Source organism: Callionymus lyra, chromosome 8 (assembly GCF_982586985.1).
Source record: "Callionymus lyra chromosome 8, fCalLyr1.hap1.1, whole genome shotgun sequence".
NCBI lineage: Eukaryota > Metazoa > Chordata > Actinopteri > Syngnathiformes > Callionymidae > Callionymus > Callionymus lyra.
The window spans coordinates 1,775,139-1,903,165 of NC_141825.1; the positions used below are offsets into that span (position 1 = coordinate 1,775,139).

General features: G+C 39.5%; 10 protein-coding genes and 1 long non-coding RNA gene across 15 annotated transcripts in view; 4 read left to right on the top strand and 7 right to left on the bottom strand.

Moving 5' to 3' along the window:
• mbtps1 (membrane-bound transcription factor peptidase, site 1) overlaps positions 1–2,433 on the top strand; it is a 22,205-nt gene extending 19,772 nt beyond the window's left edge. Inside the window, exons 19-23 of the mRNA XM_087796912.1 lie at positions 2–142; positions 207–338; positions 1,479–1,605; positions 1,697–1,827; positions 1,886–2,433. Of these exons, the coding sequence (XP_087653038.1) occupies positions 2–142; positions 207–338; positions 1,479–1,605; positions 1,697–1,827; positions 1,886–2,091 (737 nt within the window). The 3' untranslated portion in view covers positions 2,092–2,433. The remainder of the gene's footprint in view (position 1; positions 143–206; positions 339–1,478; positions 1,606–1,696; positions 1,828–1,885) is intronic.
• A 3,805-nt stretch (positions 2,434–6,238) lies between these two features.
• Positions 6,239–40,077, top strand: LOC148072653 (septin-7-like). Of its 2 annotated transcripts, none has more exons than XM_087798214.1 (13): positions 6,239–6,498; positions 11,382–11,481; positions 21,426–21,532; positions 31,698–31,798; positions 31,864–31,998; positions 33,523–33,640; positions 33,753–33,845; positions 34,690–34,786; positions 37,673–37,724; positions 37,792–37,917; positions 37,996–38,131; positions 38,422–38,567; positions 38,650–40,077. In XM_087798214.1, the coding sequence occupies exons 1-13, from the start codon at positions 6,460–6,462 to the stop codon at positions 38,687–38,689; spliced, it is 1,290 nt and encodes a 429-aa protein (XP_087654340.1). In that variant the 5' UTR covers positions 6,239–6,459; the 3' UTR covers positions 38,690–40,077. The 2 variants fall into 2 exon arrangements, with proteins under 2 accessions (XP_087654340.1, XP_087654341.1); XM_087798215.1 differs by having other exon boundaries at positions 11,385–11,481.
• Positions 40,078–40,360: 283 nt separating this feature from the next.
• znf276 (zinc finger protein 276) lies at positions 40,361–44,929 on the top strand. Its single transcript, XM_087798213.1, has 12 exons — positions 40,361–40,484; positions 41,462–41,614; positions 41,904–42,216; positions 42,279–42,322; positions 42,381–42,770; positions 43,590–43,656; positions 43,740–43,817; positions 43,873–43,971; positions 44,033–44,108; positions 44,195–44,312; positions 44,368–44,467; positions 44,537–44,929. The coding sequence occupies exons 2-12, from the start codon at positions 41,488–41,490 to the stop codon at positions 44,787–44,789; spliced, it is 1,665 nt and encodes a 554-aa protein (XP_087654339.1). The 5' UTR covers positions 40,361–40,484; positions 41,462–41,487; the 3' UTR covers positions 44,790–44,929.
• Positions 44,930–44,951: 22 nt separating this feature from the next.
• On the bottom strand, positions 44,952–60,031 carry fanca (FA complementation group A). 3 transcript variants are annotated; one of them, XM_087798212.1, is made up of 42 exons: positions 59,858–60,031; positions 59,368–59,480; positions 58,726–58,819; positions 58,474–58,613; positions 58,233–58,328; positions 58,091–58,164; positions 57,930–58,033; positions 56,855–56,962; positions 56,688–56,751; positions 56,503–56,615; positions 56,341–56,417; positions 55,887–56,028; positions 55,683–55,816; positions 55,506–55,616; positions 55,276–55,371; positions 55,160–55,219; positions 54,515–54,591; positions 54,374–54,434; positions 54,253–54,302; positions 52,960–53,030; positions 52,358–52,453; positions 52,065–52,198; positions 51,926–51,996; positions 51,712–51,811; positions 51,382–51,569; positions 49,731–49,821; positions 49,406–49,600; positions 49,274–49,347; positions 48,817–48,945; positions 48,681–48,735; positions 47,836–47,984; positions 47,645–47,750; positions 47,538–47,591; positions 47,377–47,475; positions 47,201–47,310; positions 45,920–46,067; positions 45,789–45,851; positions 45,617–45,707; positions 45,479–45,554; positions 45,290–45,422; positions 45,139–45,225; positions 44,952–45,060 (listed from the first exon to the last, which is right to left on the bottom strand). In XM_087798212.1, the coding sequence occupies exons 1-42, from the start codon at positions 59,916–59,918 to the stop codon at positions 44,959–44,961; spliced, it is 4,197 nt and encodes a 1,398-aa protein (XP_087654338.1). In that variant the 5' UTR covers positions 59,919–60,031; the 3' UTR covers positions 44,952–44,958. The 3 variants fall into 3 exon arrangements, with proteins under 3 accessions (XP_087654338.1, XP_087654337.1, XP_087654336.1); XM_087798211.1 differs by having other exon boundaries at positions 48,681–48,738; XM_087798210.1 differs by having other exon boundaries at positions 48,681–48,945.
• Positions 60,032–60,942: 911 nt separating this feature from the next.
• On the bottom strand, positions 60,943–66,053 carry zmat2 (zinc finger, matrin-type 2). The gene is made up of 6 exons (XM_087796913.1): positions 66,013–66,053; positions 65,016–65,121; positions 64,786–64,912; positions 64,639–64,712; positions 64,318–64,463; positions 60,943–61,297 (listed from the first exon to the last, which is right to left on the bottom strand). Exons 1-6 carry the CDS (start codon positions 66,028–66,030, stop codon positions 61,151–61,153), a joined length of 618 nt encoding a protein of 205 aa, XP_087653039.1. The 5' UTR covers positions 66,031–66,053; the 3' UTR covers positions 60,943–61,150.
• Positions 66,054–67,892: 1,839 nt separating this feature from the next.
• Positions 67,893–69,256, bottom strand: LOC148072657 (uncharacterized). The gene is made up of 2 exons (XR_015712119.1): positions 69,196–69,256; positions 67,893–68,514 (listed from the first exon to the last, which is right to left on the bottom strand). It is a non-coding gene; the product is annotated as an uncharacterized LOC148072657 (long non-coding RNA).
• A 7,114-nt stretch (positions 69,257–76,370) lies between these two features.
• On the bottom strand, positions 76,371–79,075 carry slc10a3 (solute carrier family 10 member 3). Its single transcript, XM_087797941.1, has one exon. It carries the CDS (start codon positions 78,749–78,751, stop codon positions 77,357–77,359), a length of 1,395 nt encoding a protein of 464 aa, XP_087654067.1. The 5' UTR covers positions 78,752–79,075; the 3' UTR covers positions 76,371–77,356.
• Positions 79,076–81,550: 2,475 nt separating this feature from the next.
• On the bottom strand, positions 81,551–89,458 carry chmp1a (charged multivesicular body protein 1A). The gene is made up of 7 exons (XM_087797162.1): positions 89,325–89,458; positions 88,931–88,950; positions 88,779–88,856; positions 85,172–85,318; positions 84,966–85,094; positions 84,706–84,902; positions 81,551–82,614 (listed from the first exon to the last, which is right to left on the bottom strand). Exons 1-7 carry the CDS (start codon positions 89,329–89,331, stop codon positions 82,593–82,595), a joined length of 600 nt encoding a protein of 199 aa, XP_087653288.1. The 5' UTR covers positions 89,332–89,458; the 3' UTR covers positions 81,551–82,592.
• A 1,858-nt stretch (positions 89,459–91,316) lies between these two features.
• Positions 91,317–96,278, top strand: cdk10 (cyclin dependent kinase 10). 2 transcript variants are annotated; one of them, XM_087796813.1, is made up of 13 exons: positions 91,317–91,491; positions 91,867–91,939; positions 92,002–92,073; positions 92,137–92,239; positions 92,310–92,391; positions 92,463–92,530; positions 93,048–93,100; positions 93,819–93,888; positions 94,217–94,276; positions 94,337–94,460; positions 95,030–95,169; positions 95,359–95,451; positions 95,527–96,278. In XM_087796813.1, the coding sequence occupies exons 1-12, from the start codon at positions 91,405–91,407 to the stop codon at positions 95,435–95,437; spliced, it is 1,011 nt and encodes a 336-aa protein (XP_087652939.1). In that variant the 5' UTR covers positions 91,317–91,404; the 3' UTR covers positions 95,438–95,451; positions 95,527–96,278. The 2 variants fall into 2 exon arrangements, with proteins under 2 accessions (XP_087652939.1, XP_087652938.1); XM_087796812.1 differs by having other exon boundaries at positions 95,399–95,451.
• Positions 96,279–96,441: 163 nt separating this feature from the next.
• vps4a (vacuolar protein sorting 4 homolog A) lies at positions 96,442–104,840 on the bottom strand. Its single transcript, XM_087796811.1, has 11 exons — positions 104,658–104,840; positions 103,805–103,916; positions 103,599–103,743; positions 103,423–103,484; positions 102,022–102,141; positions 101,317–101,473; positions 101,099–101,247; positions 100,948–101,029; positions 100,011–100,230; positions 99,800–99,940; positions 96,442–97,730 (listed from the first exon to the last, which is right to left on the bottom strand). Exons 1-11 carry the CDS (start codon positions 104,676–104,678, stop codon positions 97,629–97,631), a joined length of 1,311 nt encoding a protein of 436 aa, XP_087652937.1. The 5' UTR covers positions 104,679–104,840; the 3' UTR covers positions 96,442–97,628.
• Positions 104,841–105,902: 1,062 nt separating this feature from the next.
• On the bottom strand, positions 105,903–120,605 carry sntb2 (syntrophin, beta 2). The gene is made up of 7 exons (XM_087797036.1): positions 119,647–120,605; positions 113,319–113,529; positions 112,787–112,991; positions 112,067–112,209; positions 111,676–111,872; positions 109,007–109,197; positions 105,903–108,387 (listed from the first exon to the last, which is right to left on the bottom strand). The coding sequence occupies exons 1-7, from the start codon at positions 120,359–120,361 to the stop codon at positions 108,295–108,297; spliced, it is 1,755 nt and encodes a 584-aa protein (XP_087653162.1). The 5' UTR covers positions 120,362–120,605; the 3' UTR covers positions 105,903–108,294.
• Between the last annotated feature and the right edge of the window lie 7,422 nt (positions 120,606–128,027).

The following is a 128,027-nucleotide window of genomic DNA, read 5'->3' on the forward strand; positions in this document are numbered from 1 at the left end:
GGCCTGGAGGTGCTGAAACAGGACACAGCCGTTGTAGAGGGGGTCCCCATCCTGGGCATGTACCAGACCCCCTCAGAGGGTGGGGGGCGCATAGCCTTGTACGGAGACTCCAACTGCATCGACGACAGTCACAGACAGAAAGGTTGCGCTGGCGTTCACTCTCCATTGCAACAGCTGGTTGTCTAACGCTTATATGTGTCTATCAGACTGTTTCTGGCTGCTGGACGCTCTGCTGCAGTACACATCCTTCAGTATGACCCCACCCAGCCTCAGCCACTCTCACAGCAGGGTGGCGCCACCTACAGGCACCGAGAGGCCCTTGCCACAGAGGTTGGAAGGTACGGATAGTTTTAGTTAGCTTTGTTTACACAGGTGAAACCAAAGGTACTTCTTAAATATAAGTCACATTTTACAAGAAGGAAAAAGTTGAACTGTGTTTGTCATCAAGTATATATTTAAGAATTCACTGTAGCTTCAATTCCACGACAATGTGGCTGAAGTGAACAAGGAAGAATTCAGACAAAAACTGTAAAACTTGGACTCAATAACAGATATTGGTCTTTTTCCTGTGAAGAATTACCTATTTATCAGACTGAATAAACCCAATAGAACAATGTTCTATTTTAAACAAAGTACACATGATTTTGTCATATACAAATGTATACAATAGTAAAATGATCCAATAAACAACAGAAATGTATTGTACAACACTGTGATGTCTAAAGCAAAATTCTGTATCGTTATTAAAAATATATATATATTTTTGGGGAGGAGGATAAATAATAAGAAGTTCTACAAGAGAATCTACAAGATTCAACGGCAGTGACTTTATTAAACATCTAAAGACGCATCACAACAAAAGATATGAGCAGATCCTAGAAACAATAAGAATTAAACAAAACAAAGCAGTTAACTTTGCTGTTCTGTAGAGACGAGAGAAACTTTCAGTCGATGCATAAAAATAAAATATAACAAATGTCCTTGTTAGTGTAAATGTTGACTTCATTGGACTCGATTCAATAAATAGAGTTAAAGAGTTTAATAGTGGTTTAATATTTAGTTGATTGTATCATCTTGCTCTTTCTCTTTATTTCTCTTTGTTCTTGTTCTTATTTTATTTTGATTTATTTTTTATGAAAAATTGCTGTATTTGCTCCGGCTATTGGAAAAAAACAAAACAATTTCCCGAAGGAGACCTCCTGAGGGATCAATAAAGTTCTGCATTACCTTACCTTAATAAAGGTGACAGCGCTGAGTTCCGTGTGTGTGATGTCAGCAGACCCTCACCAATTTAGCAAACTTCAGGATGCTCAATTATGACGCAGAAATACATTTAAAGTTTAGTTTAGTCATAACACTTACGTCAAATGCTCTACTTACTTACTCCAATACACAGCCCAACTATTTAAAGAGTTTTTAGCCTTGTTACCTTTAACCAACAAATTAATTACTTGATCATTTGACCTTGTGTTTCCCAGGAAACCATCTGTACCGCTACTCCAAGGTCCTGGAGAGTCACCTTGGTGACCCAAAGCCCCGCCCCCTGCCTGCCTGCCCACACCTCTCCTGGGCAAAACCACAGCCCGTTAACGAGACGGCCCCCAGGTTAGTGGATGGAAGGGTCATTGAGACAAATCTGAGTTGTTGGAAGAGGTTCATCTCAGTTTTCAGGACTGTGACTCTTTTTGTTCTTCAGCAATCTCTGGAAGCACCAGAAGCTTCTCTCAGTGGACCTTGACAAGGTGGCTCTGCCCAATGTGAGGGCCAACCGTCCGCAGGTGCGACCGCTGTCTCCAGGTGAGAGCGGCGCCTGGGACATCCCTGGAGGTAACCCACGACGACGACCCGTTTATTACAGCATGATAATTACCACCTCTGTCCGCAGGAATTATGCCTGGTCGCTACAATCAAGAAGTGGGCCAGACCATCCCGGTCTTTGCCTTCCTGGGTGCGATGGTGGTCTTGTCCTTCTTCGTGGTCCAACTTACCAAGTCCAAGAGCAAACCCAAGCGCAGAAAGCCTAGAATCAAACGACCAAACTACCAGCAGTCGACCACGGCAGCCACGGGCGGGAAGAACCCCGGAGTATGACTTTGACCGTCCTGCTGTGGTTCAGGCAGCTGAGGACTTTTGGACTTCTGGACTAATTGCTCCCCCTGGTGCTGGTGCAAAACACTGTTGTGCCTCATCATGGTCGGTGTGGACTAACGTATTACTCTGATCATGATGACATCGCCATCAACTAAAGAGCTTTCTGGTTTTATATTTATTAATTCTTGTCCCCTTCACACACACACACAGACGGGCACACACTTGGAAGAAGCACAAACACAGAGATTTCCCATTTTCCCCAACCGTCTGAGTTTTTATATTTTCTACAAAGATGGCTGACAAGTCGTTGTATCTGCTCCATTAAAAATGCATTTTCAACTCTGTTGTCTCAAACTGCCACACCTTGACTTATTTTTTTACATTTTAATCTCAGAATGGCTGTCAAAGCGCTTTGTGACCCTGGTCTAGAAAGGCACTATATAAATGGAGATTATTATTTTATTTTTTATTTTTTTATTTTTTACAGTTTCCATTGTATAATACACTTTTGTAATCTCAGATCTCTGATTTCTAAATCCAGGTATGCAGGCCTTTACAATCTGAGCAAAATGTTTTTAGATATTCTAAATATTCTTTAATTTCCCTAAAGTTTAAATCTCACTCTTCTTTTAAACCCAGACATTCAAATCTTGCACAGAAATTACATTTTCAATTTCAAATCTCACCTTATTTATTTCACATTAAATTAAACAAATTGATCATAGTTGAATCCCAGAATTCTAAACCAATAAAAAAAATTAACTTTAGTCAGAATTTAGATCAACTTGAATATTTTATACATTGAATGTGGTTTTCAGTTATTCAAAGGGTTCTCTCATTCAAGACACTACAATTTAAATCTCTATAAAGGGCACTTAAGTCAGCTTGGTTATCTCACAGGGTCTGCAGAGGGACCTAGAGAGCTCTTCTTCGCCTCAAAATGACCGCCATGAACTGCTCTGTGTCTGGACAAGGCCTCATTTTTTTGATTTTGGCCTTATTCGCCTGAAAGGCAAAAACTGTTGTGCGCCAACTTCTCCCTTATAAATCACTAATAAAATAGTGTGAATATGTCCACAACATTTAAAATGCATTATATATACCAATATATTTTTATAAAACATTTCCCTCACCTACTCCCCCCCTCTTCTAGGTGGGGTGGGAAGATGTTTATTTTCTTCAGTCCTGGTCCTCTACCTCTAAGTTTCACCCGATACTTTGGAGCCACTTCTCCAGTGTGTGGGTGCCACTGAGCTGCTATTGGTTGAATGTATTGACCATTTTTATTTATTGTTATTTCGAGGACAAACTAACACATTGGATCTAAAAATGACATATATAAATGACCTATATATAGATAGATAGACGATTATATGCCAGGTAGCAGCAGCGCTCTTAAATTACAAACTGGAACACCAGGAGTGCCACTATTAGGTTATAATAAATCGTTCGGAAATGATGAAATCTAGGGGAAAAGACCGTCCTTGAAATGGCTATTGTCTGGAAGCTATTGATAAAAAAACTCTAATATTTACATATAAATATATATTTAAAGTATTTTGAGATAGCATAGTTAAGACAATGATAACATATTATAAATCTTATTTAGTTCTATGATCTCACACTGAATTTGAATGATTTCATCCCAACATCTGGAAGCTATTGAGAAAAAACACTAATATTTACATATACATATATATTTAAAATATGTTTAGAGGTGCATAGTAAAAATAATGATAACATATTTTAAATCTGATTTAAGTCTATGATCTCAGACTGAATTTGGGTGGTTTCATACCAACATCTGGAAGATATTGAGAAAAAACACTAATATTTACATATAAATATATATTTTCAATATTTTGAGAGGTGGATAGTAAAAACAATGATAGTATATTATAAATTTGATTTAGTTCTATGATCTCACTAAATTTGAGTGATTTCATCCCAACAGCTGGAAGATATTGAGAAAAAACACAAATATTTACATATAAATATATATATTTAAAATGTTTTGAGAGGTGCATAGTAAAAACAATGATAAATATTATAAATTTGATTTAGTTCTATGATCTCACACTAAATTTGAGTGATTTCATCCCAACAGCTGGAAGCTATTGAGAAAAAACACTAATATTTACATATAAATATATATTTAAAATATTTTTAGATAGCATAGTTAAGATAATGATAACATATTATAAATCTGATTTAGTTCTATGATCTCACACTAAATTTGAGTGATTTCATCCCAACATCTGGAAGCTATTGAGAACAAACACTAATATTTACATATAAATATATATTTAAAATATTTTTGAGATAGCATAGTTAAGACAAGGATAACATATTATAAATCTGATTTAGGTCTATGATCTCACACTAAACTGAAGTGATTTCATCCCAACATCTGGAAGATATTGATAAAAAAACACTAATATTTACATATAAATATATATTTAAAATATTTTGAGATAGCATAGTTAAGACAATGATAACATATTATAAATCTTATTTAGTTCAATGATCTCACACTGAATTTGAATGATTTCATCCCAACATCTGGAAGCTATTGAGAAAAAACACTAATATTTACATATACATATATATTTAAAATATGTTTAGAGGTGCATAGTAAAAATAATGATAACATATTATAAATTTGATTTATTTCTATGATTTCACACTGACTTTGAGTGATTTCATCCCAACATCTGGAAGATATTGAGAAAAAACACTAATATTTACATATAAATATATATATTTAAAATGTTTTGAGAGGTGCATAGTAAAAACAATGATAGCATATTATAAATTTGATTTAGTTCTATGATCTCACACTAAATTTGAGTGATTTCATCCCAACAGCTGGAAGATATTGAGAAAAAACACTAATATTTACATATAAATATATATTTAAAATATTTTTGAGATAGCATAGTTAAGACAATGATAACATATTATAAATCTGATTTAGTTCTATGATCTCACACTAAATTTGAGTGATTTCATTCCAACATCTGGAAGATATTGAGAAAATCACTAATATTTACATATAAATCTACATTTTAAATATTTTGAGAGGTGGATAGTAAAAACAATGATAGCATATTATAAATCTGATTTATTTCTATGATTTCACACTGAATTTGAGTTAATCCATACCAACATCTAGATTAACTATTGAGAAAAAACACTAATATTTACATATAAATATATATTTAAAATATTTTGAGAGGTGCATAGTAAAAACTATGATAGTATATTATAAATTTGAGTTATTTCTATGATTTCACACTGAATTTGAGTTAATCCATACCAACATCTAGATTAACTATTGAGAAAAAACACTAATATTTACATATAAATATATATTTAAAATATTTTGGGAGGTGCATAGTAAAAACAATGATAGTATATTATAAATTTGAGTTATTTCTATGATTTCACACTGAATTTGAGTTAATCCATACCAACATCTAGATTAACTATTGAGAAAAAACACTAATATTTACATATAAATATATATTTAAAATATTTTGAGATAGCATAGTTAAGACAAGGATAACATATTATAAATCTGATTTAGTTCTATGATCTCACACTAAATTTGAGTGATTTCATCCCAACAGCTGGTAAATATTGTGAAAAAACACTAATATTTACATATAAATATATATTTAAAATATTTTGAGAGGTGCAAAGTAAAAACAATGATAGCATATTATAAATCTGATTTATTTCTATGATCTCACACTGAATTTGAGTGATTTCATCCCAACATCTAGACGATATTGAGAAAAAACACTAATATTTACATATAAATATATATTTAAAATATCTTTAGAGGTGCATAGTTAAGACAATGATAACATATTATAAATCTGATTAAGTTCTATGATCTTACGATAAATTATTCATACCAACATCTAGAAAAAAACACTCATATTTAAATATAAATATATATTTTTTAATATTTGAGAGGTGTATAGTAAAAACAATAAAGGAACGGAAATAAATGTTGTATACTTATTTATATTTTGGGGGAATGGAAAATGACGGTTGATTTAACAAGTAACGTCGAGTTCCGGTCTTATTTTGAAGGTCTCCTCCGGATGTCGTTAAGGTTACTCGGCGCTTTCTGGAGTAGAGAAAATCCAGTCGAAACATTCGCCTACTCCGATCCACATCTGGCAGCGTTGAGGGGTCCGTTAGCAGCCATATGTACCTCTGAGCCGATCCTTCCATCTTCTGTGGTAACCGTCGGAACCGGACTTGCTTTGTGTTCGGCGTGAACCTCCGCGCGTCCTCTTTAACGCCGTCGTCGCGACTCTTCGGACCGGAGCTGGGTGGTGACAGCGCTGAAACATGATCGAGCGACCAGAGACTGTGGTTCCGAGCATCGCTGTGAGTCCATGTTTCCTCCACCAGAACCGGGATCTATGAGCGTGTTTAAGATCCTCTCTCACTTAAAGCCGTCACTGTTTTAGCATTAGCACCTTGAGTTAGCAGTAGCGCTAGCACTGTGAAGCGATCCGCGCCAAACGTCATGGAAGAAACAACACTTTATACTTTTTCTTAGTCGCCACATTCTTTAAGCCGAAATCCGTCTCATGTTATGAACTATTATTGGATATAGTCTAATTCGGGTTAATGCACACGTGTAAATATAACGTGGTTAAGCAATTATATCGCTTTCGTTTTTCGTCTGTATGTCATATGTTGACAAGAGAACACGATAAAACTATCCATCCAGACTACATAGATGCTGGTGGATCTGAATCCAGGGCGGGTTTTCGGGTGGAACGAGAGCCGCTCGTAGCAGTGGAACGTTATCTGCTTTCAATTACACCTCAACTACAATGTGTGGGATTCTCCCATTGTTGCCTTGCTGTAGGCTGTGAGGACGCCTACTCTTTCATGTCTTCTCCTAGTACTCTGGTTTCCTCCCAAGTGATCTTTCATTGGTTAATTGATCTTTGTCATGGTTGAGTTATGGTCCCACAAAGAATAGTCCCACATCTTTTCCAGTAACCCTGGGTAACTGGTCCACGTGTCCTGTAGTGCCTCGTATGACATAGCGTTGAAGATCAAGTAATTAAAAATAAACTTAGAGAGACATGGACAAACTGATGAGCATTTTGTAGCTGCCCCTAATAGATAGATGGATGGATGAATAGAACTTTATTGATCCCTCTGGAGGTCTCCTCCAGGAAATGTTTTTTTCCAGCCAGCACACAGCAAAACAGATGATAGATCCATAAAAAACAAGAACAGTGCAATAAAAGGAAAGTGCAAGATTACACAATCTAAGTCTACATATAAAGAACAAGGATCATAGAAAAATAACAAGGATTAACATGAAATAGAATACATCATACTTTCAATTCACTCTTGCCCCCAAACTCAGAATTATACAACCCCGTGGAATGAATGAGTCCCTGAGTCTATTAGTGTTGCATCTGGGAAGAAGCATTCGTGCTCCATCTGCTTCTCTGCTCACTGATGACAGTGTTTAGAGGATGACTGTCATCATCCATGATGGACAGTAGTTTGTCCAGTGATCTCCTCTCAGCAACTGTCACCAGTGAGTCCAGCTTCATGCCAACCACAGAACCAGCCTTTCTGATCAACCTGTCCAACCTGTTGACACTCGTCTTGGACACATTCCCACCCCAACACACCACAGCCTAGAACAGGACACTGGCCACCACAGACTGGTAGAACATGCAGAGGAGAGCCCTAATGGCAACATGGGAAGGCATCCTTGATCATGATGGACCAAGTTTAAGACAAAGTTGGGATAGATTTTCTTTCTTTTATGGTTGGTGTCAGAAGTAGGTCAGAACAAAGAATTGGAATTTCCTTATCAAGCACAACAATCTCATGAGTGGACAGTGCTTTACAATAGAGCTTAGCTCCTCTACTTGTATATACAAATTAACTGTAATGGAAGCTTCAGATGTTTGATGATGCACACATTTTGGGCTGTCTATTATTTCTATTCAATTTAATTTAAGTCAAATGGTCAAATCATTACAGAGTTATCTCAAGAAATGTATGTAAAAAGAAGAGAAACATAGGTGACAGGGAATCACAGTGAGCTACAGGGGCAAGGGCCAACGTCCTTTTAACAGGCAGAAACCTGCCAAACCCGACTCGGTGTTAGCGGTGAAGACAACATGAACATTTAAGGTGCCGTCACCAGTGAGTGTGTACTCAAAACAATATACTTTAATGAAAATAGGGTTGTGGAGAGTACTTGCAAGCAAAAATAGATGTAATCCATTATTGTACTCATCTTATTTATATATATTTTAAGTATATATTTTATTGAGTATTGTTTTGATTGTTTAAGCGCCTTTTGACCCTGGTCTGGAAAAGCGCTCTATAAATATAAATTACTTACTTCCTTGCATATCTGTCTGAAATAGAAATTTCTTAAACACTTTCTATCTTGTCATCAGCAGAGAGTGTTTCTAGCTGTGATACAAATCACTTGTGATATCCGATTGTCACAATGAGTCATTGTGTACAGTTCTAATAAGAAAATGACACAGAAGTTACATTTATTGATTCAGTTCATTAAATGCATGTGGCTTGAGCTATATAGGAACCTTTATTCAAATGTTTATTACTGTTGTAATTCAGGGAAGGCTTTGGTCCGTTTTAGATCCAATGTTTTAGTGTGTCCTCGAAATCATAAAATAAATAAAAGTGATCAATACATTTAACCAATAGCAGCTCAGTGCCCATCACTCCTGTTTCCCTCTCAAAAATGTAATATATATGAAAAAGAAAATGTATGAAAAGAAGTCCTTATCCATTTCTAGACTTTAAAGGGGCAGAGCAAGAGTGAACATAGCATGAAATACTACTCATAGCTGATTCTAAGATAAAGCAGAATTGTGTTGCGTTTTATGTAACATCTCACACTCGGAGTCCCACTCACTCACGTGTAGGTGGATTCAACATGGAGCGAGTGGAAATGGCTTCAGGGGAGATGAGAGTTCGACCACAGCCGACTATTGACGGACTGATGGATCATTTCCTCTTTCCTCTGCTGTTCCAGTTTTCCAATATAAATTTACAGTCACATTCTAGTCAATCTATGACAGTTTGGGTATCTTGGTGAGTCTGTGCTCTCTTTTGTGTTTAGATACCTAATTTACCAAAGGAGACCTCCTGAGTCCAGAGGGATTATGAAGTCTGTCTGTATGAATACATTTTAGTTCTTTGGATCATAATCTACTGATGGTTCCTCGCACACGTTTCCAGACCAGCTTAAGCCTGAGCTTTGGAAAGATCTTCCTCTTTCTCTGCGCTTTATGGAGTCTACTGACTCCTTCAAGAAACATCTTAAGACATTTTTATTTGTGCAGGCTTTTACTTGATTTTCTGGGACTTCTGTCTTTGTCATATGTGTCTTGGCCTTTTATAGTATATAGTTTTAACTTTGTATTGTATTTGATTGTTAAAGCGCTTGTGACCCTGGTCTAGAAAGGCACTTTAGAAATAACCATCACTTACTTACATTTTTTGAATTGATGGTGAGCAATGAAATGCATCTGTTGTTTTTACTTTAATCTCGTCAGGTTTGAGTAGTGACCAATAGAACAACAGAAGGTGGTTCCCGAAATGGGGAAAGCTGAATGTATCATCCCATTTCGACCTCTTTGAGTGTTTAGCTGCTAGCAGTGCAGAAATGAAAACTGCTGAGTAAAAACAACAAGATGAAACTCCAGTTTGTCTGGAGGCTTCATTCAAAAAAACCAAAAGGACCAAAATTAAATGCACTTATTGACCAATAATTGTTCTCGAAACATTAAGTCAACTCAATCACTGAATTAATTCAAGTTTACTTACTTACTTTTGTCTACCCATGCTCAGCCTTGACCCCAGAAAGTGTGATCCATCAGTTTTAACGGGTCAGCATGGACAAAAAAAATCAGTAAAATTAATTAACTAAGCTCATTGTCTCCTTGTATATGTGTATTAATGATAAACGCGCATCACTTTAGAAGCTTATTTGGACCCTGAAGTACACTCAAAGCTAGCGGTGGAATGTAGGTCACCTCGTAGCTGCAAGTGCCGATGGAAGAGCTGGTTGTTATCTGTGTTCAATCAGAGATGGACTCGGTCTGCATGCAATTTGTTCAAACCCTCATTGGTCCACCACTCTGGTGAAGTTGAACATAGGCCGCTGAGATGGGTAGCCCAGAAACCCATTGTGTTTGCCTCATGTAGCGTACAGCACGGGACAGAGCAGCAGCTGAGAGGGCTAATGTTCTTCTGTGAATCTGAGGTCATGACTCGACAGCTTGTTGTTGAGAAGCCCTAATGGTACAAAAAAAGTAGTCAACCACAGAAGAAGGTATGAGGACAAGCTAAAAAAGTTTGGGTTTTTTATACTAGCCATGATATCCAGCACTAGTTGTGACCCAAAGAAATAAAATAGCAGGTACCCGACTTGAGTTTTTTCTGCAGGTATTTGGACTCTCTTAGAGATGGTTTAGTAATCAAAGACAAACTATGAACAGTTGTGCATGAATGATGCCTACAATCGGCTTTCTCGGGAGAGGGTCCCAAATTTTCAGGTTAAGCGTGGAGAAAAACTTGGAGAAAGTTCTGCCAAATGCATTTGGTCGTTCTCTACATTTTTTTTTATCAAGTAACCGGATATATCTATTCTTCAAAAATTCATTTGTTTAATTTGTTATTGTATATGCAATGTTTTACTCGAGGAGGTGCTTTTTTATCCTTGCACTCTCCTATGCATACAATAACCTTGTTTAAAGTGTTGCCACGCTTTAAACCACTGACACGCGTCATCCGTGCTCTTCTTCTTCTGGATGTTCCATTATAGAGGTGGTTCAGACCCATTCAAATGTTCCCACGTTTCCTTGGTAGAGGGTACTCTGGATCTTTATCTAAAGTTGTTAAGTTATTTTGAATGAATGAATGAATGGGGTTCACAGTAAACTAAACTTGAATCCGCTCCTGGTACTTTCAGTTTGAGTCTTTCTGCCCTCACACATCACAACCACATGTTTATCTCAGCCAAACTTTACTTCAAAGTGTCTGTCGCTAACACAGAAATGCTAATTACAAGCTCCCTAAAACAAGTTTGCACTTAAACATGTGTAAAATCTTACAACAAATGGCACAAAAGCACTTCGGTCGCTACAGATGAGGAGGCTTTGTAGCTTTCAAGGAAGGGGAAGAAATGTTGATCATGAGGAAAAATTCTTGATTCACCTGTAAAAGCTAACCACTGTATTCTCTCTCAGCAGCGTAACCTGGAGGGCTATGTTGGATTCGCTAATCTTCCAAACCAGGTGTATCGGAAGTCGGTGAAAAGAGGATTTGAGTTCACCCTGATGGTTGTTGGTAAGTGAAAAATGATTCCAGTTCGTGGTCTACTGTCTGTTCTTCATCCTTTCTTTCTGTCTTCTCACTTAAACTCTGTTTATTCAACTTCATTCTCTCTGTCTCCCCCAACTCACCCAGCTCTCCATTTTATTACTGTCCTGCTTCCAGGACTATGTTTTTCTTTTTCTATCGGCCAGGGGACATATTATGCAACATTTTTCCTGTTTTATGTCCACTATCAGAGGAGGGACACAACATATACAGTTTGTTTCTCATGTTCCTTCCCTTATTAGCAGACACTGATGATCACATTGATAATCATAATCAAATGTAACTTTTTACAAAATTAATCTGTGAAGACTGATGCAGCATTACGTGGGATAAAATTATTTCACCTACTTTTGTCTTTAGCAAACTCTTGGGAAACCTGCCATCTTCAGCCTTGCACTTCACACCAGAGATAGATGAAAATTAAAATGTCTTCATTCAATGTTTTTCCACACTATTTAAGACTTCTCAGTTTATGTGATGCATGACATTTTAAAGGAGTGGCCCACTACAAATTGAAGCTATTTTAAAGAAGAATATGTAACAATGGAGGTTCTTAATTCAAAAACACATAGTTTTCATCATGGATTTATGGTTAGAAAGAATAAGCCAATGGCAGTGAATTTAGGTGGAGAGTCTAATGATCTAGGATAAGGCCTGGGTATTGATTGAAGAATTTCATTCTTACTACCGATACTTTCACTTTGGTGCTGGTTCCTGAACTTTTTCAACACCAATTTTGTTAGTAAAATTGTAACAAAAAAGTAAATTACATTACGCATTGTACTTGCACACAATGGTGGGCCTAGCAGTGGGGAAAAGTAGTTCTGAGCTGAGTGGATGATGCTTGAACACAGTGATGACTGATGATGGTTGGCATCCCACTGGAGTCAGACTGGCTGACAATGTCCCATCCCAGCATGGTTATTGGGTACTGTGAAGAGAGGATAATTGTAACACAGAAAATTCTGTGTGTTTCTTTTCAATATTCAAACGATTTAATTAAATTATTAAATAAAAACAAATTCAACCTTTCACTATTACAATAATTGAATTCAATTATTTATTTATTTTAAAACATTTAAATATAGAAATTATTGGTTTAATAAAACAAATGTAATGCTTATGATTTTAGATTCAACCATTCCTTATTCTGATGGCTCTTATCTACTTCTATAAGGACCAGAAAGTTTCCTGGGGGCAAATATGAACAAATTGCAAAGAGACAAATTGGATGGAAGGCAAGAAAAATGTGATTGGTTGATTAAAATGGTTGCGCAATGTGTGTGTACATGAGAATAAATAAAAAAAAATTATATATATATATATATATATTATATTATTTGTTTGCATTTAATTAATTAGCTGATCGAATAAACAATTAAAAAACTTCTCTAGGAAAATGCCTTAAGTACTTATTTACCCTGAAATGTACTGCTTAGTTCGCTTTTCTGACCCTAATAGTTTTGGCTTCCTGGTGCACAGCAGGGCTAATACTTTAAGCTAACACATTTGTCACAGGCAAACGACATTCACACTTTCCTGTCTGAGAAGCAGGAAAGATTCCGACTGGTTCATAGTGGGACTGCGTGACGTCAACATGAGAATTCTTTAGAACTCACATGTAAGAGGAGCAGCAGCTGTTTGAGATGATTGGACTTTTGAGGTTTTCCTGAGGTCTAGTACATTTTTGGCTTTTGTATTTGGAGGAAAATAAAGTCGCCACATTGTTTAAGGCTTATTTAAGAAACATTTGTGTTTTATTAAAGTCAGAAAAGGCTCCATCATAGTCTTCCTGAGGTATAAGTTGTTCATGAAGTTGGATCTGAACTAAGCCTCCTATTTCATAAAGGGCTTGTCAGCATGGATTGAAGGTTTTGCAGAATCCAGAGTTGATGTTGGCTAAAGATTCTGGTGATGTGAAATCCAAACTTTAGTGGAATCATACGAAACAGGAAATCACAAGCTGAATTTGTGATCATCTAAACAGACTGAGGAGAAGTTTGGACAAACGTTGACTATTTAGCCTGTTGCTGACATATGAGTGGGGGAGAACAGAAATGCCACTGTTGGGACGGGAAAGAAGAGCTGATTATGTTGGCTTTGAGAAGCAGCCAGTCAGGCCCACTAGCAGAACTGTGGAGGCTGCTGAACTTGGCATGGTGGTGTTAAAAAATGGGCACAGCTCAGAGGCTCAGCTTTGTTTCTTTTAGCAGTTCTAGAGGCCACAAATGGTGGAGACTAAGGTATCGAGGAACACTTTCCTCAGTACTGCATTTTTGAGTAACGTCTTATTAAGTAACACGTTTTTAACACTTTATTAAATAATGTGTTACAGTTACTTCAATAGTTTTTGCTGTGACAACTAATTGCTTCGTCAAAAACGAACTGAAAGAATGTATGATATTCTAAAACGAAACATGATATATTTCCTTGCTATTTGCTTTCTTCTCATTCGATCTGTCAAACACACATACTGAACCATCAGCTTTGTTGTTTTTCTGTCTTTGTGATGTTTGTGCTTTTTCGTTGCGATATGACGCCCCGCTCACTGTGAGGACTAGTGGAAACACTACCTGGAATAGTTAAAAAAACAACTCTTGAATCAGGGCGGTTTGAGGCGGTAAGCTGGAAATATATAGTGAAAATCACATTTAATGCAAACTCGGAAAGATCAGTGCCAAAAAAGTGGTAACACCTGGAAGATGTATAAGTCTCTTACTCTCTTCAACCAGAGTTTCTCTCTCTCAGCCATTCTCCTCTTTCACTCCAAATCCTTCTGTTTTCCCAGCCATTCTTCCTTTCGGAGGAGGAAAAGGCTTTTTCCTTCCGCTATGTCCAGCTGGCCTGTTCAATAGTACTCCTGGAGAGACTGGAGAGATCCACTGCCAGTGAGTCCATCAAATCAGCTACAGATACCAGAGACAACAGGGGAGAGGAAGCAATGTCGGCTTCTCTTCAGCCTGGTGCATCATCAGCTGTCTGTTCGACCTCGAAAACAAGTTACATCCTGGGACCTAAGTGCTTTTAAAAGCAGATGAACAGGATTATATCTCTTGATCTACAACGAGACAAACCAAAGGTGAACATAACCAAACAAAACCTTAATTCTTATTCAGACTGTGCAGTCCTTTCTTTACTAGAACTTATTGAGGAACTATATTTATTTATGTATCACAGATAATTTTAAAGTCCGGGCTCTGATTGGTTCACATGTCCAACCTTTCTCAGAAGATAATATTTTTAAACTTGCATTTAATACTAATAGATTTGCCCTTCAACTGAAGTTGCGATCGGGGAATTCCAAAATGCATCACATTCCCCAATCCTTTATTACAGCTCTCTTGTTTGTCAGTCACATGTAATAAAAGCACTGCGTTGACTAAATTAGTCGCTTTGAAACGCACGTATCAAGTTTGGTGTGATAACAGAGTTAAGTAAAATCCATTATTTGGGATAATCATTTCGAGAAGTTTTCTGACACAGTCTTGACAAACATACAATAACCAGAGTAAATTCTGCTTTAAGTGTTAAGCTTAAAGATGAAATACGTACAGCCAAAAAACATAAAATAATTATGTGGATATGTGCTATGTAGCTTTACTCTGATCTCCCACAGTGCCGCTAGTTGGACTGTAATTTGACGGTCTTACTGCACATAGACAGATCAGACATTTTGACTTAGGAAGGACTCACTTGCCTACTTACTTGTCTGCAAGTAGTGAGTTTAGAGGAAGGCTTTCTCTCCTTTATGCATATAGGTGAAGCATGATTCAGGAATGATGGGTAATGGTTGATCAATTAAAATTATGTTAAGATAATAAATAAACACAATAAATCATATATTTGAAAACACCCCGCCATGCCTTTTAGACGGTAGAGTGTAAAATATGGGACTTTTTCGTGAATTTTTGGAAATGATTGAATGATTTCCCTTGTTTTCCTTTGTATAAAATGTTGATATCTTAACTGGTTCGCCTGATGGGTGGTTGAATATCAAAAGTAGATAAACGTCATGTTCAGATGCCAACCTATAAAGATATCGGTATTTAAGGTAAGACAAGGAAGAGAGGTTATGGATGTCAACAATTTTTTGTGTGAATGTGTAAAACCAATGTCTGAGGGCAAATCTGGAAACGTGTTAAGATCCCAACCTGTCTCTATTGTCTTCTTGGCCTTTTATTAATGTATTAACGGATTCCTGCTGCATAACTGAAGGAGCAGAAAAACACTTTATTTCACAAAACCTATGAGAACCAATTTCTCAGACTTTCTAACAAACATTTAAATCATTTTCGGCAACACCTGTGCTTCACATACACCTGTGCTCTGCATGCTCCAACAAGTCCTGCGTGTGTTTCTCAAAAAAATAGAGGTTGAATCACCCAAGCACTTTGTAGCTGATCAAGAACATTGCCATTTTTAAATCTACTTGATGAAATTCTCACCATTGAACTGTGGAGTAAATTTAAAATCGACTTGGACAACCTTCTGAAAAAAGCAGACTTTTTATATTTCAATAGCCTTAAAAATCTGCATGGAAGCTTAGACATTTGGAAAATGTTTTTAAGGTTTTTCAAACGTCTGATGTTTTGCTGTGCTATTCCGATTATGGACGCCCAAGGGTAATTAAAAACACAGCTTATTTTACAAAAACTCATTCTCTGCAGCTTATGTTGGTTTCATGTCCGTATACTCTGATGCATGTTCAGGGTGGGTTTGTAGAGCGACGGCTGCTGCTTCTTACATAAGTGATACAACGTCCTCAATACTGTCCCCCGTTATTCTCCCATCTTGTAGCACAAACATGAGAGACCTCTGTGTTTCCAGAGCTTCTTTTAAATACTGGTGTGTATGGGCGTAACCAGTGCGTGAGCCTGCATGTTTTTGCATGCTCAGTCACACCACTGCAGGCGGCTCTCGTTTCTCTCTGCTCCCATCCTCTCTATTTTCAGATACACATGCCTGCAGTGACTGGGCACGTGCCGATTCTGTCAGAAGAAGTCTGAAGCTCAGTGGACCGTGCCCAGGACCTCATTTTTTTCAGGCGTAGAAAAGTGGGCTGTGTCCCCTCTGGGCGCTGGCTCTAGACCACCACATGAAAACAATGTGTTCTGCTGGACATTCAGATCGTTATCTCTCCCAAAAAAGTAGAGTATTGACCTTTCACCCCTTTTGCAAGTCCAGTTCCATTTGTCTCATACAACAGTGGATTATCTGTAGCGGCAGCCCTTTCAGAACGTGCGTAACTGTCTGTGACTTCCTTCTCCATTCAGATTAATGTCTGAAAATTCTCAAGCTTAAAAACCTTCTGACCTCACACAGGTCTGCTGTGTTTTGTGTATACATGTAAACGTAAGGGAGCACAACTGTTTGGCCTGTCAGGATGTAGATAGGCCAGCTGCTGCCTCGGGTCAAAAACTAGGACAGACTATACAGGAATGTTAGGAATCTCATGGGTAACCCACACTGACCATTTCAAAGTTTATTCTCTTCTTCTTCCTCCATGCAGCTGAGTTTAGCTCTGACGACATTCTCATTTTTAAATGTGCCATTTTTAATGCCATCCCCAGGGATGATTTATTCTACAACCTCAGTGTTCACATCAGCCTGTGTGCTACATGTTTAACAGAAACATGACATGTAAACTAACAACAACTGCAATGGTTCAGTGGAGACCTTTACATGTCGTTAAGTCTTGTTACTTTCACGTTTGGCACTTTTCTTTTTAAAAAATCTATCTAATATTAAAAATAAAAGCACAGAGACCCAGTATACCTCTGCCGAAGAGCTAATTTGATGTGAATTAAAAATAAAGCTTATACAGCAAATCTGTATAATAACTTTAATGATTCAAGAATTGTGTTGGCTCACAAGTCCACAACCGTAAATTTTATGTTTACTTCCTGTATTTTTGCAGTAAGAATTTCTAAAATTATTGACAAGGGGCTAGATGCACATGCCTAATTTTAGTTGTGTTACAAATCGGAATCAATTTAAGGTCACTTCCTAACTACAGTATATCCAGAACTATCAACAAACAAAGAATATTTAACTTTAAAAATCAGTTAAATCCCAGCAATAATAATAGATGGATAGATATACTCTGGACACTGGAATGTTTCATTGATTTTATTGTATCCTGAATTTGTTTTTAATAATTAATTATCAATTGCAAATGGTAATGGTACTGTATGTGCCATTTCTGTGTTTGGAAGTTTTTATTGTCTAATTTTAGTACCTGGCTAAGATTCAATGTATTCCCTCTATTTTGTTATTAGTTTCAAAGCATTTGAATCTTCATTCCCCCTGCCTTTTTTTTAAAAATAAAATTAAAAATACTGGAGGTTATTTGGAATAAAAAGCCTCCCAGATCGCATCAGCGGATGCCTAAATTGTGTGGTGGAATGGGTCTACCAAATATCTATCTGTTACAGGGCTGCAAATATCAGAAATATACATTTCTGGAAGAACTATCAAAACGTAGCGGTTCCACCTGATGGTCTAAAAATTGAAGCCAACTCTATTTGCACCATATTACTTGTGGTTAACTTGTATGCGCCTATGCTTTCCACAACTTTTTCCACAATAGCGGTGTAGAGGCAGATGGTTATAAGGTTTGGAAGCAATTTAGGCATTACTTGTGTTTTCAAACATTGGCCACAAGGGCACCATTGGCCTCTAATCATCCATTTTTACCTTCATTGGCAGATGGCACATTTACTTTGTGGGCTGGTTTGGGATTGCAAATAGTAAAGGGTTTGTTTATAACTGGCCAATTTGCATCATGCCAATAGAAAAACTTTTACATTCCTACATTTAGATACCCTTCATTGGAGAAATATTCAAGAGAGATATTTAAGTTAAGGTGTTGAACAGTCAAACTACAATCTGTTATTCACCAAGAAGAAAAGTATTGCCGCCTTTACTTTACTATCAAAAGACTTCTCCTTTACCGGATATTTCGTGCTGTACCACTTGAAATTGAAAAAACTGGGACCAACATTATCTGGTACTGCCCAGAAATTTGAGGTGATGTGGAACCCATTCATATTGCACGCCAAAGAAATGTCATTTGAAACGATGCTAGAGGGATGACCATTTTTTGTCACCTCTTAATGCCTAATAGATGGTAAGTAAGTAATTTTTATTTGTATAGCGTTTTTCCAGACCAGGGTCACAAAGTGCTTCAACAATAAAAACAATATTCAATAAAATATATACTTTGAAGGTCAAGATAAAACTGAGAACACAACAGGAGTTCCAGAAAATCAAAGAAAAGCCTGAACAAATAGGGAGGTGTGATTGTTTAATGCCTAAAAGTTAGGTTCAGAGTTATGATGAAAATCTCGCTTGTGGTACAGATGTATAACAAAGAGGTAAGGCGGAGGACCTAAATGTCTGGGCGGGGAATAATTAGTCTCCCTCTTAGAGCTTTCATTAAATATTGTTTCCACATATCAAGAGCAAACTCGGAGGCAGTTCCCTGTAAATAGATTAATGAGCTGTTTTGTTGACCCAGTCACTCCAGCTCATTCCTCCTCTTTCCCTCCATCATCTGATTGTCTTCTTTACATCCTTCTTAGTACATTAGATATTGAATACCCTCTCTTCCAGTCTCTAGTAGATTGCTTACTAAAAATAGGAGTCAGACCACAGCAACAAAAATCTTGTAGATTAAGAAGAATTTATCGTGCAACCAAGCGATAATCTACTTAGCGTTCGAAGGTCTGTCACATGCTTGTCAACTTGAGTTAATGCAGTGTCCTGCTCAGAAAGATATTTAATGCACTTCCAAAATAACACTTCTTGGCTCTGACTTTGACCTTTGTATTGAGAAAAGGTGTTGTTTTTTTCCCAAACTATTGTGATGTGAGCATTTCATTTTAGTTGCAGTTGCTGACCTTTGTCTTTGTTATTTTTCTTTGATCTATGTTTTTTTTATCTTTAGACTTGGATTGTTTGAATTGCACATTCTTTTTAGAGAAACTTTGTTCTTGTTCTTTTATGATCTATCGTCTGTATTGCTGTGTGCTGGCTGGAAAAACAATTTCCTGAAGGAGACCTCCAGAGGGATCGATAACGTTTTATCTATCTATCTATCTACTAGAATTGGCTCAGCTTCCCTCTGACTCGCTGGGTCATATTTGTTCAACATTTCCTGCTGTTTGTTCTGTTGAGTGGTCATCAGAAGTTGCAGAAAGCTTTAACATGCCAGAGCTGACGTCTTTTCAACTATAAGCAAATATTGATCTTCTCTAGATGGTAAAGAAAAGATGCATTCCGCTCACCAAAGCTTCCTTTATTATTGTGACTCTGTGTGTGTTTGCTTTACCCTTTACACTGAGCTGTCCATCAAACATGTCACCAGGCTTGTGTCTGTCTGTGAAGTCGCCATGAGGTGGCATCCATTAACTCCCCCAGAGACAGATGCGCTAAGCAAACGCTGTGAGAGGGCAGGCGAGGGTTAAAATAAGGCGGAGTGGAATCCACCCGGGTCAGCTATTCCATGTCAACTATCTCACATGCTGAATACTGGGAACTCATCTGGCATTCTTTACTCTTCACACACATTTAGTATGTCATATTTACATCTGAATCAATTCATAATTTTCCTGTTCCTCAAAGATTTGCCATTCTTCCTAAGACATGGATAAAAATACCTACTACCGTAAATGATTAGTTGATGTTAAAGATTAAAACATTTAAAGTGACTTCAAGTTAAACTAAGGAAATCATTTGTTAACTAATGGGTCAGTGTAATGCTCCATATTTTTGGATTTGTGACCTACTTTTTAAATGAAGATATTCTGTTCATACAATGTTTTTTTTCATGATGGTAGTTGTTGTGATTGTTTTTCATTGTTTAATAACAGTTCTTATTCCTATTAATTCAGGTCTAAACTGGCTCCTAACAAATTAGCTTGAACTCACATAAAGTGTAACCAATGTGTTGATTTAAGTGTCTCTTGAATTGATCTCGGACCTCTATTGTACTCATGATTGTACTTTTAATTGAAATGGTGACATTAGAAAATGTACTAAAGCCCCGCCAACTAAAAACATTTTATTTTTCTGGAGATTCATTCTTATTTACTTCCTCTCTCGTTGACCAAGATTGGATAGGAAGACTTCTACATCTGAAACATGAGAGTAAGTCAGGAAAGTTGTGGGTTTTATATAAGTTGTCCTTAAACTCAAGCCCAACATTTTGATCTCTAAATCAAAATATAGTTCCTGAAACAAGAATTTTTTCTTTCTTTTTTTATACTTGAGGTAAAACAATTGATGCGTTTTCCATCTTTCTTTGTATTATCTTCCGGCTAAATTTGTTGACTGAAAGTAATATAAATAAAGTTGAAAAGTTTTACTAAAAACACTTAAACTTTACTCAAATAATTTGAAAATGGCTTTAATGGAGTCAACTTTTTTTAAAATGTTAATCTGAGTTTGTGGTATAAAAACGAGAGAACTTTTCAATTTCACTCATGTGAGTATGTTGTCAAAATGATTCATTTTCTAGTGGTGTACCAAAACCACATGCACTTCAATGCAGACCTCAAGAGGTTCCCTCTCAAAAAGGTTTTGCTATAACAAGCCTTTAATCCTCCATTCTACTTATCACATTTACACAAGCCAAATGGCCAATCTTTTATCAGGGGGTATTTGTTGAAGTCAAGTCAAACTGCGTGTTTGTGCGACACAGATAATTAAATTTTGGGACATAACGACACAGGAGATAGTGGCAGGATGTTGCCAAGTAAAGTGACTGAAGCAATAAGTGAAAGGGAAATGTTTAATTCTGCCTGAGTGCATGACCTCCCCCACAGACGGTGAATCATCAGGGCCAGTGTGCAGTTTGGAATTTATGGCCGCTAGATTTGTGATTGCAATTGTGTGTTTGTCCTTCTCAGGTGAATCTGGTCTTGGTAAATCGACCCTTATAAACTCTCTGTTCCTGACCGACCTGTACTCCAAGGACTACCCGGGACCTTCGCAGCGCATTAAGAAAACAGTGCAGGTAGGAATTTGTATTAAACCCTAGAAACACCCTGAAAATGTTCTTGCATGGAATCTAGCATCTCAAGAGAATTTGCAATTTAAATAGCCTAGCAGGAAAACCACATTTTCAGCCAACAGAAACCTTGAGCATAACTAGACTCTGTGAACGGCGTGCTGCTGTGACCTGCTGGGGGGGAGAAGAGAGACAGGTGGATGGAGAGTGGAAGGATAGACGGAGAGAAAAGAGATGGTGTATAGCACTGCAGCAGATTCGAGAGATTGAAAATAATCTTTATAGGTTGGCCCTGTCATGGCAAGGTTTGGGATATTCTAGATATTTATCATGATCTGAAGGAGCTGTGGAAGCACTGGGTTTCCAAAGGAGATAGAGAGGAAGAGGGCGGGGTAGAAGCTTACAGGTGTTGAGATATGAAGCCTAAAAGAAAAACAAAGACAGATAGTTTGGTGTCTAAAATCTCCTCCACCAATCTAAACCTATATCTGCTTAACTAGAGCTGCACTATACTGGAAATAAGTGTGATAATCGATATTAATGCGATATTCTTTTCTTTCACCTAAAAATGTGGCATGCAAGTGCAGCCATGTGCAGGAGCGAGTACTGTAGGGGAGGTCCGGGGGTTTAGATAAGGAAAACAATGCGATATTTCCATTTCGTTTATTTCAGCGCTTCTGTGCCGACACAATCAGAGAAAAATATCACTTATAACACTCCGTTTCGCCGGAATTGCATCAGTTTCCCGCGAAACGCGAAAGCATGTGCGTGTATATACTGAACCGCGCTCGTCGCTGGCAAGACGTGTCACCATAGCAACCGAGCCTAGCAAGCTGCGCCGCACAGCTCACAGACAGACAGAGACGTAAACGACAACGAGAAATCGATATTTTTTTGATAAATTGTGCAGCCCTATGCGTAACTTAGACCTGGTCTTGCCAGACAGTTATTGAGTCAGCTTTAATGAACGTTGTTAAAATAATTTGACATTTACATGTCATATTACTGTAAATTCCTAAAGGTTTATGCAATCTAGAAAATTCATACGCCATAGGAATGCAGAGATCCCGGGCTTCGCACTCATGTTACAGTATTTTTTGTTTCGGCCATAGAACCAGACAAACGCAGGCCAGGTTCCCCTGCACAAATGACAATGTTACGCATGCTATGCAGTAAAATAACTCCTGAATTATTTGCAATTTAAAATATTTAAATGGAGCCTTTTTATTGTGTCATGGTGCATGCATTATGGCTATGAAAATCTGCAAAACAAATGTAGCCAGAAGTTCACTAAGAAGGACTAAGCTAAAGCATGAAATGAATGAGGAGTGCGTTTCAGCGCGTTTATCGAGTTGGATAATTCCGTTCATTATATTATATAAACAATCCTATAATTCCTGCACATTTTCTTCAGAATTGTGTGACGGCTTTTAAAAAGAAAATAATCATGTGGTCATAATCCACAACAATCATTGCTATGGGAATGCAAAACAAATTAAGGAGTTTGTGAATACTTTGATATTCACTTATGTAATGCAGTCATGTTTGTGTTTACATTTTTTAATAATCGTTTATATGTCTCTGATGTGCACTTCTCAATCTATTTATCCATCTACTGCTCCAACTCTTTAGATAGAGCAGATAGATAGATGGGTAGATGGTGCACTATGTGCACACGACAACTCTGATGATGGAGGAAAGCAAGTTTCCACACTCAATGAATTCTTGATGGATAAAAACTTTTTTGGGTGAATACAAACTTTTTACATGTGGCCACTTGTTGACTAGTGAATAATAAAAGCGCAGGGGAGTGACTTTTTAAAAAATCTAAATAAAAGGCAACCCGTATATAAACCTATAAGTAAAAACAGTTAAAGCTGATTTTCATTAATAATCAATCAGCTGATCAATGGACCCCTACGCCAAAAATGTATCTTTTTTTCATTCCTTCCCCAAAAGACTGCAGCTGTGTAACTTTATTTTAGTCACGTTCTTCTTCACTTATACTGTCATCTTCAAGTGTGAGACAGGTGATGACATGTCAAAATGTTTCACCTTTGTGTGGGAATTTTCTTCTGTTGCCAAGTCGCATATGCCGTAAAAAGGGCCTCAGGAATTAAACATCAGCCTGAAATAATTCAAAACATGAATCTCAGGTTTCAAGCTACATTTGCCCTCATCACTGAGCATGAAAGTGCAGAACAGAAAGAGCGAGGAAAAACGGATCATGGAAAAAGTGGGACAGAGCTGCTGTGCAACGGTTTCAGTGTCTGGACTTGTCCTTTTATGGTTATGACAAATGGAGGGAGAGGGGGGGACTCCATCCTAGCCTGGCGGGAGGAGCAACTGTTTTGGGCAAAGGGGGTTTCTTGAGAAGGATGAGGGATGGAGAGTGAGGAAGGGATGCAGTGGTGGGAGGATCGATGTGATGGCCTAGGACGAGGCCGCACAGGAAAACTGAAGAGCTCTGGGGAATCGAGGGAAAGTCCAACAACAAGACACCCTCTGAAGGCTCACACACACATCTTTGTGATCTCAAATGGAGATTTGAACTTATAGATGTTGTCATTTGTCCTCATTAACTTTACCGAGTCACATGTAAGCTACTGTGGCTTCAAAAGTGCACCCTGCATATTAAGAGTATTCCATATTTCATTAGTTTCATTTTTTCCTGAAGAGAAGTCTCTAGGGAGCAGCTAGGAACATTTTGAACAAATGCCTGAAACTTCATTCCATACTTTGAATTACACATGTGAGTTGGCTTGTTTTTTATTATTTTTTTAATTTACAATGTGCCGAAGAGATGGGTTTTTTTTTTAAAGTCATGACTTATGTTGGAAGTTGCCAAATCAGCAAATGCTCTAAACATTTGCTATGGCTGCCAACTGAAGGCAGACCAAACAATGGTTTAGAAATGCTGCTTTAAACGCATCTCGACCTTCCCTTCAAGATTGGTTGATAATAAGGACACAAATTCCCCTGCAGGTCTCTAAGATTTTGAACTAAATGCAATGTGTGTGAGTTCTGGATCACTTACTCGTACTTCCTTTTTTTCTTGTTTTTTGGCTGCTACATGATAAGGCCACACTCATCATCACTTTACTCGATCCCATGATCCTTGTAAAATCTATTTAATGAACCGTACTAAATTAATCCAGTTTGGAAGTGACCTGTGTGTGTGTGTAGGTAGGTCCTCAGTTGACCTGAACTAGGATTCCTTACTACTAGTCAAACCCTGATGTACAGATTTCAACCCTGGACATACTAACTTCTATTTATCCATGATGTCAAAGAAGTAACCTGAGACTTTTATATGCGTTGGTTATTAAGTGAAGTTTATGTTTCATAGTTAATAAGGTCTGCAAATTGTTTTTTTGGAGATGCACCTGCATTTTGTCCAGTGAGTCCTTACTTGAGTAATCTTCTCAGTTATTAATTGACCACGGCAGGAAGCATAGAAGTCCACTGTCCGATTTGCAAGTGATACTACGACTACCGCAGCAATTTACACAAGGCTTACAGATAAAAGTCTGTTTTAAGATTCTTGGTTCTTGATCCAGAAGTTTCTTAAAACACTGTTTTTGTTAACCTGACTACTTGGACATCAGTTTAGGAATCTGGCCTCTTATGGGAATTGAGTTTTACCATCCTTGTCTTCGTTTCAATGCTAATGCTAAGTATGACTTTCCCTGGAGCAACTTGACAAATCACTTGGAAAAAAAACATTCATCAGGGTTAGTCACAGTGCATATGCTACCATGCGCAAGTCACTTTTGACAGTTGTTGCCTCTGGCCGCACCTTATGTGACGACCGAGTTCTGCACATATAATGCAGACGTTTGTGTTCCCTCTCATCGCCCTCCCAGGCCTGCACAAGGAGCGTTGCTGCCACAGTGGAAAATGGAAAGTGGTCATGAAATGTGATGCAGAATGAATCAATCACGGCATCGCCAGGTGTGGTTTGCTTTTGTCTTCGTGTCCATCTCGCCCGTCTCTTACCAAATATTCAGTTTCTCTTCAGGGACAAAAAATAGTTTAGGTCACTGTTCCTTTTGGATTTTCATAGCATATGTGGCCAGGGACATAGAATAGTTCCGGATTAAATGTTTGTGTCTTTAATCTGGCGCTTGTCAAACTCCTAGGTAAAGCTTTGGTGGTGACAGGTGTCCGTGGTGAAACTGTTGCCGGTGCTCCAGCAAAAATAGAAGTCTATACATCATCAAACTGGTGGAAACTAAATTCAAAACCCTAAAAAAACTTGTTTCTGAACCTCTTGGATAAACATGACCTGGACGAATGAGAACCTTCAAGGACACTATCTATACTGGGCTAGGAAACCACAGCACACTACCAACTCCACCAGGCACACTACCAACACACTTCCAAAAATAATACATGGTATTTTCACCATTAACACTTTCATTACAGAAACCAGTGAAATGTATTTTAGTCGAATAAATACTGGGCATGGTTAATGTTTTTAAGACAACCCAATGAACTCACGAAATAAATGAAGTAATAAGAATCATTGTATTTCAAAGTTCAGTTCTTTATCACTGATGTGGTCAAACAAGAATATATTGTTCCTGGAAGTCTGTAGGCTCGGGATTAATTCTTATTGATTTAATTATAGATTTGGATTCAAAACCCAGGAAGGCTATTTAATTAGGAACATCTGATGAACATGTGACCACTGCTGCACATCCAGGTCAATTGATTTGCAGTACTCGTGACTTCACTCATAAGCAACAATGTGTGCTATACTGTGTGTGTGTAATTGTGAACATGTGTGTATGTGCATGTGTTTGTCTTTTGCATGTGTAAACTGTGTTTGTGTGTGTGGTTTGAGGCTCAGTGAAAAGAGAACTTCAAGTATTTATACATTTCATAAAAATATCTGGTGTTGTGTCACTAGCCTGATCAGATTACTTTTAAGTGATGGTGTTTGAGACGGATGGAATTTTTGTGGTTGGATGTGTGTTTTCGTGTGTGTGAGCTCTGGGGTTGATGTGTTTGAGGAAGCTGAAGAATGTTATTTTACAGCGAGAGGTCTGCAGTTTGAGTCACAGGGGTGATCCAAAATAACTTAATGGTCCTGTGAAAGAATGTAGCATCGTTTTGCAGCGCTGGAGGAAAAGGGGGAATTCATGGATGTGCAGACGTGTGTGTCTGGTTCTGCTGCTGGTGTGTGGTGTCACTGAAGCCTTCAGGTGCTAACCTGTTGTGGGTCAGTCTAAGATGTACAGGTATCATGTTTCTGTTGACCCGGTTCACCTCACTCTCGGTTAGTGACCCCTCTGTTCGGGGAGTACTAGTGAGACAGCCCTAAAACTAGTTGAATGACTCGTATACTGTGACTTGAGGCGTTATGTGTGATTTTATTTTCACTGTAAAAGTTCTTGGGGATGGTGTGAACATGCTACATATCACGCTGGTTGTGGTGGGGGCGAATTACGGTACAAAGTTATGTTTTTTACAAAGCCGTCAAAACGCATCGTATTTCATCATCCACAATCTGATTCATCACCTCATCGGTATCCATCCTTCATTCAGACAATGGAAGTCTGGAAACATAAAATTCGTCCAACTGCTGCAAGCCTGGACATGGCAACTTTTGCGACGTTATGCGAGTGATCATGGGAAATGTGGTCTGAAAGTCAGTCTGTTATTGCAGTAGTCGCAAAAAACTTTTAGAATTCTGTCTTTAATGACAAAGTCGGGCTAAACACTACCACTTTAGTCCACTGGTGTTGCTCGACTTCAAATCGCATAGAATTGCTTTAAATTTGACATAAAAAATTTGAAGCCTTGTTTATTCAACATAAATGCAGGTCTAACAGTGCCACCACACTGGTGTAAAACCAAACTAATGGGCAGACCCTGATCAATATCCAGGGATGGAAGGCAGGATAGTAAGGAAAATCGGAAATTAAACCACCTCTCCTCTGGGTGATTAGGGGTTTGCACGGGGCCAACAACTCTACCTAGGAGAAATACTATGTCACAAAAGCATCAACAACAAACCTAAATCTACATGATCTGAGTCATGAAGGGCCTTCTGGAAGATACTATGACGCACTGCAGTAAAAACCAAAGCCAAAAGGAAGTTGTTGGGCCGAATCCTGGAAGAAAGCCGTAACAGTACTTATGGAGAACTTCAACGCCAAGATTGCAGCTGGCAACACCAGATACATAGAGGTTCGCAGACCTGTGCTCCCACAACGAGCTTGTGATTGGAGGAAGCACCTTCCCTCCCAAGCGGATCCACAAGGCTATGTGGAGATCTCCTGACCAAGTCACAGAAAACCAGATCAACCACCACCTATTGATGACCTCAGTGAGACTGCGCTTCAAGAAGTACGACAACACAGCAAACGCACATACCAAGTACGTCATGGGCCTCCTACCATCAAGGAAAATGAGGGTAAATTTTACCCTGAGCCTGTCAGATTCCAGCCTCTACAAGACCAGCTTGAGGACGGTGAGACTGGCGTTGAGACCCAGTGGCAAAGAGCTGTGGAGAGACACCTGTAAAGAAGTCCTGGGAAGACGTCTTTGGCAGGAAGCACCTGGAGGGGTGGATCTCCTCTGACACTATCGAGAAGGAAGAGGAAAAGGTCGGAAAGGAAGGGAAATAAGTGAAATAAAGCGGTTAAGAAAAGCATAAAAAAAGACAAGCGAGACCACATTGACAACCTGGCCAAGCAAGCTGAGAAAGCTGCAGGACGGACAAACCTGAGGGTGCTGTACAGCGTCAAGAAGAATCTCGTAAAACGGATTTGAACGGACAGACAAGCCTGTGAAGGACAAAAACGGAAATCCACTCGCAACAACAGAGGAGCAACTGAAGAGGTGAGCGAACATTTCCAAGAGCTCCTTAACAGGCCAGCACCAGAAGAACCACTAGACATACCGTCAGCCGAGACAGACCTCCCGATTAAATGTGGCCAGCCAACAAAGATTAAGATCAGGAAAGCAATAGCTGCACTCAAGAATTGTAAAGCAGCTGGACGATATACCTGCAGAAGCCGTCAAAGCTGACACAGAGACGGCCGTTAACATCCTGCACACTCTCTTAAAGAAGAAGAGAGAGAGAGAGAGGAGATCCTGCAGGAGTAGAAGGGCATCCTTACCAAACTGCCTAAGAAGTGAGACCTCAGGGACTGTAATAACTACCGGGGAATCATACTCCTGTCTGTGCTCGGCAAGGTTCTCAACAGGATTCTGCTCGAAACGCATGAAGGTGCTTTGGATCCCAAGCTCCATGTCATGTCAAGGTGTTGGAAAGCGTTGACCGCGAAATCCTGTGGAAGCTGCTGAGGCACTACAAAATTCCCGAAAAGGCTGTCTCCCTGATTCGCTGCACCTACCAAGGCATGACATGCAGGGTGGCGAATGCTGGCCAGATGTACGAGAGTTGTGAGGTGAGGACAGGAGTGCGCCAGGGGTGTTTGCTGTCGCCGTTTTTGTTCCTACTGGTTATCGACTGGATCATGAAGACCACCACAACAGGCAGTAGAAACGGTATAAAGTGGACCCTGCTGAAGCAGCTCTAAGACCTCGACTTTGTGGACGACCTCGCCCTCCCACAGCCAGATGCAGGACAAGATAACTTGCCTTGCAGAAACATCAGCCGGTACAGGAGTCAAGATCAGCCTTAAGAAGAAAGAGTTGTTGAAGAGTAACACCACTGTCCAAACTCCAGTCACAGTTGGTGGAGAGTCCATCAGAGAAGTCGAGTCCTTTGTATACTTGGGATTGTGATGGACATGCAGGGGGGCACGGAGCAAGACGTCAAATCAAGGACTGTCAGAACACGGGCAGCCATCATCATCTGAAGAATATCTGGACTTCAAAGCATATCAGCATGGCAACTAAGCTGCGGATCTCCATTTCAAACGTAAAATCTGTGTTGCTGTACGGAGCCGAGACGTGGCGAATGACTAAAGCAACGGGAACCATACATTCCTCAACTCCTGCCTCTGGCGCATCTTCAACAGCAGATGGCCTGAGAAGACCAGAAATCAAGAGCTGTGGCAGAAAGCGGGTCAGGAGCCAGTCGACTAACAGATCCGACAGAGGAAGTGGGGCTGGGTCAGACACACCCTAAGGAAACCAGCATCCAGCATCCCACGCCAGGCACTAAAATGGAACCCGCAGGGGAAACGGAAGAGGGGACGACCCAAGAACAGCCTGAGGCAAGACACAGAGGCAGAGCTGAAGGAAAATGACACCACCTGGTAAGAAGCAGAGAGGGTGGCCCAGAACCGTGTACAATGGAAGAATGTCGTTGATGGCCTATGCTCCTCCAGGAGCCACAGGCCTAAGTAAGTAAGTAATGTTGCCACCAGATGAAACCAAACAAGTTAAAAGCTAGGTGATACTACTTTCAGTCATTCATGCATAAACAATCGGGCAACAACATCGAAGCACTGCAGCATCAGTTTAAATATTTGCCTGACAAAGTGTCAACTTTGTTTTAACATCTGGAGTTTAAACATCTTACACTACGTGTCACGATCGATCAGTAGATTCTGATTTCAAAGGATTTAAGCAGGAACAAAGTATTAGTCTGACGGTCAGATCCCTCTCTATAGGACCGTTTGTTGAAGCTCAGTCAGTTTATGTGTGATCACCTAAGTCTTTTGGAGTTGCGGGTTCGAAACCTGCTCTCGAACTTTTGTCAAGTGATGTCATGTTTTAGAATTAGCTCATATCTGGTGAGACAGACACGCTATATAATGCTTGTTCTATGAATATATGCGCTTTCTTCTAAATTTATCCCAAATTTTCCTTTTCGTGTTGACCAGTTTATAATCGTTATTTTTCAACATTTCTGACATGGATCACACTGTTGTAAATGATGGCAGACGGGCTCCAGAGTAATTGTTTTTACATATGGGCATGAACACAAAAAATAAAACTGCAAATCACCTTCAAACCTGTCGGGAAGTTCACATGTTTTCATAATCTTATTCTTGATACATATGGACCCTGACATGTATAACTACGCGTGCACGTTCTCAAAGTACATGAGGCTCCGGGGTTCGAACCCGCGACTTTTAAAGAAAGTGCCTTTTTTCCGCAGAACAAGCCTTATAAAGATTCTCACCACATATGAGCTAAAAGCAGAATCTACTGATTGATAGTGAGATGTAGAGTAAGATGTTTAAACTGCAGACGTAAAAACAAAGTTGACACTTTGTCAGGAAAATGTATAAACTGATGCAGCAGCGCGTCGATGTTGTCACCTGAAAGTTAATGCACAATTGGCTGAAGGTATGATCAAGTAGCTTGGTATTCGCTTTGTTTTGTCTGGTGGCAAGAAACGACATCAGAAGCAGGTTTAAAATGACAGACAAGTCTGCATTTATGTTTGACCTGCATTTATGTTGAATTAGCAAGGCTTCAATTTTTTTTATATGGAATTTAAGACTTTTAATGTTTAATATTGAATTTAAAAGGCTTTGAATTTTTTATATTGAATTTAAATGGCTTCGATTTTTCTATTAAATATTGAATTTGAAAGGCTATGAATCAAAAAATATTGAATAATTAAAGTTAAAATAAAACAAATTCAACCTTTCAATATTTGAAATATTAAGTAATCCATTCAATATTCTGATGGCACTGATATACTTCCATATAAAAACTCCATTAAAAAAAAGTGTCTAATTAAACAAATAATTATAATTTAAAACTATTTATTTTAAGTATTATATTTTCTAAGCTGGGTTGTACTTATTTTATGTTCATAAACTTACATTACACTACCTTATAAAACCTGTGGTTATTTCATGTACATTTTTTTGACCAAGTGAAAATGTAGAGCACAGACAGTGTGGGCAGGTACAAACTGGATCTGTCATGACTTCTGCTGCACGTTCTGTGATGAGTAGAACATGCACAGCTTCGCAAAGTCTGACTGAGGATGAGAAGTCTCTCCTGCCAGTGAGCAGGTGTCCATGAGTGGGTGAGGAATCCTTTACTATGCCTGACGGGTAGACAGTGGAACGATTAAGGCCGGCGTGTGAGAGGACGGACACAAGTCATGACCTTTCTGAACCACCTCTTTATAGAGTGAAAAAAGTTTGGTTCGGTTTTCAGTAGTTCCGACGAACACTTGTGTCGACCTGTAGGTGATGAGATGTGTCCTCTGTATGTGTTGCAGGTGGAGCAGTCCAAAGTTCTGATAAAAGAAGGAGGCGTCCAGCTGACTCTCACCATCGTGGACACCCCAGGGTTCGGGGATGCTGTGGACAACAGCAACTGGTCGGCAACCCCCCGTTGACTCGTCTGTCATTTTAAACCTGCTTCTGATGGTGTTTCTTGTTCAGCTGGCAGCCGGTCATCAACTATATCGACAGCAAATGCGAGGACTTCCTGAACGCCGAGTCCAGGGTCAACCGCCGGTCGATGCCTGACAATCGGGTCCACTGCTGCCTGTACTTCATCGCCCCCTCTGGACACGGGTGGGTGCTTAGAAAGTATCAAACTCATCTGAGTGAGGGTCAATAATATCTCATCACCTCAGACTCTTGATTAAAAGACAAAAAACAAAATCTCTTTTATCTTTGATTCAAACTCCAGTATATCAGAACACAAATGAACAAAACAAATGTTTTATTGATCAAGATTTAATACACAAACTATGCTTTTGTTATGTTGTTTATAATTTACTTATTATTGCTTTGGGTACATCAAAAACAAAATCTTTTGAAACAACTTTTTTTTCGTACCTAGATTAATTTAAAATGTATATTTTTGTATTCTTAGGCCATAAAAGCTGGTCTTCTTCGGTGCAAAACAAATTCTAACTAATATTAATTTTGTACTTCTATATTGCACATTGTTTTTAATTAACACATTTTCTCAAATTGTATTGTTCCACCAGATTCAGAAGCCAAAACTCCCATTTTATTACTTTTTCACTAAATTCATTTTAGGAATTTAGGAATTTAAATTGAATCCGTAGTGGAGGATTGTTTTAGGGTTTGAATAAATTTCAAATTGAAGACAGTGATGGTCCTTAAATGGCGTAAGATTTTCACTGGCGCTGAGGCTGAGTGTGAGAAGCAGCCCATCACACTCTTATATAAGCTCCTCTTTGAGTCTTACAACCACAGCAGCGACCTCTCTTCTCTTGTCCTACATACTTTTTTGGTCCATAAGCAAAAAATAGCTTCGCTCATTCACTCGTCGTCAGCAGTTTGAAGACGTGCGACTGTTGCTTGATTTTATAAATTCTTTCCGACCTCGTCACTTCAACGTGACCCCAGATCTCCTGTAGCCCCGCCACAGCCTTAAAATTCTCTGACACATAGCAAGTATTGAGAAATTATAGTAGTGTAATAGTCATCGTTGTAATGCATCTGTGGCGCAAGTGGAAATCTCACAAAAATATTATTTATTTCATAGTATCATCTGAGGCTTGTTCACTCATGTTGTCTTGGCCTTTTAAAATTTGTATGTGCTTTGTTTTTGTGACCCTGGTCTGTGAAAGTTCCTTAGCTTCACTTCAGTTTGGTTTGGCTCCCTCTAGAAGGTGACCTGCGGAACTGCACCTTCTTTTGTTTCAATCTGAAACCATCTCCACATGTAATCCCAGGCTTCACTGCGTTCTTGGACTAACACAGTCTTATTGGAATTGAAACCACTTTAACCACAGATGTTTATCCTTTTATTATTTCATTACATTCATCACATCATCCTCATCAATATGACTAAATTCTTAGTTTTCCAAAATGACATTTATTCATAATTTCCATATGTTTAGAAATAAAATGAGTATATAAAGCACTTTATTTTAAAAGGTATTTTTTGTGATCAAGAAATACTGGATTATGAGTAAATTAAGTTCAATTTAGAAAATAACTTGTGGAAATAAGTAAATAAAATGGCTTACTGTTCCACGTGACCCGTGTTATTGTTCAACTCTGACCCCATGAGGGCAGCAGACTAGTAACAACACTGTCGATCTCACGTTGAACCTTCAGGTTGAAGCCGCTGGACATTGAGTTCATGAAGAGGCTCCACGACAAAGTCAACGTCATCCCTCTGATCGCCAAAGCCGACACGCTGACCCCCGAGGAGTGCCAGCTGTTTAAGAAACAGGTGCCGCTCTCGTCCTCTCAACATCCCTCCGCTGTAGACATGTTGACCTCTGGCTCGGTCACATGATCACAAACCCTGACTGCTGCTTCTAAAAGCAACGTTTCTTCTTAAGATTATGAAAGAAATCCAGGAGCACAAGATCAAGATCTACGAGTTTCCGGACACGGAGGATGACGAGGACAACAAGCTCATCCGAAAAATCAAGGTAGGAAACTTTTCCCTGTTGCCTTTTGAGCCAGAGATCCATCCCAGCAGGAAGTCAAATGTAGATAATAAGAGATAGAGGTCACCTTTGCCTTGTGGCCAGTGTTTGACTCTCTTGCTGCGTCCGTCCCACTTCTGCTCTCTGCTGATTGGTCAGAAACTTTAAAGCCTCAATGACGAGCCGACTTGAGTGAAACACGAAAAAATAGTGCGACTCTGACATAAACTGATTAATAGTTGTTGTTTCTCTGTCATCATTTTCTTTCATTTTTGATTTGGATGAACAAAGGAACAGTGCTTGGATTTGTGTCGTGCACGGATTATACATCTGAATATATTTGTGCACCGTTTTCTGGATTTGAGTGTACGCCTGTTTTTTGGTAGGAAACCAATGCAATTCTTAGTACATGAGGACCTAAACTTGCAGTGGAGGATGAGATTTTCACTACAGACTATTTTTGAGCTCAAGGCTCATGGACACTCTTGGAAGTTACTCAGAGAAAAAGTATGAGGAAATTTGCTTAAAAAAGTAGAACTGGATGGTGCAGTCAAGAGAGTAGCATGTTGGCCTTTTTTTATGAAGATGATTGAATTCACTCATCCTTCCATCATGACTTATTATCAATCAGTACTTACTAATGTTGAGCGAATTTGACGAAGGTATTGTAAGCTGATTTACATTCGAAACCCACTCTGTGTTGTCAGTTAAGTTATATTTTAGTCTTAAATATAGGTTATTTTACTATTTTAAGTCGGTTATTTGTTTTTATATTTAATACTTTAGTTCTTATTTATTAATTTCTTATATCTTTATTTCAATATGTGTTTTTAATGAATATCCGCAGGAGAAGATGCCGCTAGCAGTGGTCGGCAGCAACGTGGTGATTGAGGTCAATGGCAAGAAGGTCAGAGGTCGTCAGTACCCTTGGGGCGTGGCAGAAGGTATGTTTTCTGGAATATTTGGACTGAATTGGGAACTGTGCTGCTTTGGAGTCAAATCGTGAGTGCATGTGGATTCAAACTTATGATCTAACTCGATGCTGCATGACGTCCTCGGACAGAAACCAGAAAACACACTAAAACTCAAATCAGTTTGAACAGGCCTCCAAAAATCTGAGCCGTCCAGTTGACCAGTAGTTTTCTCTCCTGCTATATATACTGGTAAAGCAGCAGGGAATTTTGGGAAATACAGTCCAGCAGTTGCAGATGACAAGCTGAAGTTTTGAAAGAATAATTCATCTGTGGTTGACCATTTATCAGTCGTTTACTTTGTCATTCTTTTTTTTTTTTCCTTTTTGTCTCTGTCTGCTTTTGTTCCATGACTGACAGAGGGCATTTTTGGTAAACAAACCATCTTTCTCGTGATTTCTTCTTCCTCCTCCTCCACCTCTTCCTCTCTACTCCACCAGCTTCTTCTCCCTCACAGCCGGCCAGAGTCACTCCATCATCCCTCTTTCTGTGCCGTCTCATCATCAGGTGGTCAAACCAGTGCTCCATCAGACTTGGGCTCCTCACAGTTTGCAAGATGACTTCAATGTTTGAATAGACCTCATGATGATGCCTTTTCCACTATGCTTGGGTTTTCTTGAAGGTGCTGTTGTGTTTTTCGACACACCAGCTCGTGTTTTTAAAACACCATAATCAGAATTACATAGTACCGTTCTCGATATTTCTGCTTCAAGATAAAATATAAGCGTTATTTTTATTTTTAATATATTTTATATTTCAAGATACAATTAGAATATATTCTAGTTTCTAAAATGTTTCATTTAATCAATTATCTTAAGTTTCCAACCATTCAATTGTTATTTAAAGTATTTGAATGTCTATACTTACTTTAAATATCTTTTTTTTTTAAGTTTATTATGGCAGAATATATTTTTAAACGAAATTAGCCCGAATTAGTCAGTTCTAAAATATATTCTCTCTTTTATAACTCTCTATATTCTTTACTTTTATATGTTTTTATGAAATTTAAATGCAGCTTCTTTCATACAAAAAAAGATTTTCAAGATGTTGATTCTTCCTTTTTCATACAAATAGTCACACATTTTAGATTTTATTGAATGGAGATGTAACTTCAAACATCAATTAATTCTTATTTCATTAAAAACCTTGTTTTCAACCATTCCAAACCATTTTGTCCAATTAAATTCCAAAGATTTTAACATTTGATGAGTAACAACTATACATAAATAGACTAAATAGATATTTTTTTTCTCTAATTTTGAACTCAATTTAAACATTTTAAAAAGTGGGTGTAGTTGTGTCTGCCCGGGTGAGTGGAGGGTGTGAGGCTCTCTGCTGGTTGTGGTCCAGGTCTGATGTCATCATGAGATAGAAAACATTTGCTTTAAAGCCAAGACTCTGTCTTTGCTCCAGTGTTGCTCACACCGTCCGCCCACCAACCACAAACCTTTGCGACCCCAGACTGCAGTGGCGGCTCAGGTGGCATCACTGGACTGAAGGCAGGGGTCCTCGGTGAAACCCGCTGCTTCTTAGAACGGGCCTGTGGAGAGATGCTAGCGTGGAGGCTCCTCATGTAACAAAGGCTGCCGTCATCACTTCATCAGACAAATGGTGCATGTTTGAGAAGAACGCAGACTAATGCTGCCCCAAAACTCCTGACCACCCCACTTCTGCCAGCGTCAAGAGAAATAGTTCTCCCTCCTCTCACCTCTGACCCCCGCTTAGCTCCTTGACATCCAGAATTGCGCCGCCAGCTGGTGACGCGTAGACCCTCGTATAACTCTTCCCTTCCAAACCGATCCCTCGACGAATCCTGTGCTCCGTAGCCAGAAGCTCTTGATATGGACCAAATCTGGGCTGAAAAAATGAACCTGCAGCACGATCAGACCCAGGTTTAGCCGTGATGAGACAGTAACTGAAACAGCGTACCCCTCGTCTCCGCCAGAGCTCCCTCCTCTAGGAGAGACAGGAGGTCAATGGCTGGCTTTGGAAGGGCAGGACCGGTTAAGTTTCATCAATGGTAGGTCCACCGCTCGTCTGCTGCCCCTCGTCCGGACCGCCACCGAGACGGGAATGTCTGCAGTCCCGTTGACTCTTGACGTTGGATTGTGATTGTTCGGATGTGTCCTTCAAGATTGTAATCAGAGTTCATACTGACCTGAAAACTCCTGGCAATTTTCTGAAAGTTATGGATTCTTTTTTTAATGTTTTTGATAAGACGTCTAAAGCACTGATGATATGATCCCACGAGAATAATGTATCTCAGTGGCGTTCGGAGAAGAACAAGAGTCGAATCGATTAAAATATTAATATTGTGTGAAGAAGAAATGATCAATGAACATGGTTAAAAATATATTAAAGATATACTTATACATGTATATATATTTAAAAATTTGATGGACCATTTATTATACTACTCTGTATATTATATCAATTTTGTTTTAACTATTAAAAAAGTTCAATTACAAATGAGTACAATGTGAATCAAGGGATCAAAAAAGTTCTTTCTATTTACTTCTAGCTGTTTAAATATGGTAGAAGTTGATTATTAGAAATACTTAAATATCGTTACTTAAGAAGCCGACTTTCTTTCGTTTCTATCCAGAGTCGACTTCACTCAAACCTCCTGGTTGTTCAGGCGTCTCTGCAGGTTCAAGAGAAGCTAGCTTAAGCTCCCTGAGGGCGTGGTTTGACGTCGTTCCATGGTTTCTAAATGGTCACAGTCTTGTGTCGTTGTTTTAAAAATTACTCGCATTAGAGAAATGTTGTTTGCCATCACGACTAGTAGTGTTGCATGAAGGTGAGCTCCATCAACGCTACGCTCTGCAGCAGCTCATGTGGCATGTCCTTGTGTTTCAGTGGAGAACGGAGAACACTGCGACTTCACGGTGCTGCGCAACATGTTGATCCGGTGAGGTCCCCGCTGACGCTCACTCACACTCTCCGGGTGTCGGCCTGACGCTTCCTCTGCTCCGCAGGACTCACATGCAGGACCTGAAGGACGTCACCAACAACGTCCACTACGAGAACTACCGCAGCAAGAAGCTGGCCGCCGTAACCTGCAACGGCGTGGACAACAGCAAGTCCAAGGGACAGCTGACCAAGTAGGACCAGAGAGACTCTTGCTCTTGCTTTCCCCCCGGATCACCTCGGTGACCTGGGCTGTGCTTGGGTTTTCGCAGGAGTCCGCTGGCTCAGATGGAGGAGGAGCGACGTGAGCATGTGATGAAGATGAAGAAGATGGAGGCCGAGATGGAACAGGTGTTTGAGATGAAGGTGAAGGAGAAGAAGCAGAAGCTGAAGGACTCGGAGGCCGAGGTGAGCTTCACGACTACTTAAAGAGGGCTTTAGTTTTCATGTAATTTCTCTAGAACTGTTCAAAATAGTTTTTGTCCCTTTTTTTCAAGCTAACCGTAATGACCTTCTGAGCACAATATCTCTGCCTTCAGAAGAGGTTTTAGTCTTTCAGATAGAATGAACCTTTGAGAAGATCCGACCATTGAAAGGCAATATTAAGGGTCTAATTAAGGGTCAATCAAACGTTGTGGGTCGAATGTAGCGTCGGATTCTGATTCTGAGCCGAGTGTGTGTGTGTGTGACGTTTGCAGCTGGAGCGACGCCACGAGCAGATGAAGAGGAACCTGGAGGCTCAGTACAAGGAGCTGGAGGAGAAGAGACGGGTGTTCGAGGATGAGAAGGCCAACTGGGACACCCAGCAGAGAATACTGGAGCAGCAGAAACTGGACGCTTCCAAGTCCGTCTCACTCACAACAATGTTTTACGATCGACTCTGAAAACTCTGTGGATTAATCTGGTTTTGATGTGTGTGTGTGCAGGACGATGGAGAAGAACAAGAAGAAAGGAAAAATCTTCTAAGGAGATGCAGAGGCTCGGAACACAATCACACACACACTCGCGCACACACACACACGCACACATTAATGCCAATTGTAATTCCACACACATCAGAGACTCTGCTGATGTCGCATTTTCCTGTCCAGTTCTATTTGTTAAACGACTCAGAGGAAACGGGGGCCTGGGGACCAGACCTAGTGGGTCCAGCTCTTTGCAGGATTGTGAGTGACGTGCTAAAGACGGCTATTGAGAAGGGATGGTGAACGTGAGAGTGAAGACCACACACTTACACAGATTTAGGTGCCATTTTAGTGTCATGTTGTGATTGGATCGTTGATCAGTGCGAGAATTTTGAGAAAAGAGAAGTCCAGTCCAGATTATATACAGATAATTTGACAATTAAATTTAGATGATGGCTTCTTTCAATTATTATAAATATTGTAATATTTGTCTGACATCATGATGGATCAGTAAGTGAACTCGCAATAACCTCAGGCCTCGGATCTGAACAACACCATCGTCGTCTAAGGGATAAAAAGTGCAGATTTTGGGATCCAAACGTGTTGACGTTAATTAAAGATGAAAGATGTGGATTAACCTGATTGTTAATGGAATTAAAACATTTTGGTATTTTTTGGAAGTGTTTTTATTAAGTTGCAGATTTTAAGCAAAGCAACGGATTTTTTAGAGATTGTGCAGAGAAAGTATAAGATAATCAGGTATGTCATTAACTATTATTATTATTATTTTCGGGAACTATTATAAAATGGTCGGTTAGCTCGAAGAAAGACCCAGAAAGACAATAACATTCAAGATAAAGTCAAATTGACTTTTTAATCCCAATTTTTATGGTTTTTATTTTTAAGTTTACTCACATTTTGCATTCTGTGTCTTCATATTATCAGATGAAATCTTGATGAGTTGTGTGCGTGTCGGTGTGTGTGTGTCAATGGCCAGTTTGTTCAATAAAAGTATTTTTTTTTTAATCGTCTGTCAACACAGTTCCCTCGGACTGCTGGGACTTACAAAAGTGATGCAATATTTTATCTCCAGACTGGCAAAGAAACTTCAGTATTGTGTGATGTGCTATTTTCATATATGGACAATGTTTAAGAGTTTCCCCAAAAAAATCATTATTTGTTCCAAATGATGCGTAAAAGGGACAAATTCTTTTAACTCGGATGAAGATTTTGTGTACATACTTTCTTCCTCCATTTATTCACTCATTTCCTCCCAATCATTCACATTCGTTCACTCCCTGTAACAAGATAGACATTTATGTTTGGATGACATTTTTTTTCTTGTAATGTTTACTTTTTTTTATATATTTGTCATTTTTTTTTGTTCATCTAGTGTTTTCTCTCTAACTGTACATGGCTTGTATTAAAGATGACAAGGTCTATGCTGCACTCCTTCGGTTCTGGACTTTTTATTTTTGGAGTTCATTTCTTCTCTTCATTTCCATTTCCACCACTTAAGTTAAATTAACTGGCATTATGAAAATAATTTTCATGAGAGAAAAACAAGGCTACTTTTATTTTGATGTGACATATCACTACATATGACTTCTAAATTATAATCTTATTTTAAGTTTATTATCGCCAAATGTAGTCATTACTAGTGAAATCCGCCAGGTGGCGCCATGACTTGCAGCGCTACTCGCGTCCCTTTCCACTTCCGGGTTATAATGTTTACATCAGCGACAGCGCCTCAGGTCTGGAGACTGAGTCCAAATCGTTTTATCTTTCTGATATTGTTTCCTCTCGGACCGAGTCAGCGCTGAAGATCTGGTTTCAGGACCGTATCCATCTCCACGGTAACGTCCTTTCAGGAGATGTTAGCGCCAGAGCTAGCATCCGCTCACGGATAGATTTACTCATGATCGCTACTAAACGTTTTCATCATTTGTATGAGTCGCTCTTTATTCGCATCGGGATTTTCAAAAGTTGTTAGAATAGTTGCGTCATACTCAAGCTGTCTCAAGACATTTTAAAGTTTAAATAACACAAATAACAACGTATTGGAGATTATGACAAACAGTCGCAGAACAAAACCAGACTAGTTGTGACCAGTTGGGAGGGGAGAGAGAGATCATGGTGATGGAGAGAAGAGAGAAGAGTGTAGAGCAGGTACAGCAGGGTTCAGACATAATCATGACTCCTAGGCCGTGTTATGCAGGTGAAGGGCACCCTGGATCCAGCAACCGGTTCTGGAGGTACTCCAGGGGAGGTAGAGAAGAAGAAGAGAGAGAGAAGGGCTTGGTAAATGAAGGCCCTTAGCACCAACATAAGACATTTTCATTTCAGGAGGTTCTCCAGCATCAAAAGATCAATAGCAAGTAAGTAGTTAAAAGACCTCCCCACCCCTGATCTGAGCAGCCGTCATTCTGAACAATCCGGCCCCACAAGCAACCACGAACCTGCGGCTCTCTTCAGATTGATTGAGAGAAGGAAGGATATTTCTTACTGCTTCCTCGCAGAGCTTCAGGTCCTGCTGTTCCCAGGAGATCTCTGGGGTTTTCAGCTTTCTTATTGATGTATGCGGGCGTTGTGCTAAAGGCAGACAGCTACCCAGAGTGTGGCACCTGATTTGTGACTTAAAGAGTTAGCTTGTATGTTTCCTGGTAATACCACGGTGCCCAACTTCATCCATTTACAATAAAGTTTATGTTCATGTTGGTCTGCCAAGGTGAGGAGGAAGATAATAAAGCATGTAGTGTTGTAAATAATTTGCTAAAAGGGACTTGGGCTGCGGCAGAAGAGTTTGAGGTGACGTCTTTAAATCCTCCTGCAGGATCTTGGTTTGCCACTGTGGCGAGGATGAGGAAGGGGACCAGACGAACCAGACTGTGCGAGTCTCTCAGTGTTGAGCACAAGACATCTAGAGGCAAAGCCACCGTGAGTCTCAATGATTCTGCAGATCTCCAGAACAAGTCAACGTCCTCGGGTGAGTCAAACCGACACGAGATCTGTTCATTCAAAAGGTTCAGGAATGTTCTTCCATATTTGCTGTGTATCAACATATTTGCACTCATAAAAGAGTCAACCTTTTTAATCCAGCTGATGTAAAAAAAAAACTGAGTCACTTTGGCTTCAGTTTTGTCAGTGGGAAGAAACAAGCTGGGGCTAGTGAGGAAATGTGGTGGCATAACAAGTCCAAGTAAAGGAACAGGTAGACAAAACAAAAGTTGAGACATTTGTCATTACATGTTCCATATTTGTGTTTCCTGCTAAAGGTCAAGGCTCCCCTGCTGTCTGCAGACTCTGTCACGGGAGGTTCTCCCCAAGAAGTCTGCGCCACGCCTTCAAAACCCTGCCGGAGAACCCAGCGGGGGTCTCTGAGGAGGAGTTGGACGCCGAGGTCCACTCCGACCTCCTGTTCCACACAGACTTCCAGCAGCTGGTGGGAGTGCAGCTGGACAAAGACCCACATCTGTCAGAGTACATCTGCAAGAAGTGTCACGCCAAGTTCTACAAGTGCCACAACATTCTCACACGTTTCCTACATAGGGTCAACATCCCCCTGGTGGAGACAGGAAACAACAGCAGGTGATTTTAACTATGAAACCTTGGTGGCATCATCACGGCTAACAAGAACGTTTGTGTTCCAGTAAGCAGTCGAGCATCGCTACGTCCCTGACCTCTGAACATGAAGGTTACTGACATACATGAGGCAGACCTGGACATTTGCTGACCTGCCTTGTCTCCTTCAGCCTCGCCCAGAATTTCCTCGGACTCCAAGTGTCTCCACAGTCTGGTCTCCTGGGCCCACCACCACGGCCTGGCTTGTCGATCCTGCCCTGATCTGAAGGAGGTGCTACACGGCCGGTGCTTCGGCTCCGTCAGGGCCATCTGGGGGTGCGTAGATGGGCACAGGTACACCATGGACGCCCAGTGCTCAGACGTGTCACTACTGAAGCTTCAGTGGAGGATGAGCGCTGGAGCAAAAGCAAAAGAGCGGGAGAGTGGCAGCGAGACAATGTGTGAAGTAGACAAGGAGGAAGATGAGTCGATGAAGAAGAAGTCTCTAGTGGAAAATAAAGTCCACTTCAGTCCAGCTGCAGTCCCAGAAAATAGTGAAGTCCCCTGGACCACCAGAGATGGTGAGAGACAAACCTTTCCACTCCTGTGTTTCATACATCATTGGGTTAGGGAAGAGAGGAAACAAGGTTGGACAACAAGGAGACAAAACAAGATTAGGGAAGAGAGGAAACAAGGTTGGACAACAAGGAGACAAAACAAGATTAGGGAAGAGCGGAAACAAGGTTGGACAACAAGGAGACAAAACAAGATTAGGGAAGAGAGGAAACAATGTTGGACAACAAGGAGACAAAACAAGATTGGGGAAGAGAGGAAACAAGGTTGGACAACAAGGAGACAAAACAAGATTGGGGAAGAGAGGAAACAAGGTTGGACAACAAGGAGACAAAACAAGATTGGGGAAGAGAGGAAACAAGGTTGGACAACAAGGAGACAAAACAAGATTGGGGAAGAGAGGAAACAAGGTTGGACAACAAGGAGACAAAACAAGGTTAAGGAAGAGAGGGAAAAAAGCTTGGGGACAAGAGGAAACGAGGCAAGATAAGAGCAGAAAATATGTTTAGAGATGAGAGGAAAAAAGGGAAGGGGATGAGAGGAAACATGTTAAGAGAAGTGGAAATCAAGGAAGGGAAAAGATGAAACCAGGTAAGAGCAGAAAACAAGTTAAGGGACAAAAGGGTACCCGTTTAAAGACGAGAGGAAATACGTTTTTAGAAGAGGAAACAAGGTTAGAGATGAGAGGAAACAAGTACAAAGTCTAGAGCTGCAGGTGTCAAATGACTTGTAGTTCAAGGTTTTTATTTGCCATTCATGCTTAAACAGATAGTCCAAGCACATTGGAAATCTTGTGTGTAGTCCGATTTAAGTTCTTTTTTTCTTAGTTTTCTCTTCTGGAGTCACTACTGGTCGACGGGACAAGCTCCAGGCAGACAGTGACCTCTCTGACCGGTTAGTCTTTTCTTTGCCGTCTTCATCAGCTGGTTTACACCTGCAGCTGCTAAACCTTTACGTATGTGTGTGTGTGTGGATAGAGCGGCGTCTGAAGACGAGAAGAGTAAACCTGCAAGCTGTTCTGAGGACGAGGTGTTAAAGACATTGTCAGCGAAAAGGTGAGTCCTTCTGTAACCACCTGAGTGGACCTTGAGTTTTGTTGAACCTCTGCAGGTCTCACCTGGTAAACTGTCCGAAGACACAGCAAGAACCCAAAGTCAGAAAGAAGCCCGGACCCAAACCCGGCTGGAAGAAGAAGTTCAAGACCAAAGGGTAAGAAGATGGTTCTGGTCCGGCCAGGCAAGGTTCTAACTGATGATGTCGCTGTGGTCAGAGAGGAGCTGCCCAACATCTACAAGTGTCCTCACCAGGGCTGCAGTGCCGTCTACAGAGCTCCAGATGGACTCAAGGTCAGAAATTCTACATGTTCTTGTGCTGACTCAGCATTTCTCTCTTAGAATATCCTTTGTTTGTAGTCTGACTTCCTCTTCTTCAGAAACACATCAAGGAGCATCACGAGGAGGTGCGAGAGCGTCCATGTCCACATCCAGGCTGCAACAAAGTTTTTATGATCGACAGATACCTGCAAAGACACATCAAGCTTATACACACAGGTACAAAAAAACACACAAATGTAGAGGTGGAGACAGTGACCCCTTGTGTTCACAGAGGAAAGGAACTACATCTGTGATCAGTGCGGTCAGACCTTCAAACAGAGGAAACATCTGTTGGTGCATCAGTTGAGACACTCTGGAGCCAAACCCCTGCAGTGAGTACCAGACATGGTCCAGAACTTTCCTTCTTCATCACAGTCCTCAAATCCTCTGTCCCTCTGCAGGTGTGAGATTTGTGGCTTCCAATGTCGGCAGCGAGCGTCCCTCAAATACCACATGACCAAACACAAGGCAGAGGCTGACCTGGAGTTCGCGTGTCTGATGTGTTCCAAACGTTTCGAGAAAGCCCACAACCTGAATGTGCACATGTCCATGGTCCACCCCCTGGTCCAGGTCGACACCGGCAAGCCCAGTGGGCAGCAGCGGACGTCTTACTCCAGCCTGCTGAGCACAGAGCTGACTCAGCAGGACAGATGACGGTGGTGGGGGGTACACTAATGAGACGTCTTGTCAACACTGGACCGACTGAAGCGGACAGAACCAGAGCAAGGATACATTTTGGTCAACTTGTTTTTAAGTATATTATGTGTACAGTGTACAGTTTGTAAATAAAAGTAACTTCTTAACAGACACTCAAAAACAACTTTCAGAGAAAGTCCATCTCTGGACTCAGATTTGAAGGCTTTTGCTGGGCAGCAGACAAAGCTGCCCCAACTTCAGGGTCCAGACCAGCACACAAGGACTCCAGCTGCAACAGAGGACATTATAATGATGATAGCAGGATAGTGGACGTCAAGAGTTGCTTGCCTCTGTGTGTTTTGTGTACCTGAGCAAGCTGTACAGAGGAAGGGGAGTCAGCAGCAGACATGTGGGTGACACACTTGAGGAGGAAATGTTTGGCTCCACTGAGGACCTGTGAGACATGGACACATTTATCATTTTCACATCACAAGAGTCCGTCACCATTGTGTCTTCACCTGAGTGTGACTGTGCAGTGGCTCGTCCAGGAACAGCTGCAGCAGACTGAGGTAACACGGCAAGGCAGTGAGAAGAAACCCTGGACAGCTAGATGCTCTGAGGAGCTGCACAGAGTTCTGCTGCAGCAACAAGCTACACAAACACGGGTTAGAAGAGACCTGGAGCCGTGAAGCGGCAGAGATCCTCACCTGAAAAAGGCCCAGGGCATCAGCCGATAAAGTGCGTCTGATGATAGCATGGTAACAGGTTTGTATGCCGCAGGTACTGCAGTAAAGAAAAACTTCATCACATCACACCATCTGTTGCTGTCATGTCTTAGTTGGTACCATTTTGTTTGAAGATCAGCAGCCAATCAGAGGAGTCTAGCAGTCGAGTCAGGACTTGTGAGCATAAACTCTGAGAGCAATGTGGACTCTCCTACACAACATGACAACAGATTGCTCAGTCAACGATTAAATCAGCTCCTCACATCACAACACATGGAAGATTTTGAGTCACCTGATGGTGGAGGGTAGCGGACAGGTAGGTGTTCACGGCTAGGAACAGCAGGTACACTAGCACCTGCAGATCGACTTCAGCTCAGCTGGACATGAGCTGATGATGATGATCAGTTGTGGTCATCTACTGACCTCTCGGTGTTTGTCCTCTTTTTCAAGTCGTAGCAGGCTCAGAGTGGAGCTGATGTCGTCCGGTCTCCTCCTCCACGCTGCATACAGAGCCGCTGCTAACATGAGAGATGATGCTGGCGGCATCTGGAGGATCTCACCCTTACTCACACTAGAAATACACAACACCAGCACCACATCAACAGACAAAATAAGACACATATCCACATGCTCATGCAGACACAAAAATGCACACATTCACACACACACACACAAAAGTAAAGACACACATGCATAATAAAAAATAAAAAAAAGCACACAAGACAACAAAGAAACACAGACACAAATTTAGATACAAACAAATGCACAAACAGACGCATTAGCAAATAACAGTGCGTACTCTAAAACCACACAAACAAGCATACACAAACTAGGGCTTGGTGTCATGGCCAGTTTCCCATTTATAAGGTTCTGATTCAATTAATTTAATTTTGATTCGGAATCTGCTCTTGAATAATAAAAATGGCTTAACTGTACAATGTACTTCATTTTTCCTCATCATTTAAAAGGAAGGGCACACATTTGTACAACAACGGTCTCAATGGTAACTGAGGTGTTTGTATGTGTGATAATCAATCTCCTGCTAAAATTATTAATATTATAATGAAGTAGAATCTAAAACATTTTTTACCAAGCCCAAATGCAGATTCACAGCCATACAAACATCAACAAACAAGTATAAAAAAACAGACATATAAACAGAGGTACAAACACACACACAAAAAACTGGCCAAAACTGAGAAATATCTCTAAATTTAGGAAAATGGTGTCACAACACAATCTGGAGTCTATAATCCTTGCTTTTGCATCTTCTCATTTGAACTATCAATCGGATGGATGGAACTATGGATCGATCTTCCTCTCCCTCTGTGTTTGATGGAGTCTACTGACTCCTTCAAGAAACATATTAAGACCTTTTTATTTGTGCAGGCTTTCTCTCAATCTTGTGGGACCCTTGTGTTTGTCTTATGTCTCGGCCTTAGAGTTTTTTTTAATTTGTATGTATTTTTAACTGTGTATTTCTTTTGATTGTTCAAGCACTTTGTGACCCTGGTCACAAGGCACTTAACAAATAACTATTACATACTTACACACTGACATACAAACACACAGATTTAAAACACATATACAAATATATACAAACAGACACGCAAACATACGAAAACAAAATTACAGACACGCACATACACATAGACATACAAACATAAAAAAGAAGCTGAGAGATTTAAACTACAGTTCTGGTACCTGCAGGCCCACTCATGAGTGGAGGACAGAAGCTGCAGCTGCTCTGGAAGATCATTTCCATTACACACAAGCTGACTCTTGACCACAGCAGAGAGCCGATCCCACCACAACTGCACACACACTTCATTAGTTAATCTTTAAGAATCAACGTAACCGTAATGTGAAGAGAAACAAACAATTGTGGAGACCAGGAGCAGGGGGCACTGCAGGCCGATCTGAGACCAGCACTTATTGAACTCCGAGTATCCACAGCGAGCGCTAGCACACAACAAGCCCTGCAGAGCAACAATAAGTTAGATACACAACAAGACTCATGAAGAGGAAGAGCCACTCTCACCTTCAGGAAGTGACGTGTCACATGGACGGACAGTCCACCCTCACACACCCTCCTCTGAAGAACAGCAGCAGTCAGATGGAGAGAGTCACTCGTCAGTGAGGTCTCACCTGGTGCAGGTTGATGTGCTTGATCAGGCTGTTACAGTCCAGAGACAACCTCCCACCGATGGTCACCGCTTTGATGAAACAAACTGACGGCAGAGCCAGAAGAACCCTGCACACACACACAGGCGTCACACCCTGAGGAAGCTGTGTGTGTGCATATATATAGATATATATATACACATCTATATATATACCTGTTCCAAGTATTAAAAACAAGAGCAAAGCTCATGTTATCTGTGACCGACAACCTCTGACACACCAGCTCAAACAAAAAGTCAGAGATATCAGAGGTTTCTGGACGTCTGCAGTAGAGGCCACCAATCTCCACATCAACGAGCAAATCCTGCAAACACCTTCAGTTACACCATGTGGAACACGTATAGAAGATTAACAAAATGTACTTAAATAACAGTCATTACAGTGGCTTCTAAAATATTACCAGTAGGAACCCATAAACACAGAAAAGATTCTTTCGCACTTGAGTCAAGTTTTTGAAATTCCAAAACAAGCGTTTTATAATGATGCAGTAACAATGAGTTCACCGGGTGGGAGGGAGGGAGACAGTGACCGTTGTTGCACAAGTGTGGAGCATTATAGAGTGGAAAGTGGTTTTATTTTAGTTTGAAGTTCAATACCCAAACCTAGGCACTGACCAAAATGCTATGGTAGTACTTATATATATATATATATACACACACACAAGTACACACATTTATAAGTTAAAAGGCAGTGATTGATTTGACACTTGTTTGCAAGTGTTCTTTTGTGCTGGAAATGATTTAAAGAAAACCGCTTGGAGTCAAAATGTACCAAAGCTGGAAAATGTAATTCAAGATTTGTCCAGTGTGTAATTTTCGTCAGAATTCATCTAACACAGCCCTAGTTAGAAGACTAGTTTTTTGCATGTCTGAGTCTCACTTAAATCCTTATAATACATATTAATTAACCTCCAGTTCAGGAATGTTTCAAGGCCAACTACAGTAGCTACAAACACCTGGACATTGACTTGTCAACTGGGATCTTAAAGTGTAAAACTCACCTGTAATCTGCAAAGAATGTCTGAAAGACACGTGTTGGATTTCTGAAGACTGTGTCTGCTATTAAGACAGATGGTGAGAGGCATGGGAGAGCTAAAGAGAAACTTCTTAAAAAACACAAGCAAAAGTCTTTTAAACCTCAGCTGATGCTCCATGACAGCATTCAGCAGGTAAGCAATGAGTCTCCTTGTGTCGCCTCCACAGCCCCCCTCCTCCTCTCTACTCAACAGGTAGTGGTCAAGACACGCCCACTGATGATACTCCAACCTGCGATGCACACAGAAGCAGCTTCTCAATGACCAGAATGCAAAAAGCTGATTTGAAAACAGCAGTGGGCAGTTCTACAGCTTGAGGTGGCTCAAGAACATTTAAATTGACCTTAAACTTGATATTTAACTAACCATTCATATTTTAAGATCTCATCATCCATCTAAGTTAAGCATCTACAAACTAGGTCAGCTCTAAACCAACTAATTATTTTTTTAAGCTTCCCAAAAAATAAATCATTGACAAAAGACACTAGACAGGTGGCAGAGTTGCACATCAACAGATCACACCACAATGTGAAGAGGAGTTTGGGTGCATCTTCTCTCACCGTTCTGGGTCAGTCAGTGCATCTTCACTCCTGGACACTTGGAGCTCACTGGACAGCCACTCTGTGACAGACAACTGGACAAGCGACAGTCAGGTATGATGAATCAGAATGCACCAGAATCTTCGTCTGTACCTGATACTGGGGATCACGTCGTAGCTGACGGAAAAGAGGATGTCTCCACAGACTCAGAGCTGTTCTCCTCCAGGTGTTGCTGCCGTCTGTGGCGCTACTCCACATGTCCAAGCTCCCATTTAGGTACTCCACCACTGACTCAGCAGGAGAAGACTGTCTGCACTCAGGCAGCAGCCTGGGGATGAGGTAGAGCAGCTGGAGAAAAAGTACAACAACTCTGGTTATCAATCTTCACTAAAGACATGCATGAATCAAAACACTCATTTAAGGTTAAATACATGTTTTAGCTACAAGTCATAATATTCTAACTAAACAAGGTATAAACCTTCTTGTAGCTGGGGATTGGAACATAGCTCTGATGCTGAGATGAAGACGCTCCCCGACACATTCCATAACACACAGCAGCCAAACAAAACCTGCAAGAACATCAATAAAGATATCAGGAAGTGAATAAACATACATAGTTCAAATCAAAACACAGAAGCATAAAATATTAGATAAGACAGTATTTCTGGGCAAACTCTTGCATATTAAAACAATCAATAAACAACAAATATTAAAATTATAAAATTACATTGTAAAAAAGAGAAAATTAAATAGAATAAAAAATAATGTACACATGCAATATTGATAGTATATAAAATATATAATACACTCTTTTCTTATATATTTGACCTGGTCTTATTGCCCCATGAAAGATTGATAGTCCATTTATTTCATTTGTAAAATGTCAGTGCTTGGTCCAGTCTCTTTCATGCTATAGCTATACATTCCTTTCATTGTATAAAGGATTAGTATTGGCCTGATCAGTTGGGAAGGAGACTTAATGCCTGGAGCCTGGTCCATCCAAGGTGTCTGCCTCCAAGAGCCAGTTTTTCCTTGCGACAGTGTTATTGTGAGCTCTTGGCAGGGTAGCTATCGGGTCCAATATTTTATGTACCACAACAACAATAACTAAGCTTAAACTTTACTTAAGCAATTACTGAAAAAACGTTGTTGGATAATGGATAAATCAGCACAGGATGAACACACCATGTGATTGTATTATTTCCTGTCCATTTGTCACTGGTGATGGTATGATAATAGAAAATAAAATAAAATAAAAAGAATAGAAGAACCCCTTTTTGACAAATTGTAAGAGGTGTTCAGTTAAAGGCTAAACATAAAAAAACACAATCGAACACAATTTTAACATACCTACATGCAATAACAATCTAAGAAAAAACTTTACGTAAAAATTACGTATCTTAAAAATTAAATTTGCAAGGTGAAGAAATATGTTACAAATCATGAATCTGTGCATGAATTATTGAAAGTGCATAAAGTCTGTCACTGGCATACTGATGCTTTAAGGACCCTTCTGTTGTTTGGAGGTATTGACTCATCATTCCTTCACAGACCTACAATACATTGTGGCTGTTATTTTCCAAAAATAAATATATAAAGATGTTTGTAGATGGTGCTAATTCGTTAGTAAGTCTGTGCTTGATCTTCGCTTTCAACCTCAGTCGGCTTGCTACTCAAAGCATCCAAGGTTCCTTCTCTGGACTCTTGACTGATATTTTTGTGGGTCTTTTTAAGGTTTTTGGTCAGTTTCCAGATGCAAAAGACCTAACCAGACACACTTGGATTGTTTCTTTGTGTTTTTAATTAGGTTAATGTGAAAGTTAGTTTTAGGTTGCAGGGGGAGAAAATCACTCGACTGTCAACTACATAGCCATATTGGAAGTGCATTTGTTTAACATATTATTTACATTAAACATTTTATTTATTTATCATGACTAGTGAACATATCTACTGCCTGTTTGTTTGTCGTCTCTTAGAATTACATAAATTAAAATTTCAAGTTCAAGCATTGAGATTAAGAATTGTATCCGATATTAATATAATGTATTATAATTTGATATTATTGTTTTTACATAGAAATGGAGACACAATATATAGATATAATATAATATAGACACATTGGCACTGACCTGATGCAGAAAATCATGTCGGCACGTGTGCAGCAGATCAAGGCAGCAGTGAGAGCCTCAATAATGGAGACTGGAACAGGCAGCTTGGATGGAGACAGCTGGACCAGAGGATTGTGGGACATGTTGACGTTAAGGTGGACCAGGAGTGCTGCCAGACCCAGAAGGTGGGACGTCTTCAGTGATGATCCCTTTTAATGAATCCAATTGTTTTCAAATTGACAAATTATAACAGAGTTATATCAAGACATTTTAAAAGTTTAAATAAAACTATACAATACAAGAGCCAATTACAATGGGCGAGCTTTTGCTGACGGAAAGCAAAAACTTTACCTGGTGATGAAGAAGATACCAGAGTCTGTGCAGGAAGCTGGAGAGTAGCCGATTGTTGCTCAGCAGGACACTCACAAATGTGGAGGCCCAAGTACTCTGCCTGCAGAAATATTCAGATGACTAAAGATGTTCCTCTCCGTCAAGTTCCAGACACAAAGGTTAAGTGTGTCCGCAATTATCATGCCAGAGGCTCATCTGAGGGTCAAGGACTCACTTATCAGGAGGTTGTGTCTGGGAAGAATCTAACAGACACTGGCAAAATACTCTCAGGATCATATCAACCACCTGAGGAGGTCAGAAAGAGAAGACGGCTCAACATTTATTCAGGGACAGAGAAAAAAAACAGTAATCACCTGGAACTGTAGCTCCGAGGACGAAGTCGAGTCAGTGGACAGCTTGATGACTCTCTGTCCCAACGAGTCGTCACGTAGATCTGGGAACTGGGCGCCAAGCGTGTGAGCTACCCTGGAGAGCTGAGCCGACATCTCTGCAGATTTGAGGAGTCACAGTCACAGGGTGTCAGAGGCAGCTAACATAGGAAGTATGAACAAAAAACATCACTTGATATTATAATATTTAGTCTCTAATTTGAGAGCATGCACCAGAGCAGGGAGAGATGAAAGAATTCTGGGACTGTGTGACAAACCTCCATCACTTTCCTGTATCAGTCCTCTGAGCTCCTGTAGCTGAAGATAAATAATCTGCAGAGGATCATCAGGAGAACTCCCATATGCTGAACCTCCTGTGGAAACAACAGTGGAACTTTATTTAATTAACCAGTAATTCTGTTTTTTTCAGACTTCATCCCCACAAAATTTCCCCTCCCACTAATGTCACACAATCAAGTTAAAGGGCAACTAATGTGTGGACTTGATCTTAAATTGATGTTGGACTTATATAGGGGTCATCAATCCCAGAGGTCAACACATCCAATGGACTCTTTGTATAAACAAAGCGGGTGTGATCACAGCTGCGTGGAGGATGAGACCCTCAAGTAACCTCTTGTTCACAGACACGGGAGAACTTGTAAAGTAACTTCAAAACATCATCATGATGAGGAATTACTGCATCTTGGAGAGGAAAGATTTAACATTTGAAACATGCGAGTCATGCGAGAAAAGAGGGGTTTTGTTATTAGTTGCCTCCATTTAAAAAATAAATAAAAATAAAAAATAAAAAAAATCGAAGAAACGAGAACCTGGACACACTCGTCACCATCTTAAACCGTTTATCCCAGATAACACTCACCATCATGACGTCTCAATTTTTCACACAATTCTATGTATGATGAATACTGAGCTGCTGGAATTTTGCCCGCTCTGAAGACCAAAGAAAACAAAAATCAGTGACTTCAGAAATGTTTAAAAAAAAATCATTTTACTACTTTGTTTTAGTCGTTTCCTTGAAAAAATGTTTATTCTAAATCCTGAAAACAGAAATGACCTTCTTACTCAAGCATCTACAAACACCAGGGGCCTCATGTACTAAGAAGATGCGGATCATTTTGTTCATCGTTTTATAAAAAATAGCCTATAATCCGTGCATTCTTTTCTGAATTGTGTGAAACAGCTAATAAAAACATGCAGTTTAAAACAAACATGTTTTCATAATCAACAAGGATCAGAATGAAAAACATGTTTGTAAATAATTTAATATCCTCTCATTTAACTGCAGACCCGTGTAGAGTGGTAGAGTGGTTGGATTGTGGCCTGAGAAGTTGCACGTTCAATCCCACCTCCGAGACGAGATTTTGATTGCTCCTGATGATTGAGCTGGCGCGCTGCATCGCAGCCTACTCCCATCAGTGTGTGATTGTGTGTGTGAATGGGTGAATGTGTAACTTAGAGTTAAGCACCTTGGATAGAAAAGCGCTAGATAAGTAAGAGCCATTAACCTATATTTAATCAATGTTGGGATCGTTAATGTGTCTCTGATGTGAACTTCTGTCCTGACATGGATCTGAGAAGTAAATATGTACATACACCACCTTCACGTTTTGAGGGTCTTTTCATTCTTGATACATATTAACTTTGCCGTGGAAATATGAGCGCATGCACTTTTGGTACATGATGCCCCTGGACACCGACTTGTGAACAATTAAATCCTTAAAGAATAAGAGTGAAAGTTTGTTATTGTAGTCAATATGTCAAATAGTTCAAATTCTTTGTGGTAGAAGAGATGATGCAATCATGGTTGAATTGCTGGGATCTGTTTTTCCTTAATCAACTATAGTCTTACTTCAACTGTATAGTGTCTTGAGATAACTTTGTTATGATAAGAAACTTTAAATAAAATTGAATTGAATTGAATCAAAACAACTGCAATGTTTATGTGTTGCCTTTATACATTTGAAAACATTGAAAACTGCCGCATTTGTATTATTTTTTAGTTATCATTTAATGTGTGGATTGTAGGTTTGTTTTTTATGTAAAGTTGCTCCTGTGACAAAAACATTTCCCCACAGTGGGACAAATATCTTTTAAACATTTATTAAAACACACATATTCTGAATTCATTTAATTGGATTCTTCTGATTCGTACTTCTCTAGAGACTTGATGAAACTCATCCGAACGTCTGGTTTTACAGGCAACTGAAAGTAAAGCAGGTCAGAGTTAACAATGTGTTGTTACCCCAAGTGAGGAAATCAAGTGGAATACTCACAAGTCGTGATTTTAACAGAGCTGGAAGAAATGTATTAAGGAAATAAGGCCTCCGGAAAATACTGTAGATGAGAGTTTGCGTTTGATGACTTCCTGATATTTTCACAAGAAATGACCTCATGTTTTAAAAACTGTGACACACCTGGCTTCCATGATGGTCGAAGAGATCCGTCCAGTAGTCTCAAATACAGCCATGGCCTTCTCTACGTCCTCCTCAGCCTGGAGAAAAAACATTTTTGGGACGGTCTTATTTTTGTGTCGGGGCAAAAGATTAATTCTAACCAAGCTGTGAGTTAATAAAAATAATACAGTTAATAATGTTTATTTTGTAAAAAAAATATTTTACAGGTATAGAAGCTGGAGCCTATCCCAGCTTCTTTGGTCGAGAGGCGGGAACACTCTCAACATGTTTCCAGTCTGCCACAGGGCACACAAAGACATACAACATAAACACTCACACCTACGGAACATTTCCCAATCAATCTCTGTATGTTTTTGGACTGTTGGAGGAAACCGGAGTGCCCCAAGTAAACCCACAAAACACGAGGGGGGGGACATACAAACTCCATAGAAGGCTGCAAGTTGGACCCCCAAATCTGGAAGTGAACCAGCTTTTGTTTTGTTTTATCAGTTCCAGTGTTGACCATATTTGATCAAATAATACACAGAAATTTGATTTTTAGGTTTCACAGAAATGGGCTAAAATGATTTGTGACAGTCTTTACATAAGAAGCAAGCTGTATAAAATGGCAACATTTAGTGTCAGCACTTGGTGTCCTGCTGTTACCTGCTCCTGCGTTTCGCCAGAATTGAAGACGCCCTCGTAGAGACTCATCTCCACAGACTCCTGCAGAGTGAATAAGACATGAGAAAGCATTCAGAGAACTGACGTTGTTCAGTCACCTTCAGATCAGCCAGTCGGGTCTTAGCCAGAGAGACGTAGTCCATGAGGAGGCTTCGGTGCTTCATGGTAACATAAGGAGGGTGCAGGATGTGAACCTGAGAGAGAAGAGAACGAAAATATTCGATATGCATTGCTGGAGAAATGGATGAAGTATGGAGTGATGAAAGGACAAATGGATGGATAGAAAAATGGATGAACAAACAAATTAATCCAACATCATTTCATTCACCTTCAAGTACTGAGGAGGTTCAAATGGAACTAAGTCGGACAGGAACTTCAGCAGAAAGACCAGGGACTTCTTGGAGCTCGCATGGAAGCTGTTGGCTCCACCAAAAGATACCTGTGAGGTTTCAGAGATCTTCATCCAGGATGTATGAGGAGAGTCATCAATAAAGAGGTAACCCACCTTGAACCACTCACTGTAGGACAGAAATATGGCTGGACCCTCCAGAGCGGCCTGGCGAGCCAGCAGAAAAGCAGTAATCATGTTCTCGAGGTCGTAGCTTTCAAATGCAGAGGTCAGAAGTCTGGACAGCATCTCTGAAAAAAGATAAGAAATAAGTTAGGGAACGAAAAACAACACACTTGCTTCACAAGCGAGTTTCTATACCTTTTAGGAAGCACTGGGCAGAGTGGTTGTAAACCAGCAGAGTGGAGAGGAAGCAAAGCACATTTTTCCAGTTCACCTCGTGAGTCTCCAAAACCTGCTGCAGGTGACGCAGCAACTGTTGCACGTCGAAGACCACAGCAAGCTGTCAAGTTAAACCACACGTGAGGGTAATGTACACATCTTAGTAATAGTACAGTTTTAACTAGAAAAAAAAAAGTGAAAATGAATTTCAGGTTTCAAGTTCCATTGGCTCTCAGCAAGAAACATAAACATTGGTTTGATCAGCAGAACTTGAATTTGCACCTGATTGATTCGAATGAAAAGTCATTACTGTGAGCTAGACCAGGCCTATTTCCCAGAGCCGCCGGTGATAGTAGCTCTACAGCATTCTGAAGTCCTAAAATCTCTTATAACTGAATTAAATGACAGATGACTGGTGACTGGGAAAACTCACCTTACAGAAAACAGATGTCAATAAGCGACTGGCTTTTGGGAAAGTCCACTGGTTCTGCTGCAAGACGGCGTCCGACACTGATGAAAGTGAGCTGGGTTGTAGTTACAAGACAGAAACCAGTTTGTGGATTTATACTACCTAGATTAGTTAGTTAACTTTTACCTGTGAGTCGAGGCTTGTAGGTGAGTGTCTGTGTGAGAGAGTGCATGAAGAAATTCTTCAGAGCATCTGGAGACACTGCAGCTTCACACAAAGAAGCATCGTAGATCTCAGACCTAAAGTTAAACACATTAAAAACATGTTTCAGTCCAGGCTTCACGGTTGTTAATAAAACCCAAAGCAGGCACCAGAGTTTAGCTCCGGATTTTGTAGGCTCCGGCATGGAATTTGTGTTTACGCCTTCCATCAGCCCTGCAGAGAACGAGGAGAAAGAAAATCGACTTAATTCCATTTTTAAATGGACATCAAAATAAAAACAGTTTTGAGGAAATGTATTTAAAGCGATTAGACTTACAGAAGAGCATGTTGTCCAGGATTGAGCGGCACATTGGAACCAGCTTCTTGTCGGCTGCTGTCGATTCATCTCTTGAGAAGCCAGTTTCCACCAAAACTCCAACCAGAGCTGAATAATTTTCAGAATTGATAAAAGATGAAAGACAATTTCCCCAATAAACCAAAGACAATATTACTTTGTGATGATGTTTTCTAGTACAGAGGTCGGCAAAGTTTGTATGTAGCAATATTGATACAATATTATTATTCAAATTTAGTTGATGCATTTATTTACAGTACCTTGACTGATTTACTCGTCTTTTATATTGGAAGTGTTTAATTAAATCATACTTTTATTTGTCATGTATTTTTGACTTCCTGACACGAAAAAAATATACGTTTACATGGTGGGTTTGATTGTTTCATTATTGTCTGTAACTAAATTTTATTTTATTTTATTTCACACTTTTATTGCAGTTTAGTGTTGTTTTTCTATAGGTTTGTGTGATAAATAATAAAATATAGTGACTTTTGTGTGTGATTAAAGGGCAACTGATACGAGAACCCAACTATCCTCACTCACATCTTTCAAATGTTGAAGCCTTCCTCTCCAATATGCACTAAGTTCCTCAACATGAGCGATGTTTTGAAGTTATTTATTTATAAAGTTCTTTCCCGTCAGCAATCTTGGCGAACAAGAGGTTACGAGAGCAGAGCCCATTATATCATAATTATGGGTTTTGCTCCTCTTCCTGTCGTAAAAACGGCCCAGTTTTATTTTTATAAGTCCTTTGAAGCTGAAGAGTTCCAGGATTATTGACGCTGACAAACCCAGATGCTTTACCAATCACAGTAGAGTGATTGTGTTTGGGGGAAACAAGATTTTTCAGTGAACGGAGCTTAAGCTAATTTTCTAATGCAAGTATTACAATTAAAGGGGAGTTTTGTAGACACAACAGACAAATACTGATGAGAGGTCCAAGATCGATTTTTTAAGTTGCTAGTGGGGGGGGGAATAATAATTAATTAATACATTTAATTGAGTATTTGCCAGTTTATTTTAGCTCTAACAGAACATTTTACAATAACATCCGTACTTGACATCAGCAGATGCTGCACCTTCTTGTCCTCCTCCTGCAGGGGAACCAAACAACAAAGATCCTTCAAACGAGAGACCAGCCACCCCTTCACACCTTCATCACTAGAGAGATAAGAAGGCAGATCAGTTTCAACCCACTGAATATTCAACTAGTCAAACCTCTCCAGAATCTCCTTCACAGTGAGAACATTGTGGCTGTGAAGACAGTGAACCACTTCCAGGTGTGGTTCCTCCTGCAAATAAATACCATACGTTTGTAGCTATGTGTAAATTATCTGTGTTTTTTGTCTGCATACAAGACCTGCCCCTGCCTGTACTCTTTCCACAGAAGTTTGGGGGAGAACGCTCCTTGTGAGAGAAAATCTCTGCTGAACTCCATTAGCTCACATAGCTTAACCTGCAAGTTAAGTGTTTTTATTAGAAGAGAAGATCTTGGTCACTGGTATTATCTTTATGTTAGGTAAAATATTTAATATTCATCACTTAAACTAGCCTAAATGAACTTGTTTTCTTGTCCAATGTAGTCACAATAAAATATTTACTCTTTGAGACGAGGTGAGGACAGGTCTACTTTTGTCTTCTCTCTCGTCGATGATCTCCTTCAGTCTTCCCAGAATAGTTTTCACAGACAGTGCTGCAACTGGGACACCGAGCTTTGCAGCCTGATGCCTCAAATCAGACACTGTCAAGGAAAAATCTACATTTAATTTGTTTGTTCATTGCTCCATTACACTTAAGTGGTTAAAAAATATTCTTGTAATTGTTTAGACCTGGAGAAAACATTCCACACTCACCCATCATAGAACATGAAATAACATTTGGGATTTTCTCAAATGCTCCATGCTTGGCATCACTAGTGAGACTGCCGTTAGTAGATTGACTCAGATCCTTGAAAATGTATTTAAAAAAGATATTAATAATCTGTAGAGTGTTACCTATACAAAATGAATGCACAATATGTTCTAAAGACATGCAACATGACTAGCGTATTAAATCAAACTCTCTACTACAGTTTCAACAAGATGCATATGTCCCTTTAATTTATACTTCTTTTTATTCCCCCACCCCCCAGAATATGCAGTCACACTCCTATTTGGGTACTACATAAACTACATTTTGGGTACTAACAGGTGGATAAAAAACATTTATATAAAAATACAAACAATGGTGTAGTAATAAATTCCACAGTAATCTTCAAAATATCAGGTAAGCTGCTACGGAGAAGTAAAATCCAACACTGAGGATCATAATACAGGCACTTAAGTAAGTGTTCTTTTGACACAATGACACAATTGTGTTGGTAGTCTCTGATCAAGTGAGTCAAGAAGCAACTGTGACTGCAAGATTACCTGGTTTACTGTCATTTGAAGGAAGACTACTCAATTACAATGTAAATGGTGAGTTATCACAACAGCATGGTTTCAAAGCGTACTCACCCCAGCCTCTTGGAGCAGACTATTGAGGTCCTGCTGCTGCTGCAACAGCTGGATCGCAACCTGTTGAAGCTGCTTCTCATCCACCTGCTTTGGTTTCTTCACAACATGATCAGCTGGGGAAAAAAATAAATAAAAGACACTTAAGTTTTATAGTGCTTTATTTGATTTTCAGCACCAATATCATTCACACAATAGTCAATAGTAGACCATTGCATTGGAAGGCGAGTTTGACGTGTTGCTGTTTAACATGTTTTATTAGAAAATTTCTCTTAACATACGTGTACTTAACATGTACTTTTATTTATTTTTAATTGTAATATATGAAACTTACATGAGAAATGCCGTTTCACTGTACACAGCAGTATATCGTTCATTCATATTTAATTTTAGATTCTGACTATACATGTCACAACTAAATCTAATATTTCCTCCTTCTCCACTCATGAACTAATATATATTTATCTAGTTGAGAATTAAAGTGTCAACTTACCGAGGATGCTCGACAAGGTCCTTTTCTGAGAAACAGACTCGTAATTCGCGCTCAGCGACATTCTACTGCACAAAAACGAGTTGTTGGTTTTAAGTCGATGCGTTGTTACTTCGAATTAAAATTGATATCTCAACTTGTTATACAGTAACATTCACGCATGACAGCAAAACACATCCTCCATTTTCTTGTGTTCGCGCTATTGTCTCTCTTCGTCTATTGGTCAGCGTGAGAGACAACCAGAGAGCAGTATATGCGAGCCAACCAGAGAACAGTATATGAGAGCCAACCAGAGAGCAGTATATGAGAGCCAACCAGAGAGCAGTATATGAGAGCCAACCAGAGAGCAGTATATGAGAGCCAACCAGAGAACAGTATATGAGAGCCAACCAGAGAGCAGTATATGAGAGCCAACCAGAGAGCAGTATATGAGAGCCAACCAGAGCTTTTCCAGGAGACTCCACCCTTCCGAACGTGTTTTTCAGAAGGAACTCCGTTAGTCGTCCTGACAAAATAATGAAGAAAATCTTGCCTTCGACACTTAGCAGTGAGATGGTTCGAAACTCACAGATATCTCTGGTATCCTCTTCCTTAGGGATCCACACACCCTCAGCACACCTCCACTGGTTGGCAATATTTCCCCTGCGCCAGATCACCCTCAGGATCTTCCACAGGTAACAAAGTAGTTGTGGGCAGTGCTTGTACACCGTGTATGGGACTCCACTAGGGCCTGGGGCTGAGGCAGTCCTGGCTTCTTTCACCACCTCCCGAACCTCTTTACAGGTAGGCTCCCTCAGAGCAAAATCCACTGATGGTAGTTGTGGGCTTATGAGGGCCATCTGTGGCTGAAGCTCCAGTTCTCTCTCTGGGTCACTGAAGGTTGACTGAGCAGACTAGGCTGCCACTGCGCTCATCTCCCAGGAGCCTCTTGGTGAAAATTGTATAATAGATCCTATAAATCATCGTAAGTATCGTAGAGAATATATATGATAAATTCCTCGTGTATTTTTCTTTCTTTTAAGAGTCTGATTACGTATGATTTGGATCCTTGACTTCTTGGTGTCACAACAATAAAATCAGGCATTCAATTAAACTCAAAAGCACTTTAATCACAATTAAAACAATTAAACAGGAAGAAAAAATGTTGTTCAATATGAAAATAAAGTCATAAGGATATAAACACAAGATGTCTTAAATAGCTGACTATTCTGTTTATTTAAAAAGTAGCATGGAACTACTTTAAGTGGACTCCATCCAGTCCTCTTCTGCAAAGGACCAAACACCAGCCGTCACACATCAGGTAGTCTTCTTTGCTGCTCCAAACCTGGAAAATCCCATCACAGCAGCCATCTCATCGTCGTCCAAGTCATCATCAATGTCGTCATCTGCTAGTCGTTTTCGCTTCCGCTGCTTCTCCTTCTTGTAGGCTTTGGCCTTTTCCTCCTGAAACACATGGGGTTTCCATGATTGGATAAGAAGCTCAAAGTGCTACAATGGAGGTCATAAGAACCACTCCAAAGACAAAGTAAAACAATGATGCGTTTTCCAGAGTCGTTCTTAACATAAGATATTTCCCAAAGAAGGAAATGCTCAGTGATAAAGTCGTGTCAGGGTAATTTACATCATGACCTTTTTTTCTTTATACAGTATATGAGAACATGTAGGAAGAAAGGAAGGAATTTACCATAACACATTTCCAGAAGCATAGGGTAGAAGAGGTGACTACTGTGAACCATGAAGGACTAGAAATTTGGCAAAACTCCAGATTTGGAGATATCTGAAGAAATTACTTTTATGAAGATTGTGATTTTGTTGAAGATATTTAAACGTTTGAAAATGGCTGTTTAGGATCAAATATTTTTAAAAATACCATTCCCCTACTTTGCCAGATAAGGAAACCAGTGTCCATCTCGGATGGGAGAAAGAGATGCTTATTCATTGAGGGAGAGAACATGCTTAGATCATTCAAATGAAAATGCTTCCGAAATTGAATCCAAATCTTTAAAGAACTTTTCACCACAGGGTTAGAAATCTGGTGCTGACCTAATGGCAGTGTAACACAGCAGAGAAATTGCATTATTATAATTATTAATTTATATATATATTTATATATTAGCCCAAAGTGGACCCTGCGTTTCCTGACAAGTACCAACCAAGAAAGTTTGCACCAGGGAAGTACAAAATAAATTAGGTAGACCAAGTCCTCTTTCCAACCTTGGAATTTCCTTAAAACATTTTTCTTGGCACAGATTGGTTCAATATAAATCCAGAATAAATACTGTCGAGTTATTTAAAGAAAGATTTTGGTAAATAATATGGAATCATTTAAAAGAAATGGGAAGGAACTGTCATCTTTATGGTGTTCACCCTTCCTACCAATGAGATTGGTATATGAATCCATCTGGAAAGGACATTTTTGGTCTGTTCAAGTTTTAAAATGACAATGGAAAAAATCTTGGTATAAATGTGTAATCTTTAAACCCAGGTAGGTAAATTTGTCCATTAAATAAAATGGGAAGACATTTACTGTAAGTAAATTGATATTGCCAATTCATAGATTAGAAAAACAGCACTGAAAAATGAATTTGTAATTTGTTAGATTTTCTCGTCTTTCCTTAGGGTCAAAGCCAGTGGCTTTATAGCCAGGTCAAATTACTTTTGGACATTACCGTTTTAAGACGATGGGACAGAACTTTATTGAGGATCTTATAGTCGCAGCAAAGAAGGCTTATGGGCTGGTACGTGCCACAGTCCTACTAGAAATAGTTTCTTGGTTCAATGCTGGTGGTAGTTTCAGAGTCACTAATGTTTTTTCAAATAATTTACTTAAAATAGGTGAAAGTTTATTAGGAAACAAAATTCAGTGGGGAATCCATCTCGACCAAGCGCTTTTCCATTTTGCATGGAGTTATTTACTCTATTCTTATCTTTGAGTCCATTACAGATTAATAATAATAATAATAATAATAAACACTTTATGGAACACACAAAGACGACTTACAAGAAGGATGAGAAACATACACACACAATTTGTTGAACAGAAAGGACAGAGAAGACAATTGAGAGTAGGCAATTTTGAAAGTCTGGTTTTGTTGACGTTGAGTTTTAGGAAATTGTCATGTATCCAGGTTTTTATGTCGGAAAGGCAGTGAGTGATGTTGGAGAGGGCGATAGATTTAGTGGAGATGTACACCTGTGCTTGATCGTTCTTCTTTATTAATTCGGGTAATTTTTTACATTTTTTCTAAAAAGTCTTCAAAAATCCATGAATCAGAAGTCTCAGAGGTATATAGATTCCTTTAACATTTTCTAAACTTGTCATTAATAGTTTGTGGCTATATGGATGTAAAACCCTCGGCTGTATTAATTTTCTGAAATTATACGATTAGTTACCGATTGTCTTAATTGGTGTGACATAGAACAGGAACGGTTCAAGACGCCATATCCGTTTAGTTACATGTGGAAAAATTCTGTTGTCTATCAGGGAAAAAGTATATTCTTGAAAACAGTTGGCGGACAGGTGAAAAAAAATATATCTTTGGTAGTGGGGTTTAACTTCCTCCAGGGGTCGGTAAGCGTATAAGAATCTTTAATGAAATTGACTACCATATGCTGATCTTGATCAAAAAAAAAATTGAAGCCTCGAGAGGATCTATGTAATGTTGGCTCTAACACGAGATTAAAGTCACAAAAATTATGTTATATTTGTTAGGATCAGGAAAAGTTGCTACTATTTAAAAAAAGAACTGTGAATCATCCCAGTTAGGGCCATAAACATAAAAAAACTAGTGCTACCTCAGTGCCAGACAATCTACCCAATACTATGATACAATGACAATAAGAACTACGAACGACTCACACGATTGGTATTTGAATAACCAGCATCAACGAGAATAAACAATTACCAAAATAACAATAAAATTGTATAAAGCGTATAGCAATAGTTGAATCAGTTGTAATTATTTTGTTAAATCACACTACGTCTCAACGGAATGTATTGACATGTCACAAGTGTCACTTGTTTTAACTGATGTTTTTGTGGACATATTGATGTGCTTCTTTAACATTCTTATATGTGATTTTGAAGCGGGCAGGATAAGCAAATCGAACTGGACCCCCTCAACTCCACGTAGCAGACTCTTGACATCATTAAACACAGTGCAAGGTTTGGCAACTCATTTCAGGTAGTCAGGAAAAACTGAGATGGTCATTTCTTCCACAGAGTCTTGGAATGTTTGTACAGTCTAGTGTACACGTGTTATGATTGTGTTTGACCCGATTCCCTCTTTAGATCTTGGTGGGGAGAGACAGTGCGCTCTGTTCAGAAGCCGCGCAGATTGCATGAGTAAAGCCACAACTTGACTGAACGATGTAAAATGCTTACATTTTGTCAGTTTGTAAAAGGGACAAAAGAGCGATAGGGTCATTTTCATTGTGTTTTCCTTGTGTTGAAAAAGACTCACCTCTTCACGCAGCTCCTTCATCCTCTCCTCAAAGTCATATTCTTTCTGTTTCTCCTCCATTTTCTTCTTGTTCACCTCAAAGCGTTTCTTCACCTGGTCCAGAGTCGACCGCTCAACTTTCATGGACATGCCCAGGTTCCTTTGGTCTACGTCATATAATTAAAGATGTTAATACACATTCAGGTGTGGTAAAAAAAACACTGTTAATCATCACTTTGCTTACAACAGTTAGTTTTGTTCAAAGAACAATAATCCCATACTTTTTTAAAAACAATACCAAATGACAAATAAATGTGCAAAGAAACACAATTAGATAATTACGTTTTTTCCCGTTGATGTGGTCAAGGAAGTTGATGGAATCTTTCACTACGCAGTCGCAGACATTACAGTAGTACCTGAAGAGAAGAAGGAAGGCAATCAGGGGGACACATTAACGTAAAACAGAGACAGGAAGTTGAATGTTCATACCCGCCCATTTCTGCCTGTGGCGTCGTCTTAGTAATGATGATGGTTTTACCAAGTTTAGACTCAAGGTCAACTTTGTAGTCACGGTGACGCAAAAGTTCCCGTTTGACCGCTGGTAAAGCAGGTTTGCCTGAAAACCCAGTTTGAAAAAAAATGTTAAAAATCAGCACAACAAAGATGAAATTGCAAGATCAAAAGGGCAATAAAAAAATAAAAATAAAAGAATGCATTACCCTCTCTCTCCCTTCTGTCACGCTCTCGTTCCTCTTCCAGGCGTTTCTGAGCCATGGTCTCGTACTCATCTTTGTCCCACTTACGACGGAAGTCATGTTTGCTGGACTAAAGGAAGATAGTAAAAAAGACTGGATAAGGACATTGTGAAATATATCTGGCTTCGTTGCTTAAAAACTAGCTTTTAATGTCCATTGATCGTGGAGAATAATCAATGAACAGGACATTAGTCTAATTGTAGTGTGTTGATTAATAAAGTTTATAATTTTTTTTGTCTTTTTTAAAATTTCCCTTATGTTTAAAAAATGTACAGAAGTGATTATTTACGTTGTAATTTAGCAAATTAAGTCAGTGTTTTATAATTCCTGTGAGAGTGGTGTGTTGATGGATCGTTTGGCTGATATTTACAGGACTTCAATTAAGTCTTAAGAAAAGACCTTAATGAAGAGGTATCGTTATTGCTTTCAATGCCGGAATATGTTGTTTTCTCTAATCATTGGAGAAAACAACATACTGCATCGAGGACATACATTAAAAAATAATAATAATAATAATAAACTTAATGTATCAAAACACTAAAATTAGACTAATGTCATGTGATTATTCTCCATGATCACTGGACTTTAAAGGCTTCTTTTCTCTCTCTAATCATTACTCCGGCATTGAAAGCAATAACAATGCTTCTTCAATTAAGTATTTTATTTTGCTTATTGTATATGTTTAGAATTGGATGCTTTGTTTCCTGACTGATATGACTATAAATTAAATAATTCCTCAGGAAGCATGATATGTCGGTAGGTACCGTACGTAAACAAGGTATAGCTAGTTAGCATTAGCGGCTAACTTTGCTGGTCTGAAGCTGATTTCTAGTAGAAAAACAAATGCGTTTAACCAAAATAAGTGCTGCTAGATTAATGTTAAATGCCCAACACTCTATGATGTATAATATTTAAAAAAAAAACTATTTTCAAGTCAAATATATCACAGAAATTCACTCACTCCGCTACCCGAAGCCATCTTGGCCGCTTGTTGAATTTGGATCTGCTTGAAGACTCAGTTCTAGTCAGAGCGACACCTTCAGGTTTGGGGTGAATAATCTATTAACGCATGACAAAAAACGTTTTGATTATCTAACCAATGTTTTGTTTTTTTGTTTTGTTTTTTAGTAAGAAAAACATGTTATTCTACTTGAGCTTCGTAAAAGTTTACCTTTACAAATTATTTTTTATATAGTGGTTTGGTTTAACTACGTCATTGTGTTGAAGAACATTTTTCTTTAAACTAATTTGTTGATTTAAGTGTCTCTTAAACTGATCTTGGACCTCTATTGTACTCATCAGTATATGTCTGTTTAAACAAAACTCAAAAATACATTTTATAAAATGACAATCATTACATTGGACTACATCCATTCTTAAAAAATGATTAGTGAATACCATTGAATCAGGAGAACAAAGATGTCCAGGTGTGAAAAATTGCCCCCTGACTGAGCAAAGATATGTTTCGGGTCTCCTTAGAGAAGCACTTTCTTTTAAGAACTGTGAATGGAAAACGTTGTATTAATATTTTATTCATTGACAAAATCTGAAGGGCGTTTCCAGCATTAGCCTCAACCACTGCTATCGCTGTTACTTTTATCAGACTCACTATCTGTTTAACTCCATTCTAAATGCTTCCACCATTCAAAGCCCTCAAAGTTTCTGTCTCTGGAGTTGCTCCTGTTGGTGTTAGGTTTCTACTGGGATTTAACTCATCTGCTGATACCTTTTCGGACATGAGGTCTGGTCCGTGGTCTTCCATCGGTGGATACAGACTCTCCTCAAGTTGTCGGTTTGGCTCTTCTAGTACCAGGATCCCTTCAACAATGTCATCCATCATCTCCCAATCTGGCACCTGGTTTTTAAACATTTCTTTCATGTTGTCATTGCTTTGCTCCATCAGGTTCCTCACTTCCAAGGGCAGCAACAGACCAGCGTTTCTCTGCCCGTCTCTAATGCCCAAACGGATCTGCAAAGGACTCACCGTTTCTTCCACAAAGGTTATGTCCACGTTATCTCCTCGTTCCAGAGAGACCATTAAGAAATAAATGTTTAGCGATGGGTGCGACACTCGCCTCTCAGATGACTCAATCGCGTACCATTGCTACTTGTTTTCATCCTAACAATTTTCAAATAACGTCAAATGTCTTTTCAATCCTTCGGTAAAGATCGATTTTGTACAGATAGATATCTGTCATATAGAAAAAGAACTCACAAATGTTAATGTTTCATCTCCATGAAATCAGTTGGTTTAGTCAAAGACATGTGAACAGAATCGTAGCTTGATCTACAGCAAGAATAAATATTGGTGGAATTCAATTGTTATCCCTGGATATCCTACCAGAAGTTTCAATCCCCCTGGCAAAGGCATGAACTCAAAAACACACGCAAATGCAAACATTTAAAAAAAAATGTAACAAAAAATGATATAACAAACCGTCACACTTTATTGAGGTTCTTCAGACATGTCCTTGCTGTACAATGGAAAAAAATAAATATATGCATATATGCAACCTATGTACAAATTGAAAAGGACCGATTACATGGTAAGTAACAACTTTTTAAAGTTATGAGTATGATTAACTGACTCAAGGTTCATTGGAACTACATGTAGATTTTAAGAATCTTTGGATAAAAGCTATTATGGGTAAACAATATGCCGAGTAATAACACCTTTGTTCTCATTGTTATTGTAGGGTGAGTTATCTTATGATATTTATTTTATGTAATTGTTTACGCCTCAGCCGATCAAGTGTGAAAATGAGAACCACACGCTACAGACCTTAGGACGAGACCACCTGATGCACACCTTCACCAAAGTAAACCAGAGAAGCAAGAGGCTTGTTTTGTACATTTAATCAACACATGCTGCCCAGCAACCCGTGTCTGACATGGATGTCGAAGGCAGTTTTTATAATCAGATGTGCTGCTGTAGCAAGCTATAATCCACAACAAATAGCCAAGAAGGCCTCCATTTAAGTCACATGTTGAATATCAAGTGTTTCCAGATGATTCAGAGTGGTGCATGGAAATTCCAAAGGTACCATTTCACATTTCGCATCCCAGAAGAAAGCTTCACTGGACATCTATTTCAGGAAGAAGTACAGAACAATGACGTATATCATTGCATGGATAAGGAAGTATATGAATGTATACAAGAATATGTGTAGTTTTGAGGCACAGTATTCGTCCGTATCATCTGGAGGAGGAACAGTCACTGTTTGTGGTTCGTCTTCCACCTCCCCATCACCATGTCCTGACTGAGGCTGAGATGGAGCCTGCAGTTGGAGGCTCCGATGGAATGGTGCGTCTTCATAGTCACCCTTTTCCATGGATACAGGAACCTTAAATGTTGCCTTTCAACAAGTGAGTCTACAGAGTAGTTGGGAATTTCCAATGCGTTGAGATGTCCCACTTCAGAAGCCGGCAGAATTCCCCCAAAATTCTTTCCTTCTGTGTCTATCTGGAAAGAACCTAGAGTCATAAACCAGGTTGTGAAGGTGTGCCAGGTCGTTCCACCAAAAATTTGAGGGTCATATCTATTTGATGACCTCTGGAAAATGTATTTTAAAAAGTTAAAACTGATGGAAAACAGTTTCAGTGTTATTGAAACATAAAAAAATGTAATCCCAGATTGTCACAAACATATTAATTTAAAATGGTAATTTCTTTGCTGCGTTTATATAACCTGAATGAAATTATTCCTCTGACACTATACTATTTAATTTTTTCATTTCATATATAAAATAATAAAAAATCGGATAAGTAAATAAATAGTATGTTAATGTAGCATCCCATTTGTATATTCTGAAGAAAATAATGTAAACTCTGTAAATCTAGCATAACGTAACTAAATATAATTTGTAATATTAAATGAGAACATTTTATGACAGGAAAACATTGAATGTCTGACATAGGTCATTCTTGTCTGTTAGGGGGGGGGGGGGACGTATCAATGAAAAGTAAATAATAACATCATGCGCACATGTTCATGTCTGTGGTGGAAAATGTATTTCAGTAGGTTACATGTGTTTTACATAATGTTGTCTCAATTATAGGCTGGTCCTGGTGATTTTCTAGGTCAAACAAAGTGAAAAGTGCTTCATTGAATGACCCAAACATGTCTGTCTATTCAGTATCTCACCATGTCTGTAAGGAATGGCCTGATGTTAATCCATTCTTGACAGTATGATATAACATTTAACTCAGATCTACCTGTAAATGTTTTATCAACAGTGATTCTGGATCTGATCTCATATTTATATAAATTAGGCTGAAATTGACTTTAATATGCAACAAAGACAATCAAAAAACTACACCAGAAAAAGACACCTACCGTGCAGCCTGTTACACTGGAAGGGTTTCAGAGCAGAATTTCTACTGAGGCTGGATCCTCCAGTTCACTTGATCATTGTAGCTTTGTATTGACATCTCTACATATTTTTAATAGAATATAAACGTTCTTTCTCATTTTCTTTATTCCCATCTTTCATTCCTTATCCTTCCAAGTCTATTTTTGTGATGATATACATTTGAGCCCACAATCTGGCTCGCCACATACAGTCATAGAATCACTTAAATTAGGCATAGAAAAAGGCAGGTGTTTGCAATTTGTTTCTCTTTGGGACACACCATCACCCCTAAATGACAAATTGTACATTAAATTAATCTGTATTTACTTGATAGTATACACATATAAAATAAATGTATATATAAGTTGCCTCTAATATACAGTATAACATATATTACAACTTAAAGTATAGAAAATTACTTGTGACACACTGAATGCTGGTCATTGGCCCACTTTTAGTGATATAAACGTTTTTTTTACTTGATCGACGGCCTCTTATTTAACGACTCATACTTTGGACACATTACAACAGAGACATATATTTATTTCAAATTTTCATTTGACACAGGTTTGCATCACCTGGTCTCTATCCAGAGTCAAAAAGTGATTGTTTGCTGTCGAAATCCAAAATCCCAGAGTGGACTATGGATCAAAACTCAAACTTGAAGCATGACTGGTCGTAGTCTTTGAGTTTGTAACACCTTGTCAAATTCAGATAAAATTCATTGGGTTTGCTTGACAGGTACAAGTAGGTGAAGACGCACACATATATGTATGTGTACAGGATTATGTATACACGTAAACAGAAAGTCAGGTTGTCTTCCAGTTGGCCGTTTCCAGCAGCCAGGAACTGTTGGATCCGTCCGTCTCCCTGACCGATGTCAGGGAACGAGGGAAACTGCTGCGAGTCATCGTCGTAAGGTATGTCCTCATGGTCTCCTTTCTCCAGTGACACCATGATGATGGCGCACCTGGTCAAATGGCTGCAACATGGTTGACATCGGACCAACACCTTTATATATGTCCTACAACACAATCGCCTTTGTTGTGAAACATCTGTGACATCATAGAGAAGTTGAAGACATTTCTTCCCTGACTGCAAAGCCCAAGCTCTACTTGACAAGTATCTCACAGCCTGTGGAACAAATATGGTGAATTATATGTGGTTTACAAGAGCTTTCAATATATATAAGTAGCTGAAAATTACGATTTCTCTCTAACAAAGGTTTTATGTTCATGTGATCCTGAACACCCGAGGACAGCAAAGTAAATCTAATTCGTCAAAGTCTCATTCTTTTGGGTTTTTTCTTCACCAGTAAATAGATAGAAAGATGGATAGATAGATGGATAGATAAATTTAGCAAGTTACCCCAGCTGTTTATTGTCTTACCTTTAATTTCATCATCTCTTCCCGCAAATTGTTTTTGTTTTCAAAGTGCTGCTACGTCACGTATGTTAGTTAATGTAACTCTGGGGAAATGAGCTTTAGATCTATTTTCTTATAATGATATGTAGAGAGAGTTTTGAAATAGTGTGATATTGAATATTAAACCACTAATCATGGAGCCTCCTTAGGAGATGCTGGATTAATAATATGTTGTATCAATGTTCTAGAAAAGGGTTGAAAGAAGAGCCAAAGGTGACACACATGGGCAAACAAAACCTGGTTTGTGTTAAAAATGGTTTATCTAATTAATTATTTGTTGTTTTTAACTAGGTTTGGTCACTTTAAAACAGCGCTGACGCGTCCACCAGGAGGCGACATTGCGCTATTACAAGCCGCTGAATGTAGGGGATTTCCGAGAGAGAAATTTGAAATAAAACCTTTCGGCGTCAAGAGATTTGGTGAAGAAGGACAATATTGAACGGTACCAATATTGAATTACCTTACATAACTGTGCTCTTGTTTTCTCTGGGTGGAGGTCAGAGTGATGTTACACTATTGAAACAATCTGTTTGTTGCAACACACACTTATAATAACTTGTTCGTCTAATACAAAGAGACAGATTTAGACAGATTTGTGAACAATATTTAAGAGAAATTGTTACTTTTTATATGTAGGAAATGTTTTATGATCTTTGAGCTTATCTCATAAAAAAATGTGAGCAAAAAAAAGGGTTGCATTTATATTTTTGTACATTCTCAACCTTCATGACCCAAGCTTGGGTACAGCGAAGTTTTATGGAAACTACCCAAATGTTTTTTTAGCTGAAAAAAGTTACAACAGTTTTACTTTGACCTCATTATGTTATTGTAAGTTAGGTAGGTATGTAGGTAGGTAGAACTTTATTGATCCCTCAGGAGTTTTTTTTTCCAATTAGACACAGCAATACAACAATTCTTCATAAAAATTAAAAATAAAATAAGAACAAGAACAAAGAGAAATAAAGAGAAAGAACAAGATGATACAATCTAAGTCTAAAGATAAAGAACATAGATCAAAGAAAAATAACAAAGACAAAGGATACAAAGAATAACATAGAGTAGAACATCATGATACTTTCAATCCACTCCTTCCCAAAAACTCAGAATTATACAATATATAGCCTGAGGAATGAATGAGTCCTTGAGTCTATTAGTGTTGCATCTGGGAAGGAGCATTCGTGCTGCATCTGCTTCTCTGCTCACTGATGACAGTGTTCAGAGGATGACTGTCATCATCCATGATGGACAGTAGTTTGTTCAATGATCTCCTCTCAGCAACTGTCACCAGTGAGTCCAGTTTCATTCCAACCACAGAGCCAGCCCTCTTGATCAACCTGTCCAACCTGTTGAAACTCCTCTTGGACACATTTCCACCCCAACACACCACAGCATAGAACAGGACACTGGCCACAACAGACTGGTAGAACATGCAGAGGAGCTTCCTGCAGATGTTAAATAATCGGAGCCTCCTCAGAAAGTACAGTCTACTCTGGACTTTCTTATATACATGGTCTGTATTGTAGGACCAGTCCAGTTTACTGTCCAGCCACACACCGAGGTACTTGTAGTAAGAAAGTAAGAGTAAGTTAAAGTGTTATCTTGTTTCATTCTTATATTCTGCACTGCCACCACGAACAATTCCAATGTTGTATTAACAACAATGGCCAAACAAGTTTCTGATTAGATCAATGTATATACATTTGAAGGGCTACACCTGGCCCCCGTTACACACTGTGCTCAGGTTCATGCTACCTGTTTACATAAATACGTTCCAGACCATGTGCACATTCACCGACTACTTCTGAGGGGTTTGAAAAGACATCTCTTGGAAACTGTTGAACAAAACTCATGAAATCTTAATGTGGTGTGTTCCCATGAATTTTTGAGAGGCAGCTTTCTTCAAATTTCGCCACTAATGTTTCGGACGGAAGTCGAAACATGAGGAATGGATCCACCCTTGAAAGTGAGACATGGCACATCAGATGGGTGGTTAACAATACAGCCTGACATTTTCACTTTCCTCAGAAGGTGAAGAACTTCTATGTAGAGATAATTCAGGTTTGAATGAGCATCTAGCGACCAGGGTTTCATCCTAGTGTCTCCTCCTCGCAGGACAATTGAAGGACTAGTAGGAACAAAAATAGCGAGAGTTGTGGTCGGAAATAGACCGAAGCTCAGAAAGCGGATCTTCACACATTGATCTATGTTGCAGTGTCACACTGACTCAGATCATGAGGGCAGATAAAGAACCACAGGTTTGAGAAGGTGGACGACTCCACCTCTGCAGCAGCTCCTTCTGAACCCTCCGCCTCCGCTGGGCTCGGAGGTTTTACAGCTGCCCACATTCCTGAGTGGAGTCAAACCAACACAGCATGTCTCAACTCTTGTTTTCCAGTCTCTCCCTCCCTCTGGAACTCACCAGAACTCCACAGCCTCTCTGGCAGAAAACTGCTCAGCTGACCCTTAATCAGTCAAAGAGCAGAGTCCAGAGAAACTGGATTGTTGCGAACTAGAAGTAGAGACACACAGGTTTGGCTGACACAAACAAACAAACCAAAATGTTGTTGAACAGTCATGGTTATCAAGGTGTTTTCAGACATAAACGGCTGACTATGTATTTTCTGTGTGTGCGCAAAAGAGTAAAAAAGTAAGTAAGTAGGTAAGTAATTTTTATTTGTATAGTGCTTTTCCATACCAGGGTCACAAAGCGCTTAAACAATCAAAACAATATTCAATAAAGTATATACTTTAAAGATCAAGATAAAACTGATAACACAACAGGAGTTCCAGAAAATCAAGGAAAAGCCTGAACAAATAGAAACGTCAGTAGACTCCATCAAAAAGGACATAAAGAGAGCCATCCGTCACCTAGACATCTTCGGAAGAAAATCCTTTCACTTATATACTATCTGAAGGTTGAAAATAAAGTTTTCAATCTTTTTGGACCTAAAATGAGCTTTTAACTGTCAATACGTTTCTCGCCTTCAGCAATTAGCAAGATGCTATAAAGATGTTAAGACATTACAACTGTTGACTATTGTTGACTGTGCAATAGTTCAACTGCTCAGTTAATAATGTGGGATCCTGCAAACACACATTCAGAATTTGTTGAAGTTGTACAAACTATCAAACCATCTCTTCTGTGTTGCAACTCTGAGAGAGACATTTCTTGTTGTTCCAGTCAACAGACCGCAGTCTCTCTAACAGTTCCTCTAACAGTTCCTCTAAATTTCATTTCAAGGCCTGGTGTGATCAGTTTTAAGTGGCCCACAAAAGATCTGGATGCTACTTGGAACTCAACGTGTTTGACCAATATACAAAATATTGATGACTTCTCCTGAAAAAAATGTTTAAAAAAAATGGGTTAAAGAAATAAATTTAAACAATGAGTTACGATAAAATTACAAAAATGATGAACTCAAGAGAACAAGTTAAAACATGTTTTTACAAAGTGTGTAATGAGTAGCAATTAGACATTCTTTTGGAACAAACCGTTGAGGGATCGAGTCAAAAGTGCATGTACTGTATGTCCATGACATGTCATCCGCGTGTCAAAAGTGAAACCAAACAGTCAGAACAAACAGGAAAAGCAGAGACGGTCAACATTAAGCTCTTGCCACGACGCCTCTGAACACATCATGGATTCACTGATGCCCGACACTTGAATACAGTTCTATATATATGCCTTTGTGTGTCTGTGTCATTTAGGCAAACAATAAAGAGCACTGTCCTGGTGTTCCAATATGTATTTTTCTAGGAACTTGTCCATGGACAGTTTCCATCTTCTAAGTAAGAATTTCTACACCTGATTTAAATGTTCTCTACTGCTTATTGCCTAAACAGAGTATCAGGGAGGTGGAATCCATCCCAGCTACTTGGGGTGAGATGCATGGGACACCCTGGACAGGTTTACAGTGTATACAGAACACACAAGCGCACACATACGTACACATTGGATACAAAGATACAAAAAAACCCCACACAATTTATACTAAGCAATACATTTGTTCATAAAAAGTCTTTGTGAGAAATGACCAGAGTTCTCAGAGAACATGGAGAAGGACATTCAAATTCCTAAGGGGACAGTAGTTAGGGTCCAACAAAGCAAAAGAGAGAAGTAAAGGAAAACATCCTCAGAAATAAAATACTGAAGACAAATTACAAGGAAACCCTACAATATAGTACGATTGTAAACCTTCATTTCTAAAAACACTAATCTCTTGTTTTTTTTTTCAAAAGGCACAAATTGAAGTCTTAGATTAATTTGCTTCATTTTAATTACTATTTAGTGAATTAGATAGAATATTTGGGTTTCTAATAACCAGTTGAGCCACTGATAACCTTTTTATTTTAATGACATTTTACAGAACATTATTAAATCTTTATTCATTTTTTTATGTATCCACACAATAGTGACTGACTGTTTACGGGCTTTCTGTTACTGAAGTTTTCTGAAGAAAGATAGGTGTTGGTGTTTGGTTGAGCTCGTCTAAAGTTTATTCTTGTATTTTGAAAACTAGTATAGCAGGAAGTTAGCTCATTTTTCAATTGTGTGTTGTTTGTACAATCATAAAAAAAACTGTGACACATAACACATTTTTTTTTAGAAACAATGTGATTGTTGTCTGATTTGACATTTTTTTAACTTCTGTCTGTCAGTAAATGAACACTTGTATTTCCTGGTGTCGGGTCCCTGAATGCAACATTTAACTGCTGTTCTAATCAAAATTATTAGCCAGGAGGTGTTTGATAAGCTGCCTTTGTATTTTTTTTTTGTTGTTTGTTGCTTTCTTATATTCACATATGCATTTACAGGTCGTTCAAAATTTTAACACAAAGGTGTATGGCTCGAAGTGTATAATTGTGGAAAATAGAAAATAGTTGATGGAAGTTAAAAATGTAACTCACTTTAAATAAGTTTCCTTCATTTGTGTTCATGAACACAAACATCACAATTATATTCATCTCCTGGGCGGGTCCCTGAATGTATAATTTATTTCCTGTTTGACGAAGATTTCAGACTAGTCCTGACTAGTTAATGTTGAAGGAGAACTTATGCTAAACCAACTCTCCTGACTTACTCACGTTTCAAATGTTGAAGTCTTCCTCTCCAAGAGGCAGCAAGTCCCTCATCATGACCATGTTTTAAAACGTATTACTTAATAAAGTTCTCGGTTCCAAATCTAACTGGAGTGAAGTCCATTATGACATAATAATGGCTTCACTCCTCCACCCAGCTGTAATAATCACGCCCTGCTTTGTTTTTGCAACAAGTCCCTTTGAGGTGAAGACCTCGAGACTCCTCTTATTATTTCAATTAAGAGATTTTTGTGCAGACACATACTGATGAGTACAATAGAAGTCCAAAAGAGGTCAATTTGACACTTAAATCAACACATTAGTTGCTCTATTTATCCGTGTTTATCATGTTTGTTGTCTTCCGTTTTAAATGCATTTGACTATCAAGTTGAAATTGTTTATTTCTTCTACCTAAAACACTGAGTTGTAGTGAAACGGTAAACAGAGAGTCAGACCAGCAGAATAATAGTGATAAAATGTTTTTATTCTTTTTTTTCCCATAAACTCTGCCCACTTATATTCAAGTACACGGATCCAGGAAACACAATCAGCAGTAGCAAGTACTTAAAAAAAAACAAAAAAACATCCTCAGAACCAGAAACCCGCCTGCCTAAGTCACATGGACCTTTTTGTAAACATGGCAAGAGTCTATCTTTAAATTAGGATTACAAAATGTAATCTGGTAGAAAAATAACTTTTATAGGTCATAGGACATTTACAGTCGGCAAATCACAGTCGGCGTTAGAAAAAGACAACACAGAAAAAGGTCTCCACGCAAAGCTACGACGGGGCGTTACAGACGTCAACATCTCCCCTTAATAAACGTGAAAAAAGGTTAATTTGGCAGTTTTTAAATTTCAAGATGTTGCACAAAGAGTAAACATGAATAATAAGTTCAATGTTTACATTTGAAATCAGTTGGAAAACATTTTAAAGGTTTTTCATAAATACGATTGTTTGTAAAAAACCTCTGAAAGTTTTACATTCAAAAATGACCAAAAAAAGTTTTTGAAAAAGATCAAAATGTGAGGCTTCAATGAGAATTATTTTGATTTAAATTACTCGAGCTGGCAAGGGTTACCAGGCTGGGAAGAGAAAAAAAGTACCCTGTCTATTAGAGGTATTTGGTCAAGACCCCTCAGCTGATTGACAGGATGAGTAAAAGGTGTTAAATATATTGAACAACATTGAGCAAATACTCACTGAATTGGGGTTAACACCGTAATACTTGAATAGACAAGCAACAAAACATTGATTTAACAGTTAGCGACATGTTTTGTCACAAAGTTCCTTAAATTAATTTTAAATGACTGGATCTGTGACCACGATAATCGCCGACATCCTGTTAAAGGCTTTTGGTTTACACGAAAAAACTATGAAAAGTTGGTGAAAAAGTTTGCCGTCGCTGTTTGTGATTGTTAGAAAGTTACAAAAAAAACGCAGCTACAATCAGACTTCACTTCTCAGGACGGACGAAGCCCGACAGACCCTTCTCTTGGCAAAGTACGCCAGCACGATGAGAAGCATCTCCGAGGTGCTGCTGAGGGCCACGATGAAGGGAGCCTGAGATGCGAAGTCGGCCTCGGCTCGGCGGAACGACAGCTGCATCACGGCCAGGGCGAGCAGGCTGTTCTGGACGCCCACCTCGATGCTCACCGTCTTGCTCTGCGGCGTGGCCAGACCGGCCAGCTTGGCCAGGACCGCCCCAACTAGAAGACCCAACAAGGGCACCGTCACCCCGACGGCCACGATCTGGGGCTGGACGTCCGCCAGGATGGAAGCCCCCATCTGGTACGCCATGAAGATGCCGCCGATGATCAGCACGAAGCTAAAGGGCCGAATCAGCGCCAGGAGGACACGGGTCAGTGCGGGGAGGCGGATTTTAACCAGCATCCCGAGCGAGATGGGGATGGCGATGAACAGCAAGGTGCCCAGGATCTTCACGAACGGGACGTGGAGGGCAGCGTGAACCCCCAGAAGTCGCCCGTAAAGCGCGGACGATAAAGGCATGGCCGCCGCCGCCACCACAGTGGAGACCAGGGTCATGGAGATAGCGAGGGTCACGTCTCCACCGAGCAGCAGGCTGTACAGGTACCCGCCCCCCCCTCCTGGGGCCGAGCAGGTGATGACCAGACCCAGCGAGAGCGCTTTAGGTAAAGCTGCCAAGCGGGCGACCACGTATGCGTACAACGGCATCACTATGAACTGGGCCAACAACCCGAGCAGCAGGGGCACGGGACTCTTCAGCAGCCCCCTCAGAACCTCCACGTCCACCTTGCACCCAAAGGCACACTTGTTGACAAAAATGAGGGGCAGCAGGGCGAACAGAACCGGGTTCTCGGAGAAATGCGACAAGCCACCAGACTGGATGAGCCTGGTGGCGGAGTCCTCGTTGTGGGGGGCCACCCTGATGGAGTAGTCTGTCCTCTCCTCGATGAGGACCGGAGCCGAGTCCCGGTCCAGGTCCAGCAGCTGGATCTCCAGCGGGGCCCGACCCGGGAACCCGGATCGGATGCTGATGATGTAGCTGGTGGCCGGTCCAGGGTGGCCACCGTCGGTCACGTTGAGGATGGAGAGAACCTCCGGGTCAAGGGATCGAACCTTCACCGTCTGCTTCCAGCTCTGACGCCCCTTCCTGCTCCCGGAGCTCTGGTACTGGCTGGAGATCACGATCACCCCCTTGGTGTTCTCGGGGAACTCGAACTCCTGCGAGGTTCCGTCTCCGATCGTGATGAAGGCGCCGCTTGTTTTGTTGCCGCCTTCGAGAGTCTCATTTCCGGTGGTCCACACCCGGTCCGCCCCGCCGGTGACCAGGAAAAGACATAAAGTAAAGATGGTCCTCATGGTGTCGGAGGAGGACCCGCAGCCTCCTCTCGCGCTCACACCGTCGCCTCCGAACGTCTCATGGTGATCTCCGGTGTCGAACCTCAGCCGCCGATTCCTCTGCTTGTCTTCTGGTTCCCATTTTTTTTTTACCGGAACACGAACATCACCCCGCCCTGTTCCGGCCAGCAGCGGCCCGGGGGCTGTCAGGCAGCGGTGCCCGGCCTCACACCTCTTCACTTAGACGGAAAAACTCCCAGGTTCTTGATATCTTTAGAGCCTCCGGATCACGAACGCCACAAACATCATATGCTCACTCAGATCTGTCTAGTCCACCGGAAACGCCACTTCTTCTTCCGGTACGAGCATTTCAAAATAAAATAGTTGATTTTTAGCGCAACGCAGATTTTCATTATTAAAATCTGTATTTTTTATCTGCATTATTTTTTATCCATGTTCCACCGACTTAGCTGAGCTTAAGACAAAGCTCTCATTTGACAGTAAGTAAGTAATTTTTATTTGTATAGCGCTTTTCCTGACCAGGGTCACAAAGCGCTTAAACAATCAAAACAATATTCAATAATGTATATACTTTAAAGATCAAGATAAAACTGATAACACAACAGGAGTTCCAGAAAATCAAGGAAAAGCCTGAACAAATAAAAACGTCTTAAGATGTTTCTTAAAGGAGTCACGTGGATAATAAGTGTTTTTACTCTGGCGGTTTCTTGATTCTCTCTCTTGAAGCGAAAAGCTCAATCTTCCAGAAGAGACTCAGTGTAGAACCTTGTTCAGGTGAAATCATAACATCAGCGTTGAAAGGTATACAACAGCTAAAATATTATTATTTAATTTGCAATTTATAGTATGGTAAAATAAACAAAAGTATTTTGAATTCAAATGCCTTTTTTATATTTTATTGTCATGCATGATTTTTAGTAAGGATATTCGAATTAAATCAATTTAAACTGAAACAATTTACAATTTCTCTCTCTTTGCGCTTGTTAAGAGTCTACTGACTCCTTTAAGAAACATCTTAAGACGTTTCTATTTGTTCAGGCTTTTCCTTGATTTTCTGGAACTCCTGTTGTGTTATCAGTTTTATCTTGTCCTTTAAAGTATATACTTTATTGAATATTGTTTTGATTGTTTAAGCGCTTTGTGACCCTGGTCTAGAAAAGCGCTATACAAATAAAAATTACTTACTTACTTACAATGACATCTATATCTTTGTTCTTTTTGGTATTCCCACTAAATAATGTGGCCCCTAAAGAAATGTAATTGCTGATGCTCTGAACATGTAAATGTGTCTCAATTGACCTGGAAATAACTGGGGGGGCAGCCACAATAAAAATGCTCTGTATCAATAATAATGATCTGTCGTCACACAGTCTCACAGAAAATCCTGAAATAATGTATTCCTTAATGTTAGCATCATGAAAAATGTTAAACGCTTGTCAATTTTATTTTTTAAAATCTGTGTCGTCACTACGTCACCTGTCTTGACGCCGCTCAGCCAAGGCTTTGTCTCTCAGCCAATAGGATCCGAGAACAGGCGGCGGAGGAAACACCGTGATTTGTATTCGCTTTAGTGAAAAGTGGGGGCGGGGGGGATTACCCATCAGGCTCTCATCCACGGTGATGGATTAAGTTAAATCATTTCCTTTGGATCATTGCCAGTGTGTGACGTGTTAAACAGGGATTATGGACGATATATTCTAATGTTTTAGAAAAAAAAAATTGTTTGCATGAAATCCTCGAATCTCATCTGACCTAAAAACAACAACATGAGTTTATAATTAACAGATATATTAATTCCAATAAATTGATAACAATTTTATCATCCATAATCTGATCTGAGTGATTTGTTTCCAGTGCATTCCAACATCTGTGGTCCACGCAAACACAACAGGGGAAAGCGGGACCCAACTCAAGTACCTGAATGCACCATTAAAAAAGAAACAATGTCTATTTTTAGAAGCTCGATGCTGCAGGTCGCTGATTTATTTAAAGACAGAGCTGCTCACCCTGTGTGTTGTGGGAGGAGGTCACCGGGGTCGTCGGGGATAACGCCGTCACATTAGCGCTGTGTGATGTCATCGTGAGTCGTGTGTCCTCCTTCTGTCACCACGGCCTCTTGTCTCAAGGTAGGAGGGTCATCAGAGGTCGCTGGAGACCTTCGTGTCATTGGAATTTAATTTCACAGTAAGAGTAAACTAAGTGTAGACTTAATATTTAGAATTATAAATTATATTAACATAATTCTGGTGTGTTCTGGGTCGTACCTAAGGCCTCCTCCCAGTTTCAAAACGGCAGATGTAACTTTATCTAAGAGGGGAACTAAAAAAAACATATCTTTAATTATCTGGTCCATCAAAGCCTTCACAGTATTTAAATAATTTTTCTGTATTTTAAAATGAATATCGTTTCTCTGCATACATCACAGTAAAACTAGGCTCCGATTGGGCTTCGCTGCCAATTCAGAATTGTTGCCTAAAAAGTGTTGCTAGAAACACTGCTGCCATATTGAACCACAGTATGTGACAGAACGCCTACACTTGTAAACAAGACGCTTTCAAAATAAGCGTTGTGTTTACCGTGTAAAAGTCCAGTCTCCTGTATCTGACATCTTGTTTGTTCAAAGCTGCTGACTCAGCTTCTGGCTCTGCTATTTCTTTACCACGACAGAAGCTTGTAACGCTGGAGAATATAGACGACACAAGCCGAGCCACGGAGGAAATCTCTTGAATTTCTTATCTAATCAGACGTCAATATATGTACTGTAAACACAACTGTTGCATCAAGCAGCTCAAGGTCAAATACATCATCATGAAGATTTTATTCTTACAAGTCCAATGTACAGAAGAAATATCCAGACCTCCTGAAGTGGCCCGGGTCATCATTCGACAGGAGGACGTTGAGAGATTTCATCACTCGGTACATGCTCGCAACTTTAATATAAACAACACAATTCTTCGTGATATAGGTGATATAGAGAAGGGGACTGAGCTTGTGACCTTGTAGATCCTGACTGCTCTTCAGGCACTGAAGGGGGCGAAATTACCGCCCACTGGAATAAGGCGAAAAAATGAAGAAATATTCAGGCGCGAAACCGAGTACAACAAGAGATCTCTTGACCTCTCAGAACCTGGAAGTTCCGATTTGTCAACCGTGTGAACAGGCAACAATTAAAATTGTGTTACATTACACATTAACACAGCTTCATAAAGACCTTTTATCAAAATGATCATTACTACAGATGTTGTAAAACAAGTTCCAGGAAGAACCATGTGACAATGTTTTTTATAAGCAAGCATGTTGTTGCAGCCTTCCTGATGGCATGTCATTATGACTCATCAGTTTTTGTCAATCCCCAAACTGTAGCACGGGTATATGACACGTGTTTAGTGTTACAGTGGCTGTTGTTACACCAAGTGTAGTAATAACATAAGGCTTTGCCAGGGCGATGACTGTGTTAGGACATTAAGGTCCTGCTAAGTATGTAAAGCACCACCCCCTTATAAAGCACAAAAACATATGGGATAATAAAGGTTTTTCATTAAAGTTTGTAAAATGTGTTTTTTATCCAAAGCATTTGCGTGTGGTGTGTTTGGAGGATGAAACATGACACGGAAAATAACAAGGAAGGAAATAAAGACGAGATACAACATGGGATTTGGAGTCAGATCGATGGAGGACGGGATCAGGTGATCACTTTGGACTTAGTATGTGTGTGTGTGTGTGTGTATTTATAGTACGGTCTGGTAATCAATAAGCTCATTAAGTCCCCCCCTGTACAACAGTTCAATAATAAAACACACACACACACACACTCACGCAGCTGAAGAGCCGTCACTTAGCCTCAGTTCCGCAAAGAAGCCAACCTGCAAGACACACATCACTCTTAGGAACAAAACTTGGTCAATAAATTCCATCTTCACACTTAAAACAGTTGAAGGTTGACCCTCAACTGCTCTCACTCTCATGTTTGTGGTGAATGTTTGTGAGGTCAGGATAAGAAAAACATTCTTAAATTTCCTTTTAAGCCGACTTAAGGACAGAAAGACAAACCTGGCAGGCCAACATTTTGGGTTTCCTAAGGAGATTTAAATACATACAGCTAATTGATAAATAAATAGTCATTTAAAGTGCTTCAAAATTTAAGCCCAAAGATCAAAATCAATCAAGTGACAATTCATAACTCGGTGGACGTTGGTTTATTGTACTCCTTCTTAAGACCTATTTATTTGTGCAGGCTTCTACTTAATTATCTTGGGGTTGCTATGTTTGTCACTGTGTTGTCTTGACATTCTAAAGTTTTTTAATTTGAATGAATATTTTGAACTACGGCTGAACGATTAATTGCATTTGAGATATAATCAATAGATATTAAAAAATGTGATAATTATATCGCAAAGCTTGTGATTTAATTTAATTTTATGTTCATTTCACTTTCGGGCTGTCATGAAGTCACGTCACTTAAGAGTAGCGGCCAAACAGAACAAGCGAGAGAGACATGAATAGAAACACTCCCCTTTAACCAGTCGACCACTGACGTCTGAAGAAGCTAAAGAGAAGCAAGTATGCGACAACTGTGTGGACAAAATGCCACCAGTGTCTTAACAACATGTCGTATCAGACCTACAAGCAAACTCTTTAAACAAACAACACACAAACAATCGTCTAATATGATGATGGCAGCACAGGAAAATAAAAGAACCTTTAGTGTTTAACACATTTACATCTTGACATAGGTTTGTAAACTTGAATTGAGACGCACGACTGTGTGTGTGTGCTAATTCAATGTTTGCTTCCTTGTACAGTTGCAAAATTCTAATTGTGTAAATTACAATACATGAACGTGTATGACAGGAGATTTTACTTAAATATTACGAAATATTATACTAAGAAAAACTGCAAAAATGTGCAGTAAGAAGAGGCAGAATGAGTGACCGGTGTTTGCACTTTTCTTTACTTTGTTTACACATTTATATTCATTATACTATTTTAGCACGTTTTTGCATTAGTTTTTAAAGTATTTCCAGTGAATATATTATGTTTGTTTACAAGTGTAATTAAATGAACTAAATTACCTTCTGCCTTTATTTGAATGTTTGATTAATTTGCCTTTATCTTAAAAATGGCTTAATAACTTTATCTAAAGAATCACAAATAAATACATTTTACTGGAAAGTTAATTATTTATTGTATTAGAGAAAAAAATGCATAAAAAAAGAGGATATTGAAAAGATTATTGCATATTTAATCGCAATCGCAATATTTAGATATAAATATAAATAAGATTTAGATTTTAATATTTAAATTCAATTAAATTATTTTTAATAATCATTCAGCCATAATAATAATAATCATAAAAAATAAAAATAATAATCATCGATGATGACAGTCATCCTCTGAGTTTGGGGGCAGGAGTATCTCGACATTCTGTATCCTTTGTCTTTGTTATTCGTCTTTGATCTATGTTCTTTATCTTTAGACTTAGATTGTGTCATCTTGTTCTTTCACTTTATTTGTCTTTGTTATTGTTCTTATTTTTATGAATAATTGCTGTACTGCTGTGTCTAAGTGGAAAAAAACAATTTAATAAAATTCAATAAAGTTCAACCTAACCTAGCCCTATTTTGAACTAAAATAAAACTGCTTTGTGACCCTGGTCGGAGAAAGGCGCTTTTTCAAATGAGTCTATATTTTAAGATTGTTTTCAGATTAAGTTATCAGTCTCTCAGCTCCTGCATGGACATTACAGACCAGCACCACAGACATGTTTTCAGTGTAGGCTTCCTGTTAAAGGAGTACAACTGGCCTTCAGCAGTACAATTTGCCTCATTGCCTGAGGATGGCCATTGATTTTATGGTGAATGTTTTTGTTTTGCATCATGAATGTGACCCTTGTCAACATCTCCCTAAAATGTTGTTTTGTTGATGAAAAAGTTGAAGCTGGTGTGAATGCTCACCGTCTGGACAGCTGATCCTCCTTCTCCTGACTCCTGGAACTTTCTCCAACCCCTACCGACGAGGACCCTGCAGGCAGCTGGTTGAGCTGGTCCATCACCTCCAGGCCGTTCTGCTCAGCTATCTGGTGGATCAGGTCGTCCACTTGCTCCATAGGTGTGGTCATGGCCATGGCCGAGCTCATGGAGTCCTCCATCACCTGGGTGAGAGTTACCATGGGTTTGTACATCTTACCAAGAAAAGTCAATCTGGAGATACATACAGAGGTATGGACGTCCAAATTCTGCACTTGGGTTTCGAACTTGTCCATGATGGCAGAAACCTTCTGGAGATCCATGGAGTTGAGGGCCTTGTCCAGAGCCTTCGTCACCTGACCCATGTTCTTAGTGACCTAGCAGAGAGTGTCAAGACTTTCTCATTTCAGCCAGAAAATCCCTAATAATACTACAGTCCTGCTGTGAGACTCACACTCTTCATGGTGACGGCTGTCTGGACTTTAGAAGCCACCGCATCCATCCTCGAAGACAGACGCAGCCAGTTCAGGCCTTCGTTCTTCTTCCGGATGGCGTTTTCAGCGTAGACTCGTGCACATTCGACATTTTTCTGCTGTAAGGCCTGGAAGAAAATTCATGATTTAAAACAATTAACTGAACTGCTGAACATGAATTAACTACATGTTTTTTTTATGTTTACTTAACTATTATCCAACACTCATTGAAGACGGTTAATGTTTGTTTAAAAGTCACAAACTATTATCTTCCAATTCGTAAATGATAAAACTAAAATATTTAAATGTAAAAGTAACATGATTTTTTTTAGTTGACATTTCAGAATAAATTGAAATATGTTTTAGAATTAAATAAGAATTAAGAACACATGTTATGTATTTTCATAATTCTTCTCTGCATAGTTATGATTAAAAACCAACAAACCCCTGGCTGTTTTCTTTGCTTTGATCAGATAAAGTGTTATCTATCTATCTATCTATCTATTATTATCTTGCTTTATTTTACAAAGATTAATGTTAACAATACTTGGGTCCATTAATTGGGAAGATTTGGAAGAGGTGAGTTGGCAGTTCAAGTTACATTTTATTACTGATCTGAGTTTGGATATGTACAAACCAAAGTTAAAGTATTAATAACCTAGTTATTTTCTAAATAAACTATAACTCAACTGATATTGGCGACCAACAAGCTCGGCGTGTCCCAGTTATTAATACCCCAATCGACCCGGACGTGTAGGTTTCATTCGCAGTCTTATTTCAGGGCACAAAGAGGGAAACTTTATCCGTTTTGTTCAAAACACGAGCTTTACGTTTGATAGTCTGGACATAACCGGCATCTGGTGATCCACAAGGACGCCATAGCGTGTTCGAGTTTGGCTATGCTGCCCCCTGCTGACTGAAGAAGAATATTGTTGAGCATTCATTCCTAAAGTACTAATGCAAACAAGCCCGGATCAATAAGACGTCTGCTGGAATCGGAAAGCGGCTAAGGAGAAGTACAGGATACAGAAGACACAAGAAAAAAAAGGATGCTGATATTGTCTGCCTTTTTTAAGTTTCACATTTTGAATTAATCCCAACTCATCACTCATTATTAGAATGATCGATTGTAGAGGTGACTTGAGGTCATCAACTCACTAGATTAATTAAAGATGTTTGTTGTTCTTGGACCACTTGAGTGCCTCAGAGTTTTCACAAAAATATTGCTGTGTATTTGTTTACCTCACTCCATGTCATGAAAGTTAAGCAACCGAAAGTTAATACAGAAAAGTTGTATTAGTGTTATTGTGAGGTGAAGTGAAGTGATATTTGACTTGCCTTTTGGATCACATTTTTCTGAACGCATCTACAGTAAACGCTACAGGCTCATCTTCCCACAGAGTGCAGAGTATGTTCCAGACACCTGAGGTAGCGAGAATCCCCTGGCTCCATCCTGGCGAAGTCCCTAGCTTGTTAAATCATGTATTATACTGCATCCTGCTTGACTTGAGAATATTGGCTTTGAAAAACAATCGAGGTAAATAAACCTTTTTCTTCATATGAAATATCCCAGTGTACAGTTTGAAAATAAACTGAAATTGTTAATTTGTATATGCATTACCTTTGACCCTATTAATGTTTGCTGCTGATTTTAATTCTACTTCATATACAGAAATATATTATGATATCCTCAAGTAAATGGAAGAAAATGGTGTGGATGCTAAAGTTATAATGCTTTATTAGCAATTATTGTTATTATTGTTTCATTCAATCATACGTAAGTAAGTAATTTTTATTTGTATAGCGCTTTTCTAGACCAGGGTCACAGAGCGCTTAAACATTCAAAACAATATTCAATAAAGTATATACTTTAAACGTCTTACTCGTGCCACAGGGCCTGCCAAAGCAAAAAAGATTTCCCACGACTGGGAAGTTTGTTTTGATGGTAAAAAGCTTACTGTTCAGGGAACAACTTGGTAGTCATTTTAAATATGTAATTTGAGTTGTAATAATTACCTTAAGTTGAACCTTTAAAATACCTTCCTGGGGAGATTGTTGTACCGTATTCCAATTATTTAATGGAACTCCAACAATCTATTTTATTCCATTTAGATTTTCTTTCTCGTTTTTATTTCTGGGTGTTTTTATTTCTCTTGCTGCTGTTAAACCGAATTTCCCCTCGCGGGACTAATAAAGGTTTTCTGATTCTGATTCTGATTCTGATCTAACCCTTGCTTTAAATTGAGTCCTTTAGGTTTTAATTATCAGGGGATCAACATAATCCATATCCATGCTATCTTTTAAATTAAACTGGATTTAAATATCTGGAAACTGTGCCTTTATCTTTAACTGTAACTTTAACCAAAATAAGGACAATAAGGAAAGAAAATAATATTTTGCCAAACCTTTATCTCTTTTAATACCTTTCCTGGCTCATTCATCTTACCTCTTATTTTCAGTTTCAGTTGTGCAAATTCACTCCCCACATTTCATTCTCTGCCACAAGAATATAAGCTGGATCTTCTTTTGATCAAACCCAGTAGGAAAAACAAATATTGCAATTAAACATTAAATACTAACCTAATTAAATTAGATTTAAGTATGAGGGTGGGATTTGAACATTCAAAGGTATTTTCAAGTTGAACCCGTTTCATGGAAGATGTTCCATTAGTACTGGAGTATTAGTAGTAAGATGTTTTTCTGAGCACCACTTCACCGCTGATCATTACATTGTCTATTCATGGCCAGAGATGTATGCTTATTACTCATTACCATGAGCTGCACAAACATTTGGATTAATAAAACATTAATGTGTTTGTTATCAGACCCGAGTTTGACTAAATCCATTGTACGTTTTATTTCATAGAGACCTTAATGTGGGCCTTCATGAATGAGTTGTAGTGTATTTTTTTTTTTAATTAGACCAAAATATTGTGAGGGGGAAATTTTCATTTGTTATTTTAAATCTCCTAAATGTCCCTCAGAATAATATTGTCGTAGTATGCATCTTTTTTTTTTTTAATGTATAATCATATACATCATACACATCTTTGAATACAGATTGCGTTTAATCTCTCTCCTCCCACATTAAATTCAATTGTATTAAATTATATTAAAATACATTACATTATTCTCATTTCTTTTTTATTGTATCACTTGTTGTTTTTTTTACGTGTGTGTGATCGTTTATATATATATTTTCAAAATATAAAAAAACTCTGGAAGTTCGACATAATTGAGTTATTGTGAACTATGTTAATTAATTATTGTTTTTTGTTTCATGTCAGATCTTTGAATACAAACTGTTAAAATAATTTGGTTTTCTCCAGAATAATATATAGAAATGATCATGCTGAACACCCATGTTTGCAACAAGGGGGGGCTTTGAACAAAAGTCAGCGTTTTATTCATTATTCCAAAAGATTGAAGACAATTGCATTGAAACACATTTACTAACTGGGTGGAATAATTTCCCCAAAATATTTGGATTCAAATTTGTTTGAACAACCTCACCCACACTTTGACACTGAATCATCCAATGACACCTTTTGCTGGAGGATTTACGAGCTATTTAGCGTTTGCACTCACTTTCTTTACTTTAGCAGACTCCTTCTCTGACTCTTTCTCTGCCTTCTTGGCCAGACGCTCCAGCTGCTTGGACGTGAACTGACAACAGAGCCAAATGAAGTTACGTACTTTTATACATACTAAGCAATAATTGATAAATGTCAGAAACATACCTTGAGTTGGAAAAGTGTATCTGTTTTGTGAAAGAAAGAATTATAGGTTAGAAGGAAACAAATAAACAAGTTAGAGTCAGAGGTTACACTTTATGTTGCACCTGAAACGACGCCTACTGGATGTGTTATTGACTGAGACGAACACGAAAATCATTAATAGCGCAATATATTTTGGGCTGCTTCATAGCCAGAGCTAGGACAGGTCTGGCAACATGTTGACAGGAACATTATTATTGTTTAAAAAACAATTTAAGTTAACTAAAACGTTTGCACTCTCGTATAACAATAACTCACGTTACCGAAACAACGCTAACAGGTGAACACCACCTTACTGACAGATACAGTCGACATTTATACTTCATCAGGTTTTCTTATACGATGGAAAAACACTCACCTTCCATTTTTTAGTGGTTTTTAATCCGCTGTTTTGATTACTTAAGTTATATTTGTCGTCCAACCCGACTCACTCTGATTTGTTATGATTGTAGGAATTTCCGGGTTTGTCGCATCAGGTCACGTGACAGATTTTTCTTCTTGAGGTGACGAGTATCACACGAGACATCGCCATCTACAGGTCGACAATGAGATAGCGGATGACAAAACCCATTTGTAATTCTGAAGCCAGGGACATTGTTAACCTTGACCCAGAGACAACAAAAGTGATAACTCAAACACATTTGTGCTTCAGGTCACCTTGACCACAGACAGTACAACGGTTAGCACATACATGTAAGTGAAAAAAACTCTATATTGAAAATCTGTTGATATGTTTTAGTTACTTTGCCAAAAGGGAGATAAGAACAAAAATCACACAACCTCATTGGCTGAGGTAATAACGATTATTATTATTGTTGTTATAATTATTTTCATTGCTCAGATACAGAGGTTAATTGAGTCCTGCGAATTGTGAGTCTAGTGCACAGTTGTCAAACTGGTCCAGAAAAAGGGCCAGGGTGGTGTAGGTTTTTGTTCCAACCAGTCAAGCACATATAGTTGAACCAATCAGGCGTCTGAAGACAGTAATCAATTAATTGTCAGTTAGGTGTTGCTTGTTTAAGCCGACACCTGATTGGTTAACTCATGTGTGCTTGACTGGTTGGAACAAAAACCTACACCACCCTGGCCCTTTTCTGGACCAGTTTGACACCCCTGGCTCTAGTGTGTGAATGGTTGTGTGTCTGCGTGTTCCCTGCAACGGACTGGAGGGTGTATTCTAGAATTCCGCCTCTTACCCTGAGCAGCTGGGATACGCTCTGGTTTGACCTTGCAGTCTTGTTATTGCTCCACCTCCTTTCTTCAGCCTAGTAATCTCGTTAGAGCCTGAATCTGTTTCTGATGCCCTGAGATGAACAGGATTATTGATACTTAGTGATACAATGGCGTACACAATTTGACACACTTACAAACAGAGAACGCAGTGAGTGCCATCACTGGTGTGATGAGGAGCTGAGTGAAGTCTAATGGGTTCTGGAGCAAGCCATACAGGTGAAACAGGTGAGACCCACTTGTCTTTGTGTCTTGAACTATACCTGTTATACCTTCCAGGAACCTGACTTGCTAAACATTAATAGTTAATCGGGGCTCATTAGAACATGTAAAAATCTAACCATCATTAGTCACACAAACCATGTTCCCAAATGTTTAAAAATAGATATTGAAGAAATAATCCCCTGGGACCAGAGTCTACTAGTATAATCTCATTGAAATCTCTTGTGAATTGTATGATATGGAGGGTGGTGACCCGGTTTGTCATTTTTCTTTAATTCTCACAATTGACTTCTGGTTTCAGATCCAGATGCCCCGTCTCCAGCTCAAGTACCCGTTGAATCATCAGACTCCATCGAGTCTCCCTCCTGTCCTCCTCTCATCCTCGTCACCGCCCCTTCCAAAGAAGACATGTTCGCCTCCTCGTCCAACATGACCATCGCTGACGCTGTCAAAGAGCGCAGACCTTCTTCTTCCCCGTTTGTTGTCGGCAGGAAGTTTGTTTCCAGGGAGTGATGCTGCCTTAAATACCAGATATGACATTAAATATGAAATCCTTCTTCTCCCCGCTCTGCTCATGCATAAGTTATAGATGATATGCCGGCATTAGAAGATAGAATCCAAGAGAGGCTCAAATGAGAAATTGTGAGTTTGTATGTTCTTCTGTGTCGACTGGGTTTACTCTTTGGCTCCCCCTACAGGACACAAACATACAGAGGTTGTTTGGGAACTTGAGGAAATCGTCCGTAGTTGTGTATGTATTTGTGATTGACTTTAGTTTGTGAATACATCTTTGATTTGAACCATATTTGGGTTGTTTCCAGGTGATATATCATTTATTTATTATTTTTAATCTAAACCGGAAGTATTGACGCGTCTCAGCAAATTGACGTCATCAAAACATGGCGACTTCCTCTAACGCTTCTCGCTTGTGGAAAGACAAAAAAAACACGTTTTCTTGTTTTGTAAATCGTTTCTAGGGTCTTGTCATGGAACCCCCAGTCGAGGACGAACCGGAGCCCATTAAGCTCAAGTCCATCAAGAACATAACATTCACGGTGCCTCAGAGCGACAGAGTAAGATGCTGCAGAACTCCGTTGACAATTTGAACGATAAAACATCTTCTGCTGACTACACACGCAGTTTAAGAAGGAGACCATCCATATCCTGTGTAATGGCCAAACTAGTCAATAAATGGCAATTCGGCATTCATGTAAAACTCTCTGGGACGTTATTATTTTATAACGTGCTGTAGCGACATGCTGATAAATATCACATTGTTGTTGTTTTTCCATCATCATTAATAACCGATCACAACACTTGTTGAGACCTTCGGTTAAACTGAAATCAAGTCGTTCATTTTGAAACATTGGAATCCTTAATAGATCTTAGTAAAGAGATGTTTCAGCCTTTAGTCATGTATCATCTCTTTATCCCCAAACTCTCCTCAGTTTGGAAGCTGTCGGAGTGTCCGAGAGTTTGAGAAGCTGAACCGAATAGGAGAAGGCACCTACGGCATTGTGTGTGAGTATTTAATCTGCTGTGATCTAAAGAAATCTTCTTCAATTTCGATCCACTGTCTGCAGATCGAGCTCGAGACACCAACTGTGATGAGATTGTGGCATTAAAAAAGGTCCGGATGGATAAAGAGAAAGATGGTAGTTCACTCCACACAAATGAATACAGAAATAAAAGGATTTAACGTCCTTTTGACATTTTAGGGATCCCCATCAGCAGCCTCAGAGAGATCACCTTACTGCTGAAGCTGAGACACCCAAATATTGTGGAGCTTAAGGAGGTGGTGGTAGGAACACAGCTAGAGAGGTATCACAAATATACATACCTGCTGTTATTTTACATTGGGATCCGGCAACTCCTCAAATCTCTTCTTCAGTCTGTTCCTGGTGATGAGTTACTGTGAGCAGGACCTGGCCAGTCTTCTGGAGAACATGCAGACCCCCTTCTCTGAAGCCCAGGCAAGTCACTCACCTGTCTGATGATCATTGTTCCGCATCCTTACAACTTCATCTGTGTTTGACGCCTCCAGGTGAAGTGTATTGTCATCCAGCTGCTCAGAGGTCTTCAATATCTGCACCACAACTTCATCATTCACAGGTAAGAAGAAGCAGCTTTACTTTTAATTTGACTGATACTGTAATGACGAGGTTATTTTCGCCTTAAAGCTTTGGAACAATCTTCCTCTTTCTTTGCGCTTGATGGAGTCTACTGACTCCTTTAAGAAACATATTAATAAGTTTTTATTTGTTCAGGCTTTTCCTTGATTTTCTGGAACTCCTGTTGTGTTATCAGTTTTATATTGATCTTTAAAATATATACTTTATTGAATTTCCCCTCGCGGGACTAATAAGGGATTCTAAAAAAATAAATAAATATTGTTTTGATTGTTTAAGAGCTTTGTGACCCTGGTCTGGAAAAGCGCTATACAAATAAAAATGACTTACTTACTTACTTTGAGTGGATTATAGCTTGAACTGAGTGCTACTTCAAGCCCCAACCTCAAGGGCAGTTGCCTTTTAAGGTCCTCTAGCTAAAGTTTTACTACGATGTGACTGAACGACTGTTTGAAGCCTCAAAGACGAATGACAATGATGCATGTTTGTGTTTTTCACAGGGATCTGAAGGTGTCCAATCTCCTTATGACAGATAAAGGCTATGTCAAGATTGGTAAGTGTTTATCCTCTCCGTTTTTAAGATCAGAGGCCTAAGCATTCTGTGGATTTCCTACTAAAATTGGCACAATTACATCTGGAAAAGGTTGCAAATTTTTCAGAATTGCGTGAAATTGAAATTAAAAACAACCTTTTCATACTCGACAAGGATCATAATCAGAAACACATTCATAAATTTGTGAATAATCAGATATCGAGTCATGTAACTGTGTTTATTTATTTTTAATCAATGTTGATACTACTACTTTGTTCTTCGTTGATATTCTGTTTATTAGTCGATTATTTAAGTATTGTTGATTATTTCTTCTTTTTTTTTCTTTTTTTTGAATGTCTTATTTAATGTCCTTTCAACTGTCTTCTTCATGTTTTCCATCTTGGGTCTGACAGGACCTCAATTTAATCTATGCTGTATGTCTTGCATACATGTATATTTGACAATAAAAAATAACTTGAACTTAATCAATCATTAATGTGCACTCCTCAACATGATCTGTGAGTGGTGACACAGCCGAGCTCTGCGTACTGCAGGTTAGGTGGTGGTGGGAAGTCTGCACGTTTTTATGCTCTTTTGATACATACACATGAACTTTGCTACAAAAAAGTACATGCACACCTTTTTGTGTGTTTAATTTAACAGGTATGCATTTACTCATTTATGATTTTATTTGTTCTACGTTTTCTAACGATGTCTTCACCTTCTCTTCTAATTACAGCCGATTTTGGTTTGGCTCGGACGTATGGGATCCCACAGCAGCCAATGACGCCCAGAGTGGTGACGCTGTGGTGAGTACAATGTGTTTCCCTCATTCTCACAGAGTAGTTGCTGCCTCAATGAAGAGGGGACATAATCTATAGCTGCACCAAGATCCTGCTGGTGGAAGAGGCAGGTAGAACTGGTCTCTAGCATAAAAAGAAAAACCTTTTTTATCCACCATGAAGTCATAATGAATAAAAAATAACTGAGGGACACGGAGCTCCTCCCAGTTCTCCTCCCCATTTCTGTGTCCCTCAATAATCTTTCCCCTAATTCTCATGCCTGACCCGTTTAAAACACCTTTGGACTCCAACATGTGGTGCTATCACAGAGTGACATATCAGTCTGTTTTCTCAGGTACAGAGCTCCTGAACTGCTTCTGGGGTCAAAGACTCAGACAACAGCGCTGGACATGTGGTGAGAAATAGGCATCTGCTTGTACACACAGGTCTGTCTTTCTAACGCATGTGCTGACAGGGCGGTGGGATGCATCCTGGCAGAGCTGCTGGCTCACAAACCTCTGCTACCGGGAACCTCAGAGATCCAGCAGGTGGACCTAATCGTCCAGCTGCTTGGGACGCCCAATGAAAACATCTGGCCGGTGAGAACCCAACCTTATTTTCAGATCAGGTTTCTGCTCTGTAGAAGGAATATTATTTTGTGTCAGGTGGGGAGAACACGTATTCGATACACTGCTGATTTTGTCTGTAATGTTCAGTTATACTTCAACTGTTGGGGACAGAATCAGAAATCTAGAACACATTGTGTCGGGTTGGATGATTTAAAATAATTAATTTGAATTTTACTGCATGACATTATTTTATTAAAGAAAACATTTATCACATGGATCACCAAGCTGCTTGCCTATTGTCCTATAGTCCATCCCAGTCTTGTGCAGGTCAATAATTGATGTCAACATCCCTGATGTTCTTAAATAGCTCTATGGTCCTGACCATAGTGGAGGGGTCGTAGTCTATTTGATTCAGTTAGTGGCTTCTTGAAAAAAAGTGTACATGTGATCAAAATGACCGGACATCTACATGCTTGGGGGGGGGGGGGGGGTGGTAAGTGGAAAACCTGCATTAGCAGTAAGCAGTGTACCAAACTCGGTCCCCAAGTTTATGTGTGTGTGTGTGTGTGTGTGTGTGTGTCCGTCCGTCCGTCCGTCAGGGCTTCTCTCAGCTGCCTCTCATCGGTCAGTACAGTCTGAGGAAACAACCATACAACAACCTCAAGAACAAATTCATCTGGTTGTCTGATGCTGGACACCGACTCCTCAACCTGCTGTTCTTTTACCATCCTCAACGCAGGTACAGACGAGCACATCTTACACCTTTGAATTTGAACATTATTGAATGCACATTATAAATTAACCATATGCATGTACACACACCTTGAGCTAATCACTGGATACCTACTTTCTATTAACACACACTTAAGACATACTTTGCTCCTAAGTCAACCACATATTCTCACCAACACAACTGTTGTACACACAGCCACTTGATTGCACACACACTGCTGACAAAAGTGTTTCAGAGCGTCGGCCAAAGACTGCTTGGAAAGTTCCTACTTTAAAGAAAAACCTCTGCGTGAGTCAAATCAACATGTCAGTTGTTGCCAACTCCTCCGATTCATGACGTCTACTTTATTTTGTGTGCTTGTAGCTTGTGAACCGGAGCTGATGCCAACATTCCCGCACCATCGCAACAAACGAGCCGCTCGTTTGCCAGAGAGTTGTTCCAAACGAAGTAAAGTGTGACAAGATTGATCCCCAAAACTTTTGGACTGCTTTAACTACACTCGGATTTGACAGTAGCACGAACATTCAAAGAAGTGTTAACTCTGTCTGATTTTTTTTTTTTAAAAAACATGTAAAAGGAATTACCATCTGCAGAATTTCTGCTGGATCAAAATTTCTGAACTTATTAAATGGACCCTTCTGCAAGAACCAACCACCATTTTCTTAGGATCTTAAGTTAAGTCGGTAACATTTCTTGTACTTGTACATACAGATTCATCTCCTTGTATTCCACCAATCTTAAAATCTATGACACATAAAGATGAGACATGAAGCAGCAACCCACTTCCAGTATGGTTCACTTCAATCAATCCTCATTGAGTCAACAACAAACTGAGATACAGAAATGGATTTTTTTTTTTAAATACAATTATCAAAGAGAAAATGAGTTGATTTGATGTAAAACACAATCCTGCACAAACGCCACCTCCCTGCTCTCAAACTCGTCTCAATTCAAGCTCACATAAGGCTTTTCCTTGATTTTCTGGAACTCCTGTTGTGTTATCAGTTTTATCTTTACCTTTAAAGTATATACTTTATTGAATATTGTTTTGATTGTTTAAGCGCTTTGTGACCCTGGTCTGGAAAAGCGCTATACAAATAAAAATGACTTACTTACTTACTTACTTTTCTTTTTTCTATATACACATGACCTTGGTTAGATAGATACTCACCAGTGTACTGTAGATACAGTTTTACACACACAATCTTGTACAAACTAAATACACTTTACTTATACACAAACTTCTGCAGAAGCAGCAAGGGAACCAAAGACAGCAGATTGTGTTGACATTTTTTTATTCAGTTTAAATTAGTAATAGGAACAAGACCAGCAGCAGATTAGAACATCTCAATACCTTCTGCCTTAGCATGTCACTCGCACATATATCAGGCGTGCTCGACTGACCCTGGAACACATCGCCAATGAGCAAAATACTAGGTTGGTTAAATGCTTAATATGATGAGTTCAGTGCTGAGAGTTGGTGGCTCGAATACTGGTGAATGTTTCTTGGCTAATAGATTCATTGATCCTCCTGAGGGATCAATAAAGTTGTTTTACCTTACCTTACCTATGAACATTTTTGTGATTTAAAGTCACATTGTTTGCTATTAAGCACCGTTTCACTTAATGAGATAAAGAAATTACATTTTGTTTGCCTGAATTGTAAGACAAGAGAATGTATTGTATATATTATATACTTCAGTCAAATAACATTAAGTTTCACCCAAACTTGATGCCAGAGGGTGTTCAGAAAATGACCAAGTGGAACACTGAGAATTCTGTACAAAAAATGCTTGACAATTTTGTCAAGATAACACAAGGTGCAAGATAAATCCCCTTCTGAAGAAATTCCATCGCTTAAATAATCGAAAAATTCAGTAAAACATTTGTTGTCTGTCATGTAAATCACAAAACTTTCTGGCTCGCAACAGATGAGGAGCTGAAGTTCATATTGGAGAGTGGTGTTTGATCGGTCGAGCACATCTAAACCAGAACACTCACAGCAGCTTGGACACGCTAACACAACGGACTGTCCACACATAAAAAAAAAAAGACATAACTTTAATAAAAACACAGTCACACACTCGGGGGCAGGAGTCCTTCTCTCTTCATGAACGCAACAATGAATGCACAGTCATCGTGGGACATGCATGTGAACGCTAGCCCCACTTCTCCTTCCATGGACCTTGGAGTGGGTTGACTTTATCGTCGGCGACGAGCTGTTCCACCATGTCGTGGTGAAGGCTCTATTAAAGCATGATTCTAAAGTATCCACAGAGTGACCTCAGGCCCCCTTCCTCTTAAACAATGTTGTGACTATCCATTTCCTTTATTTAGAAATCCAGGATGAACCAAGCACACCGGAGATGGAGTCCTAAAGTAGGTGGAGTGGAGGGTACAGAGGAGGAGTTGGCTGAAGTCGCCCCGTCTTGCTTGTTTAAGTAAGGTGTCACGTGGTCTGAGTCTCAGCCCTCCATCCCAAAGTCCTCTGTGAACTTTTTGACTTTGAGCAAGTCTTCAGAGTTCACGGTCGGGCGAGTGGTGGACAGAGAGCGCAGCATGTCCGACTGCAGAGGAAATAAGGCAGGACACGTTGCAGGTTTATCTCACTTTCATGCAGATGTTTAATTGACCGTGACGCATCCTGACTCTAGTCATAATGCCAACTACTCTTTTCCTTGCTAGACCAGTGGTTCATTAAATTGTCCGCTTCAATTGAAAAATTGGGTTCAACAAAAATTCAAACTTTCTTAAATGCAGCAAATTTGCTTCTTCTTAAATACAGGAAATGAGTGGTTGGATATAAAACTCAAAATGATAATCTTTTAAATATTTTCTCGTTTTTATGTAATAGTTTTTCAAAACTAAAACAAAGAATAAATTTGATTGATAAAGTGCAATAATTTTTTTCTGCTTTTAGGTAATGATGTGCGCCCAAACTCATTCTAATGTAAAATGTATTTTAATCTAATGTCATGTAGGGGGGCAACTACAGTTTTTAAGCCAACTTTCTGTTAAAAGATAACACAATGATTTTCACAATTAAATAATTTTTGGGTCATCTTTAATGACGAAAGATGAATAAAAACAAGACTCAAATCCAACCAAAACCATCTTATTCATGTCAACATGCATGTCAGTGACGGTGTGAAAAAATATGTTATAATGCAAAAAGTTTGTATTATTGCTTATTTTTATTCCTTTTACACATTTATGCCCGTTACACTTTGTGTTTTATTTTGCAAAGGTTCCAGTTTTGTCGTCGAACGACCCCTGGTGGTTTGTGAGTATATGCAGCACAAATACTGACATTTTAACTTTCAGTTATAATGGGTCTAAAATATGGGTTTATATTTATTTAAGTATATTTCTAACTTGTAACTGTGAAAGTGCGACCTGTAAATACTCAATGGTTGCTTGTGTGTTGTGATGTCTACAAATGTAAAAGTCATATTTGGGATTAGTATACCTTTTTTGTATATCATTTTAATTTACAAAACAAAAAAACATGGGTAAAACTTAAAATTCTGCGTGTGAAACTAAATATTAGATGAGATCATTAATTACAAGTATTCTTATTTTACAAGTCTTGCAGTTACACGGATTCGACTATTACAAGTCTCCTTTATTTTCAGACACTCGTAGCACAAAATCTGCAAAAATCTGACTTGTAAGTCTTGCGACTGATAACAACTGCCACTAGATGGCGCGATCATAGTAAAGCCATCAGACGCGTAATGACATTACGGTAGCGTGAAGAAGAATAAAGAAAAGGGAAAACCACTCTAGTAATATGAAAGTAAAGTAAAATGATTCATATTTTATTCAGGTTTCTACAAATCTAAACGTTTTCGTTCTTGTTTACAAGGCCTCACATAAAACGGTCATCTTTATGTTGTTGGCCAAATATCAAAATTAGATTTTAACACTGAACAAAAATAAAAAAGTGAATGGATGGCAAGTTTGCTGCAGCAGCTGCAACACATTTATGAAAAAGACCAACGCCAAAGGGTGAGGCATGAATCGAACCAGGATCTTCTGGGTCTCAGCCACTGATATTTACCATGTGTCGAAACCTGAATAAAAGATTCATCATTTTACTTTTGTTTACTAGACTGTTTTTCTCTTGGACATTTCTTCATTCTTCTTCACGGCAACCGTAATGTTCTGTCGTTACGCGTCTGATGGCTCGACTGTGATCGCGTCATCTAGTGGCTGATATATGAGTTGCAAGACCTACAAGTCAGATTTAGTGCTACGATTGTCTGAAAAAAAACGAGACTTGTAAGTGGTGAATCTGTGTAATTGAAAGACTTGTAAAATAAGAATACTTGTAATTGCTGATCCACATGTAAAATTTAGTTTCACACACAGAATTTTAATTTTACACATGTTTTTTTTGTTTTTTAAATTAAAGTGATATATTTACAATTAAAAATGTTTTTTTTATACAAGTTACAAATATGACTTGTACATTTGTGGATATCACAACACACACGTAACCATTGAATAGTTACAGATCACACTTTCACAAGTTACAAATACACTCGGACAAATATGGCTCCATACTAAAATGACGGTGACATAGTTTTGTAGGGAAACTTTTTTATCAAACAGACGGAACAACGTCACTCACCATACAGACAATAGGCTCCAGCAGTTTGTCACTCGGCACGTCCATCCAGGTCATCTCCACAGCTGATGGGTCGCCAGGTGAACATGGGGTCAAAAGGTCATCTATCATGATCTGGTTGTTGTCGCGGGACGGACCTCGAACCTGTTGCAAGGACCAGGAAGCAGTCAGATGTGGCAGAGGGATTTTAAACGTTTCAACTTTCAGCTCAGACCCTTTTAAAGTGCGTCGCCGACTGAACCTTCCGGACCGGCTGCATCAGAGCGTCCCGGACTATGATGCTGATGTCGGCACCGGAGTAACCCTCTGTCTTGTGGGCGAGTTGCCGCAGGTCGGCGTCGCTGAGGCTGTGTGGCGTGTTTCCCAGGTGAAGTCGGAACATCTGGGATCGGGCCGGTTCCTCCGGCAGAGGGATGTAGATTCGCTTCTCAAACCTGATCACACCAAAAATCATGTTAGTGAAACAATGACACTCAAATAAGTCATAGGACCTACACAGCGCAACACCCTGCCAAGGAGCTCATTTCACATGGCTTTACAGAAACAAAGTTAACATAATTAACTTAACAGCAAAAAAATAAACTGTCCAGAAATGTTTTTTGCAATATCCAAATAGTTTCTTATCTATCTAACAATAATAAGTCCCTCATCACAACGATGATTTGAAATGATTACTTAGTGAAGTTCTCCCCAGTGTGACGTCTCTGGGGACGAGAGTTTACGAGATTGAAGACCATTATGATGTAATAATGAACTCCACTCCTCCTCCAGCCGGGAGTAATGACGCCCAGCTACATTTTTACGAGTCCCTTGGGGTGGAGACTTCTCAGATTGATGATACTGCACGACTGCGTGAATTTGAGTCATCTATTGGATATTGCCCAGCCCAAGATTGTAACTGTATTTTATTTCAAGTGTGGGGCATGTGAGCAGCAGTAGTGCAGTGGTGAGAAGCCATAAAACTGACTGAGAAATCATTTACAACACTACCAAAACAGAATCATCTGTACCTTGTTGAGTTATCGACATTGCATGAAAATTCCCCTGAAATGCATTCATCATTTTTTCCGATTTTTTTCAGAAGAATTTAACCTCAAGAAATCAATCACATAAGCTCCTTGGAACAGGTAGTTAAAAGGTGACCAACATACCTTCTGCGGATGGCTGCATCAAGGACCCAGGGAATATTGGTAGCTCCCAGCACCAGGACTCCATTATTGTTGTTCCCTACACCTACGCAGAAAAGAGATCAGAAACTGAGTGTGTTGGACTATTGTGGATCACATTATGAGTAAGAACTACCCTGCATCTGAACCAGAAACTCCGTCTTGATTCTTCTTGCCGCCTCGCTCTCATTTTCATTTCTCGAGCCGCAGAGGGAATCCACCTCGTCGATGAAGATGATGGATGGCTTGTGTGTGCGCGCCAGATCGAACAAGTTCTTCACCAACCTTTCCATCAGGAGACAGGTAAGGAGGAGGAAAACAAAAAAGACAATATTATATTCGAGAGGGACATACTTCTCACTCTCCCCGAGCCACTTGGACATGAGGTCTGAGGATGACACTGAGAAAAAGGTAGAGTTGTTGGCCTCTGTGGCTACTGCCTTGGCCAAGTACGACTTTCCTGTACCAGGAGGCCCAAACAGTAGGATTCCTCTCCAGGGTGTCCTCTTACCTGCAAATACACAACCGCAGTGAGGTCTTGGTTTTCTTTTAAACACACACCTGTATACATTTCCCATATATATAGGAAAAATAATTGGAAAACAGAGGAAAAAAAAGAAAAGTAAATGTGTTTATATATGCGTTTCAGGAGTTGTGTCTGACTACTTGCTGCAAGACTTCAAGCAATGAGATGTGAATCATTATGTTCATTATATTATAAAAATGTCTTATAATTCCTTTACATTTATTTCTGGATTGAGTGAATGACTAATAAAAACATGTGGTTAAGAACGATCATGTTGTCTTAATCAACAAGATTCAGAATGAGAAACATATTTATAAGTTTGTGAATACTTTGATTCACTCATGTAACTGCAGGCACGTGTGTGTGTTAATATTTGATTAATGCTGATCATCAAAGCGTCTCTGATGCACTTCTCAACATGATAAAAAAAAGAAAAGTATGTGTGCACCTCATTTACACATATTTCATAAGAAGTGGAGAAACAGAGCCTATCTGAATGAATCTTAAGTTGTTATTGATTTATCTGAACTAACCCGTGAAGAGGTGTGGGAATTTGATAGGCAGAATGACGGCTTCCTTAAGAGCCTCCTTGGCCATCTCCAGCCCTGCCACGTCATTCCACCTTACATTGGGCTTCTCCATCACAATAGCACCTGGACACACAGAGAATACAGCAGTAAGGAAAACAGTATTTAAAGCACAACTTATGTTCCGCTCCGATATGCAGTAAGTCTCTTATCATGATGATGTTTTCAAGTTATTACTTTATAAAGTGATCCCCCATCTGAAATCTCGGCGAACAAGAGGTTACAGGAGTGAAGCCCATTATGATGTAATAATGGCTTCACTCCTCCTCCAGGCAGATGTAATCATGCCCCATTTGGTTTATACGTTTTTAATTCCCTTCGAGGTAGAGACTTCCAGGAGTGCAGTTAACTTTAGAGTCACTTTAAGCTGATTTATGATGACAAAGACACCAAAAGCACATTATCTTGAAGTATTTTAAAGTATAAGAACACCACAACTTTGAATTACTAGCTATTTGTGTCACATTCAGCACTGCTTTAAGCAGTTAGTGGTTCTTCTCAGCCTACAATCCCCAGAGCACTGGGTCGTTACGACACCTTATTTATATTTCTGAATTTATTTTATTATGCTAGTAAGAGACAGCGCATCAATTTATTTTCATGCTAGAGTAGTCTACATTGTATTGTATTCTTCTTTTCAGGAATGTATTTTTTATGCTTCTGTTATTAATGTTTCCAATGTCGCATATGAGAGATGAGTGTTATATTTGGATATTTTCTATTCAGAATATGTTTTATATGCTTCCAAAATGTTCCTTGATTATGGAATATCATTTGCAATTTTTCTTTATACCATAAGGATTTAAATCATAAGATAGCATCGTATGTTACATATACAGTAGTTAGAACCTATTCAGAGGAAAATTCCCCCTTATCAATTAATCGATCGATAATATGAAACAACTATTGATTAATGAATTACCCGATAATTTGCATCACTAAACCAGACACATACTAATGAGAACAATAGACGTCCAAGTTCAATTTAAGACTTAAATCAACACATTCATTACCCTTTAACGATTTGTGGATTCTTTTTTATAACCACAGTTTAGCATATGGTCTCCAACCGTCTCTTAAGTTACAATTCTATTATTATCTTCTTGTGTTCACTATATGAAACATCAAGGAGTGATTTATTTTCATCTGACGGTTTCATTTAACCACTAAGCAATTTAAACCACATGGCAGAGATCCATTGTGTGTTCACTTTTTCTGGTCAGCTTTGTTCACAGAAGAAAAAGCAAACGTGCACGACTTCAACTTAGATGCCACAAATAGACGGTTAGTTAACAAAGTTGGATATCTTGTCACACAATATTCCATAGAAATAATGAATTTTCTCACCCATCAGCTGCTCCTGTAACTTCTTCTTCTCTGGGTTTTCACCTTCACTGTCACTGTCGCTCCTGGAAAAACCAACATTAAGTTTAAGTTTAAGGTGTGTCAAAGAAAGCATAGATCTTTTTAAAAAGATCATCAAAATGACACATGTTTATATAATGGGTTCACTTTTCACGCACTTGTCATTGCTCTGAGCCTCCTTCACTGGCTTCTTTCCAGGTTTATCTTTATTCTTCAGGTAGTCCTTCAGCTTCTCGGCTCGGTCCAAATACTGCATGCACTTGGCTCGTATGCTTTCCTTCGCTTTGTCGCTATGAGCCTCATCTACAAGAGACACATCAGATAAATATTCATAATACACGTGTAAGAACACGTGTGTACTTACATTTGATGGCATGGAGAAAGTATTCCACAGCGTGCTGGTAAAGGCGCAGCGCCTCCTCATAATTCTTGGCCTTGTCTTCTTCTGTGGCTTTGGTCACAAGATCAATCGCTTTCTGCCAGAATATGTCAAAAAAGGGAGGTATAGATCGTATTTATAAGTAAGTAAGTAAGTAAGTCATTTTTATTTGTATAGCGCTTTTCTAGACCAGGGTCACAAAGCGCTTAAACAATCAAAACAATATTCAATAAAGTATATACTTTAAAGGTCAAGATAAAACTAATAACATAACGGGAGTTCCAGAAAATCAAGGAAAAGCCTGAACAAATAAAAACGTCTTAAGAGATTTATCGCTTTAGAAAAAGTAAATGTTTACGAGGAGACAGTGATATCACCGCAATACTTCATCATTCAGTTAAATTCCAATTCAATTTTATTTTAAACGGTCAAATCACAGAAAAAGTGTAAGTTGTAAATATAACTCTATCCTTTACTTTTTACTTAATATAAAATACTATGTGTGACACTTTATTATAGTGTAATTCAATTAAGAATGCAAGTAATTTCCACTTTATTTTTTAATCCACACTTTTATTAGCTCCTTGGTTTTAAATAGTGCGTGAAACATTAGCTTACGGTTGTATTTGCCAAAAGCCACTTTCGGTTATATGGAATAACGGTTTACTGCATCACAATATCATGAAAACGTACAGCATGTAAATGCAGAAAAGTGAAAATATTCTCATAATAGCTTCTATTTGTTAGTTGGCTAATGTGTTAAAATAAAACTTTCGCTTTTAGGAGCAGTTATATTTCAATGTGCTTCTTGCTAGCATGCTACTTAACGGCATCTAACCTGCAATGTTGACGTTGTCATTTCATCTCACTCTTCCCGCGCTCCGTCCAGGTTCGGGTTCTCCTCTCTGCCCGGTTTTCGGACTTGCAAACAGTGTTTTGTGAGGGGCTGGTTCGGTTCTAGTTGAAGGCCCGGGCCATGACAACACGGAGGCTAACACTGCAGCTAGCACAGATGACAGCCCTGGAACAACAGAATATTAAGGTGCACAAGGACGTACTTCAGCCACTTCCTGTTTTGTGCGTCAAAATAAAACAACAACAAAAAAGTGTGCTCAATATAAGTTTAAAATATTGTAAATATTTAGGCTGTACTCACTAAAAGACATTTAAATTATCTATACATAAATATGTTGTTTTTTATATAGATACAAAGACGTATATTCAAAAACTAACAGCCTATAACAAGTACCTGTAGTGATGAAGTCATTTTTTAGCCCATTTACTAGAATTTACATGAGCGAAAACAAACCTTCTATCAACTGCTTATATACTGTATAACTCACATGGTAAACATAAATAATGTGTTTAAGAGACAATTGTATTAACCTTTAGTGCTTTATCAAAGGTAGCGACTTTGTTGCATTCAGTCATTTAACACTTGTGGTACAAGACTTGTGGCATTTCCCTCGCTGAAGTGAGTTAGCTAAGATGTTGGGGGAGGATATTTGTCAAACCTGCGGCATCGGCAGTACCAGAAACCCATGTGTGGGAGAAGTTTGATAATATGGTTGCACTGCACAAATGTTACTCATCACACAGCTTTGGTGTCTTAGGTGTATAATAAGAGCAGCAGCATCAAACAAGTGATGTCAGAGGGCCAGAAAGACTACCCGACAACTCCAGTGGGGACACAGCTCAAAGATAACTTGTCATCCAAGCATAACCAGCACTCTGATCTTCCTCAAGCAGTGCTTCATGTGGTTAGAAATGGCTAAAGATGTATACGATATTGTGGCTGACTGCTCTGTGTGATGATGGTGATACTAAAGATTGTGGACATATTCTTTAAAATGGTTCATTTGTCCCTCTCCCTGCCTTCATTTACAGTATATATAAAGGATGTGTTATATACACGGTACATTTCTTTTTTGGCTTGTAGGAGGAAAACTGACTACCAAGAGGGAACAACACAAGGGTAATAACTAATGTTGCATAACTGCTATCTCTTTGAAAGATTTTTATATTGAATCAAAAATAATTGTGGCTCAACTATAAAACGACAGAGACGACACAAAACACACAATATCAATAGCTGATTTTATTATAAGGTATTTACACTTGAAAGTCTAACATGGCTATCATACATGGTATACTGTAACTGAAAGTGTAGAATACTTTGCATATAAGAGTTATTGTTCTCAGCAGCACATAAACGTTTCAGTTTAACGATTGGGTTGGACGCAAGCTGCCACAGAAATATCCTTTGGTTTTAAACCCCACGTTATATAAATGTAGATTTGCAAAAAGTGAGAATCATAAAAAAGGAGGTGTTGCACATTCACAAGTATATGGTTAGAGCATCCAGAAACTGTGGATTAGGCAGTTTTTGTCATTGTGTCAGGGAAAGGGCATCAACAGTGACGCCTTTATAAATTTTACAAATGGGTCTCAAGTACACATGATGTACATATGGGAGTGGATCACCTTTTATATTTACGATTAGAAATCCCTTTTCTAGTCTCAGCTAAGTCACCACTTGGTTTCTGTCACTTTAATATTCACTCTCTAAGCAAATTCCCCCATAAGGTTGTACAAACTCAAACTCATTTTTGTGTAAACTATGTGGTAATATTCTTGAATTATTAAAAAAAAGTCTTTTGAAATGACAATTCTTAATCAATTAAAAGAAAATGTTCCGTAACCATAAACAAATAATCACTGTTCTTTCAATTGAATATATTAAATTAAGATGTATAATAATATTCAACAGAAATAAACATAAAATACATTTTGGGGGTAAAAGTTTGGTAAAATAATTTCCCTTTGTATTCTCTCTTTATTCATTGTTAAGTTTTGTAAATTAACATACATTTGCAGGTTTTCTAAAACACTAGAAAAGTGAGCCCATGTGTATAGAAACTGTGAATATTGGATAGATAAAGACATCATTTTGGAGATGACCTCATATGTAATACATTTAACTCTCGGTTTAAAGTAGAACCTACAAACTGAAGGCAACTTGGAGTCCCAATTATTTATCACGGTGTGTGGTTACACACACAACACTATATTAGCTTCAGTATTTCAACCTGTAAACGTCACACAGTGTTACATGAAGTGTTGTAAAGACAAATATTTGTAAAGGTGTTAAAAAAGGCATTGACATGTGTGACACAAGCTCACACACATTGTAGGCTTGCTGACAAAAAAATACACAAAAAGATACACTGCATTAAAATAAATCTCAAGAGGGGACATGACGCTCATCTACAGTGACAGTCAAAGTTGAGTTGAAGCCTCAGCGGCAGAGACATCAGCTGCGGTTCTGTTTCTGATCCGTTGACAAAAAGCCGGACCTGCAGTTGCTGGTCGAGCAGACAAAGTGCTTCATTGTCTGTGGTCCAAATCGACACAATGGCTCCACTCATGGGTCAGCTTACTTACACACACACAACTCAAGGTTGAATTGGATCACAGTCACGCTGAACTCATGTTTACAGTTTGGAACATGGCTCATCATAAAGCTCTCGTGTAAAGGTCCAGACTAACATTGGAATGATCATCCAGTAGAAAAGAATAAGATGGGGTGTAATACAAAGGATTGTGCATGTGTCGTAGCTTTTAAAAGGAAACATCTCAAAGATTCTAGAAGGCACCGTTGGCTGATGATTCAGTGACCATCAAGTCTGAATAGAAGCATATTTACAAAACATACGAAGTTAGAAACACTCATGTATGTAGATGTGATCTTATAACACATAATGTGACTACTGTAAAAACACAAATTGTTTGTGTTATAACAATGAATAACATCTTCAGTATTGTTCACCCAATCCTGTTGATGACATTTGTGAGAAAGCTTGGCATGTAATAACAGCATTATGTTGCAACACCTTTGGCCATTTTTGATTGTGTAATTACTGTCTAATGTCTGCATTATACATCCTACATTAACTAAGATGCTGTAAAGGTCCATCCTATGACCCTGGTTCGTTTCACATGTGTAGAAAATGCATTTAAAATGTTCAAAAGTGTTCATTATCAAGTGTGGTGACAACATGTTCCTCAATGTGAATAGTCAGTAAATGATCACAAATATTTTCACTCAAATATATGTCTGTCCTGTACCTTTAGATAGAACCTTGTCAAACTTACATGTTCTGTTACAAACACACTTTTCTAAAAATGTGAATGACAACAGTTTCAAAGAATGAATACAATAATGCTGAGCCTTCCACTTCTTTCTCATGAATGTCGCACCAGCACATTGGGAAGTGTTTCGCAATAAGCCTAGCAGGTATAAATAAAAGAGTATAAAGAATAAAAAGGCACGTGGTCCAGACGGTCAGCATTGGGTCAAAACTTGACTTGTACTTGTAACTTTTAGGATTCACAAGCAGTGGGAAGGAATGAAAAAAATATCCAGCCCTTGTTTCGGAAGGAGACGCTCAACCCCTCTTACTGTGGCAGGGGCTTCATGTTAGGAGACCCATACGAGTGAGCTTGGCCGACAGGAAGGAATGGAGGACGAAGACCACTGGCTTAGGACCCGAGTGCAGGTCAAACACCTGGATGAGAGACGTCAGGGAATGAGTTTAGTAGATGTAGAGACACAAACAGAGAATTATTTAAAAGGTAGAGATAAAGCAGGACTGACTCATTTGATCTGGAAAGAAAGTCCGACAAGCATTTCAATTGAATCGAACAACTTAATTGAACTTTAAAAGCCATTAGATGAAGTCAGACTGCTAATGCAGACGGACAGGGACTGAATGACAGATGGAGAATTCAGTTCAAGTGAGGCAGAGTCACTTGTGACACTTTTACAGTGCTCTTACTTCCGGTTACATTAACATTATATTCATAAACGTAAATTGTTTTGTCTTTTCGATGAGACTGAGTTTTATGCTCCTCCTTACTCAACCAGAGTGAATCCTCCCACAGTCTACAGTCACTCTAACTGCCAGTTTCATAGTGGCTGAACTTTCAAAACCATTAATCTACTGTGTCACCACGCATGATTTTGGGATTCACAAAGTAGATTCAATTTCACCTCTCAGCAAGGAGTGAAATGTATTTATTGTAATCCTTAAATATACCAAGAGTCATGGGCTTAAAGTCAGAGTCCGGCTTTTATGACATCCAGGTCACATGGGGTACGCTCCGAGAGTGTGTGTCTGCACGTACCATTTCTCCCTCTGGAGACCCAAAGTCCAAATAAAGGTTACGTATCCCATCATCTGCCGACATTTTCAGCTTCTCGTACGGGTATCTGAAGAGAACGGAGCCCCCAGGTGGTTCTGCAGGCTCCCGGGTCACAGTGAAGCCCTTTTCGTAGTGCAGCGTCAGACGAACGTCCTGTCGGTTCAGCGTGCAGCCTGCAGGAGACGAGCGGCATGAACTTTGGGTCACTTTCAGTGCAAGAGGCCCGAGTGGCATCACATAACTCCCACTTTGAGCGTGAAATGATTATGTTCTGGTTTCTGCAGGCATTTGTCACAACTCAGTCTTAGCTGAGGAGCCTCACATGTGACTTTCTGAGACACAAAATGCACAATTTGTCTCAGATTTTGCACTTAGGAATCTACGTCGCCCCTTTACTATCTAACATTGATGTTTTGTCTTCTATTTGTTCACACTTGCTTTGAGATATCTGTATTTATATCTGAACATTTTGTCGACACTAGTGACTGAACATAAATGTATTTTCAAACTAGGAAAAGTGACGCTTTTCTTCTCTGCTGCTGTGTTCTAAAATCCAGCTTTGCCTTTTGTTGATGAGGTCATCCAATGTGAAATGATTTCCATGTGTATTACTGTAACTTCAGAACCAAGAATGTGTTTGTGTGTCTGGTTTGTTGTAAGAAAGAGTGAAGTTCTCCTCTCCAGCGATGCTTTTTGTGCAACTACAGCAGTAACTCAGCTCCACCACAGCTGCAGTTTTCATTCGAGGGGGCACAAGTTTGACGTCAGGAAAGACTTTCTCAAAATATTTCAAAACATCTGGAATTTGTTAGACGTGAAATGATAGGAAAAAAATAGGATCTGTTCATTTCTGACTCATGTATCAGTTTTCTTCCTCCTTAACTGACAGCAGAGGTTGTACTCTGAGTGGCTTTTAGATGACTGAGCTTCTACTGGACGTGTCAAACTCAGGGCTACATTACGGTCGTGTTCTATGGGGCCTGCACAAGAGCTTTAAACATGTATTTAATAGGAGTTTAACTTCAGAAAGTGATAGAGGTTATGAATGCCAACCATTTTTTTTTTTACACTTTTTTAAATACCACAAGGATTGACTATGTATGGAGATGCCAGCAGTGGTTGGTTTTGTGTCTTATGATCTAAATTGAAGTTCTGGTGACCTTATAAAAAAGCGTTCGTCTCAGAGTGTAAAGATTGTTGCTTTAAAAAAATGAAAATCTAAGGATACACATATTTCAGTGTAAAACACATGTTCTTAAACTTAGTCACTCAGATTTCATTTTATAATGAATCAATTTACTATTTGAAAAGGATTTCAACACACAGACTTCCATTTTTTCTATCCATCCATCCATCCATCCATCCGCCTGGCTGTCCATCCATGTATCCATCAATCCATGCATCATTTTGTCCATCCATTCATCTATTAATTCAGCAATTGATCCATCTGTACATCCATCCATCCATTGCATTTATCCCTCAGTCCATGCATTAATCCTTCCATCCATCCATCCATGCAGCAGCCAGCCCTTCAACCACCTATCCATCCATCCGTCTGTCCATCTATGCATCCAACCATCAGCCTGTCCATCCATCAATGTATCTTTCCATCCATCCATGCATTCCTCCCTCTGTCCATACATCCATCCATGCACCTTTCCACTAGGGATGTACTGTGAAGCATTGGCTCACAGCAGTGGCTCTGCTGCAGTTGAGATGTGAGCGGATGTTTGGAGGAGAAATCACAGTTAACTTTGCTGCTCTGTAGAGAAGAGAGAAACTTTCAGTTGACTGCATGAAAGTCAAAAAAAACAAACGTGTTAATTGTGTTAATGTTGAGTTCATCGTAAGTAAGGCTGCGCTTAATTTAAATTTCACAAACTTGTCAATGATGACACAAAAAATACATTCAACAAGTTTAGCTTAGTCTTAACACCGCTAAACGCTTTACTAACTTACTTTTAAATCGGCAAAACTGTCATCATCATTCAATAAATCCAGCACAACTCAGTATCTGTCAACACAAATGTGATTATCGAGTGTTTGTTGTATTAAAACTGTGTTTAAAACCATGATCATGAACAAGGACCTCTCTGCTCTCAGGTCCATCGGATAGACGTCAATGCGCACCTTTTGTGAATCACATTCAGACTAGTTTAGTGTGTGATTTGTTACATCATGTTGTTAGGTGTGGTTCTTTTTTACATTCACAAAACCAAATCCATTTTGGAGCAGATAAGACTCTTAGAGAGTGCTTTTATTTGTCTTTTCTATTCTACAAAAGTGTTATTAGCAATTATTATTTAGTTCTTACTTTTTTGGTTTACCTGAAAGCTTGACACCTGCAGGGATGCAAGGATTTTGTTCCAAATTGTAACTTTTATATTTACTCTTGTCAACCTCACAGACCAGCTACATTGTTTTCAGGCTATAGGGAAACAACTGAGATTAAAATGTAACCTTTTTATTTTCCTTATTTTTTTGTTCTCAAAATGCTGGTAAACATGAAACACTTTATTTTTGGATTGTTATTAAAAGCATGAGAAGTTTTACTTCACAATGAAATCGGCCAATACTCAAAAGCAACAGGGACTTCTCTCATCATACTTAATGTGATCTTTTTCTTGCGTTCAGTGTTTTATTAGACTCACCGATGGAAACTTCTTTGATCAGCTCTGCAGCGGCGTGAGCTCCTTGCACCAGAGCACGCGTCCACGACGACAAGTCCCAGTGAGTTTCCACCTTAAAGATGTGGGACTCGATGCCTTGCCCTGTCCCTGTCCGGGTGGCAAACATCAGGTCAGATCCCTGCGCTGGAGAAACTCGAGCACTGCCAGAGTGGACCAATCTGAAAAGAGTCAGGAGATGGTAGCGAGAGACATCAATAAAATACAGTCATCTACAAGTCAAGATACAAGGGGATGGAACTAAATTTGAGATCAGGATTAAACGACTGGGATGAAAAGGACGAGCAGTTGAAGTCTGACAGAATCACGAGTGAGCCCATCCAGCAACATTTCTGCCCCACAGCACCTCACCAACCTTGTTGCGAGCAGCGGGTGCGTGAGCAGCGGCATGGTCCATGACTCTCTGCTCCATGGAACTGACTCAAACAGCAGAATGTCCTTTTCTGTCAGTGCCATGACGATAGGCCTGTGCTGCTGCCTGCCTCCTTCCAGCTGAACCTGGAGGGAAAGACAGTCAAGGCAATGGTCTTGTGGTGCAATGCAGCATGTTATGTGTATGGAGATCAGGCCGGTTCAACTTCTAAAATATATTTATTCTCCATTTTATTTGAAATACTGAAAAATAAACTTCACACATAAAACATTATTATATAAAGTAAAAAAGCAGAGTTTGTAATTTAAAGGCACTAAGCATTATAGATTATAATGCCATTGCAATTTAATGAATCTATTATTTAAAGGAACTGAAGTACGTGCCATTACATGAGAAGTGGATCAACAATAACATTGCTCCTTCCCATGATTTGAAGTTTCCATTTAAACGAACTTGAGGCTTAAACTACGTGGAAACATACATCAAATTCTGAACAAAAAGAAAAATAATTTCATTTCAGGGAAAATCTCATCTGAAAAAAAAACTAAAGAAAAACAAACAACAAGAAAATTAAACTGTGAAACGAACTAAATATAACGTTGTCAAAGGAATTATTCTTATTTAGCCACTTTGTTGCATCTAATTATCAATTACACCTGAACTTTAAGCTAGTAAATAAAACTTTCCAGCAACACCAAATACCTGTTCGGCCATCCAGCCGATGTGTTTGAGGTGCGGCTGTGAGGACACCGAGGCTCCCAGGTAGGAATTGATGTGGGTAAGGGTCTGTTGCAGCAGGGCGGCGATGTTGGTATGGATGGCGGTGAACCACGAGTTGGCGCTGGGGCCGTCTTTGCAACGCAGAACCACTGTGTGCTGGCCGTCTGGAGAGTGAAGCTCCAGCAGTCTGGACAAGTTGATAAATCAAGTCACATTTCAATGAAATCTGAAATAACTGGGACTGCTGAGTCAATAGGTAGTTTTACGCCCAAAGATATGGTGAGATTTTGTGTCTCGGACAGGGTGGTTTAATGTCTTGTCATAAACCTTACTTTTTCCTGATTAGCATGTGACCTTTTATTAAAGTAGTTTCTCAAAAGAGAAATCTGATGGATCACAGAACACCCTGCTTCTTTTCCTCCATTAGCACATGACCAAGTTCCATCCTCCTTTTTCTATCTTTTGACAATAAGAAAGTGACTCAACTTTTTGAGTGTTAAAGTGTCACTATCACCTGTGCTCCAGGTCTGGCATGGTAAGGTTCCTGCTGATGAAGCACATTTTTAGGCCGATGACTTTCCTGTCTTTAGACGAGATGTGATTTGGAGAGCCTGAGTCGTCGCTGCCACTGTGGCTGGGAGACTGGGCCCGGAAGCCGTCCCACGGCAGGTCAGCCACCAGGGATGGCTTCTTGAAGAGCGGCGAGACCTCGCGGATGTACTTCACTGTGGAACAACAAAGACAGAAGTGAGACACGACATGTCTATCTTCTTTAAGTCTTCTATATTTTTGTAATTCGTTTTTTGGCTGCACCGAATGAGAACCGCTTGGCCTAGCTAACAGTCGCAAAACAGAATCGACGAAAGAGGAAACAATAAGACTTCTATCAAGTGCACTTTTGGGACCAACTTTCGTGAAACCACCTTCAACATTCTTCTCCAGAGAGTCCAGAAATGTGTATTTTCAATGTGTATTTTCAGTAAATATGTTGTACATTTTAAGTCAGAGACGTTGTTGTATAAACCCTTTACGTATAATTGTTACATTTTCAACTACAATTAAACTTTTTGAGCTGAAATCAATTAAATTATAAACTGAAAGCAAACAGTTTCATCTGTGTTCAAACAGTTTTCACTGTAATCCAACAATTTACAGCTATAATCTAACAATCTATAACTGTGATCAAACCAGTTTTAGATAATCAGAATTTTATTTTATTATAGCAGTAAAAGGAAGAACAGTTTCATATTTTTGTTAGTTTATTTATTATTGATACATGTTGCTGCCTTTATATTGTAAGATAATTTATGTAGCCATTTCTAGGTCATATGGTCATTCATGGATTTTTAAGTGTAATGCCCACACAATGTGTGTCATGATATCATTTATAGGTTTTTATGTGCTGTGAGTGCAGTTCATTATCTTTGAAGAAATGTATAATTCTCTGGAGTATTCTTGGAGTTTTAGTGTCATTTCAGTGGGTTTACTCCTTTTACTGAAGTATTCATCTGAACCATAGTAGTTCAAACATATGGCTGATGGGAATTCTCTTTGCATCTGTTGTGCCCTTCATTAGGTGTGTGTTTAAAAAACAATATAATGTTCTGCTAGCAGTCTCTTTTCTGGCAAGGTCTGGCTATTTCATTAATAAAAAAGTACAAGGTCTTCACTTTAGTTCTGTTCACAACAACATCCAGTCTTTGTATCTTCCATCCTCAAACTACTGAACAGCTTCACTGAAACCTGAGATGAAGCTTTCAGCGAGGTGAGGTCATGCTCGAGTGTGTGTGCTACTCTAACATAAACCAAAGCTCTGCAGATTTATCCAAGATGTTCAGAAACGGACCTCAGGCTTGTGAGTACATGACGATGACGTGCAAGCGAAGGGTGGAGCTTCTGTGCATGCCGAGGCAACAAGCCAAGTGGCTCGATTCACGTCTGTTCCAACAAGATCCGAATCCTTTCTGAACAAGTCGGGTGAGACTTCTTGCTCCTTCCAGTTGAGCAAATATGTTTCAGAGACATGTGACTGTGACATTGTGAAACAGTTTTCCACAGTCGACTGCTTCTAGTTTTTTGGACGACACATCCGTATTTTAGACGCCAAGTCAATTATTTAGGGTCATGGTTCACAAAATGTTTTTTTGCAAAGAATTTGAATTTAGAGTGGACATCAAAGATGATCTCTCCATGGAATTTGTTTGTGATCAGCAGGATGTGTCAGCATTTGTCTTGCAAAACCATACTGTTGTATTTAGACACAGGAAATGTGTCCCAGCTATTTAGGGGAGAGCGTTGCAAACAACATGGAAAAGAAACCAGCTCTTCAAAGTACACATATAGACAGATAATCATTTATGCCTACGGACAGTTAACCAAGTAAAAGAGATGAACCATTAGTGTCCAGGTCACCTCAACACGACTGTAAAAAAGAGGAAGTGAAGATGAACAGTTTCCTGATACATGTTTGCTAAGAAAGAAAAAGTGAAACTAAGAAGTAAAATCTGATTTTTCAGGACATCTCCCTCTCCATACTCCACACAAGACTAAGATTTTGGTGCAATGGTTTTGATCTCACCCTTGAGTCGGGAAGGAAGTCTAACTCATCACATTCTCCACTGAGGCTCTGTGTGTGCCAGAGACAGTTAGGATAATCTTTGAGCAGCCACAAGGTCATCGCCTAATAGCACTGCCAAAATAACATTTTACTGAGCGCCAAGTTCGACCGCAGTTCCATTTGTACAACCAAAACTGTCCAGAAAAATCCCCCATTGGTCTGGCTCACAGTCCTCGCACATTTCTCCGTCCTCTACATTTTCTTTCAAACAAAAAGATTCTACTAACTAAATCCTAGTAGTCTAAGTAAGTAAGTAAGTAATTTATATTTGTAGAGCGCTTTTCCAGACCAGGGTCACAAAGCGCTTAAACAATCAAAACAATACCCAATAAAATATATACTATAAAAGTTTAAGACACATAAGACAAACACAGGCGTCTCAGAGAATCAAGGTCTGCATGCACAAATAAAAATGTCTTGAGATGTTTCATGAAGGAGTCAGTAGATCCATCAAGCGCAGAAATAGAGTATGATCATTCCAGAGCTTAGCTCCTCTGGTCCTGAACCGTGTGCGAGGAACCATCAGTAGATTCTGATCCACAGACCTAAGAGCCCGAGCTGGGGTGTAAGGCTGGATCAGATCACTGATGTAAGGAGGAGCCTGACCATGAATAGCTCTGAAAGTAAGAAAAAGTCTAGATAATCTATGGATCAGATCCTCTTTTTCACTTTAACTGAAATGAGAATTTACCTTTCAAAACCTTTACATGGTCTACCACCAACATACATCAAAGATCTAATCCAAACTCGTCAACCTTCTAGGATACTACGTACCTTAAACTCATACCACAAATCTCCAAATGTAGATATGGAGCCAGGTCCTTCAGTTTCAAGCCTCTCTGCTGTGGAACCAACTACCAGCCTTAATCCAGAGGGCAGACAACCTCTTTATGTTTAAGGGTAATCTTAAAACTTTACTTTTGGATAAAGCCTATAGTTAGGACTGACTCGGGGTCTTAACCAGCCCTTTTTGTTGTTCTTAGCTGCTATAGGCTTAGATTGTTGGAGGAGTTTTAGACACCAAGCTCTCTCTCTGTAAATCCTTCTTTTTCTGCATTATATTCATCACCTGTGCAGTTTAAACCCACTTCTTCTCCTATTCTTCTCTACTTCCAAAGCTTCTGCTGGATCCAGCATCTGCACCACGTCAACGGATCCAGAGTTCTCTCCAGCACCTCCATGGAATCTTCTACTCTATACTCTCCTCTTCTATCTCTCTGTATTTTCTCAGTTAAAGTTAAATTTAATGGTTTGGGTAAATTATCATCCAATAAAACAGTAAATGTCTTCCTTATATTTGAAATAAAGGAGTGTGTCTTTAAGATACCGTTTGATATTACATTTAAGTAATAACAGTAACAGAATACTAGGTAATTACCAAAATAGTTGACAGCTGCACACTACTTCCAACCAGCTACACAATCAGTGTTTTTGGGAGACATATGAACGAATGATTTTAACTTCTGTCTTATCAATCAAAATAATACATGAAGCGACACACAGAAGTCAGCAAGCTGCATGTGTCCTTTGGAGAATGTATTCTAAATAATCTGTTGGTTTTATTAAATACACACACCGATTCATTTGTCCTATATATTTGTCAACAAACATGGACAGGAATTGTGATCCTGGTCCAGGTATGAGTGACAGAACTCAACAACATAATTTGCTGCTTGCCTGGTCTGTGTGATTTCTGTCGTGCAGTAATACCTCCAAATATGTCAACTTTACACAAAGGATAAGCAGATTAGGGACCAAAATAATCATGTTGATCATCCCGCTCTGAGATTAGAAATGTCTTCCTGTCTTGCTGCTGCTGGACCATGGACCTTTCTGGGTCCTGTTAGGCCTTTTAAGGACTGGACAGCAGTGTTTTATGCTAGCGGGATCCTTGATATGTAGTTCTCAAAGCTTGACACAGCAGAAAGGATTCAGAGGCCTTGCTGCTGACCTTTGCCCTAAATCCGCAGATGATGATGGAAGTAAGGAATGTATGCCCCCGTGGCTAATTGTGCGATTGCCTGGGGGGTTATGTGTTGTGTACATGGCAAAGCGGTCTCAAAAGTGTGACCATGTTGTGGCCACACAACACTGGCAGCTAGAGCCGGTCCACAAACAACACAGGCCAGCAGCTTTTCAAGAGTGACGGCTGGATGACACATTCCTCAGAACAGGGTCGCAAGTTTGATGCGAGCCAGAGTGAAGTCCAGAGTTGTGCAGGAGACAACACCTCCGTCAGTTAAAAGCAGTTTCTGGTGATTCAGCAACTGGTCAAGTTTGTCTTCAGATTTTCTTTTTCTTGGGTTCTTGGTTCATTCGAGGGTCCTGAAGTCAGACCAGTTGAGAAACTCCATTTTAAAAGGTAGTGACACTGAAACCAGAGGGTCGATACACTTTGGGGTTGCCTAAAAACATTATTGAGACCGACTAAAGAGTGAAAGTGAGTCACAAATTGATCAGTTACAACAAGGCAAGCTGATCAGTATTCCTCCCGCATTTATTCCGCACCATTAAACACCACATTTAACTGAAGTTTCCAAACCTCCGGGGCTTTCTCTTTCTCTTTCTCTTCCTCCAACTCACTGTTTCTTTTCATTTGTCCTCGTATCCCACATTAAAGCAGACTCTGTGTGATACTTGGTCAGATTATAATTCCAAACACCCAGTGAAGACGTTGATAGATTCGTAAAAGCTTCCCAGGAGTCCAGCTTCCCTCCAAATATATCTTCTCTTTCTTTTCGCCAGGTCAAGGTGGAAGCAGCCAGTCCACCCTTTAGTGGGGAAGTATTCTCATGTATACAAAGATTCCATCTACTACAGCATCTGCTTGTTACAGAGGTTGTAAATCCAGCTAGAGCTCAGTGTACCCACCACACTTTCTAAACGATTCTTCATGACTGCCCACACTTCTCAAAGGGACTTTAAGAGAATTTTAAAAATCCATGAAAAGGCTTTTTGTTGTTTTCTTAGTGAAAAAAAAACTCCACAAAAACAGCACTGGTGAAAAAAGAACAAGCATCACCAGCAAGGCAACTAGGGTTGTCAGATTACTACAATTTTCGACTCAAATAAAAAACAATACATAAATATGTAAAACTCTATACTACACAAGGATAAGGAAAAGGCCCACTTATTTAAAATAAATATGTGATTAACAAGAAAACTGCTATGTTGTTTTTACAACATTTAATAATTACCAGTGCTACATTAAATCGTTCTAATAAAATACAGCTGTTAAAAAAGAAACTACAGCTATGAAAACAAGTTTAGTAGGTCTGAGGGAGTGCAAATAAATGAATAAAATAATAACAATTGAAATAATATTTTCTAGGTTGTATGCTGCACACATCTAAATATTAGAGCTCTTGTTATTTGAGGCATTATCTGTATTGATGCCCGACATATTAGTTATATACTGTATATACTTTTAAAAATGAGTATCATACCCGGATACAACAATTTAGTAGCAATACATTTTTGAGTTTCAATAATTTTTTTTCATAATGGCACACTTTGCTGCAGCCATGTATCATTTATTATGAAACTGGATCTGACTTGCAACTTGCTAGGCTGACTTTAGCATGTCTGGTGACAATTATGTTTGTCACTCTATCCCTTTTGTTATTGAAAAAATATATATTGTTATTTTCTGGTTGTTTATTATAATTCAGTTCCTTAACAGCAGTGCACTGATTCCTTTTTTGTTTTTTTGTCCAAAAGCATTGTCTCCTGGAAAACCCAATACACACAAAAGTAACTTTAATTTTTTTAAATCTATTAAATTACACCACATACCCAAGAAGAGCAATATATAAAACATAGCAACTTTGGAAGGAGATTAAATACATTTTCTGAAAAATGCTCACAATTGTGATTTACATTTTGAGAGATAACAACCATACTCCTGATGTATGAACATAAAAGTAGCTTCTTTTTAAATCATTACCAGATCACGGAAGTACCTGCACAACACTTCCTCTCAGTCACTGCGGGTCAAACTGACTTGTGTTTACTCGTCTAATCTCTCGAGTCGAACATCTGACATCTGGACAGCGCAGAGTATTGTGTAAATGTTCCAGTACCAGTACCAGACAGTTTTTCTGTTTGTTGGCACATTATGAACAGAAAAGTGACAAGTTTTCTCACCACCGCCCACCTCCTCCTAAGACGCGCTCGGTTCTAATCTCGGCCGCAGTCAAATCCCCGCTCTGGCGTGGACACTCACCCTCCAGCGTCACTTCTTTCCCCGCCTTCTTGAGCGCCTGGACCGCCAGGTCGTGCGTCGCCTCCCGGAGGTCGTTCCCGTTCACCGAGAGGATGGCGTCTCCGACCCGGAGGGCGCGACTCTGGTCCGCCGCCAGCCCAGGGAAGATCTTGGAGATGAGGATGGGCATCCGGTTCTCTCGCCCGCCCTTGATACTGATCCCCAGCCCGCCGGTCTCCTGCTTCAGGACCCGAACCTTCCGCACCGCCTCCGAGGAGGACCCGTCCGACCTGGCGGGGAGGTCTCCTTGTCTCGAGCCGAAACTGGAGCCCGGGCTTCCGTAGCTGGACCCCGGGCTTCCGAAGTCCGAGTTGGAGCCGTTGTTCGGGTACTTCCCGGGACTGTTCGGCCCGTAGCTGCCTTCGTAGTGACCCCTGCTCACCCCGCCGCGTCCCGGGCTGCCGCTGCGACCCCGGACCCCGTGGTTCTGGTTCTGAAGTTGATCTTGACAGCGTCCAGAGTTCCCCGAACTCGGCTCGTTTCCATTCGCCATGCCATTGCGAAGGCCCGAGGACGAGTTGTTGTAGTCCCAACTGTTGCCCCCCTGGCCCGTTACATCCGACTCGGCCGTGAGCGACAGCGTTTCTCTCGTGAGCTCGGCGGTCACTCGGATCCAGCGGTCCCGCAGCAGAAGGTCCAGCTGCCCGTTTTTATCAGCTCTGGTCCAAACCGCCATATCTCCACCGAACTGAGCCTCTTTCACTTCAAACTCATCTTACAACTTTTCCCTCCTTTCTGGCTCTCGAGAAGCGAGCTTCTGGGCCGAACAGACACACCCACCCGAGTCCAGCCGAGGCCGCGCAGAGACCGCGGGAGAGCTCTCCAAGTTCCACGGGAAACTGCGTGACGGAAGAAAAGTAAACAGCGTGGAAGTGTTTGGAGCTTGTTGAAGGACTTCAGCTCGCAATCTGTCTGACTGACACCGTCAAGCGTCTGAGCAGAGATGCAGTGAAAACCGGTGTGACCTTTCAAATTAATGGCATAACCGTTAAAACCATCTTGAATACGTTATATTTTCATGAGACCAGGAGTGTGTAAATAAGGTGCATACACTGCGCCATTAGGGTTTGTCAAGTAAAAAAAAACGGTAAAACAAATTTAACAACCCGCTCGGAGGGTGGATGGGTGTGTGTGTGTGTGTGCGTGTGCTCTGAGTCTGCCCTTCGCACTGAAGCCGCTAGTTGGTTCCACAGCAGAGGGGCTTGAAAACTGAAGGTCCTGATTCCATTTCTACATTTAGAGATCTGTGGTTTAACTAATAGATCTGAGTTTAAGGATCGTAGCATCCTAGAAGGTTGATAAAGGGGCGGGAGAATCGAGTGGAGCCGCGGACACGCTGATGACAGGTGAGCTCGGTGACGTCAGCAGCGCGATGTACGAGGTGAGAGAGACAGGTGAGACACTGAACGATGAAAGGGGGAGGAGGCAGGGCCGGGTCTAGGCAGGGGCAAGAGGGGGCCTGGCCCCCTCAAGTAAATGTTGTGCCCCCTCAAACCAGGGCCGGGTCTAGGCAGGGGCAAGAGCGGGCCTGGCACAATGCCCCCTCAAGATTTGTGGCTGCCCCCTCATACATGCCTGTCTAGACCCGGCCCTGGGAGGAGGTAAGATTTATGAGAGTGTAAAAGCTAAACAAGTGGGTGAGAGAGAGGTAAGTGAGACAGAAGGAGTGAGTGAGATGAATTTAAACATGTGAAAAAAAAAATGAAATAAAAATGAATATGGGTTTAAAGTGGGATGTTAGAATACAAACGGGGTTAGAGATGAAAAAACACTGTTGTTGTTTTTTTTAATCTTTGACACTGTAAGGTCAAAACAAATTGATGTTTTATCTTTACAAGAGACTCAACGTCATTTTTAACTCAATTTTAATTCAGTTTTAACCACTATCAAGTTTTAGAGATGATTTTAGTTATTTTTGGAATGATTTTAGATGAAAAAAACATAATATTACCTGTCTTATACAGTGGTGGGACCATGGTAATGTCAAGCTTTTATGTAAGCAGGACATTCTGAATGTCACACAAGACAGGACTGAATCTATCAGAGAGCTGGACACTCAGCTAGAGGGTTTATCTCAGTCCACAGCATATTGACGGTACATGGAAGCCCTAAAAAGTAAATAGCTGGATCTAGCCAACCACCTGGGTCCAGGAACTCATCTATCCTCCAACAGCGGGCTTTGGCCTTCACACAAGATAGAAAATAACTCACCAAACCTGTCCGGAACCAGCAGAGAGTGGATTTCAAGAGTGAGTACCAGGAGCAGCACAAACCTCTTTTTTTTTGTAATCAGCAATTTTATTGGTTTTACTCCTCTCCTTGTGTATCTGGTGTATTGGTGGAGTAAAGTTAGTTCTGGAGCCCTTAGTCTCTTTCTCCACTCGTCCAATGCTCTCCCAGCGAACCTCACAGAGCGTATCCCCAGTAATGTCCTGGCAGCCCGAGCGAGAGCGCCGGTCCTACAGCGTCACCAAGTTTGCAGGGATATGTTCTTGCTTCTGTCCAGCACCCCTGTCAGCCCAGGTAAAGTGCTGTTGCTGATTGATCAGAGGCTGTTTGAAAAACCAGTGCAGAGTTAGTAACATGATTGTGGCTCCATTTAAAAAGTGCACAGGCCTTAAAGCACCCTGATAAAAAGAAAGTGAATTGTTGAGATTAAAAAGATTAAAATCTGTGAAAAACCAAGCTGTGGTTCTGGTCACATCCCTTTACAGCAAGCCTGAGGAACTGGTCAAGTACTTCTGTACAAACTGAAGTCTAAAAGTGGCAGTTCTACTGGCCAGGTGGATTAGGCCTTTGCCCCCTTCTTCACGAGGTAAAAACAAGACCCATCCCAAAAGAAATGGATCTTTTTTTTTTCTCTCTGATAAAGTGACAAGTGCGTTTACATGGTGCCGATCTTTTACTAAAACCACAACATCATCAGCATAAGACGATAAAACCACATTCCCACTAAAACCAGGTAAAAACAGACGTAAAAACTCAAATGTATCTTGTGAAGAAGGGGTTCCAGGGAGAGTGCATAGAGCATGCCCGACAGAGCACAGTCCTGCCGAACACCTCTATGCACCTAAAAGAAGTACACAAGCTGCCATTAAGTTTCAGCACACTCTCAATGTCACTGTACAGTACCTGGATCTTTGCAATGAAATCCTTGCTGAACCCAAACTTACCCATGACTTTCCACAGGTAGCCGTGTTCAACGCGGTCAAACGCCTTTTCTTGATCTAGTGCGATCAATCCCTCCAAAACATCCCAAAAGAGGCAGACGTTGTCTACCATCAGCCTGCCGGGAACACAGTAGGTTTGGTCCGGGTGGATGACCTCCTCCAGGACCTCTCTCAGCCGGAAGGCATAGGCTTTGGAGAGGATCTTGTAGTCTGTGCAGAGGAGGGAGACTGGATGCCAGTTCTTTATCTCCTGGAGGTTTCCTTTCTTTGGCAGGAGGGTAATGACGGCCCTCCTGCAGGACAGAGGAAGCGAGACGGAATCCAGGCTCTCGTTAAAACATCAATGACGTCAGGAGTAGCAATCCCTCAGAAAGCTTTGTAAAACTCAACGCTGGCCCGGACTATAGCACCCTGGACCCTGGTGTACAGCAGGTTGGCTAGGTGCATCCTTTTACTTTTGAGGGCTTCAATGTACCATTGAATTCCTGTGGACTGAGTTAAACCTTCTAGCTCCACAATCTGAGTCTCCAGATCTGTGATTGATCCAGTAATGTGAGCTGCTGACATAAAAGCTTGATCTGGACTTTACCATGTTCCAACCTCTGTCTAAGACAAGTAAAATCATGTTGCGTTCGTCTAAAATAACTCCAAAAATAACTAAGAGCATCTCTAAAACTTTGGTCACTGGTTAAAACTGAATTCAAATACCAGTAGGTGCTTTTGTGTAAAATATTTCTTATAAAAACATTACATAAAATTAAAGAATTATCACCAAAAGCAATTGGCACAATTTGACTTGTTTTAAAAACACTAAATTGGTATTTAAAACAATAAAAGTGGTCAAGCCGTGCCAACGATACCCTGCGGCGTTCGGTCAGATGGGACCAGATTGTGTTTAATTTCTCTATTGAGATCAAATGATTGTTTGATGTGTATTGTCTGCAGCCAGCATGCATCCTCCTCCAAACGTCCACCAGGCCATGGGATGTGACCAGCTGTTTCAGAGCATATTGGGAAGCTGGACGAGGCTCTGTATGGTTCCTGTCTAAAATATTATAGTATAGTATAGAGTATAGTAAGAATCCCCAACTAAGAATAAATAATCTGTGATGCCACAATCATTCAATTTCTCATTCAGTTTCTGGAAGAACATGTTTCTCTCCGCACCTCTATTTGGAGCATAACGTTGATAAAAACAATGGAAAAAGAATTTAAAACAGCTTTGGCTAAAAGACACCTGCTAGGGATGAACTCCCAAAGAATTTGTCGTTAACGTTCCGGGAAATAAAAAGCCCAATCCTGCACTGATGTTTGTGCCGTGACTTAAAACCACTTCCCCTACCCACTGGTCCGGTCAGTCTCGTTGTTAAAATCACTGTGAGTCGCTTGTAAAAATAATACCTCGATGTGTTTGGACCTCACAGTGTCAAAAATAAAACCCTTCTTTATTTAAACCATTGCCCCCGTTAGTATTTAAATTTCCCACTGTAAAACCCTCAATATTAAAAAGTAAGAAGTTTCAAAACGGAGCTTAAAAACAATAATTTAGTAAAAAGGCAAATAAACTTACCAGATATTTTTATCGATTTGCGTTTTAACTTTTTGTTTTAAAGCTCCTCATCGTCGAAGACGAGGCGAACAACAGGTAGTCAACAGGTAGTTCTGCTTAAAGGATGACCTAAATCGCTGGACAAAATTACCTTTATCACTTAAGAAAGAATAGAAACAGTCAAAATGTCAATTCTGCCAAAAATCCATCATCTATTCACAATTATTCCCATCACTCCAAACTGTTCTTGGTTCAAATCTTTAAACTCTACAGCTAACAAATTCTATTGGAAACTAATACTCATAGAATAAAATGAACTACATTGCAAAAACCAAAGACACAAGGTGGACTTGAAGCTCAAAATTTTGAACTTTACCAGATAAAATATCTTACCCAGTGGCTAAAATTGTAACAACCTACTACTATCAGATATTCCATTTATCACTCAAACTATTAAAAAATACCAATGTTTAAAACTCTGACAATAAATACAGCCTAAAAGGTTTGGTGGAGAACCTTAAAAATCACAAACTCAACAAAAAAGCTCACCCATCTGGCTGAACCCAGATCCCACTATCAACAAAATAATGATTAACTTCAGCAGCTGGAAGGAAAAGGGTGTTACACACCTGCACCATATTGTACAAGAAAACTTGCTCATAGGCTTCTCTGAACATGTAGATCAATTTAATATGACACATTCACACTTTTTAGAATATATGCAATTGCGTTCTACAGTTTTAACAATAATTACAAAAAGATATATCCTCAGAAGATTCCATTCCAGTGAATAAAACACTAAGCATCCCATATCATATTGGGAGACACCTCTCAGCTCCCCCTACTGAGAAAAACACAGACCGTATTGTTAACTTGTCTAAATATAGCCAAGAAAACAGTCCTTCTGAACTGGAAGACTAAGGAAAACGTCAACATCCGCATTTGGACTGTTGGGGTGGGGCTTGGGGTTGGCTAGTTGTTCTGCATAGCCCTCTGGCCTGAGTGGCCTTCCCCTTTGTCCCATGGGGACATGGGGGGGCTGTGGGTGGGTTGGTCTGGGGGTGGATGTCCGCTGCAGTGCTCTGCGTTTGCCCTGTGTGGGGGCGTTTGCCTCCCTGGCTGCCGGGTGGTGCACGGCCAGGGTGGTCGGTCCTTCAGGGGCTGCCCGGGTGATGGGGCCGCAAAATTGGAAGGGACATGTCAGGGGGCCGGCGGGAGTCAATCAAAGGGTATACTATTATAACCTGTGATTATAATTTTAATTTCTTATCTGTTTTAACTGGCGAAGGTATGCTAAAAAAAATGTATATATGAAATATTTAAAAAATATTTTTAAATATTTTATAATCAAAAAGATCATTTCTACAAGTTATTGATTTTTTTAGGTTTTATAAACGGCTACTGAAATTATTACCCGCGCTGAAATGGTTCTTTAAGAATGTAAAACACATACATCCTTTATGTTTCATTAAAATCTTCCTAAAATTCAAACCAAGTATAATTTTGCTATTAACATTTCCAATGTAATAAAACTGTCTGTATAATGTTCTGTCAGTATTCATTTTTTATTACTTAAATGGTTTTTAACGCAGAGGTGATTTGCCTAGTGAGATTTAACATCAAGAGAGAGGGAGAGAGACTTTTAGTTCTCTCAATAAACAGTGGAGATGAATGTGTCTAACATTTTTATATAAAGCTCTGTATTTTTAAAATTGTTCAATATAAGAATGAGACCAAAAATCCGGTCACGACTGGTGACATTATGGTACTAATATGTATCGTTCCCTAGCACAAACCAGGAAAGGGAATGAAATGTGGTAAATGAACGAATGATGGGTCCTTATGCCTCTTTATTGTGTGCACTTAAATGTTTCAGTGACAAAAAACAATACAAGTAAGTAAGTAAGTAATGGTTATTTCTAGACCAGGGTCACAAAGTGCTTTAACAATGATATAGTATAAAAGGCCAAGACACATAAGACAAACACAGGAGTCCCAGAAAATCAGGGAAAGACCCAGACAGTCCCTGGACACTTTCAAGGCTGTATCTGTAGAGTGTTGTTTGTGGAAGCCAGATTGAAAGATCTCATGGATGATGCTCTGGTCCAGGAACAAAGACAGCTGCTCAGACACCACCCTCTCCGAGATCTTGGACAAGAAAGGTAGCTTAGAAATAGGCCTGAAATTACTGAGGTTGTTCGGGTGTAAGCCTGGCTTTTTGAGTAAAGGCTCCACAATTGCATCCTTAAATGCATTCGGAAAAACCCCTGTGGAAAGGGAGAGGTTCACCATTTTGTTAACCCATCGGCCAATTACATCAAACACTTTAATGAAGAGCCTACATGGAAGGACGTCTGACATGCAAGAGGAGGGTTTCATCTTGCTCACCAGAGCCGAAATATCAGAGTTACAATGTTTAAGGAGGACCACAAGGTGGAGAAAGGCTCAGTGCCAGCAGGGGTTCCACACAAAAGGGGAGCGATTTTATCTTTGATCAACTTAATTTGGTCAATGAAAAATCTCAACAAAGCATTGCTGTCAGCTTCACAGAAGACAGGGGTGTTTGGAGCAGCATGACACATGAGAGAATTTATGTCATGTGAAACAACACTTTGGGGTTTTTCTTATTTGCTGTTACCAGTTTCCGAATGTAATTAGATCTGGCAGTTTCCATCCTCTCATTGTACGAGGACATAAGAGGTGAAGTCGGTGCACCTCAAGTTTAGTGGACCTCTAGAGACACTCAGTCTAACGTCAAAGTCTCTTCAGAATCAGGAGATCTTCATTTGTCCAAAGGCACCGTTTTTTTCTGAATTGTCAAGTTCGATTTAACAGGTGCCACTTGATCCAGCATTTCAACACAATGATTAGTGAAACAGTGAATCAAATTGTCCACGTTGAGGCAATTATTGAAGAAAAGGGTCAAACATAGCAGAAAAATTGTCTGTATATATAACTTTATGTATATATATGGTAGATAATCACCCCTGCCTCTTCATATCTGCATCTTAAAAATAAAAAAACAAGAAATGTACCAATGGTTTGGTGTTTATATTTAAACTCTATTGTTTTGAAAAAACAAAATAAAAAAAAACCAAATGCTGTGGGGAGGGTTTTTTTTGTGTTATTTATTTATTTTTGTAATACGTTATTGTAAATGTCATGTCATTAATCACTTAACAAGGTGACCCAAAAGCGGAAGACAATATAAATGCAGAAAGGAGAAAAGTTTACAAAATAACAATTTAATAAAGACACAAAAACACCACAACGTCCACAAGATGGAGCTAAAGTCTTTTTTGAAAATAATTAACAAGTCCAGAGCCCTTTCTCTCCATACACAGTCCGAAGAAATCAAAGGGGTCAATAAAGAACAATAAAGAAAAGGAAAATGGCGAAGCAGGAGGTATTTAACGAAATAAAATGAATCAGAAGTGGATCGTGACATGTGATTTGCTTTGTTTTGGTGTAAGAGTGGAAATTTTGTAAAATTATAATACATATTAAGAAATGTAAGAAAATGTAAAAACAAAATAAAGTGCATTGATCAACTCTTTGGGTTGTGTGTTAAAGTATTAAATGCATTTCCCCGATGCATTGGCTGCCAGTTTCTTTCAGGATCC

Coding starts and splice junctions, on each gene's coding strand:
- sntb2 (XM_087797036.1), bottom strand. CDS start 120,361: ATGGCGGTTTGGACCAGAGCTGATAAAAACGGGCAGCTGGACCTTCTG. Junction 112,210..112,786: donor TCGGCTGGATGGCCGAACAG/GTATTTGGTGTT, acceptor CTTTCCCTCCAG/GTTCAGCTGGAAGGAGGCAG. Junction 111,873..112,066: donor CACCCGCTGCTCGCAACAAG/GTTGGTGAGGTG, acceptor GACTCTTTTCAG/ATTGGTCCACTCTGGCAGTG.
- fanca (XM_087798210.1), bottom strand. CDS start 59,918: ATGTCGCTGAGCGCGAATTACGAGTCTGTTTCTCAGAAAAGGACCTTG. Junction 58,820..59,367: donor GTCTGCTCCAAGAGGCTGGG/GTGAGTACGCTT, acceptor TACATTTTCAAG/GATCTGAGTCAATCTACTAA. Junction 51,997..52,064: donor CCTCGGAGCTACAGTTCCAG/GTGATTACTGTT, acceptor TGACCTCCTCAG/GTGGTTGATATGATCCTGAG.
- znf276 (XM_087798213.1), top strand. CDS start 41,488: ATGAGGAAGGGGACCAGACGAACCAGACTGTGCGAGTCTCTCAGTGTT. Junction 43,818..43,872: donor AAGACATTGTCAGCGAAAAG/GTGAGTCCTTCT, acceptor GAACCTCTGCAG/GTCTCACCTGGTAAACTGTC. Junction 44,109..44,194: donor GAGCTCCAGATGGACTCAAG/GTCAGAAATTCT, acceptor CCTCTTCTTCAG/AAACACATCAAGGAGCATCA.
- vps4a (XM_087796811.1), bottom strand. CDS start 104,678: ATGACAACGTCAACATTGCAG. Junction 103,485..103,598: donor GAGGCTCAGAGCAATGACAA/GTGCGTGAAAAG, acceptor TGGTTTTTCCAG/GAGCGACAGTGACAGTGAAG. Junction 100,231..100,947: donor GATGCAGCCATCCGCAGAAG/GTATGTTGGTCA, acceptor TGGTGTGATCAG/GTTTGAGAAGCGAATCTACA.
- chmp1a (XM_087797162.1), bottom strand. Junction 88,857..88,930: donor ATACACTTTTCCAACTCAAG/GTATGTTTCTGA, acceptor CTCTGTTGTCAG/TTCACGTCCAAGCAGCTGGA. Junction 84,903..84,965: donor ATTTGGACGTCCATACCTCT/GTATGTATCTCC, acceptor ACTCTCACCCAG/GTGATGGAGGACTCCATGAG.
- cdk10 (XM_087796812.1), top strand. CDS start 91,405: ATGGAACCCCCAGTCGAGGACGAACCGGAGCCCATTAAGCTCAAGTCC. Junction 91,940..92,001: donor AGGCACCTACGGCATTGTGT/GTGAGTATTTAA, acceptor CACTGTCTGCAG/ATCGAGCTCGAGACACCAAC. Junction 92,240..92,309: donor GTAGGAACACAGCTAGAGAG/GTATCACAAATA, acceptor TCTCTTCTTCAG/TCTGTTCCTGGTGATGAGTT.
- slc10a3 (XM_087797941.1), bottom strand. CDS start 78,751: ATGAGGACCATCTTTACTTTATGTCTTTTCCTGGTCACCGGCGGGGCG.
- zmat2 (XM_087796913.1), bottom strand. Junction 64,713..64,785: donor CCACAGGCAGAAATGGGCGG/GTATGAACATTC, acceptor TCTTCTCTTCAG/GTACTACTGTAATGTCTGCG. Junction 61,298..64,317: donor TGAAGGAGCTGCGTGAAGAG/GTGAGTCTTTTT, acceptor CATGTGTTTCAG/GAGGAAAAGGCCAAAGCCTA.
- LOC148072653 (XM_087798214.1), top strand. CDS start 6,460: ATGATCGAGCGACCAGAGACTGTGGTTCCGAGCATCGCT. Junction 37,725..37,791: donor CTGCGCAACATGTTGATCCG/GTGAGGTCCCCG, acceptor TCTGCTCCGCAG/GACTCACATGCAGGACCTGA. Junction 38,132..38,421: donor TGAAGGACTCGGAGGCCGAG/GTGAGCTTCACG, acceptor TGACGTTTGCAG/CTGGAGCGACGCCACGAGCA.